At 45.7% G+C, this 144,179-nt stretch overlaps 2 protein-coding genes across 2 annotated transcripts in view; one reads left to right on the top strand and one right to left on the bottom strand.

Annotated features, from left to right (window-relative positions):
- The window catches only part of LOC309568862 (uncharacterized protein C1orf167 homolog), a 66,061-nt gene extending 11,907 nt beyond the window's left edge, over positions 1-54,154 (top strand). The window contains exons 5-14 of the mRNA XM_082274646.1: positions 5,339-5,475; positions 11,753-11,961; positions 14,714-14,858; positions 20,292-20,714; positions 22,179-22,431; positions 25,666-25,774; positions 36,827-37,025; positions 41,240-41,372; positions 43,282-43,392; positions 53,733-54,154. Coding sequence (XP_082130772.1) covers positions 5,339-5,475; positions 11,753-11,961; positions 14,714-14,858; positions 20,292-20,714; positions 22,179-22,431; positions 25,666-25,774; positions 36,827-37,025; positions 41,240-41,372; positions 43,282-43,392; positions 53,733-53,840 — 1,827 coding nt within the window. The 3' untranslated portion in view covers positions 53,841-54,154. The remainder of the gene's footprint in view (positions 1-5,338; positions 5,476-11,752; positions 11,962-14,713; positions 14,859-20,291; positions 20,715-22,178; positions 22,432-25,665; positions 25,775-36,826; positions 37,026-41,239; positions 41,373-43,281; positions 43,393-53,732) is intronic.
- Positions 54,155-79,239: 25,085 nt separating this feature from the next.
- On the bottom strand, positions 79,240-137,481 carry MTHFR (methylenetetrahydrofolate reductase). Its single transcript, XM_082274150.1, has 12 exons — positions 137,396-137,481; positions 102,297-102,534; positions 96,065-96,303; positions 94,697-94,807; positions 94,419-94,612; positions 92,278-92,528; positions 92,031-92,165; positions 91,245-91,425; positions 85,861-86,043; positions 81,152-81,253; positions 80,159-80,278; positions 79,240-79,708 (listed from the first exon to the last, which is right to left on the bottom strand). The coding sequence occupies exons 2-12, from the start codon at positions 102,512-102,514 to the stop codon at positions 79,511-79,513; spliced, it is 1,932 nt and encodes a 643-aa protein (XP_082130276.1). The 5' UTR covers positions 102,515-102,534; positions 137,396-137,481; the 3' UTR covers positions 79,240-79,510.
- Positions 137,482-144,179: the final 6,698 nt, after the last annotated feature.

The raw sequence follows: 144,179 nt of genomic DNA, 5'->3' as shown, positions 1-144,179 counted from the left end.
ATTTTTAGCAATCTGTAATGGGGGAGGGGGGGGGGGTTCTTTCCAATGACTGCAGATTATTCTCCATAGCGACCACGAGTGTAAGGCTCTTTATCCCTTATGACCACTAGTGTAAGGAGCATTCTTCCTATTGACCACCAATGTAAAGGGCATTCTTTCCACTGACCGCTAGCGTAAGAAGAATTTTCCCCACTTACCACCATTGTAAGGAGCATTCTTCCCACTGACCCCCAATGTAAGGGACATTCTCCCCACTGACCACCATTGTAAGACGCATTCTTCTCACTGATCACCAATGTAAGGAGCATTCTTCCCACTGATCACCAATGTAAGAAGCATTTTTCCCACTGACCACCAATGTAAGGAGCATTTTCCCCACTGGTCATCAACGAAAGGGGCATTCTTCCCACTGACCACCAATGTAAGCTGCATTCTTCCCACTGACCACCAATGTAAGCTGCATTCTTCCCACTGACCACCAATGTAAGCAGCATTCTTCCCACTGACCACCAATGTAAGCAGCATTCTTCTCACTGACCACCAATGTAAGCAGCATTCTCCCCAATGACCACCAACGAAAGGTGCTAAAAGCACATGTAGCACCCATATTGTTAGGTTGCTAGGATGTTAGGTAAACTTTTTTCTTTGTTTTTTGGCTCCTCTGTGGTCAGTGGAGCAGTTGTTGATTGCTTTGGGCTGTTCTTGATCTTACAGACTGCAGATTTGATTTCTCTCCCCTGCTTTCTAGAGGCTTCTAGAACATAGGAGGTTGAGCAAGGAAAATGGACAAAATAAATATTTATTTTGCTTCAGCCATTCCCCAGGTAGGTGTGCCCAGTAAGTGGCTGGAGAGGCATGTAAATATTCTGAGCTTTATGTCTTTTTGTCGGAGGGACTACTCCCGTCTGGAAGGGGGTGGCTATTCCATTCCTCCCCCGCAACAGTTCTACTGACTGACGCTGATGTTCATCAAGGTCCCAGCTGTGTCATGGGTTGGGGGGGGCAACTTTACGACTTTTCTGAAGCTAATCAAGGGAACTTTCTCCTAAGGACCTATTCTGGAGAACTCACTGTTGAAGAGTGTCTTGTGTTAATTGTAAAGGGTTTGGCTGTCCTGTGGCATTGTAAGCATTAACCTCTCCTTTACAGATAAGTGTATGGTGGATACTGGAATGAGGCATCCAGTGATTCTGTGACATTGTGGGTATTGACCTGAGCTCAGGACCCCACTGATTGTGTGCTGTTTCCTTTGAGTGATGGATCCAGTGGTAGTTCGAACTGGGATAACTTTTGAAAGGACTCCTTTTTTGCCATCTGTAGTTGCTCCTACATAGAAACTGTTAAGGGAGGCTTAGCACAGTGGAGTGTCCTCCCGCTATTATTTAGTAATTCTGGAGTATCTCATATCACCCTACACCCTCTTGAAGTTCTTGAAAAGTAAAAAAAAAAAGTATCCCCTAGACTGAATATGGACCCGGAGTGAATAAACTGTTGCTGTGTGCAAGGCTGCCTTCGCACTAATCTTGAGAAAGAACCAGTTAATTTACAGAGGCTCCTGCAGCAGTAGCACTACATACACAACATTTTGAAGTATTTTTGAATGACATGGCAAAGTCATTGAATTTAATAATATTTTTTGTACGAATGTTTGTACGAAGAATATTCATTTAAAATCTACTAGGGTATGGCCAGCTTTAGAGTATCAGATAATTTGCAATAAATTCCAGGGAAAACCATGTACACTCACCTTCAGTGCAATTGCGGCCACAATAGAAGCTGAGTGGACACTGTTTTACCTGAAATTTAATGCGATTATGACTGAGATATTCTTAGAGGCGCCGTGTTCCATCTCCTTTTTTTCTCCCAGTTGGCTATAACTCCATGTGCATTAAAATGAATTAGCAGGCTTGGAGAACTACATTTGGAGTGTTTGTTTCGGCACTATTCTGTGCAAAGGTCTATCTGCTGTAACTTCTTTCCTTCAGTGCAGGGGCGTAACTACAGGGGTTGCAATTGCAACTGGGCCCCATGCTCCTGGATAGGAGGAGGGGAGGGGCAGCATGTAGAAAAATCATGGTCCTCCTGTAGCTGCAGGAGGAAAATAGAGGAGATTGGTTCCTCTAGGATCAGTGGGAAGAGCCCCAGGCTTGAAGGGAAGGGCCCCAGCCAGGGGTTCGGGGGACCCTTTATGGTTTCTTGCACTGGGGCCCTGAAGGTTCTAGTTACGTCTCTGCTTCAGTGGTATAATTTCAATGGACTGCAATTAAAACCTGACAGAGGTACCAATCCTTTTTCACTCTACAAAATGTAAAAAAAAAAAAAACTTTGGCTGGAAACTGCTCAACATAGGTTAATCTTTAATGGAAGTCCTATAAATAGTTGAGGATTTTTACAGAACTGAATTAATATTAGATAAGAGTTTTATGATAGGGAGCAGTATTTTCCAATTCATGGTAATGTCCAGCCCAGCTACCCTAAAGGAGACAAAAAAACAGGGCTTGTCCTCTTTTTGGTTTCATTTCACCAGTCGTGGCTGCTTACCTAGAGAGCAACATGACAATCCTGCTTAAAGGAACTTACTCTACATGGCAAAAAGTTTGGCCTATATGAGCTTATTGGACATACTAATAAAACACCATGTCCATTAATATGGAATTGTACAACTTTGTGACAATGTCATCCTCCACTCTTCCAGAAAGGCTTTCACAAGGTTTCAGTGTGTCTGATGGAATTTGTACCCATTTGTGAGGTCCATAACAAACAAAATGGCCCCTGCCCCCACCTATACCTGGCCTTTACAGCAAGTAAATGGAGGGGAAACGCATGCAAGACAAAACCTGAAGAATTCCCAGCTCAACTCACCAACTAGTTTCCTTCCCAACCGAATTAAGCTGTCTAACAGTATGCGTTAAAAACGTGTTTAGTTAGCACACATTTGCAAACTCATGCGTAAGTTGCAGGGCCACTTCATGACACCCTGTATTACCTGCAGTCCTAACTCCTGTAAATCTATGAGTGTCTCCACAGTGGAAGCACATGCATTCTAATATATAGATAGGGGGCAGGTGGGCTTGGAGGTAGCCCGACCCTCCTTAAATGCACAGGGGCTCAATGGACGCCCAGCTCATAGCACAATGACAGAAAAGGCATCCAGTGTGTCCAGAGAGGCAGCAAAGGCATCCAGAGGGGACACACTGGATGCTTTTGCTGCCATTGTGCTACGTGCTGGGCATCCATTGGGCCCCTGTGCAGTTAAGGAGTGTTGGGCTACCTCTAAGCCCACCTGCCCCCTATCTATCCATTAGAATGTATGTGCTTCCACTGTGGAGACTCTCATAGATTTAAAGGAGTTAGGACTGCAGGTAATACAGGGTGCCGTGAAGTGACCCTGCAGCTTATGCATGCGTTTGCAAATGTTTGCTAACTAAACCCCTGTTTTTAACACATACTGTTAGACAGGTTAATTTGGTTGGTGAGTTGAGCTGGGAATTCTTCTGGTTTTGTCTTGCATTTGTGAGGTCAGGTACTGATGCTGGATATGAAGGCCTGGCTCACCATTAGAGTTTCCAATTCATCCCAAAGGTGTTCTGTAGCCTTGAGGTTAGGCCATTCAAGTTCCTCCACACCAAACTGGTCAAACCATGTCTATATGGAGCTGGCTTTGTACACAGGGGCAGAGTCATGCTAGAACAGAAAAATGCCTTCCCCAACTATTAGCACATGGTTGGAAGAGCACAATTGTCCAAATTGTATTTTTATGCTGTAGCATTACCTTTACCCTTCACTGGAAACACCTGTACTCAATCACTGGGAGGGGAAATCCACATATTTTAGGCCAAATGTATGTGTACTAGTCCTTTTTTCTACAGTAAGCTTTCTCAACCTGGGTTCCTTGAGTAATGAGCAACATCTGTCTGTCAGATGAGTAACCACTGCAAAAATATATTTTTTACCTATCTGTAATGGGGGGGGGGGGTATTTTAAATGAATACAGATGTAAGGATCATTCTCCCAGTGTCCACAAATGTAAGACTCTTTATCCCTTATGACCACAAGCCTAAGGAGCATTCTTCCTATTGACCACGAATGTAAGGGGCATTCTCCCCATTGACCATCATTGTAGGGAGCATTCTTCTCACTGACCACCACTGTCAGAAGCAAAGGGCATTTTCCCCACTGACCACCAACGAAAGGGGTATTCTTCACTCTGACCACTAGTGTAAGAAGCATTCTTCCCATTGAACACTAATTTAAAGAGGAGCTCCAGTCTCCTGTGTAAATATTAAAAGGGTAACTGCTGGCTTTTAATAAACACACTTAGCTGTCCCACGATCCAGCGCTGTGCTCAGCCCAGCCGTTTTGACCATGGGTCCTCTGTCCCTGGCATCTTAACTATGGGGACCCGGCTGTGACAGTTCACAGCCGGGTGCCAAGTGCGCATGCACGTGCGGCGCTGCACATTGTAAATGGTCCCACAGTCTTCTGGGACCTGTGACATGTCCAAGAAGACTACGGGTGGAGGGAGTGGGGGGGAGAACTTTAGTTTCTGTTTTACGTAGGCGGTCGGAGCGGAAATGAGAGCAGGTACCTGCTGCCCACAAAAAAGCTCTATTTCACAAACAGGAGTGGAAGGAGGAGGCCTTAAAGCGGAACTTCTCTTTTAGGTGGAGCTCCGCTGGATCATTCTTCTTACTGACCACCAATGTCAAGGAGCAGTTTTCTCACTGACCATTACAATATTACGCTTTGAGCTTTTGTTATAGTAAATATCGGAAAGATGCCCGGAAAGTAATTTTGAGGGTTACTTCATGTTAAAAGGCTGTACTACAGACACAAGAGGACGTTGACTTGATCCAGCTGGCAATAGCCATTTCATGCCATGGCATGGAACCCCCCCCCCCCTCCAAAACAATCTTGTGTACCCTACTTGCTCCTGACCCAAGAACGCCACCATGAGAAACAGACACCCATGGTCAGAAAATATAGATTTCATAGACACCATCTCCGGCTTGGAGGAAAGATCCTGGCAGCTTGTTATTAGGTTACGCTGGACTCGTGTTACCCGTTAAGCTATGGGCAAGAACAATTGCTGAAATCCAAGCTGCAAAATGTTGATGTTAACTTAAACTTTTGACTCGGGCCTGATTCTCGGACAGAGGAGCTGAAATTACCGACGTACAAAAGGCACCAGAAGCACAATAGTGTTTCTCTCCTCCCAAACTGTCAATTAGAATAAGGAATTCTGAGTTGGAGAGTTTATCCCAAGCGTATTTCTGTGCTTGTCGTCAGCATAAAAGCATTGTGTTCACCTAAATACTCACGGTTCATTATTTTACAGGGGTCCGGAGAGGTGGAGGTTTGTCTCCAGATGGAGGTAGAGAAAAATCTGCTGAGAAGATGTTTTGTGAGATGGATGAGACATTCTAGAAACATCCAAAATGCTCAAACGCTGCACCGAATGGCCCTCCAGAGAAGGTATACAGTTTATATATGTCCTCTGGTTTCTGTATGCAGTGGCGGTTCTACATTAAATTGCTCCCCGGGCAAGACTCCCTCCCGGCGCCCCCCCCCCCCCCCAAAAAAAAAATAACATGACAACATAACAATAAATGCAGAGTGCCATGGCATTGTTGCCCCCAATAAATGCAGAGTGCCACGGCATTGTTGCCCCCAATAAATGCAGAGTGCCACGGCATTGCCCCCAATAAATGCAGAGTGCCACAGCAATGCCCCCAATAAATGCAGAGTGCCACAGCATTGTTGCCCCCAATAAATGCAGAGGGCCACAGCATTGTTGCCCCCAATAAATGCAGAGTGCCACAGCATTGTTGCCCCCAATAAATGCAGAGTGCCACAGCATTGTTGCCCCCAATAAATGCAGAGTGCCACAGCATTGTTGCCCCCAATAAATGCAGAGTGCCACAGCATTGTTGCCCCCAATAAATGCAGAGTGCCACAGCATTGTTGCCCCCAATAAATGCAGAGTGCCACAGCATTGCCCCCTTTCAGTGCAGAGTGCCACAGCATTGCCCCCTTTAATGCAGAGCGCCACAGCATTGCCCCCTTTAATGCAGAGCGCCACAACAATGCCCCCTTTAATGCAGAGCGCCACAGCAATGCCCCCTTTAATGCAGAACGCCACAGCATTGCCCCCTTTAATGCAGAACGCCACAGCAATGCCCCCTTTAATGCAGAGCGCCACAGCAATGCCCCCTTTAATGCAGAACGCCACAGCATTGCCCCCTTTAATGCAGAACGCCACAGCATTGCCCCCTTTAATGCAGAACGCCACAGCAATGCCCCCTTTAATGCAGAGCGCCACAGAAATGCCCCCTTTAATGCAGAGCGCCACAGAAATGCCCCCTTTAATGCAGAGCGCCACAGCAATGCCCCCTTTAATGCAGAACGCCACAGCAATGCCCCCTTTAATGCAGAACGCTACAGCAATGCCCCCTTTAATGCAGAACGCCACAGCAATGCCCCCTTTAATGCAGAACGCCACAGCAATGCCCCCTTTCAATGTAGAGATGGCATGCCAGAGTGCCACTTTTCAATGCAGAGCGCCAGCGTTCCCCCCCGACCCGTCCGTGCACTTACCTCATAGTCACTTCTCTTCCCTTCTCTTCAGTCCTCCCGCGGCGCCTCCTCCTCGGCCAATGGCGTGGGGTTTGCCTTTCGGCCAATCAGGAAGCGGGAGGACCCGCTCCCTGATTGGCCAGGAGGAGGATCAGTGTGACAATAGCGAATTTTCATTCGCTATTGTCACACAATGGGCGGGCTCGGGGGGAGCAATGCTCTGCTCCTCGGCTCGGCGGCGGCGATTTTAGGCATGGGCGAACGGGGCTCGGGCGGTCCGGTACCATTTGATCCACGGATCGGTACCGGTCCGCGGCCCGGGCATGCCGCCCCCCACGTGGTATGAAAAAATGCCGCTCCGGGCGGCTGCCCCGTTCGCCCGTGCCTAAAACCGCCACTGTCTGTATGATGGAGTATACATCACCCACCCCCCTCTTGTAGAATATAAAACCTCAAAAACACAACCCATCAACTCAAATTCTTTTTTTTATGTTTTTTTTTATTTTGACATGAGTTTAAAGCGGAACTCCGGCCAAAAATAATACAATAAAAGTGAATAGCCTATCAAAATATAAAATCACGAAACCAACTTTGCTGCAATAGTCACCTTCAATAAAGAGATTCAACCTGCATTATTGTTTTCTGTGGCTAGATCGCTTCAGTTTGATGGTTAGCATTTTTTAACCCACTTCCTCAGAGCCCAGGTCATCCTAGACATGCATCTAGTAAGCCTATGAACTTATTGGCTTCTTGTGCTGCTTTTTCTCCCTACCCTCCTGCCCTGTTGTACAGGGGCTGCAAGAAACTGATACCAGGTCACATTCAGCTGCTTACACTGCTTGCATCGAAATGTAGCACCCTCCTAGGTAGGTGCTAGAAGAGAGTATAGCACATTTTTCTCTGCCTACCAGAGAGCAGGATCCATTGTTAGGGTCTGCTTCTGGTGCAGCTCAGCTTGTCTGTAATGCTTCACACTGGTCAAATAGGGAGGCATATTGGACAGTAGGAGGAAACCTGACAAGTGAGGTCACATGCATTTTTACAGCCCTTGTGATTGGCAGGTACCTCAGGGCTTGCTGGGTGACTGTATAAATGCCAAGGGCACATGTGTTCGGGGTCTTCGGCTGGAGAGCGGTGTCCTGGAGGGAGGGGCGGCTGCCCCTCTTCTGTAGAAGCTGCTCTGCAGCCTCAGGTAGTCAACCTGAGGGCCTGAATGTTAGGAGCTGAAGGTCCTGCAGAGCTAACTGGAAGGGAGACACTGGAAATGATCTGATTCTGCATATAGTGAGTACAGATCTGTGTCATGGGGCCTGTCATGTGATCATGCGAGGGCCATCCCTTCAGTGGAAAAGTCAGTGGATAGGTGTCAGTTAACCGCTTGCCGACTGCTCACAGTATATTTACTGCGGCAGTCGGCCCCTCACAGGCAGAGTGACGTCGCTCGCCTTTGAGGCTCTGGGGAGCGAGCGCGCGCCCCCGCGCGGTCACGGACCCCCCCCCCGCGCGTGTGACCAGCGGACCCGATGTCCGCCGGTCACTCGGCGATCGGCGGGGGAGAGGGTGAATGTCAGGCAGCTTGTGTAAACAAGCCACCTGTCATTCTCCTCGCTGTAAAAACACTGATCACTCGGATCTAGTATGTAGATCCGTTGATCAGTGTCCTTACAGCTCAAGCCACAGCCAATCACAGTAGAAAGCAAGCCCCTAGGGACACACACAGCCCCTCCCTCCCAAATAAAGTTAACCCCTTCACTACCAGTGTATTTTTACAGTAACAGTGCATATATATAGCACTGATTACTGTAGAAATGTCACTGGTAACCCCAAAAGTGTCAAAAATGTCAGTCAAGGTTCCGATCTGTCTGCCCCAATGTCGCAGTACCGCAAAAAAAATCGCAGATCGCCGCCATTACACGTTAAAAAAAAAAACACCAAAAATGACAGAAATCTTTCCCTTTGTTAGTAAACGCGATAACTTTTGCGCAAACCAATCAAAATACGCTTTTTGCGATTTTTTTTTTTACCAAACATAGGTAGCATAAAACAAATTGGCCGAAAATTTTAAAAAATTTTGATTTTTACATTTTTTTGGGGGGAATTTCATATAAAAAAATGTGAAAAATATTGTTATTTTTGCAAAATGTACGCTCTTTTTTTGTTTATAGCGCAAAAAGTAAAGATCGCACGGGTGATCAAATACCACCAAAAGAAAGCTCTGTTTGTGGGAAAAAAAGGACGCCAAATTTGTTTAGATACAGCGTCGCACGACTGCGCAATTGTCTGTTAAAGTCACGCAGTGCCGAATCGCAAAATACCCCCTGGTCGTTTAGCAGGAAAATCCTCCGGGGCTTAAGTGGTTAAGGGGATGTTAGAGAGTGTCCTGAAGATAATGTAACTAAAGTCTGCTGCTAGAGAGAGCAAGAGGACTTAATTCTTCCATACAAGTGGTGGTAGGGTTAAAGCATTGTGTCTGCTTCCACAAATGACCTGGTGAGGCCAAGTGAGAGTTGTCCTTATCTACTGTGAATAGTTCAGTTGGAGTATCCCATGATTCCCTTCTCCCATCTAAGTTACGCAATAAATACAAAAACCAAAACCCCTGGACTGTTTATTGAGTAACGAGCAAACGGGAGTAAGGATGGATGAGTGAAAAATCCCCTAGTGACTGTCTGCAGGTAATCAGAGGGAGGCCCAAGAAGTCATCACACAGCAAGCCCTACGAGGACAGTACTACATAAAATATAGAGTGCATATGGAAAGTATTCAAAGCGCTTAATTTTTTCCACATTTTGTTCTGTTCCAGCCTTATTCCAAAATTGTTTAAATTCATTATTTTCCTAAAAATTCTACAAACAATACCCCATAATGACAACGTGAAAGAAGTTTGTTTGAAATCTTTGCAAATTAATTCAATATTCATCTCGCAGCACGGCAATTGGCGGCATGCTGTGTCCCGGGGACATGGCCCATCCCTGATCTCAGTTTAGAACCAATGATGCGGCTCTTTACCCATGTGATCAGCTGTGTCCAATCCCAGCTGATCACATGTAAACAAGGAGATGCCAGTTACCGGCTTTCCTCTCCTCACAATGATAGAGTGTGAGGAGAGGAGAGGTGATCATCAGCATTTCCTCACAGGGGACACCAGCACTGATCATCAGTGCCCTGATTATCAGGGCAGCCCCAGCAGTGGTGCCCATCAGTGCTTCATATTAGTGCCTCCTTATCAGTGCCCTTCAGTGCCGCTTCATCAGTGCCCATCAGTGCAGCCTCACCAGTGCACATCAGTGAAGAAGAAAAATTACTTATTTACAACAGAAACTAGAAAAACATTTTTAGCAAAAAATGTAAAAACTCAGTGGTAAATAAATACCACTAAAAGAAAGCTCTATCGGTCTCAAAAAAACAATAGCCATTTCATTTGTGTCCAGCGTTGCACGTCTGTGCAATTGCCATTCAAAGTGCAACAGCACTGAAAGCTGAAAATTAGCGTAGCCAGGAAGGTGGTGAAAGTGCCCTGTATTGAAGTGGTTAAAAACGCACCACGGCTGACCTGCAGATATACAAACCAGCTCCATAGTAGAGAAGGCTGCTGGTTCACATGTCATGCAAATTGGATGCAGTTCAAAACCCATTCAATTTGCATACAGTATATGTGAATGGAGCCTTATGGCACTTTTCCACTGCAAGTACCGGCTCAGCTCTACTCGGCCCTGCTTGGCCCGGTTTGCTTTTCCACTGCTGGTACCGCATGGTACGGTGTTGGAACGGTTCGGTACGGTACGGTATGGTTTGCTTTTCCACTAAAGTAGTACTAAAGTTAAGTGGGTGGGATAACAACGGGGTGGGTGGGATTCTCTGACCAATCAGTGGCTAGTAGTGACTGCATGCAAAGGATTGTGGGATATGGTACCGGGTATGGTACCTCTTGGAACCACAATCGAGGTGGTACTGTTTTTGAGAGCCGTACCATTCGGTTCCATGCGGTGGAAAAGCGCCATTAGTGATTGGGTTTAAACCTATTTTAAAACCTTTGATTCAGTATTTCAATTTCCTTTCTTTTGTGTATTAACTTAAATCCCTGTGCTTCTATCTTCAGTGACCTTCACCTCTCTATCAGTCGCCGCTCACACCTTATGACACTCTCATGTGTATGTGTACAGATTAATTTAAAACAGTGTAGCACTACTCCATATAAAAACTAAATGTAAAAATCAAAAAACATAAACATATTTGAATCAACATACAGTATAATTCTGTATATTTCCCTATATTTCTAGTGAATAAATGTTCCACATCAAGCAAAGTATCATTGTGTGTTTCATCCAAGTTTTTCGCTTTCCATGGTGTCTTGTGCTCAAAACCACTTTCTTTAACCACTGCGACTGACACCAGTTGTGCTCTCACCTTCTGTCCATGACCCACTTATTACATTAGGTCATGCATTGCATGTTTTCCCTTCCATTGGGGTACCCAGGTATTCACTCCAGCAAGTATATTTTGCCTTCTCCAATCCTCATAGCCAAGTAGCAAAATCAAGAAAAACTCTACATAGTGCTTTATTATTTTAAAATACTTTATTAAGATCTAATTTCAATTAAAACCACATATTATAGTACACTATCACTCCAGTGCACCCAAGTATCAGAGTATGCATAGTGTAACAGAGCAATGGGACTTCAACATCTGGCATATATATATATACAGTATTCGTGGTTACTTCCTGGTTCATACATACATTATTCGTGGTTACTTCCTGGTTCATACATACAGTATTCGTGGTTACTTCCTGGTTCATACATACATACAGTATTCGTGGTTACTTCCTGGTTCATACATACATACATACATTATTCGTGGTTACTTCCTGGTTCATACATACAGTATTAGTGGTTACTTCCTGGTTCATAATGTGTGAATTAAATCACCCAAAAGCTCTGCCCAATGCATTTCATCACCATTCACATGACCTCCTCAGGAAGATATGAATGGTACCTGAACGTGGACCCTCATGGAAGAATTACCAGTGATTATTTTAATGGAGGCAGATTTAAAAAATGAAAAAAGGACATTACCGTGTTATTGTGTATGTGAGACTTTAGTGATTGAGTTTAGATCCACATCCAAAATTTAATTCTATGTTTTGATTTCCTTTCTTTTGTTTGTGCATTTATAGAATGTTCTCAGCTTGGTTGGGGCACACAAGACAAGTCAAAGAGCGAGCACACTTGGTGAAGAAGCGGGGCCTCCTACAAATCGGCCACTGGGCTTTAGAGCTCTGGAGAAGGCGGCTCTTCCAGAGGAGGGAAGCGGAATTCTGGCACCGGCGGAAGAAGCAAGCACTTCTTCGTGTGATCATGACCGGCTGGCACAGATACTGCCAAAGTAAGTTTTTCTTATATGTGGAAATCTACATTGATGTAGAGTAGAGGGGAGACCGAGCCAACTGCCTGTCTCAGAAGCCTCTGATTGAAACTGACAGTGACTTTTAGGTCGCACACCGGTTCCCAACCATAGCGACCTGCACTTTCCAATTTTTTAAAGATCACAATAAATGTTACAGATATCACTCAATTGGGCTTTTTTTTTTTTTCCAAGGGTCACACCACCCAAAACTGAAAGGTCAGTTTGTCGTGAGATGCTGGAGAATTATGCCATCGTTCACTTTCTTACATTTCTTGGGGTCTGTGCTATCAGTATTGCCACGTCCACTAATCTACCATGGAAGTTACAAGGCATCACACTCTCTTAGCTAGAACGGGGTTGGCTCAGGATTGGGAACACCCCAACATAGGCAGAAACATAGCCCAGAACAATAAAGGGGAAACCCCTCTGCTCTGCCCACCAGACTACCTATAACTAAAACTTATTGAGGTGGAATAAGCCTCTCATAAAACATGCTGATGAGCAACACGCCACAGCTGACAGTGGCTCATAGCAGCCAATCATCTTTCTGCAAGATAAAAATGGCTGCTGGTTGGCTGTTATAGGTGATTTCAACTTGTTTTATTTCCTTAAGCTCTCCACAATGTCCTTTTAGATGTATCAACAAGTGTCTAGCGAAAGGTCTGGCCTTATTGGATAGAAATTGATTGGACAGCTTAGGCAGGTCCCCATAGGACATAGTTTTGGCTGCTGTAAAGTTGATTGTATAAAAATTGTATGGTATAATTTTAATGTGTATAGTGAGGCTTATGTTGGCCATACAAGTTTCAATTTCTTTATCACATCAATGTGCGATTTGATGAAAATGATTGAATCTGCAAATAATTCAATTTAGATACAATTTAGATCGGAGATTAGAGTCGATTGGCCAGGGCAGTAAGTTTTATTGATTGTGTTGCATCGATCATCAGCACTTTTAATAAGTCCGATGATAAGATTACATGGTGACACCAGATATATGATGGATAATTTGTGATTGTGTCTTCGAACTATCGATCGAAATCCACTTCCCCATGTGTGGGTTGCTGACTATAGATCGATTATTCCTATCTGGAGAGATCAATTCAGAAAATAAATCGATCATTTATCGAAGTGTGTATGGCAGCAATTAGTCGGATGTGTGCAGGCATAGATCACCATACGCAGAGAGTTCCCGTATGGAGTATTCTGTCTCTTAGATGGAGATCTGTCGAGTCTTCTATGGATTTTGCTGGGCCTCTGTGTTCTATTATGCTGGTTTTAGCAGGAAAAAAGTCTTTGGCCGTTTTTTTTTTTTTTAATATAAAGCACCTGCTGTATAATCTGGGTGAGGGGGGGGACAAATGAGCTTGGAGATGGCAGATGGCTGGTTTATGGCCGCCATACTGAGATAATGAGGATCATCCTGTTAAGTGACCTCTAAAAAAACTGACTTAACCTCTGACCCCCCTGGAGGTCATCAGTGACTCTGTGTCTTATAATAGATCTTTCCCCAATTCTGGAAAGAGGTATTAGACACCTGGCACCTGTAAGGCTCATAGCAATAGAGAGATTTTCTCTACCCATAGACACACCAGCTGATCCCCTGTCCAGCCCCATGTTTGGGAAATAGTCCTGACTCCTTCAATTTTATCAGTAGTAGGAATGAGCTTTGGGGCGAACCAAGTCAAACCAAATCCAAAGGAAGAAACAATCTCGTGCATTAAACAAAATCATTTCGATGAAATGAACTGTCACTTGCAGGAATAGGTCACTGTCACGAGGCAGCCCCCCGTTGCTAGCAGTGGGGCTTCAGTAGTAAGCCGAGATCTGAGTCCTGGATCCCTGCAATCAGAGTGGCAGCCAACTCATTAGAGCAGTGGTTCTCAACCACCGGGCCGTGGCCCACAGCCTCTCCTGGGCCTCCAGCCAACTGCAGATCCCTTGACCTCCCACAGTGCCTCCCAGGTCTCATAGTGCCCAAAAACCTCTATAGTGGCCCCAGGCCTCCTAAGACATCTAAGCCTTCTATAGTGCCTTCCCCTCTTCTTCCATTGTGGACCACAGTGCCCCCGGGTCATATGAGAGCCCTAAGCCACCACAGTACCCCTCAACGTTCCACAGTGCCCCCCAGCCTCCCTAAGTTCCCCCAGCCTGCTGAAGAGCCTCCAGCTCTCCATAGTGTCCCCAGCCACCAACAGTGTCCCACAGTGCCCCCCCAAACACCCACAGAGCTGCCCTGCTCCCTCCAGAAACCTCACCTTATACAGGGGACACCAAGTCAGCTTCAGAGCCCCCTAACCTCCTCCATTACCGCAAACACCCCCCCCCCCCCCCCGCAGTGACACCCAGCCCCATCCTGAGCCTTCCAGCATTTCAGTGCATGTTTTTCATCCCCATACTTTAAATGTGTGAGTATAAAATTATTTTCAACTGTTGGAACATGGAAGGTTTTATGGAAGAATATACCAGGCCCTGGTCTCAAAGATGTTAAGAACCCCTACACTAAAGGATGGAAGAGAGCAGCAGAGTAAGCAATCTCCACACAACAGAGAAGCCTGTACAACTGTGCAAGACTGAGGGGAAGGTTGGAGTTCCACTTTAACCAGCTAGCCACAAATGGCACTGAATGAATTTCCAGCAGGTTCTCTGCACAAGTCTGACCCTTACAGTAAACCCCAGCCAGAGTAATAATAATTAATATGAGACCATGCTTTGCCCTTCTCGCCATCAGGGAAGAAGCGGCTCTCTGATAAGCTGGTCCTGTGGGAGGCGAGTTGTGCGGAGCGGATGAAGCGAGCGGCAATGAGAAGGTGGAGCGATCAGCTCACCAGAAGATTGACGGCCGAGGACTACTGGCACCGACTAGTCCTGAGCAGGTATGGCTCCTCAATTCTTCTGTCTGCAGGAAATCCTCTTTTCTAAGGTGAGGACTCTGAGACAGCTGGGCCAGAGGACTCGGCATTATGGTAAAATGAAAAAATAGAAAAATTGGCACTGCCATTGAATTCGTTTTTTACCACCATTGTGATGTATGTACAGATAAACCTTACACAAGAGGGGGGACTGTTAGAGCTGAGAAGTTCAGTGGGCAGGTTGAGCTGGGTCGCTGAGTTACTGCTAGGAGTGGGGAGCAAGGTGAGCTGAGCTGCTGAGCCACTGCTGGGAGGAGAAGCAAAGTGAGCTGAGCTGCTAAATCACTGCTCTGGGAGGAAGAGCCAGTTGAGCTGAGCTACTGAGTACCTGCTTGGAGTGGGAGCCATGATCAGCTTCCCCTTAGCTCCCTCTAAATACTTACCTGAGCCTGATTTTGATCCAGCGCTGCTCAATCTCTCTTCACATAACTCCGAGGCAGCAGCGGGAGCCATTGGCTCCTGCTGCTGTCAATCAAATCCTATGAGGAAGAAGTGGAGGGCAGGCCCTGAGCTGCACTTTGTGTCAATAGGTGAACACAATGCAGCTCAGGATCGAGCCTGCACATGTGGCGGCACAAGTGGCTTGCTGTGGGGGGACGCAGAGAGGAGATGCTGAGCGCTGTCGCAAGACCCCAAAAAGGGGGTTCAGGACTGCTCAGCAAAACCATTGCACAGAGCAGGGGAGTATACCATGTTTTTTATGTAACAAAAAAAATGTAACCTTTTAAATACTTTAAAATGTTTTTACTGTAAACCTTGAGGATTAATTGCTCCACAGTGACGGCAGCTACAGAGGTCAGCCAGAGCTTGTTTTAAAGCTCATTTGTTGCTTGTTGTAAAACAAGTTCAAAGCCTGGCCACATTTGTTCAATAAAGCTGAACATCATTTTTGTCTAGGGGAGAGATGAAGGGAGATATACTTACCTGATCTTCTGATCCTCCCCACACAAGACTGGTCCCTGCAGCACCTGATCCCCTGTGGTCTAGCAGTCTTGAGTGGTGGACTGTTGCTGACATCATCAACCTCAGAGCAGACTCCATAGATCTGTTCTGGATGTGAGGACACCGAGAACAGTCCACTGCTGGAATATAGGGGAGTGAGTTTGTCAGGGGAGCGAAGGTTCAGGCGAGTATAGGACTTTCTTCTCTCCCCTAGACAAAATGAGCACTTAATACTTCCAGTGCTGGAAAGTGTCCAGCATCATTTAGCCCTTGTTAAAAACTGTATCTTAAAAAGGTAATGGACTGTCCATCCGGCGATGTCACGCGCCAGAAACGCAAGTGTTGTGTTTTTCTGTTTCAGTGTATTTATTGGTTTTTATGACACAACATAAAAGATCAAAAGTAAGCATATAAATCGCCCACACAGGGGCTAAAGAATGGTCAGGTATTACAAGGAATCCAAAAAGGGATACAAACGGAACACTCGCCCCCCCCCCCCCGGGGGCGCGCAGAGCGGCGATCGGTGATGCGAGGTGTCAGTCTGACTCCCTGCATCTCCGATCTCGGTAAAGAGCCTACTGACGTAGGCTCTTTACCATGTGACCAGCCGTGTCCAATCACGGCTGGTCACATAGTAAACATGAAGAGCCGTTGATCGACTTTCCTTAGTTCGCGCCTGAAAGGCACGAGTAAAGGAGAGCCGATCAGCGACTCCCCTGACAGGTGGGGGGGTCGGCACTGGTAATCAGATCATTGATTACCAGTGCAGACCCTCGGGGGGGGGGGGGGTTGGGGGGTGCCACTAGAACCACCAGGGATGCCCTCCCATGGCCCCAGGGATGCCCACCTATGACCCCAGGGATGCCCACTATGGCCACCAGGGATGGCAATCAGGGCTCAGGGAGCCCCCCATTGCCCTCCCCATCAGTGCTGCCCACCAGTGCCCTCCCTATCAGTGCTGCCCCCCAGTGCCCAACATTGCCATCTATCAGTGTTGCCCACCAGTGCCCATTGTTGCCCACCAGTGCCGCCTATTAGTGCCCATTAGTGCTCATCAGTGCCACCTATCAGTGCTCATCAGTGCCACCTATCAGTGCCCATCAATGCCGCTTATCAGTGCCCAGCAGTGCCGCCTATCAGTGCCCACCAATGCTGCATATCAGTGATACCTATCAGTGCCACCCCATCAGTGCATTTTCATCAGTGCCTGTCAGTGCAGTCTCATCAGTGCAGGAAAAAACAAATTTATTTACAAAATTGTATAACATAAACAAACTTTTTTTTTTTTTTTTTCCAAACTTTTCGGTCTTTTTTTATTTGTTTAGCAAAAATGAAAAAAGCCAGAGGTGATCAAATACCACCAAAAGAAAGCTCTATTTGTGGGGGGAAAATGACATAAATTTGGTGTAGGTACAGTGTTGCATGACCGCGCAATTGTCATTCAAAATGCAACAGCGCTAAAAGGGGAAAATTGGCCTGGGCAGGAAGGGGGTGAAAGTGCCCAGTATTGAAGTGGTTAAAAAGTCCCAGAACCTTTCCAAAAATGCACAGGCTGAAAAATGCATAGATGTGAACGTGTTCCATAGGAAACCATGTTAAATGGACTATAGTGCGCTTCTGCAAGATGCAAAACACACAAAAAAGCGCATAGGTGTGCACGTAGGGTTAAACATGATTGTACATTTTCAGCAATAAACCGATCATCAACTGAATATACGTTTCAACTGACTTTTTTTTTTCCTTTCACCTCACTAAGCCCAAAAGCTAAGCTGGATGGAAATTACCTTTTTAAAAACCCAAATATGAAGCCAATGGAAGCAAATATCTAAATGAATTTCTTGTATTTTATTGTCTTCTGGACGGATTACCTCCAAGCTCTGAAAGTTCTTGTTTGGGAAAATTCTTTTAAATAGCATTAATGTCAAACAATAGTGAAACTGATACAGAGAATAAATAACTATTCATATTTTTCAGTATTTCAGGAAAGTGAGGTCAGCAAAAGAAGAATCAGCTCTCCAGAATTTCCTGTTGTTGAGTATCTATATTTCATAATAAAATGTCTTAAAGCTGAACGCCGGGCACAAAAAATGTCATTTACATATAGTCCTTAAAAGCCAGAAAGGGTATAAATACCTTTTGTGTGCATCAAATGCCGTTGCAAACCCAGAAATTACCTTCTGAAAGTAGCAGTAACAATATCACTGTCCTGTACATAGCCTGTGCAGAGAGCAGAGCAGTGGAAGGAAACCACCAGGCTCCCTCTACTACAAACTGCCTACAGAAATCTGCGAGGTCTCTATAGTTAAAGCCCAGCTTCAGGAATTTGACCAAAATCTATCCATGCAGTGGCTGGAGCCTGGTGGGCACATTAGGTCTAGGGGAAGCTGAAGAGGCTTCATTACTTACTGTACCCCCCTCCAGCAGGCTCCAGTGCTCTCTTGCTCTCCGGGATCATGGCATCACCATCATGCATTAGCCACACCACGTTGGTGGTCAACAGAAAGAGGGCCTCCTAACACTGGTGGTTAGTAGGGATGAACTCCAAGTTCAATCAGGAACCGAACGTCATGTATAGTAGTGGTTTAGTATCTACCACTACTCTACATGACCGCTTCCTTGGTGTTAATGGTTGCTAAAGAAGCAACAGACGCCAGCACCCATCACATGGGGGGGCGGTATGTAGGGGCCACATTTATGTTACAGGGGGCTTCTAGAATCCAATAAGCCCCCCCTTCCGCAGAGCCCCACAGCCATCATGCGAGGGTTGTGGGGAAGTGGCCCTTGTCGTTCTCAACATATGGACAAGGTGCTTATCCAGTGGGGTTCCTCCCAGCAGGGTACTGCCCCTAGTTAAGGGCATGTGCCCTGGTATGACACACACACTGCATGCACGGATAAAGGTCTGGTATGGGTCCTATGCTCTTTCTTTTTCTTTTTTGTGGGGGATTTTCTCATTTAAATTTTTTTTTGTGGGGTCCCCTTTAACATTCCCCTTTAACATCCATACCAGACACTCATCAAAGATAAAAGTCTGATATATATTTTTAGGGGGAACCAAAAAACTGGCTTTGTTTGTGGGGCTTTCCTATTAAAATATATTAAGAGATTAAAATCTATTAAGAAATATTAGGAAAATTGCTGCTCGCCAAACAGAATCTTTCAAAAGATGTTGGTACAAGTTTCTCGGGGGCTCCTCAATGCCTTTTGACAATCACTTACCTATCCGCCTACAAAATGTCCATGTTTTTTTAACATTCATGTCTCATTGACTTCAGTTTCGGTGCCTGAACTTTACTCATATTCTGTGAACCTGCCTGAACCCAGGTGCATTTGGTTCATCCCTAGTGGTCAGTGGAAAGAGTGCCCTGTTACATTAATGTACACCCATACGTTGTGGGGCAGTGAGAAGAATGCTCCTTACAGTGGTGGTCAAAGGGGAAAAATACCCCCTTATATTCATGATGACCAGTGGAAGAATGTCCCTTATATTGATGGTCAATGGTAAGCATACCCCTTATATTGGCGGTCAATGGGAAGAATGCTCCCATTATGTTGGCGGTAAATGGGAAGAATGCTCCCATTATATTGTCATTCAATGGGAAAAATGCTCCCCTAACATTGCTGGTCAGTAGAAAGAATGTCCCTTATATTGGCAGTCAATGGGACGAATGCCCCTTATATTGGCAGTCAATGGGAAGAATGCTTCCCTTACCTTGGCGGTCAGTGGGAAGAATGCCCCTTTATATTGGCAGTCAATGGGTAGAATGCTCCCCTTACATTGGTGGTAGTGGGAAGAATGCCCCTTTATATTGACACTCAATGGGAAGAATGCTCCACTTACATTGATGGTCAGAGGAAAGAATACCCCTTACATGCATGGCCAGTGGGAAGGACACCCCTTATAGTGGCAGTCAATGGGAAGAATTCTTTGCTTACATTGGTGGTCAGTGGGAAGAATACCCCTTATATTGGCAGTCAATTGAAAAAATACTCCCCTTACATTGGTGGTAGTGGAAAGAATGCCCCTTATATTTCCCTTAATGGGAAGAATGCTCCACTTACATTGGTGGTCAGAGGGTAGAATACTCCTTACATTCATGGCCATTGGGAAGGATGCCCCTTATTTTGGCAATGGGCAGAATCCCCCCTTTACAGACAACTGATCATGGGTGTTAGATTTTTTTTTCCTGAGAGGAAATGAGAAAAGAAGTTTCCCAGGTCTCATTCTGCTGGCACTGTTGCGTAAAGTTCCAGAACTATGCGGGCACCATCAGGCCAGAGATTAATCTGCTACTGCTCTTTGCTCAAGGAATCCCTAGCAACCTGTGAAGTATCCCTAGGGGATCCACAGAACTTTGGCTGAGAAATGCTAAAAAAGAATGACTTGATGTATGCTTTTTTTTTTTCTCAAACACAGCAGAAAACCAGTCTTAACTTTCCTGCTTTGCTTTCCAGGTGTTTTCATTTTTGGAGAGAGAAGTCCACAGACTGTGTCCTCAGCGACAAAGTTTATGATTTTCAGATGGCATGGAATAAAACTAAAATAAAAGCAATGTTCGGACAATGGAAGGTCCTCTCCAGTTCCCATCGGCAGTGCAGCGCACTCTTAAAGAGGAGGGAATCCCAAATCTGCGGCAGAGTTATGGGACGATGGAGACAATACACCATGGAAGTGAAGGCTGAGAAGTATCTGAATAGAAGGAGATATCGCTGGGCCCTGACAAGGTGGACTGTGAACTTTCAACTGCACGTGGAGCTGGTGAAATATAGAGAGATTAAAAACCTTCATAAAGTGGGAACCTATTGGCAGATCTGGTTGTTGCAGTTGCAGCTCACAGTGGAATGCAAATTGCATCATCGGCGAGTTCTTAGAAAGAGGTAATGATGTCACATAAGTATTACTAGAAATGTGAAAGATCAGGGGAAAAAAACGCAGCAGCCACCTTGTGACCTTCCTTTGGCTTCTGAAAGGGAGGAGAGAGAGTCCTGTCTTATAGTCACTCTAGTTAGAACTTACTCTGGCCAAGGGACACTCTTCCCTACTCCCATGTGACAGTGCTGGGTGTGTAAGCAGCCAATCGCCAAGCCCCAGTGCTGTCATATGGAAGGAAAGTGGATGAGTCACATGATCACTATACCTGGAAGGACCAGGTATTTCTGTTCACTAGGGATGAGTTAAATTGACTTTACTGGTATTTCAGGAGTTTTTAGGGAGATTACAGCCAAATTTCTCAATTTTGGCTATATACTTGGGAGTCAATGGGGAGAGTAAAATTAAAAGATGCAAAATACATAGGTCAATGGGGAGAGTTAAAGCTGGGGAGAAGTTAAAGGAGAAGGGCAAAATACATTGGAGTCAATATGGAAAGTGAAATTAAAGCATAGCTGCAAAATGTCGTGGAGCCTATTGGGGAGAGTAAAATTATTTAGGAGGTGCACACTACATTGGAGTCTATTGGGAGAGTAAAATTATTTGGGAGGCGCACACTACATATAGCCTATTGGGAGAGTAAAATTATTTGGGAGGTGCACACTACATTGGAGTCTATTGGGAGAGTAAAATTATTTGGGAGGAGCACACTACATTGGAGTCAGCAGGGAGAGTGAAATTATTGGAGTGGGGCAAAATGCACTGAAGTCAATGGAGAGGGTAACACTAAAGGGGAGGGGCAAAATGGATTGTAGTCAATGGCAAGAGTGAAATTAATGGGGAGGGGTAAAATGCTTTGGAGTCTATTGAGGGGGTGAAATGAAAGGGAAGGGACAAAATGCGTTTATATCAACAGGAAGGGTGAATTTAAAGGGGAGGGGCAGAATCCATTGGCGTCAGTGGGAAGTATACAATTAAAGGGGAGGGGAAAAATACATCAGGATTAAAGGGGGGGCAAAATACATTGATGTCAATGGATAAGATGAAATTAAAGGGAAGGGGGAAAATGTATTGCAGAATACTTGTCCTTTAGCTTTTTCCAGGTCCTGCGTCACTCCACTTCCCCCATTAACCAGCTACTGATGATGTCACTCCTATACATGCGCACAAAAGTACAGCATCCCTGACTTGGCACAGATGTTGGCAGTGTACACTGCACTGCATAATCATATGTGCTTAACGTGTACACACAATAGGAAATTACTAGTGGAAGGACTTTTTTTTTAAGGAAAAAAACTACCGTATTCTGTACGCGCTCAGTTTACGTTATTAGGAATTATGTGCTATAAAAGTCCCATCTGTTGGAAAAAGCAGGAAGCAAAATGCATGTATTGTTTAGGTTGTTGGTACTATGATGATTCCAAAATAAGTAATCTGTGTATTTACTAATGTATCTATCTCTTGCTCTGCAGGGCATTTACCACATGGGTCTCCGCCACCCACCTCCATGCTACATGGAGGGAGGCAGCTGCCTGGGTCCAGTCTGTGTGTCGTCACCGACTCCTGCAAACATGCTTTGATCGATGGCGGACAGAACTGTCAATCAGGAGGCAGAAGAGTAAGTGCAAGCTTTCCGCTGTGCCTGCCATGTCACTGCAGTTCTGGAGAGCAGCCACAAGAGGGCACCAAGCGCTTAAACTGCGAACGCAGAATTCTGTAAAACAGGCAAGTAGACCAACAGACATTTTATCCAACGCCACACAAAGTACTGACCCAGGACGAGTAGATTCCACTTGAGTTGAAAGATTAGTTTTGACTGGCTGCTCTTTACGCACATTGTTAATGCTTAAAGTACTGCCTTGTTATTTCCTTGGTTCATATAATGCTGACATACGCTGCCAAGCTTTAAACAGAATGGCTCATATGAGGATCTGAATTTTAAAGTGTATGTAAACCCCAAAAATGGGCTTCTCTAATTTGCCCCTTTTGGTCTGTAAAATATACTATTGAAAGGGTTTTGTTATCTCTGTTCGTTACCACCTGTTGATCCTGCCAGAAATCTTGTGATCTGATAACTCCCCGTGCTCTCTCTCTGTGCCAACTTTTATCATTTACATTGTTCTCAGCCATCTCTAAGGACTGAAGAAGACTAGGAGAGAGGGCCTGGGTTCCCTAATCCTTCTCTTGTTTCTGTTCTGCGAGTGAGTGTTGTCAAAAAGATGTTTGCATCATCACAGGGTGGTACTGTGGATGCATTTTTATTGAAAATTTTTATATTTTTATTGAAAATTTGCAATTTACAAGCCTTAAACAGAAACTGAAAGAGGTAGCTTGTATCTAACCCACTAACAATGTTTTACTGCATTGATATCATGCAATTTCACATTAACATATATGTAAATAGTTAAATATTACCAAATTATTCAGTACCCTGTTTTGAGCACTTTTGACCTATCTATGTATTGTTTTAGCTAATATTTTTCTTTTAACATATGAAATAAAAGTTGTTATATTTTTATTTAACAAATTTGTTCATCTTGGTGCCTATAAAATCTATTGTTTTTGCATTTCACTAAGTCTGAGTGAGTGTTGTCACCCCAGGACAGGAAGTGTAGTTTTGGCAGGATCAGCATGTCAAAATAAAAAAGCCAGAAAAAAGAAAACGAATGCAGTCACTACCTTTAAAGGATGGATAAGGTTCAATATATTACATTTTTTTGGGGGTTTAGATAGTCTTAAGTTATTATAGCTATGCGTATTTAGTTATATTTGCCTTCTTATTACCTTACCTTGAGCCTGACAGTTCAGCCTATCAGGGGTCACCTGAAGTCTGACAGTCATTACACAACCTTACAGTCCTTCTCCCAGCTCCTGGGCGCACATATCACAGCCCTGGAGTTATCAGGATCGTGATAACAGGGCCTATTATCTGACACTGATATGCAATCTCAGCAGATGGGCAGTTGACAGAGCAGCAATTCTCAGATTGTAGGTGATCTCTAACCCCTGACTCTCAAGCTGAAGGCTCTAGCCCAGTAAAGCCAAATTAGGAGAACAAATCTAACACAAGAAATTATAAACACTTTTAATAATATCACAAACGCCCACTTCGCCCAGCATCATCTAATCTCTGGGAGTCATCACAACCTGGGCTCACAGTATTCTTGGAGAGATGAGCACTCACATATCATTACATGAGCACCATGCTGTCCAGGAGTAAGGAATGCCCAGTGCCCAATATCCCCACAGGAAGAGATGAGGAAGAAGCCATGCTGTAAAGCAGGCATCACTAAATGGCGGACCGCGGTCCGGATCCGGACCCAGTTAATGTCTCATCCGGACCCCTGCGGTCCCACCCTTTAGAGTCGTTCTGCCCACAGCCATCACCACTGCCAGTCTCACAGAGCCAGCAGCTGGAGGCAGGACAGCTATAGACAGAGGGCGGGGGCTATCCAAGTTAACAAGCAGGTGATTGGTTGCGAGGATACAGGGAGGTCATTGCACAAACATGCGATTCGGACCTCTGCTGGAAGAATATTTTACTGACTGGACCTTTGTAAATTTTAATTCAATACCCCTGCTGTAAAGGAACTAATCTGAACATTGTGGATTGTCTAGGAGTAAGGACTGCCCAGCATTTCTACAGGAGAGGAAGGATCGATGATGTCCACTGGCCTAAAAACTTCTAGATTGTCCAAGACAGAGTAAGGACTGCTCACCACTCCACAGGAGGAGGAGAGGAAGGATCCAGCATTTCATCAAACTGGACTATAGACTAATGGATTGTCCAAAAGTAAGGACTGCTCACCACTGCCAGAGAAGGGTAAGAGGAAGGATCCAGGATTTCATCAAACTGGACTATAGACTAATGGATTGTCCAAGAGTAAGGACTGCTCACCACTGCCAGAGAAGGGTAAGAGGAAGGATCCAAAAAGTTACTGAACTTTCCTGAAGATTGCTGGATTGTCCAGGAGTGGGGGACTGCTCACCACCTCTATAGGAGGAGAAGGATCCATGATGTCAAATGGCCTAAAGACTTCTGGATTGTACAAGCTTAAGGACTGCTCACCAACTCCACATAAGGAGAAGAGAAGGACCCATACAGTCACTGAAATGTTCTTAAGCCTGCTGGATTGTCCAGGTGTAAGGACTGCCCACCAACTTCACATACTGAGAAAAGGAAGAACCAATGATGTCCTGAAATGGCCTAAAGACTGCTGGGTGGTCCAGGAGTAAATACTACCCACTGCCTCCCCTAGAGGAGATGAAGGACTCATGATTACACTGAACTGGTTTGAAGGCTATTGGATTGTCCAGGAGGAGAGACTGCTCACCACTGCAACAGGAGGAGACTAGGAAGAACCCACAATGTCGCTAAAATGACCAGAAGACTACTAGATTGTCCAGAAGGAAGCACTGCCCACCAACTCCAAAGGGAGAGAAGGGGAAAGACCCATGGTGTCACTGAAATGGACTGAAGATTGTTTAATTTAAGATATGAATCAAGCAATGTTTATAATCTTACATAAGCCACTAAAGTAACCGGTTCCCTTTAAACTATTTAGAACCATTGACATCAGTCCCCATCCCAATGAAGCTTACAGGCTTCAGTTATTCCACGGTCATGACTTCGGTGTCACAACCTACCTGTTACTATTTCTGGTGAGATTCATTTATCTTGGATATGTAGAATGTATTGGGATTCTGCTCTCTGGCACATTTTTGGTCTTTTTACATTTTTGGTCAATGTTTTGTGATTTAAGGTAGTTTCAGCGACAGTAACAAGGTGCCCAGTGCAGCAGCCCAGACCGGCCAATTAAAAGGTTTACGGATCTGCTTCCATCACACTGATTGGATACTGCAGGATTCTTCACATCTCCGCACTACACAATGTATTACTTGCATCTTTCTCTCCTAATATGTTTCACTCGTTACCTGAGATTGTATGGTGTCTCGTAGGCTTGCAATTATTGGACGACAGCAGCCGCGGTCTCCCTGCGTAGACGGTGTCACCATGTGACTGTTGGGACCAGAAAACTGAGGAAGATTTGTCTGTCAATGGCACTAGGTACTGTACTATCAATTAATAATAACATGGTGAATCCGTGGTCTTTGTTATTGGATTATGTCAACTGTCAGAATTAATTTGTACTGTGGAGCTGGAGTTCTGCTTTAGATGCAGGTCCATAACCATGTGTGATGAGGCCCCACAGCAAAACCATTAGGGCCCCCTGTCTCTCTAGTATCTGTAGCAAAGACCATGCCTGTAGTGATGCAGAATACCCATTGCTTTGAAAATTGTATACACTGAGAGCTGTAAAAAATGTGCATAGCCATTCGTCAAGATGAATCTGCTTGTATATTCGTTATGTCCGAATTGGGCAAAAATGAATGTTCTTCAGTCTATTCTTTCATTTAAATAAATGTTGTTTTGTTATGGATAGTAGTAAAATACTGCATTATGGCCACAATATGGAGCTGAGGAGCATAGGAAAAGCATATCTTGGAACTAGAGATCATATGCGTGGGCAGGGGGTGTGCCTGGGCACACCCTAATCTGAGGGTCGGCAACCCATCAATCATGGGCAGGTGATGGGTAGACCATTATACTTCTTTTTGCTGACTCCCGAAACCTGGACAGGAGGGAAAGCATTTACCTCCTGCAGCCAATGAAAGTATGCTTCTCCTCCTCTCCCTTCCGACAGCATTCTGAGACTGGAGGAGGAAAATTCAGTGGATAGTTACCAGTCTATGCCACCCCCGCTGCCTCTACTGTCCCTGTTCCTCTTCTTTTTTTCAATAGCAATCACTCCCCATGTTCATTCATAACTGAATCGTAGTAAACTGTGTTTACTATGCTTCAGTTTGTGAATGAACAGGAAGCCGCTCAGCACAGAGCACTTCCCATTCATTCGCTGTCCAGTGTAACTGAGGCGGAAGAGAAAGGGACTGGGAAATCTCTGTCCCCAGCCCCTTTCTAGACCACATGGGTCTGTTTGGACCCCTGATGTTTCATCAAAGCCTCCCAAAAGGCCTCCTAAAAAATGAAAAAAAAAAAAAGAAATACTAAAATAATTACTGTCACCATCCACTGCCTTACTGACTGACACCATTTACTGCTCTTCTGACATGTCTACTGCCCCACTGACATAGTACAGGTACATTTTAAAATGATTGTTTAAATTTAAGATTTTAATTTTTAAGAGCGTGTTTTTTAGGCTCCTTTCACACTTGTGCGACTTCAAAGTCGCACGATTTTACAGCGATTTTGCCACGACTTTGTTGCCGCGATTTTGATGCGAGTTTGACTGGGCTTTAATTGTCTTTTCCTCAAAACGCATCAAAATCGTGCCAAAGTAGTGCAGGGACTACTTTGAAGTCGGTGCGACTTCAAGTCGCACAGATATGAATGGGAATCATTGGAAATAATGGAGAACGACTTGTCATGCGATTTTGAAGTCCCAAATCGCATTACAAGTAGCACAAGTGTGAAAGGGGCCATATATATATATATATATATATATATATATATATATCACACACACACGCAGTATCTCACAAAAGTGAGTACACCCGCGCATTTGTGTACTGTAAATATTTTATTCTATCTTTTCATGTGACAACTTTGCTACAATGTAAAGTAGTGAGTGTACAGCTTGTATAAATTTGCTATCCCCTCAAAATAACTCAACACACAGCCATTAATGTCTAAACCGCTGGCAACAAAAGTGAGTACACCTCTAAGTGAAAATTTCCAAATTGGGCCCATTTAGCCATTTTCCCTCCCCGGTGTCATGTGACTCGTTAGTGTTACAAAGTCTCAGGTGTGAATGGGAAGCAGGTGTGTTAAATTTGGTGTTATCGCTCTCACTCTCTCATACTGGTCACTGGAAGTTCAACATGGCACCTCATGGCAAAGAACTCTCTGAGGATCTGAAAAAAAGAATTGTTGCTCTACATAAAGATGGCCTAGGCTATAAGAAGATTGCCAAGACCCTGAAACTGAGCTGCAGCACGGTGGCCAAGACCATACAGCGGTTTAACAGGACAGGTTCCACTCAGAACAGGCCTCGCCATGGTCCACCAAAGAAGTTGAGTGCACGTGCTCAGCGTCGTATCCAGAGGTTGTCTTTAAGAAATAGACATATGAGTGCTGCCAGCATTACTGCAGAGGTTGAAGGGGTGGGGGGTCAGCCTGTCAGTGCTCAGACCATACGCCGCACACTGCATCAAATTGGTCTCCATGGCTGTCATCCCAGAAGGAAGCCTCTTCTAAAGATGATGCACAAGAAAGCCTGCAAACAGTTTGCTGAAGACAAGCAGACTAAGGACATGGATTACTGGAACCATGTCCTGTGCTCTGATGAGACCAAGATAAGCTTAGTTGGTTCGGATGGTGTCAAGCGTGTGTGGCGGCAACCAGGTGAGGAGTACAAAGACAAGTGTGTCTTGCCGACAGTCAAGCATGGTGGTGGAAGTGTCATGGTCTGGGGCTGCATGAGTGCTGCCAGCACTGGGGAGCTACAGTTCATTGAGGGAACCATGAATGCCAACATGTACTGTGACATACTGAAGGAGAGCATGATCCCCTCCCTTCAGAGACTGGGCCACAGGGCAGTATTCCAACATAATGACCCCAAACACACCTCCAAGACGACCACTGTCTTGCTAAAGAAGTTGAGGGTAAAGGTGATGGGCTGGCCAAGCATGTCTCCAGACCTAAACCCTATTGAGCATCTGTGGGGCATCCTCAAACGGAGGGTGGAGGAGCGCAAGGTCTCTAACATCCACCAGCTCTGTGATGTCATGGAGGAGTGGAAGAGGACTCCAGTGGCAACCCGTGAAGCTCTGGTGAACTCCATGCCCAAGAGGGTTAAGGCAGTGCTGGAAAATAATGGTGGCCACACAAAATATTGACACTTTGGGCCCAATTTGGACATTTTCACTTAGGGGTGTACTCACTTTTGTTGCCAGCGGTTTAGACATTAATGGCTGTGTGTTGAGGTATTTAGAGGGGACAGCAAATTTACACTGTTATACAAGCTGTACACTCACTACTTTACATTGTAGCAAAGTGTCATTTCTTCAGTGTTGTCACATGAAAAGATATAATAAAATATTTACTTATGTGAGATACTGTATGTCCCATGCTCCCCAGCTCTATCTAGTGGCCATAATGTTGTCTATTACTACTGCCCATACAAAAACAATATTGGTTCAGAAGACAGAATAGCCTATGGAACATTTGTTTTTGCCCAGTTTGCACAGAAAATATACATGCAGAGTCTCTGAAAGCATGGTTATGCCAATTTTTCATAAATCAAAAAATTGTTAATCTAAATGTATTTGCCAAATGCTTTTGCTTCACGCATAAATCACTATGAAGCCAGACAGTGCTGGAACCCCTCTACCTCTAGGCCCCTTAGCAAGTGCATGGTCTGTTATGTCTATAGATGTAAAACACACACAGCAGAGGGCACCATCTAAGTGCAGATTTAAAACTTTTTTTTTGTATGATAAAAAAATAAAGTGGCAACTCACATGTTTGTGAAGGCAAGGCATGTAGAGCATAAGAAATTAGGACATCCAGAGAACCCTGTAGCAGAGGCATCCAGTCCAGAGATTGGGCAGCACTGTCACTGGCCGGGTAGGCATTGGAAGCTCAGAGCCGTTTCCTGGTCAGGAGGAAACTGCAGACGAACCCAATGGATGATGTTCGATGCTGGGGACGTTCTGGGGTGTGGCTATGCATTGCAAGGCATTACTGCCTCTGGCAACACCCATGCAGGGACATACCTACAGGGGTCACAATTGCAACCTGGCCCCATTAAGCAGGGGCCCCATGTGGCCCCCCCCTGTATGCCTGGTTAGGAGGAGCGGTGGGGACAGCTGCATTTAGAGGAGGGCTGGTAAATGTGTCGTTTACCGACCCCTTTCTTTTTTGAATGGAGAAGCAGTGATCCGTACTGATCACTGACTCTGTCCATTCATAATTGAAACATAGTAAACTATGTTTTAGTTTGTGCATGAATGGGAAGCTCTGTGCAGCTAAGACTGTGGAGATGGAGATTGAAGGCTGTGGCCTCAATTTGCTTTCTCTGTCTCAAAGGTGAAACATCAGAGGTCAGTTTAGACCCCTGATATCTCACCAAAGCCCCCAACGCAGCTCCTAAAAAAATACAAAAAAAAATTGTGAAAATTTGCTTTTAAACAAAAATAAAAATTACTGACACCATTAGCGGAGCTACCAGGGTCACAAAGGTCACACTTGCGGCCAGGCCCCAGCGTTCTGTCACTGGGCTCGGAGGGAAAGGCCCCGGCGCCGGGAGTCCCTTCATGGTTTCTTGCATAGGGGCCCTGAAGGTTCCACAGTGCATCCGGAAATTATTCACAACTCTTTACTTTTTCCACATTTGTTTATGTTACAGCCTTTTTCCAAATTACAGCCTCAAGCCTTTGGAGTATGATGCCACAAGCTTGGCACACTTGTTTTTGGGCAGTTTCTCCCATTCTTCTTTGCAGGACCTCTCAAGCTTCATCAGCTTGAATGGGGAGCTTTGATGCACAGCCTTTTTCAGAAATCTCCAGAGATGTTCAATCAGGTTCAAGTCTGGGCTCTGGCTGTCCCACTCAAGGACATTCACAGAGTTGTCGCATAGCCACTCCTTTGTTATCTTGGCTGTGTGCTTAGGGTCCTTGTCCTGTTGGAAGATGAACCTTCATCCCAGTCTGAGGTCCAGAGCGCTCTGGAGTCGGTTTTCTTTAGGGATATCTCTGTACATTGCTGCATTATTCTTTCCCTCAATCCTGACTAGTCTCCCAGTTCCTGCTGCTGAAAAACATCCCCACAGGATGATGCTGCCACCACCCTGCTTCACTGTAGGGATGGTATTGGCCAGGTGATGAGCATTGCCTGGTTTCCTCCAGACATGACACTTGCCATTTAGGCCAAGGAGTTCAATCTTTGTTTCATCAGGTCAGAGAATTTTGTTTCTCATGGTCTGAGAGTCCTTCTCATGCCTTTTGGCAAACTCCAGGTGGGCTATCATGTGCCTTTTACTGAGGAGTTGCTTCAGTCTGGCCACTCTCCATACAGGCCTGATTGGTGGAGTGCTACAGAGATGGCTGTTCTTCTGGAAGGTTCTCCTCTCTCCACAGAGAAATGCTGGAACTCTGTCAGAGTGACCATCGGGTTCTTGGTCACCTCCCTGACTAAGGTCCTTCTTCCCCGATCGCTCAGTTTTGCCGGGCGGCCTGCTCTAGGAAGAGTCCTGGTGGCTCATTTATGGATGATGGAGGTCACTGTGCTCATTAGGACCTTTAATGCTGCAGAATTTTTTCTGTACCATTTCCCAGATCGATACAATCCTGTCTCAGAGGTCTACAGACAACTCCTTGGACTTTATGGCTTGGTTTGTTTTCTGACATGCACTGTTAACTGTGGGACCTTATATAGCCAAGTGTGTGCCTTTCCAAATCATGTTTAATCAACTGAATTTTCCACAGGTGGACTTCAATCAAGTTATAGAAACATCTCAAGGATGATCAGTGGATACAGGATGCACTTGAGCTCAGTTTTTAGTGTCATGCCAAAGGCTGTGAATGCCTATGTACATGTGATATTTTTTTTTCGTTTTTTTATTTTTAATAAATTTACAAAGATTTCAAACAGACTTCTTTCATGTTGTCGTTATGGGGTATATTTTGTAGAATTCTGAGGAAAATAATGAATTTAATCCATTTTGGAATAAGACTGTAAAATTACAAAATGTGGAAAAAGTCTAGCGCTGTGAATATTTTCCGGATGCACTGCAGTTACACCACTGCCCCAGGTATAATTTTTTTTAATCTAAATGTATTTGCCAAATGCTATTTCTCTGTCGCTCATTGACAGACGTAGTCCTCCTTGATTAATATCAACTCGGGTTATACTGCCCTCTACAGGAGTAGGACTAGACAGGAAAGAAAACGTTCTGGCCACACCCTAGGGGCTTTCCCAGAGGGTATATCCTCTCTCTCTCTGCTACAGCAAGTCAGTTTTTTTCTGTCTAGTTAGGAGTAAGGACCTAAGTTCCTTGCTGGGATCTTTTGGTCCTGGCAAGATTTTTTAGAAATACTTTTTTTAGGCAGCTTTTCTTCTCCAGTGTTCCTGTGAGATCTTCAAGCAAGTACGCTGAAACTGGGCGACGGGCTGGATGTTGAGATCCAGTGGTCACCCCAGTTCAGCCTACGAGCGCGTGCAGGTCATAGCTCCGCGCTGGGTCGGCCGCGACATAGTCCCACTGGACGGGGACTGACCCTGCGAGTTAAACGTCTCGCCTGGACGCCAATGACCAGTTGCAAACTGAGTCACGGTGTCCGTATTGGTCGACAGCCCCCCCCACCCCGGTGGAGAGGGGTTCTGTCAGGAGTTGGCGCCCGCCTGGTTCCGGTATGGTAAGTAAGATGTTCCCCCCTCTCCCCCTGTTGGGTTTGTTGGTGAACGCAGGCCCCTCTCTGGGATGGATGGACGTGATCCTAGCAAGTGTCATTGATCCCCCTCTTAAGAGCTTGGTTTGGGAGCTGACTATCTATAGTCACTATATGACACTATAAGGGAGATGACTGAAGTCAGTGGCAGACTGCTAAAAGGCATTACTATTAAGCTATAGAGGTATCTTACCTGACATAATGTGTATACAGGCCGATGCCTATGCCTGGATTACCGCATCCGCAGGTCGCCATCCTTCTATAAAGCCGGTCACCTCCGCAGGCCGCACAGGCCGAGGACTACCTCCCGCAGGCCGCACAGGCCGAGCGCACACTCCCGCAGGCCACACAGGCCGAGTGCACACTCCCGCAGGCCGCACAGGCCGAGCGCACACCTCCCGCAGGCCGCTGCTACCTTACAAGCCGCCGCTATCCTCCACAGGCCGCCGCCATTTTCCCGCAGATCGCACGGGGCCGCCATTTTGGCGTAGCCCCGTGTCTCTAGCATGGGGGCGGCCATGTTTGAGGTGACCAAACACCTCGAGGAGCAATTGGGAGGCGCCGGAAGGCGTGTAAAGGGGCGGAGCCGCCTCCTTTACCTGGGAAAGCAAGCCAAAGACTTCCTGTCTGTAACAGACAGTGCTGGAAGCAGGTTGTATAGAAACTTCTGAGCATCAGGTGGTGAGCCTTGGGGTCTCTCTCTCTCTCTCTGTAGGGGTCCTAAAGCAGGTAACACTGAGGGGCGCTGCTGCGCTGGGGGACTAAAGAAAAAAAAAAAGTTTTATTTTTTGATTGCAATTAATTTTTTCTGGAAAGTGTCTTGTATAATCATGGACCCTGCCACACATGTATCCCCACCTGATCCCCTCGAGGTGGCCGCAGGACCCTCCAGTGCCTCACAGAGTATTGATGCATTATCAGCAGTTTTGGAGTCTTTGGTATCCCGGGTGGAGATGGCCTGTCAGGGACGGGGGTCAAGAAAGCGACCCCCGCCTACCCCTATTTCATCTGATACTTCAGATTCTGAGATGGTCATTCCCTCTGCAGGGGCTGTTGTCTCAGGTAATGTTCCCTCAGATAGTGAGGAGGACGGTTCTACCCCCGCCATAGCACAAGAAGAAGCATTGGTGGACGCACTAGTTGTGTCTGTCCGGGAAACCTTAAGACTTGAGGTTACACCGGCAGAGGTAACCGAGATGGAAATTCCCTTTGGTACTAGTAAGCCTACCAAGACGGCGAAGGTTTTTCCCTTACCCAAATGTTTTGGTAATAAGATTAAAGAGGAATGGGATCATCTGAAACGAATCCTTACTATTTCCAAACGCATTGCTAGACGCTATCCGTTTGAGGAATCCCTCATTAAAAAATGGACGGTACCACCAGTGGTGGATCCACCGATTTCCAGACTAAATAAAGCCACTGTTATCCCGTTGGAGGACGCTCCGTCCTTTAAGGATCCGGTGGATCGAAAAGTGGAAGCGGAATCCGCACTGTTTTTTCCCTGATAGGGTCAACCTTTAGACCAGTGGTTGCCATTGGTTTAGTTTCACAAACATTGACAGAATGGGCAAAATTGTTACGCCATGACTTAAAGGGGAGAAGTATCCCCCAGGCAGCGTCTGATTTGATGGAGCAAATTATACAAGGACTACAGTTCGTCTGTGATGCAGCCCTGGATGCCACTCCCTTGTTAGCGCATGCATCGATGTCAGCAGTAGTCCTCAGACGTGTGCTGTGGTTAAAGTGTTGGTCGGCGGATCAAGGTTCCAAGAAAGCTTTGGCGAATCTCCCTTTTCAGGGGGATCGCCTATTTGGGGCCACCCTAGATGAGATCATAAAGGATGTCACTGGGGGCAAGAGCACTTTTTTGCCGCAGACTGCTAAAGCTAAAGGACCTCGTAACAGGCGAGGACCTTTCTTTTCCGCTCATAAAAGGTTTGTTCGCTCCGCTGGGGCGAGCGTGAAGGGCAAAGCCCCTTCAGGAGGTTTCAAAAGGCGCTGGTCGGGTAAACAAAAGGCCGACTCAGCCAAACCTGAAGATAAGGCTAATACAGCCTGAAGGTGCGCCCCCACCCAGCTCAGGGGTGGGGGGACGTCTTCACCGGTGTTCAGATCCAGGGCTTTCCTGAATCCCGGACTAAAGGGTTCAGGAGATCATACGATCAGGATACAAGATCGAGTGTCGATCACTTCTACCGGTGCGATTCTTCCCTTCCAACATTTATATGCTACAGGGAGCGGTAGTTCCCGTTCCTTGAGCAGAACGTTTTCTTTACCTTTTCCAAAGATCATTCCCAGTTCCCTCCAGGAATCGGATCCGGTTGAGCGAGCGGACCAAGGAGTCTCTGGTCCGGTGACTTCGGTCTCTAATGCTCAGCCAGGAGAAGTCATCACTTCCGATAGGAATCAAATTTCTGATAAATGTGTGGGAACCGAGAGCGATCAGACTTTGATTGCCTGGACCAAGCAGCTCTAGGGCAGCCCGGTTCGGATCCAGTCAGACAATGTCATGGTGAGGACTTAGGTCGATCACCAAGGATTTCACCATCTGTGTCTTCATTAGGGCATCCCGGAGGTGGATCTGTTGGCATATCGGCTCAACAGGAAGGCGCGGAGGTTGGTAACTCGTGCCCGCGAGGGGCAGTATCCGCTATTATATGTCTTCCCCCCCTCTCAAGTTGCTGCTGAGATTTCTCCGCAGGATAGAGGTGGAGGGAACTCCAGTTATCCTGGAAATTCCAGGCTGGCCTCGTCAAGCCGGGTACGCCGACTTGGGCAGGCTAGTCGCGGACGCTCCGTGGAGACTTCCTCTCAGGGAGGATCTGCGGTCTCAAGGACCGATCTTCCATCGTGCTTTACAGTCGCTGGTTTTAACGGCCTGGCCATTGAGACCCAGGTACTGAAGGACAGAGGATTGTCAGCTTCAGTTATTCCTACTCTAATTAAAGCAAGGAAAACGACTTCCAGCAAAGTCTATTATCGCACATGGAAGACTTATAGTGCGTGGTGTGAATCTTTGGGATTTCCCCCACGTACCTATTTGGTGACCCGAATTTTGGCTTTTCTGCAAAAGGGGGTTGAGCAGAAACTATCCTTGAGCACCATCAAGGGTCAGGTTTCAGCGTTAGCAATCTTCTTTCAGAAGCCGCTGGCTACTCATTCCTTGGTGCGGAATTTCATCCAGGGGGTGCGGCACTTGGCTCTGCCATTGCGCGCGCCCTTACCGCCCTGGGATCTTAATTTGGTTTTGTCGGTTCTGCAGAAACCTCCCTTTGAAAATATCAGGGAGATTCCCTTGCTTACATTATCCCAGAAGGTGGCCTTCTTGGTGGCTATCACTTCTGCACGCAGGGTGTCAGAACTGGCTGCATTATCATGCCATTCCCCATATCTAGTGGTTCATAGGGATAAGGTAGTTCTTCATCCGAAGCCATCCTTTCTTCCTAAGGTGGTTTCAGATTTTCATCTGAATGAAGATATTGTGCTACCTTCCTTGTGTCCTAAGCCCAATCATCCTCGGGAATGTGCGTTGCATTCCTTGGATGTAGTTCGGGCAATCAGGGTATACCTGAAGACTACGGAATCGTTCCGTAAAACTGATTCACTTTTTGTGATCATGGATGGCCCCAGAAAGGGGTTGCCTGCATCTGCCGCGACTATCTCCAAATGGATTAGACAGACGGTGGTACAGGCTTATTCTATTAAGGGTCGGAATCCTCCGTTCCCTGTTAAGGCGCACTCCACTCGAGCGCTCAGTACTTCCTGGGCCTACCGCCATCAGGCGTCAGTGGTCCAGGTTTGCAAGGCGGCTACCTGGTCGTCGGTTCATACCTTTTACAAAATTTTATAAAGTTGATGTGATGGCATTGTCAGATGCCTCTTTTGGCCACAAGGTTTTGCAGGCCGCAATTTGAGGAGACCGGTGGTCTACCTCGAGGGTTTTTTTTTTTTTTCCATTGGAATTTCAGTTGAGTCTCATCTTTGGATTTGATGAGCCTTTAAGACTTCTAGTTGGCACCGGTTGGGCCTTCTAGATTGGATTTTGATTTTTATCCCACCCCTCATTTGTGGCACTGCTTTGGGATGTCCCGAGTTGATATTAATCAAGGAGGACTACGTCTGTCAATGAGCGACAGAGAAAAATGGATTTTTGTAAGATCTTACCGTAAAATCCTTTTCTCTTAAGCTCATTGACAGACGTAGTACCCGCCCCTCTGTTTTTGAGTAGGGTTGGGTTAAATTCTCTAAACACTGCTTTGTGACATAACTGACTTGCTGTAGCAGAGAGAGAGAGGATATACCCTCTGGGACTGCCCCTAAGGTGTGGCCAGAATGTTTCTTTCCTGTCTAGTCCTACTCCTGTAGAGGGCAGTATAACCCGAGTTGATATTAATCAAGGAGGACTAAGTCTGTCAATGAGCTTAAGAGAAAAGGATTTTACGGTAAGATCTTACAAAAATCCATTTTTCTTCATGCATACATCACTATGTAGCCAGACAACGCTGGAACCCCTCTACCTCCGGGCTCCTTGGGAGTTGCGATAGTTCACCTTCCAAACCATGAGAATGGGAACCTGTACTATTTGAAAGGATATTATCTGCTGCTTGATATGTTTCCTCTCTTCACTAATCCTGTTCTGTGTTGTATCCAGATGGGAGTCAGGCCAGAGTTACAGTCCGTGCGTTCGAGGATCAGGATTACGAGGGGCTGACACAGAGCTCATTCAGTCGCTGGTTACTGCTGTACAGGAGCCGTAGATGTGGTGAAGGTGCCGAGGGGTTAGATCCGCCAGAAGATGACAAAGGACCCCTAAACAACAATCCAATGCCATCAGATCAGGAAAATGCATGGTAGAAGTACCCAATCATGAAACACACCTAGATTACATGTCTTTATCTCATACAGTTCAGTAAGGCTGGATTCACATCTGAACGTCAGCGTATTGAGGCGATTCCAAAGCTTTATAATTGCACATGTTTGAAGCGATTTTCATGTGTTTTGCAAGTATATGAGGCCCAAAATGAGCTCCTGTATATTTTCGAGCAATGGACATCTAGCGGCAGGTGACTGAGTGATCAGGTGTGCACAGGGCTTTTTTTTCTCCGAGCATAGGTGCAGGAACTCCCCCTTTCTAAATTTCCCCTTTTCTCCACCCCTACCCACCTCTGAGCACCATTTCCTGGTTCTATTCCCTACCCACCTCCCAGTTCTGTTCTTTTAGACAATACAGAACCAAGTATCATTTTGTGGTGCTAATTTGTATGGAATTTGGTAATACCAAGAAAAGCAATAAAATGGATCCCCTGCAGCCAGTAACGATAGAGCCCTCGCCAGCGACAATAGATCCCCTTAACAGCAATGGACCATCTGCCTCAACATCCCCCCCGCAACAATAGACTCCCGACAGCAACAACAGATCCAGGGCCATCTTACCGAATGGGCATTCTGGGCAGGTGCCTCGGGGCCCCACCTGCCCAGCGACCCAGCCCCAGCCAAGCATTAATCCCAATTCCCGTGTGCATCCCGCCACCGAACTTAGCAGGTGGCAAGTGCCTGTCGCCCCTGCGCTGCTGTAAGGCCACTTGGGCCATGGACGGGGAGCCCAAAACTGCAGGAATGCCTGTCTGCCTCCACAGGAACAGGCACACACAGGACAGTCGAGTCTGACTCCCATCCGTTTGTGTGTTTACCAGACCCAATGGCCTAACTTGGAAGCTGTCATTAGCCTGGCACTACTGTACCAATAAATATCGCCTTATCGATAATTTGCATTTTTATTCTCGTTGGTGGTTATGTAGTCGGGGCCCCAGTGCACTGCATTGCCCGCGGCCCTATAATGCACTTAAGATGGTACTGAACAGATCTCCTCACAGCCAGCTTCAATAGACTCTCTGGCAGCCAGCAACAATAAACCCCTACCTCAACAGTAGATATGTCCCAGCAACAACTGACCCCCCAGCAATATCAGACCCACCCCCAGCAACAATAGACCCCCCTGCAAAAATAGATCCCCTCCAGCTAGAATAAATCCCCCAGCAGTGAGCATCAATAGACCCTGCAGCACCCCTTACCGTTACAGTCAGTGCTGGAGGTTCCGGTACTGCGTTCCCCCGTATCCTCACTGAAAAAAACCCTAGGTATGCACAAGCGCTAATTAAACAATGCTTCAAACAAAAAAAAGTGTGAATGGGGTCTAACCCATATCATTCACGCACACTTGCCACAGATCCTCTTGCAGTTTTCTTCGATGCAGACGGGGCTTTAATAGTTATTTTTTATGCCTTGCGTTATTTCCCTGCACTTTCTGGCACCCAGGGAGCTGCATGTGCTGCATACAGCCTGTCATACAAGTGATTGGCAATATGCGGCCACACTCTTGTAAGCGCCATTGTTTCTTCGCATATTTTACTAGCACAGAAAGTCAGTTGGATGTGAATGCGTGGGCAAATAAAAAGAAGTACCTGCATTTATAAGAGTACGGCTAAATGCAGCCTTTGACTTGTATAGTAGACTGTACACAGCACGTGCCGCTCCCTGGCTGTGGGAAAGGGCAGGGAAATGACACTAAGCATATAAAATTACCATTAAAGCCCATTCATGAACCCTAAGGGTCTATTCACAGCAGGTGTAGTGGGACTGCATTGGGTGGCTATTTTCACCGCAAGACGACAGAAAATGCCTTGTCCCCTTTGTGCCTGGTTCACACCACCCACTGTGTTATTCTTTTAAAATATTTAAGATAAATTGCTTGAATGGGCTGCCCAATGCCTTAAAAATGTACCAAAGTAGCTCCTGCACCTTTTTTTGGAAATGACTTTGGCTTGTTTTTAAATAATGCATTTTTGGTGTGTTTTGGAAGAATTAAGAATGAATTGCACCCAGGTGTGCATTCCAACTTGTTTTTGGGGCATTTCAGAAATGTGTGCAGAAACACGTTTCCGCTATGCTCAGGAGCGAACAGAGCCTAAATAGTGCACAAGCAGCGAAATGGAACGGAAGTTTTTTGGCATCTTGCTATTTCTCAATTTCACACTGTAACAACTTTTTCTAATTTAAGAGGAATTTCACTGTCTCCCCCCCCCCCCCCCCCCAATCTTGTTTTTTTTTTTCTCCTTTAAGGCTGCATTCACATGTCAGCGTAGAGATCGCGGGCAGAATCACCGCGATTCTGCCCGCGATCCGGAAATCATTGCAAATCGCGGGATGCCTGTGCGTTGCCCATGATTTGCAATAGCACCCCAAACGCTGTGCGATGTTGCCGCGATTTGCGCCTGCCGAATCGCGGTAACATCGCGCAAAAAAAATAGCGGGACGCATGACGCCCAAAAAGGGTACAAGAGCTTCTTTGGGGCGTTATGCGTCCCGCTATTTTTTTGCGCGATGTTACCGCGATTCGGCAGGCGCAAATCGCGGCAACATCGCACAGCGTTTGGAGTGCTATTGCAAATCACGGGCAACGCAAAGGCGTCCCGCGATTTGCAATGATTTCCGGATCGCGGGCAGAATCGCGGTGATTCTGCCCGCGATCGCTACGCTGACATGTGAATGCAGCCTTACCTGTACTATTGGGATTTTTTTCAGAACACATCCGGCTAGCAAATCTGGCATTGTCCAGCTGCGTTCCCCTGGTCAGGTGACATAGTCCAGGTCCTGCACCGCCATCTTGGTCATCCTGACTGATGGGAGCTGGCTGCCTCTTCTGGGTTCAGGTAGCCAGTCCCCAATGGCCTGCGCTGGGCTCATTCTGCATCCCCCCCTGTGCCCCTTGTCCTGGAGCCTCCTGGGAAATGTGACGTGGTATCCCAAGAGGCTGCAAGACCCAAGTTTGATGAGTCTTTTCACTTAGTCAAGAATGGCGGCAGAGGGTGGGGTGGAATTTTTTATAAGAAAGGGAAAACGAATGCAAATTAAATTCAGATTGCAGAGATCGGAGGGTTTAGAAGGGAACAAATTATTTTGGGAGTGATGGTCTGCTTTTAATACAAGGAAGAGGAAATTGTCATCCTTACATTTATTTAATGTAGAACGATTGGCCAAACTGTTTTTTTTTTTTTTTTTCATTTTTGGATATTGTAAGGGAGGGTTAAAACCCCTGTAAGGTTTATTTTTGCCCTCTTTGTCCTAATAAGGAGATTTCCTTTCACTTCCTGTCCCATAGCTAAAACAGGAAGTGAGAGGAAAGCCTTGCAATTTAAGGGAATCCCCCCAGGCCACCAGAACCAGTGTCCCCATTGGAAGATTTCCCCTCTATTACTTTTCTGGGGACAACCCGATTGGGGATTTTCTTTTACTTTCAATGATAATGGTAAACAGGACAAATAGAGTGTGAGAATCTCCCTAACGGGGGCACAGACAGCAATAGATCCTGACAGGGGGGTCTAATCCCTCTGCACTCTATCCAAAACTTAAAAAAAAGTTTAGCCTTTAGTTACTGTATACTTTATGGCAAGTTGTCTGTATAGCCATGTAACACATTAGCCTGGGTTCACACTAGGGCCGCTTCAAAGTCGTCGGACTATGAAGCCGCCCTGTGCAGTGGGACTTCAGCAGGGCTTGCATATGACTTCTCTAATAGAAGTCAATGCAAGTCTCACCAAAGTAGTGCAGGAACCTTTTTCTAAGTCAGAGCGACTTGAGTCGCTCTGAATAGAACGGTTCCATTGCACTGAATGGAGCGCGACTTGTCAGGCGGCTAAGTCACCTGACAAGTTGCCCCAGTGTGAACCCAGGCTTAATCCTTAAAAAAACTGAACAAAGTAGCATATTGGAAAATCAAAACCTAAAATGTATACATTCATAATCCAGTGATCGGCAGAGGCCCCCTGCCACCCTGGAATATAATTGGGGGGTCAATGCATAAACCGATAGCGGGGCACAGAACAGTTGGACCCCTCTGCTTTAGTTACTGCTACACTTCCTTCATGAGATGCAAGCTTTCAACATTTTCCTTACAGAGCAGATATTTCAACAGCCTACATGGTAATACAGGAGGAGGGCCAGCCTCATAGCTGTTTCCTGTTCTGATTTGGGATTAAACTCTGAATTTGGAATGATTTCATTGCAGGGAGCTGGAGGACAACGCTCATCATTTGGAGTTGTTGCAGCATTTTCAATGCCGAGCTGAAAGGATTTGTCTCGTTGGGGCATGGACACACTGGAAGGGGTTACATGAAACCGTATCCGTGATACAGGAACTGGTAAATATTTATCCACACAACATACACTGTAATGACGCGCTAAGACCGCATTCACACGAAGCGGCACGACTTCGGGGGTTGACTTCACAAGTCGCGTGCACCGCGACTTCGGCGCGACTTGCACGGACTTCATATAATGAATGTCTATGCAAGTCGCTCCGAGGTCGCCCCGAAGTAGTACAGGACCCTTTTTCTAAGTCGACTTGTGTCGCTCCTATTAGAACGGGTCCTGTAGCACTGCATGGACCGTGACGGACCGCGACTTGTCAGGCTGACAAGTTGCCTGACAAGTCGCGGTAGTGTGAATGGAGACTAATAGTGCTCAGTATGATAAATAGTGTCAAAACCTCTTTATTCGAAAATATACAAATAGTTGGTGCTAATTATACATGATTGCATCTGTAACTCTAAACAGGTAACCTTTACAATTTACCATACTGTAAAAAGTACCGTAGTTTGTCGCCATTCCACAACTGTGCGCAATTTTAAAGCATAACATGTTGGGTATCAATTTACTCAGCATAACATCATCTTTCACATTATACAAAACAATTGGGCTAACTTTGCTGTTTTTTTTTTTTTTTAATTAATGAAAATGTATTTTTTCCAAAAATAATTGCATTTGAAAAACCGCTGCGTAAATACCGAGGGACATAAAATATTGCAATGATCACCATTTTATTCTCTAGGGTCTCTGCTAAAAATATATATATAATGTTTAGGGGTTCTAAGTAAATTTCTAGCAAAAAATACTGATTTTATCTTGTAAGCAACAAATGTCAGGCTTAGGCATGAAGGGGTTAAACAAAGTGGTAGGCCGCAATTATTATTATTATTTCAGGTACTTATATAGCGCTGTCAATTTACGCAGCGCTTTACATATACATTACACATTCATATCAGTCCCTGCCCTCGAGGAGCTTACAATCTAAGGTAAATGAAATCAGAGGTGCAAATCGCACTGATCTACAGCTTTGAATTCGCGCTGAAGTAGCGCAATTTCAAAGCCACACCGATGTGAACCAGGGCTTAGAGTGGTTTTTTTTTTCTGAATTTTGCACTTGATAAACAGCTGCCCTAATATCATGTGAGAAAAAAAATATGGGGAAACCATCTGGCAGTGAAAGGGTTAAAATTTCATGCATTTATTTGTTTAGAAATGTCCTATAATTGCAAATAATTGCATGTTTGTCACTGCCTATGTAAGTGAGGCCTAATGGTGGCCACACACACTTTGATTTGTTTTTTATCTGATAGATGTGCTATTCGATCAAAAAGATTCAATCTTCAAACAATTAAATAGCCATAATTTCCCTTCCGATCAATTTAGTCTCAGTCTCAATTGGATGCAATCAAACTAAGTCAGTCGGTCAAAGTGGAATATTATCGATCGTTTTGCATTAATCAGCAGCACTGAGATACGTTTGTTCTTGAACACAATCAGATTTCGATTGATCAGGTTATGAGATGACATTGTGGACAGAGATAAAATCGATAAATTCGGATTGTAAATTACAATTCCATTTTAACTATTGATCAAAGTCCACTTTCCCGTGTGTCGCGTATTAATCAAATGGGTTGTCCGCTAAAGATCGATTATTCATAATGGGAGAGATCCATCGGAAAATAAATCGATCTTTTATGGAAGCGTGTATGATCACCATAAGAGAATTTGGAGCACCAAGATTATGGCATCAATAACAGATGTTTCTTTACCTGATCAGACATTCTTAGTAGAGGGAAACCTGTTTGCGGAAGGTGGATTTGCAGATCCTTGCAGTGTACAGTGTATGCAGTACTCAGCTTCCAATACAGCCATGGCATACAACGCTTTATTGTCAAAAGTATTGGGACACCTGCCTTTACACGAACATGTAATATAGTGTATAAAATAATCTTTTTATTGTAGAATCAGAGGCGCTTGATGGAGGGAAGCTGGAAGATCTGGCGGAAGAGAAGGCTGCAGATTGCTACAGCAATACAGTTCTTGGATTGGGAGAAAAGGTGGCTTTGTCTCAAGGTAAAGAAAACCCTTGTCAGACATTTGGTTACACAAAGGGGTCTATTTATATGAGGAAAAAAAATGGACAAATGTCACAAGCATTTTTCAGTTTGTAAAATATTAGGTTCAGCTTTGGAACCTGTATTTAGTGTGTAGCCAAGGCCATCTTTAACACATGGCAAAAGGGGCAGCTGCCCTGGGCCCTGTCGTTGTGGGGCCAAAGCAGCTGCCCTTTGAGCCCCGGCCTGCCTGCAGTTTTTCTGGAGTAGCGGGTGCAGCCAATCCCCCGCCCTCCCAGCTCTCACAAGCAGCCACACTATGACAGTGTAGATGCACAGATGTAGGCTGCATGTGATAGAGCCTGCTCGTTCCACTTCACCCTTTGTCAGAAGCTGCAGGACCGAAATGGCTGTGACAGGGAGTGAAGCAGAGCAGCGCTCTATGTTCCTCCCACCCCCACCTGTCAGACTTGTGTAGCACAGAGCCGAGTAAAGTGTTGTGGCTGTGTGTTACAGGTCTGCTAGGCTGAGACTGAACTGTGCTGTGAATCGGGTGAGAAAGAACTGTGGAGGGGGGTGGAGAATGTGTTAAAAGGGGTGAGAGGTGTGTAGAGAGTGGGCACGTTGTGTAAGCTGCTTTCCATCCACAGCTTGGGATGTAAGCTGCTAGAGAGGTGAGCTGTGGATTGGGGGGGGGTGGATTTTTGGTTACAGAGGTGAGCTGTTGATTGGAGTTGTTGATGTGGGGGGGGGGGGGTTACAGAGGTAAGTTGTGGTTAGAGGGGGGGTACAGAGTTGAGTTGTGGATGGAGATGGGTACAGAGGTGAGAATGTACCCCCCCTCCTCAGAGGTAAGGTGTGAATGGAGAGGATACAGAAGTGAGCTGTGGATAGGGGGAGGGGGTACAGAGGTGAGCTGTAGAGGGGGAGGGGGTTACAGAGGTGAGCTGTAGAGGGGGAGGGGGTTACAGAGGTGAGCTGTAAATGGAGAGGATACAGAGGTGAGCTGTGGATAGGGGGAGGGGGTACAGAGGTGAGCTGTGGAGGGGGAGGGGGTTACAGAGGTGAGCTGTGGATGTTGTGAGTTGATGGTGCTGTAAATTTCACCAACCAGTCAGTGAGCCGTAGTGATGTGCTATAACCTCTAGCAACCAATAAGTGGTAATGATGCACAGTAACCTCTAGCAGCCAATCAGTGAGGGGTAATAATGTCCAGTTACCTTTAGCAACCAACCAGTGAGCGGTAATGATGTGTAGTAACCTTTTTCAACCAGTCAGTGAGCTGTAAGGATGTGCAGTAACCTCTAGCAACCAGCCAGTGAGCGGTAATGATGTGCAGTAACCTCTAGCAACCAACCAGTGAGCGGTAATGATGTGCAGTGACCTCTAGCAATCAATCAGTGAGGCTGGACCAGTTCTTTGTTTACATTATTAATGTTTTTGAGATTATTATTATTATACAGGATTTATTTAGTGCCAAAAGCTTGTGCAGCACTTTACAACATGAGAGCAGAGAGTACAGTTACAATACAATTTAATACATAAGTCTATGTGTGTGTTTGTTTTTTTGGGATGTTGGGGAGGGGAGCAGATTTGCATGGGAAGAGCCCAAGAAAATGTTTTCCTAGGGTCCAATCCATATTAAAGAGGGCCCTGCGTGTAGCATGTTCCATTACCTGCAGCGCTCACCCCCTGATCTGCAACCTTCCCACGACAGCAGGCTGGGGGGGGGGGGGGGCACCCGTCTTACTTTTCAAAATTGGTGCGGCTCCACCTGCACAGCCACGTTATTCATTCACAGGAATCTGTGAATGAGGAAACTCAAGTCCATTCTGCCACGACGACAGACTAGTTTTCAGTGGACTGTGAGGTAATTCATTGACACTTCCTGCAGCTCTGAAACAGACAGTCTGTACGGAAGTATGAGCTTATAGCTGTAGGAAGAGTTTGCACGAGTCTGACATTTCATCCGTGATCTTCGAATCATGGGTGGAATGCTCTGCAGATTCCTGTGAAAAAAATTATAAATACACTTTTTTTTCCTGCAAAAATGTGCATTTATTTTTTTTTTTTCCCCACAAAGGTCAACTTACCCTTTAAGGATGGGTCAATGCTTGTTATTTTTGTCCTACAATTTTTTTATAAATAGACCCCTTAGAGTTGTGTCACATGAATAATTCTGTAACCGTTACAAAACAGCATATTTGTTGCTGGGAGAATAACAAATTTCTGTCAGTGAAAATGTATGTTAGAGTTAATTCTAAGTGATGTATAACTTTGTTGCTGACCGATTTAATTCATTTAGAGCTCTAGAATATAACCAACCTCAGTAGCTCCGCATGTTACCCAAGGCAGGTACAGGTAACCATTGGGCACCGGTGATTTGTAGATGCCTAGATAAGCCCTATACAAAAGGAATGTGTTTGGGGCACTGGATCTCTAATAGAGTTAAGGACTCTGATGGGCTGTCTCATCTGGTGAAAGGGTTTCTTTCAGGCAGCTCTCCAAAGAGCAGGGGCCTAAACCAGCTATAGATGGCTCAAATCTTGGCAGGGACTGGGTGAAATTCAATCCATGTTTGGGCAGGCTGATTGTACCAAAGTCGATCCATCAATGTTCCAAAAATCCAACCAGCATGTTGGATTTCTAGCGTGCGATTATTGTCAGTGGCTCTATCCTCTAGAAATAATCACGGTGTTCTCCCGGCAAGGACGGCTCCCCGTGCCCCCCCAACTGGGAGAAAACAATAGCTTCATGGAGGGGATTTCCCCATCAACAGCGTTGATGGGAGAATTAAGCTATATTCTTGGTTGCAGGAAAGAAAACAGAAAATTTCTATCAAATACTTTCCGTAATTTTCCTTTCCTGATGGACTCCATGGCAGCATACGTATGGGTTTAGCCCCACCTCCTCTCCTACCCTATTGGACCCCACTCCTATACATTTCGCTCAGTGCTAGGGGCCGCGTTCCATGACTAGCCTACTCCAGTAGATGGGAGGGAACTCCTGCTGCCGTGGAGTCCATCAGGAAAGGAAAAATACGGTAAGTATTTGTTAGTAATTTTCCTGACAGACTCCATGGCAGCATACATGTGGGAAATAACTAGCCATACACACCCAGGTGGGCAACTGCTGGACAAAAGAAAAGTTTAATTTGCACTGTCAGCAGACAGTATTCGCAAACCATAGTAAACAGAGGATAAAGAGGCCCGGTCAACACAGTAAAGGGTCATAAAAGTGTTAATTTAAGACCACAAGGCCACTCTGCATATCACTTCAGGGGCGACGTGCCGAGAGGCCACTCACAATGTAGAAACTCCTCTGGTTCAATGAGCAGTCACTGCCTCTGGGGGCGCCAAGCCCTTAGCTTTATAGGCCCACTGAATGTACTTAATCCAAGCTGCGATGGATCTGGAGGAGGCACACAAACCCTTGTTCTTTCCATGGAAGAGAATGAACAGATGGTCGTGTAATGATATCCCGTACTGGACACAAAAAAAGCTGTAGCAAGCAGCCATGTTCTTTAGTCATTGTAGGTCAGCCATGACAGTCTTGCAGAACAGTTATACACGCAGCGATGATATCCCCCTCCTCCCCTCCTTCAATTCATAGAGTTGCATAGGTTTTACACTTCAAATGAGCCGTTATCTCAACTTCGAGACATCAAAACCAGCACCTAGGCCTGTGCAGAGCTGTAAACCTGGTAGGAGTCCTGGCAGGATGTTTGTATTTTCCGTCCAGGGCTATTGTAAAACTTTGCTTAAATCCATTAAGAGTAACCAGAACTAATGGGAATCGTAAAAGGCAATCGTAGAGCCCTGCCCAATTCAAAACCTAACAAATACTCACATGATTCATAAACTCAGACAGGAACATGACCCATTAATAAGTATATATTTGGATGAGAAATGTTATACTGAACGAATTAAGGTCATACATAACCACATTAGCACATATAGAAGGGAAGATAGCTGTCAGATATTCCCTGGGTGACAAGTTTATCTGAGATATTCTGTATTTGGTGTCCGTGGATGCAAGATTCAATGCTGGGCCATGATCTATCAGTTTCAGGAATGTAACCAGTACATATTGAAAGATATGAATAGTGGTATAAAACGGTCTATAGAGGAGGGACCTGATATTGTCATAAACTCAGGACAGCCCATGGCCACTCTGTTTTATTGGTCAGGGGCATCTGTCAACACCCCTTTGATCCCAGCAATAGATGGGCGCCAGATCAAGCCCGCCACACCTTCAACCTCTTCTCTTTGGAAAGAGATCACAGGAAACACGGGAACGTTGGTAACAGCTGAAGATCAAACAGCACTTCAGCCAAGAACTGGCTTTCTTATAAAGGCCCATGTGAGGTGGTGGCGGAGATGCTGGGTCCTTGAGCCCTTCTCCTGCCCTGACAGATGCTGGGTCCTAGAGTCCTCCTGCTATTGGTGACCTGACAGTGCCCACTAAACCCCCCACCCACCCGCCAACGGGCAGCCAATGCATGCCCAATTCCATCTTTCTCAGATATCTGGCATGGAATTCCCGAATGAGTCTAGGGGCATGGATGTGGATCTTTGGTTCCCAGGAGCTTTCTTCGGGTGGATACCCCTTCAATTTGATCAGATATTGGATTTGCCTGCCTTGCTTCCTGTAATCCAATACTGACTCCACCTTGTATTCTGTTTCTTCTCCAAAAGTTACTGGTGGCGGAGGTGGTTCCACTCTTCCTGGGAATGGATCTGGAATGACCGATTTAAGGAGAGAGGCGTAAAAAACTGGAGGAGTCCTATAAGAATCAGGCAGGTATAATTCAAACACCACTGGGTTTACCTCATGTTTGACTGGAAGTGGCCTGATGTACCTTGGCCCCAGCTTCTTTGATGGGCATGGCAGTTTCAGATTGCCTGTTGACAGCCATACCTCATCCCTGACTTTAAGGGAGGGATCCCCCCTCATTTTTTGTCAAAAATCTTTTTGTGGTCAGTTTAAGCCCTCTGTATGCATTTTTGGAGGGTTCAGTAGTTTTGCTGTATAAAAGCAAGTCCGTTCTGAACAGTAGATACTGCTGATTTGGATATAGTTTTGGGCAAGGCAAGAGGGTGGAATCCATAGTTGGCCCAGAACAGAGGTTTTTGGCTGAGTGTAGCTAATTGTTATAGGCAAACCCTGCCAGTGGGAGTAGCGAGGCCCTGTCGTCCTGTGAAAAGGCTGAGAGACAGCGCAGGTACTGCTCCAAGGTTTGATTAGTTCGCTCTGTTTGTCCAAAGCTCTGAGGATGGAAGGCCGATGAGAGGCAAAGTTCTATTTTCAGGGCCTTACAGAGATTGTAAATTGTACCTCCCCATCTAAAAACAATGCTACTTGGTAAGCTGTGGAGTCTCACAATTTCCTTGATGAACGTGTGGGTGGTCTCAGTTGCTAAAGGTGTGCCTACCAAGGGTAGGAAATGGGCCATCTTCGACAGGCGGTCCACCATCACCAGGATGGTGGTAAAAGCCTCTGAGGGCAGAAGCTTCACAATAAAATCAATGCTGATCATTTCCCATGGACGGTTAGGAATAGGTAAGGGTCTCAACAGTCCCCACGGCTTTTTTCTTGTCTCCCTTGCTACGTAGGCACACTGAGCAGGATCTGACACAGGCTTTACAGTCCCGACTAAGATTGGGCCATCAGAAAGGACTGTTGGATGAACTTGCTTATTTTACAAGCTCCAAAGTGGCTGGCTAACTGGTGGTCATGGTACGTCTTGAAGACCTGAAGCCTTGCCTCCTGAGGTATGAAGACCTTATACTAATGCCAGAGTAATCTGTCTTGTTTCCTTAACGAGGCCTGTTCAGATTCGGGACATGAAGCAGAGGCTTGTTCAATGACCGATTTCAAGCTGGGTTGAATCAATACAAAAGTTCTGGGCTGAAGGAATGGTGCTCCGGGAAGCAGGTTCTGTATATTCAGGGAACATCCAGGACAAGGGGTCCACCTTCCCATTCTTGGATCCTGGTCTATATGTTAAATGTAAGTTGAATCTTGAGAAGAATAATGCCCATCTAGCCTGTCGGGGTCTTAGACGTTTGGTGGACCTCAGATATTCCAAGTTTTTGTGGTCAGTAAAGATCATGATTGGGTGATTGGCGCCCTCCAATAGATACCACCACTCTTCGAAGGCCACGTCATATTTTCATTCAGCCTAGTTTAATTTCTTAGAGCAGAAGGCTACTGGGTGCAGTAGAGCTTTTGGGCCCAGATGCTGAGAGAGCACAGCACCTGTTGCCACTTCAGAAGCGTCTACTTCAAGAACGATAGGGAGTGCTGGGTACGGGTGTTGCAACACTGGAGCAGAGGTAAACAAGGGTTTGAGTTGTTCAAAGGCTACTTGGGCTTCCTAAATCCAGAGTAAATGAGTATGGAGACCTGTAAGTTGAGTAATTGGGGCAATGATAGTTGAGAAACCTTTCATAAATCTCTGGTAGAAGTTGGCAAAGCCTACGAATCTTTGGACTCTTTCTGTCTGAAGGTGCTGGCCAGTCTAGAATTGCTGAGACCTTCTGGAGACCCATGGAAATCCCTTCAGCAGAGATTATGAGCCCCAAAAATTGAATGGATTGTTTCTCAAAATCGCACTTCTCTGCTTTGGCGTACAAACCGTGCCTTCGGAGGGTATTTAATATTCTTTACGTGGAATTGGTGGAGTTCAAGAGAGGCAGAGAAGATCAGGATATCATCCAGGTAGACGATCAGGAATGAGTTAAGGTTCATATCATTGACTAGGTTTTGAAATGTTGCGGGGGCATTGCATAGCCCAAAGGGCATCACAAGATATTCAAAGTGGCCAAAGCATGTTCTGAAGGCCATTTTCTATTCGTCCCCCTCTCTAATGTGGACCAGATTATATGGCCCCTTCAAGTCCAGTTTCGTAAATACCCAGGCCGCTTAGGACCTCTGGAACAACTCCAGAATGAGGGTACCAATTCTTGATGGGGATTTTGTTGAGCTCCCAGTAGTCGATGCATAGCCTGAGGGGGTGGTCTCTTTTTTCAACAAAGAAGTCGCCTGCTTTGGCAGGTGAGGAAGAGGGATGAATTAAACCTTTGACTAGGTTCTCATTGTTGTGCTGTCTAAGGGCCTCCAATTCCACCTCGGACAAAGGAAAGATTCGCCCAAAGGGAATTTCTGCTCCAAGGAGTAGCTCAATAGGACAGTCCTAGGACCAGTAGTATCGGCTTTCCTTTTGTCAAAGAAGTCAATGTAGTCGTGGTAGACAGAAGGGACTACTTGACTGGTGTCTGTTGCTGGTTGTATGGTCAGGCAAGTATGGAAGTTGGTTTTTTATAGGAATGCCACAATGCTAGTGGCAGTAGTTGGATGAGAAGTTGACCTCACCTCTGGACCAGTCCACTGATGGGTTGTGGGCTTGTAGCCATGGTATTCCAAAAATAGCTGGGAAAATGGAAGATCTGATCACATCAAAACTGAGAAGTTCCTGGTGCCTTGTGTCTGTGGTTGTGAGAATAGGGACTGTTTCTTGGGTAATAGGTCCTGAACTGGGTGGTGGAGTCAGAGGAATATGCAGGTCTTTAGCCAGGTTGATGTCCAGGAAGCAGCTGCAAGCTCCAGAGTCAATAATTGCCCACAGTTTGACCTCCCTTCTAGCCACCTGCAGAGAGATGGGGAGAATATGAGCAGATACAATCCCGGATAGCTGAAGATAGGAAGGGTACAAGTACCTGGACTTACTTGGCTGAACCAGACAGTTGCGTAGGAAGTGGCCTGATGCTCCACAGTAAATACAGAGATTGTTCTGTCACCTGCGTTCTTTTTCTTCTGGGGTTAAATCGGGTCATAGTAGACCAATCTGCATCATTTCCATATTGGAGGTATTCGGAGGAGTAGCGGCAGGAACTGTTGGAGCCGGGACCTTGGGGAGTACCTAGGTTGGCCAGCTGGGTGGAAGCATGGCTAAGAGCCTCTAGCATGGCGGGAGCTTCACACCTGGCCAGATCATCCTTGATGGTTTCAGATAGGCCTAAACTGAATTAATACTTCAAAGCTGCATCATTCCATCCCGTATTAGCTGCCCATCTACCGAACGCCCAGATGTAATCCTCTACTAGTCATCTTCCCTGCACCAGAGAGTGAAGAGCAGACTCTGCGGTGGCAGTTTTCTGCGGGTCATCATACAAAGTAGCCATGGCTTCAAAACAAACATGGTAACTGAGTTTAACAGCTCATCCTTTTGTTCTAGGAGGTTATGGGCCCAGGATTGCGGTTCATCTGACCGGAGGGAGATGATAAACCCTGTTCGGATAGTCTATATAGCAAAGGGTCTGGGTTGTAGGGCAAAACAAAGTTCGCAGGCATTCCTGAAAGCCCTGAACCTCCGCCGGTCACCTGAAAAGTGCTCAGGAATGGGAACTCTGGGCTCTGGAGGAGGCAGTACTACAGCGTGGAGCGTCGGCATCTGTGCTGGAGGACGCTGGTGTAGAGGTGGGGCTTGTGGCTAGGTTAGATTTGGTGGAAGTCCTAGAAGCTGTGAAGGCATGGAAACGTTCCCGAAAGCTGGAAATAACCCTCCTTCAGATTCTTGACTGCCTGCGTCAGTGCTGCCGTCTGATGACAAAGGGTTTCCAGTGCAGAAGCACCTCTCTCAGCCTCAGACATCCTGGCTGTTTGATTGGTCAGCAAGGAGTTCTTTCTCTACACTCTGCCCCACTCGGCTGTAATTATCTTGCCAAGCTCACCCAAGAACGGAAAAATCGAGCGTTCTTTTTTAAGATGTTTGAAATATTTCCTCTGCTTCGAGGGAGATTCCACTGGCTTAACCAGCGCAAAACCAAAGCCCTTCCCTGGGTAATCTGTCTCTGCCTCACTGTCTGAGGTCTCGACTGAAGAGTGTCTCAGTTTGAAGGACCCGGCCTCGGTAAACTCGTCCCTCAAGGAGGGACACACCACACTGACCAAAGGGTTAAGGGTATGGCCGGAATCCAAACCCTTCAGGGATTCTTGGACCACTTGCCTTACCAGGGATTCCACTTGCTGGTCTTCACCTTCTCTTTCTCTCACGGCCGGGATATAACAAGGCTCACAAAGTGATTTGCCTTCTGGAACCAGGGATCCACATCCCCAGCAAGTTTTCCTCATAAAACAGCTGGAGTGGCAGTGAGGGCGGTGCCCGGATGCAGATTCGGAATCTCCTCTGTGACGCCTAGATCTGGATGGCGACCTATGACGTCTAGAAGAGTGACAGTGTTGTGACCTAGGAAGGTCTTTATCTTCGCATGCTGTGTGATGCTGATCAGACCTAGAAGGGCTGAGAAGGAATAAAGACCCAATCAAAAGAAAAACCCCAAAACAGACAGGGGTTAACAAAACCAGTCCTAGCTGCTGTGTAAGGGTTGGCCACAGGGGGGCAGTGCCACATCCATAATGACAAGGCTCAGACCTGGAACTGTAAACAGCCAAAGAAAACCTTAGAAGAGAGAGGGAGAGACTGCAGTACAAGGCAGCTAGAAGGAACACTCACAGCTGTTTAAATTTTCCACTTCCGATGACGTCACAGCGCGTCTGGGCTGGGATCATTACCGCCCCTGCACATGCACGACCGCCACCGTCTTGCCAGGACCGCGCATGTAAGGACCAAGCCTCGTTTTCGCCCGCAACTGTGCAAACAGGCGCGGAATCGCAAAGCGGCGGCCTGGAATGCAGATGCGTTCCAGCCGCCATGGCTGAGGAAACTAACAGGGAAGGGAAAAAGACAAACATACACATAAACTGGTGCCAACAGAAATATATGTTACCGCACACCCAGATTGGAACCAGAAGGCTGCTGCTGTGCGCATAACTAGAGCCTCCCGCTAATAGCTGGGACATTTGGCCAACCTGCCGCTAACCCTAGCAATGGTCAGAATTTACAGCTCTTCATGACACCACATCCATTGCCTGTGTCCACCCTGCTAATAGCTGGGGATTGCTGGACTCCTGAGTAGACACTGTGTCTAGATCCATGACATCGCATGCACGCCGGCAGGCCTGGGTCGCAGATATCTTCATATAAGGTAAGACTCCAAAATACTTGTAGGAGGAGGAGAAAAAAAAGGAATGCGGCCCCTAGCTCTGAGCAAAATTTATGGGAGTGGGGTCCTATAGGGTAGGAGAGGAGGCAGGGCTAAACCCATACCTATGCTGCCATGGAGTCAGTCAGGAAAACCATATTATATATGGCCTGCCTAGTTTATCTCTAATTTTGAGAAGGAAAACACCCAAATCTGTATTTTTTTTTTTTTTTTATTGCTCTTTGCAGCATCTTTCTAAACCGACTCATATACTTCATTTTAAGTGTGATTAAAAGTTTTATTTTGACCTCAGGCCTTTACAAGATGGCGGCAGCGCCTGGTGACCAGACGAGGACTGGGAAGAATAACTGGGATACCAGTGAGGATAGAAGTTGAAGATTTCCCGGTTGCGGAGCAGTGATTGGATGCAGTGGGAGCTCATTCAGCACCGCTCCAGTCACACTTCTTGGACCTAACATACTACAGAGAGGCCTCACTGCACAGCCAGCCAGAGAGGATGCTTACCAGGAAAGAACAAAGCCTGGGACAGGTAGTAGTGCCAGGATGTCCATCACCTGGAAAAGAACTAAAAGTCTCAGCCTGTACTGTATGGTGGTTTGTAGTATCCTAACCCCAGGAGAGGTGTGCTACATGTACATGTCTGTTCAGTCCCTGCAATGAAAACGGGTCCTGAAGATTGTTAAAGCTGACCCCCAGGTAAACACTTGGAATACATACCTGCAAAAGGATTGGTATTTCTTTCCCCCCAGTCCTGAAACGTACACAACCAGCTCTGTGACCTGACTTTTCTCTGCTGCAGTTAGATCAACAAAGCCCGGTCATCTCCCTGCCCACATCATGTGATTGGACAGTGAACAAGCAGCAACAAACATAGAAGGTTATCTCTATGCTCTCTCTCTCTTTTCGTCATCATATGTGCCTACAGCTAACCTAATAGGTCCTACATGCTGTGCCTCCCTCTCCCAGTGTGGGTGCTGCTGTACAGGGGGGGGGGGGGGGGGTTACAGGAGATTGAAAGTAAAATCAGGTATTTATACTAATTGCATACAATAATATTTTAAATAAATACATTGTTTTCTTTATTCATTGATGTTATTTATTTATCCGCTTGTGGCTCTGTTTTAAAAGGAAAACAGCCAACCTAACATAATATGTCTAGTCCCCCACTCTACTATGTGCTAACTCCTATAAAATGTGTAAAAAATGATGTGGCTTGCTGCCGTACCCCACTTATAATGTAAATAAGGAAGATAGGTGAAGTGCTAGCCCTCTAAAATACTGATGGGTGTTTGGGAATTATAAATGCAAAGAACTACTCCTATTATTTAATATATAGCATGAACAAAGTGAACATATACAACAGTGGTGGGAACCCCCAAACAAAAAGTAAAAAACAGCATGAAAAAAATAGACGTGCAACAGTGGTGGGAACCCTCTACACGCAATACTGCATGATATACTCAAACATGATACAAACTACTATAGTGGTAATATAAATACTCTGTGACAAGTCAAAAATAGAAGAAAATAAGTAATGGTGACACCTCCTGATAATGAAACTGGGTGTGTAAAGTACTCTTGTATTACATTTAAACAATAAAGGTGAACAATGTCCTATTCAGTGAACACTCAATCTTAGACAAACACCTAGAATCCCTCCACCAGCCAATATATGCGCTTACCTCCCATTCACACCAAGCCTTCCCCTTAGGGGTATTTATCCAGTGGAACGCAGCTTTGAGGGATCTCCACTTTCCTCCTGTCCTAGGGAGACTTCCTTCTAATGGTGCAGGAAGAAGAGTTAAAAAAAAAAAAAAAACATACTTCTGAACTGCATAAAATCAATGTTTCATTTAAAAACAATCAAATAGTACTCACATTTAATCATGCACTTACTCCAGTGCACTTGGGTGGAATACTTGACACTCTAGGAGCCTCTTAAAAGTCATCTAGATATCTGCAGCCGCTTGGCTCAGGGAGATCAGGGTTTACCTCCTGCTTTGGCGTGATGACGTCACAAAACTCCACTCGCGATGCGTTTTGTCACATGACTTCCTCAAGGAGTGAAGTATGTCACGACGCCAAAGCAAAAAGTAAACCCTAAACTCCCTAAACCAAGTCGCTGCGATTATCTAGATGACTTTGGAGGGGGCTGTGCACCGTAGAATGTCAAGTGTCCCACCCAAGTGCACTATTAAATGTGAATGCTGATTAATTGTTTTTAAATAAAACATTGACTTTAATGCAGTTCAGAAGTGTGTTGGCTTTTTTAACTCTTTGAGCATTGCCTGTACGAGGACTCCTGCACAATCAGAAGCAAGTCTCCCTAGAACAGGAGGAAAGTTGGGATCTCTCATAAGCTGCCTGCCACTGGATAAATACCCCTAAGGGGAAGACTTGTTTAGGTCTCAATGTGAGGTAAGGGCATATATTGATAGAGGGACAATAGGTGTTTGTCTAAAGCCCCGTACACACGATCAGATTATCAAAAGATCTGTCGTCCGTTTTTTGTGGCATGCTAGTCTGATGTGGAAAGTGAAGAGGTTATTTTCATACGAATTTTCCCGTACGACATAATTCTACTTCAGAAGTGATGTCATGTGTTGGATTGTTTTGTATGTGTTCTTTCGTCTCTAAACATGCCTAGTCTTGCTCTTAAGATTTTTTTCCGTTGAAATCTGTACTAATGAGACGAAAATCGGACGTTGTTTTGACGGACGACAAAAATTATATAGCCTGCACATCAGGATTTTGTCAGCCGAAAAGTCTGAGTCGGCTGTCGAAAGCACCATACTAACAATCTGAAAATCGGCAGATCGGTCGTCGGACGAAATTTCCCTTCAGATTTTCTTATCGTGTGTACGGGGCTTAAGAATCAGTATCCACAGGAGAGTGTCCACTGAATAGGACATTGTTCGAATGCAATACAAGAGTACTTTACACACCCAGTTTTATTACCAAGTGGTGTCACCATCAATTATTTTCTTCTATTTTTTACTTAATTGTCAGTTGTGAGTGTTTGTTACCACTATCGGTAAGTGTATCATGTAGTATCGAGTGTTGGGGTTCCCACCACTGCTCCACATCTATTTTTTTTTTCATGCTGTTTGTTAACATTTTGTTTAGCCCCCCCCCTGTTGAATATGTTCACTTTGTACATACTATATATTAAATAGGAGTAGTTCTTTGCATTTATAACTCCTAACCGCACATCAGTATTTGTGAGGGCTGGTGCGTCACCTATCTTCATTATTTACAGTCATTCTAACATACAGAACCATAAATCCCAGGTCTGTCACCTAAGACAAGAAATTCAGCTCACAGCAGAGCCCTGCCTGTCCAGCAGGAGAAGAGGGTGTGAGCTCTCACCAGGGCCATGGAGAGCAGCAGACACTTAGCAGGGCAGAAAACCCTCTTCCTGCCACAAAAAAAGGTAACAAAGCTTTGTCTGGATGGGATCCTGCCTATGCTGGTTACATGACCAAAAGGACAGGTATTGGGTCTTTGAGGAGGTTCAGGGTTTACATGGACCTATGCTGTTTTTTTTTGTGTGGAAACTATCCAGAGTGTCGGTCCTTCTACTGGTACTGTTTTCAATTTACCCATCCATCATTACGCGAACATCGCAATACAAGTCTGATGGGACCTTTCGTGTGAAAGGGGCCTATCAGGTCCACCTGTCATTGTTTCAGGTGGACCTGATTGGATGGTCCATGTATCCCTATGGACAGCCAGGGGTAAATGGACTTGTGTCCATTTAAACCTGCCTACCTCTGGGTCTGATTCCGTTCCTTAAAAAAAAAAAAAAAAAACAGAAGGGAATCTGTCATCTTCTTTTTAGGCTGAGCCAACGGCCGTCAGGTTTAAACAAGTCTGTTTACTCCCGGCCATCCATAGAGCAGAGCGCGCTCTGTCCGTGTTCGCTCTGCAGAAACTGAGCAGACATAGATGTCATCCACCTGCTTTGAATTGTTCAGGTTTGTAACTCATTTTATATTTAAATCTTTATAGGTTCTCTATTTTACTTAAAGCTGAACTCAAGTCTTCTGTTTAGACTTGCGTTTTTCTACAGGCTCCAATTCTGTACTGAAATTGCTTCTCACTGCACCCTGTAAGCATTTCACAATTTGTTGAGGTCAAATAGGGGCCGCCTCATGTCCTGGATAAGGAACATCCAGCATCCGATTTCCTTGCCAGAATCACTTTCTGTGCCTTGTCCCACATTCTCAAACTCAGATCGATTTGGTTATCCCTTCAATGCTGGACCTCCCTTGCAAGGTGATCCAACCCAGATTGGCTTACTACAACCTTTAGGGAGGAACCAAAAGTCTTGCAGCTCAAAGAGTAGATCTCATTCTGGCTCGGGCAGAACTTCATGTTCCAGCCCTGACCGCCATACACATGCCAGGTGGACTTCCTCAGTTATCGGCATCTGGAGAATATCTTCACCAAAAGGTGTTTTAAGATCCCTGTTGCTGATAGGCAAAATATGGACCCTCCTGCCTTCCAGGTTCAACAACAAGCAGAACAGGCTTGGCTCCAGCTCTGGGGATCATGTAGATGCTGTAGTGACTCAATGCTATCAATTCAACTTTATCTACACTTTTCCTCTGTAGGAACTCAACCTGGTTCTTCAAAGATAACCAATCAGGAATATTCCTCTATCTGTCCTTACTCAAGAGGTTGCCATTCTTGTCGCCATCATTTCTGCAATGCAAGTTTCTGAGTTAGCAGCCTTAACCTGTAAAGAACCATTTCCTGTGGTACACAAGAACTAGGTTGTGTTAAGGCCCAGGGCCTCATTTCTTCCCTTCACCTTAACCAGGATTTTGTTCTACCTTCTCTCTGTCCTGCTCCTAAGCATCCTAATGAGATTTCCCACCATTGCCTGGATGTGGTACATAAACACTGTTGGAGTTTATCTCCCTGCTACAGCTCCCTTTCGACAGTCCAACTCTCCAGTTGTTTTCTGAAGGACCCTCTAGGAAACGGCCAGCTTCTCTAGGGGCTGTGCACCCCTAGTGTCAAATGTTTCACCCAAGTGCACTGGAGTAAGTGCATGATTAAATGCGAGTACTGTTTGATTGTTTTTTAAATGAAACAAGCATGCTGCTCATCCTTCAGGTTTATGTCCTCAAGGGCAAGGTTCCTCCTCCTCCGCACCAGATCAGTTAGTTCTTCTTGGGCTATTCTGCATCAGACATCTGTGGCTTCTATTTTCAAGGCTGCCACCTTATGCTCTTTCTATACTTTCATTCTGATAATGGGAGAAGGGGGGGGGGGGGTAAACAATGGGGGGGGAAAGGAAAGAAGGGAGGGAGGGGGGGGGGGGAAGGAAAGGAACAGGGGAGGAAAATGGGAAAACATCAAGGGTAGGTGGGACTTTATATGAGACTCCTGCCTAGAGTCTCCATCCCTGTGTATACATGAATATATAGAGCACATAGTGCTCAAAAATATTTTGGGACTTTGTATGAGATATGGCCAATGGGCACATGATGTTGTTATATGATGTTCAATATACCTAGGCTGGTAAGCACAAAAAAAGGTATAGAATCAATTAACATCGTGTGTTTTAATATTGTATAAATGGCAGTTGACAATGTTATAGATACAATACAATGGAGGTAAAAAGGGTTTGCATATAGAATTGATACAAAGTTGTAACACAAATAATTGAACATAGAAGAAAATATTACAGAACATTCGAGTATATCTGGTAATGCTTGTAGATAAATTGTTTGCCTCTTAAGCTCGACGCGTTTCGTGAAATATTATTCACTTCTTCAGGAGCAGGCATGGTCATAGCATCTAAAAAATATATATACAAATGTAGTATGATATCAAAAATAAAAGAATGTTTTATGTTGTTAGCGTAAGGAAAAAGAACTTACACTTATGATATCGAATGTCAGTCAGGTAATGGGATCGCCCGGAATTGAGTCCCAAATGGGAACTGAGAGAGCAGTCTCCACAAACACAGTCAAAGCACAAGATCCATAGTGTGGTGAAGAAATTGGGAAGAGGTATTGAAGGGCTCGATTTAGAATTGTCATGACACTGTACGAAAAATATATATGCATATATGTATAAATCAAGCCATTGATCCACATATAAGGTTAGTAAGTATGAATTAGTAAAGGAAAAAGGGAGCCCAAACCATATGAAGAAAGTGAAACCAGTGATGGTACCAGAAAATGAGGTGAAAGTGTATAGCTAGGAAATAGCCATAACCAATGGAAAAACATGCATAAAAAGTGTTAAAAAGTACCCATGGAAGACACCCCTAGAACACCAAAGAAAATCTTCAGAAAGTGAAAAATAAATAGGGTGAAGTAACTGACACCAGTGGTAGAAAACAAATCCCACAAGTTAAAAAACTGAATTGTGAAAGTAACAGTGATAGAATAAAATATAGGAGCAGGTGAATAAAGTAAGTGAAAGCACCTACGCTGAGACTGGGCGGGAGACGGCCCTCAGCGTCACAAAGCTGTTCAGCATAGAGGGAGTCCATCAGGCAAACTATTGTTGCCCGAAGCGGTCTCCCTCAAATGAACGCTGGTGGAGTCACGTGCGGGGACGCCAACAGCGTGTGACGTCAACCCCGCACGGATGGATGTGACGCCGATGCGTCGCGGCCGCGACCGAAGGTCCCGCCCCCACCTCGGCACACAGCCAGAGGGGAGAGAGAGAAGAACGGACGCGGGCGGGGCGCATCGCAGTTCCCATCTGTAGACCACACGGGAGACACACACCTCCCTGTGGCATGAGTGGAAAGATGGAATGATCGGAAACAGTATGGAATAACATGCACAATACATATACAAAACCCAGAGCATTAATATATCCTGTAAATTGTGGTACCAATATACATAATAACATGTTGGGTAACAATGATGAAACCATTGGTGACACATCTCCATCCCTAGATCAATCTAATAATGGGAGAAAGGGGGGGGGGTAAACAATGGGGGGGGGAAAGGAAAGAAGGGAGGGAGGGGGGGGGAGGAAAGGAACAGGGGAGGAAAATGGGAAAACATCAAGGGTAGGTGGGACTTTATATGAGACTCCTGCCTAGAGTCTCCATCCCTGTGTATACATGAATATATAGAGCACATAGTGCTCAAAAATATTTTGGGACTTTGTATGAGATATGGCCAATGGGCACATGATGTTGTTATATGATGTTCAATATACCTAGGCTGGTAAGCACAAAAAAAGGTATAGAATCAATTAACATCGTGTGTTTTAATATTGTATAAATGGCAGTTGACAATGTTATAGATACAATACAATGGAGGTAAAAAGGGTTTGCATATAGAATTGATACAAAGTTGTAACACAAATAATTGAACATAGAAGAAAATATTACAGAACATTCGAGTATATCTGGTAATGCTTGTAGATAAATTGTTTGCCTCTTAAGCTCGACGCGTTTCGTGAAATATTATTCACTTCTTCAGGAGCAGGCATGGTCATAGCATCTAAAAAATATATATACAAATGTAGTATGATATCAAAAATAAAAGAATGTTTTATGTTGTTAGCGTAAGGAAAAAGAACTTACACTTATGATATCGAATGTCAGTCAGGTAATGGGATCGCCCGGAATTGAGTCCCAAATGGGAACTGAGAGAGCAGTCTCCACAAACACAGTCAAAGCACAAGATCCATAGTGTGGTGAAGAAATTGGGAAGAGGTATTGAAGGGCTCGATTTAGAATTGTCATGACACTGTACGAAAAATATATATGCATATATGTATAAATCAAGCCATTGATCCACATATAAGGTTAGTAAGTATGAATTAGTAAAGGAAAAAGGGAGCCCAAACCATATGAAGAAAGTGAAACCAGTGATGGCACCAGAAAATGAGGTGAAAGTGTATAGCTAGGAAATAGCCATAACCAATGGAAAAACATGCATAAAAAGTGTTAAAAAGTACCCATGGAAGACACCCCTAGAACACCAAAGAAAATCTTCAGAAAGTGAAAAATAAATAGGGTGAAGTAACTGACACCAGTGGTAGAAAACAAATCCCACAAGTTAAAAAACTGAATTGTGAAAGTAACAGTGATAGAAGAAAATATAGGAGCAGGTGAATAAAGTAAGTGAAAGCACCTACGCTGAGACTGGGCGGGAGACGGCCCTCAGCGTCACAAAGCTGTTCAGCATAGAGGGAGTCCATCAGGCAAACTATTGTTGCCCGAAGCGGTCTCCCTCAAATGAACGCTGGTGGAGTCACGTGCGGGGACGCCAACAGCGTGTGACGTCAACCCCGCACGGATGGATGTGACGCCGATGCGTCGCGGCCGCGACCGAAGGTCCCGCCCCCACCTCGGCACACAGCCAGAGGGGAGAGAGAGAAGAACGGACGCGGGCGGGGCGCATCGCAGTTCCCATCTGTAGACCACACGGGAGACACACACCTCCCTGTGGCATGAGTGGAAAGATGGAATGATCGGAAACAGTATGGAATAACATGCACAATACATATACAAAACCCAGAGCATTAATATATCCTGTAAATTGTGGTACCAATATACATAATAACATGTTGGGTAACAATGATGAAACCATTGGTGACACATCTCCATCCCTAGATCAATCTAATAATGGGAGAAAGGGGGGGGGGTAAACAATGGGGGGGGAAAGGAAAGAAGGGAGGGAGGGGGGGGGGGAAGGAAAGGAACAGGGGAGGAAAATGGGAAAACATCAAGGGTAGGTGGGACTTTATATGAGACTCCTGCCTAGAGTCTCCATCCCTGTGTATACATGAATATATAGAGCACATAGTGCTCAAAAATATTTTGGGACTTTGTATGAGATATGGCCAATGGGCACATGATGTTGTTATATGATGTTCAATATACCTAGGCTGGTAAGAACAAAAAAAGGTATAGAATCAATTAACATCGTGTGTTTTAATATTGTATAAATGGCAGTTGACAATGTTATAGATACAATACAATGGAGGTAAAAAGGGTTTGCATATAGAATTGATACAAAGTTGTAACACAAATAATTGAACATAGAAGAAAATATTACAGAACATTCGAGTATATCTGGTAATGCTTGTAGATAAATTGTTTGCCTCTTAAGCTCGACGCGTTTCGTGAAATATTATTCACTTCTTCAGGAGCAGGCATGGTCATAGCATCTAAAAAATATATATACAAATGTAGTATGATATCAAAAATAAAAGAATGTTTTATGTTGTTAGCGTAAGGAAAAAGAACTTACACTTATGATATCGAATGTCAGTCAGGTAATGGGATCGCCCGGAATTGAGTCCCAAATGGGAACTGAGAGAGCAGTCTCCACAAACACAGTCAAAGCACAAGATCCATAGTGTGGTGAAGAAATTGGGAAGAGGTATTGAAGGGCTCGATTTAGAATTGTCATGACACTGTACGAAAAATATATATGCATATATGTATAAATCAAGCCATTGATCCACATATAAGGTTAGTAAGTATGAATTAGTAAAGGAAAAAGGGAGCCCAAACCATATGAAGAAAGTGAAACCAGTGATGGTACCAGAAAATGAGGTGAAAGTGTATAGCTAGGAAATAGCCATAACCAATGGAAAAACATGCATAAAAAGTGTTAAAAAGTACCCATGGAAGACACCCCTAGAACACCAAAGAAAATCTTCAGAAAGTGAAAAATAAATAGGGTGAAGTAACTGACACCAGTGGTAGAAAACAAATCCCACAAGTTAAAAAACTGAATTGTGAAAGTAACAGTGATAGAAGAAAATATAGGAGCAGGTGAATAAAGTAAGTGAAAGCACCTACGCTGAGACTGGGCGGGAGACGGCCCTCAGCGTCACAAAGCTGTTCAGCATAGAGGGAGTCCATCAGGCAAACTATTGTTGCCCGAAGCGGTCTCCCTCAAATGAACGCTGGTGGAGTCACGTGCGGGGACGCCAACAGCGTGTGACGTCAACCCCGCACGGATGGATGTGACGCCGATGCGTCGCGGCCGCGACCGAAGGTCCCGCCCCCACCTCGGCACACAGCCAGAGGGGAGAGAGAGAAGAACGGACGCGGGCGGGGCGCATCGCAGTTCCCATCTGTAGACCACACGGGAGACACACACCTCCCTGTGGCATGAGTGGAAAGATGGAATGATCGGAAACAGTATGGAATAACATGCACAATACATATACAAAACCCAGAGCATTAATATATCCTGTAAATTGTGGTACCAATATACATAATAACATGTTGGGTAACAATGATGAAACCATTGGTGACACATCTCCATCCCTAGATCAATCTAATAATGGGAGAAAGGGGGGGGGGGGTAAACAATGGGGGGGGAAAGGAAAGAAGGGAGGGAGGGGGGGGGGAAGGAAAGGAACAGGGGAGGAAAATGGGAAAACATCAAGGGTAGGTGGGACTTTATATGAGACTCCTGCCTAGAGTCTCCATCCCTGTGTATACATGAATATATAGAGCACATAGTGCTCAAAAATATTTTGGGACTTTGTATGAGATATGGCCAATGGGCACATGATGTTGTTATATGATGTTCAATATACCTAGGCTGGTAAGCACAAAAAAAGGTATAGAATCAATTAACATCGTGTGTTTTAATATTGTATAAACGGCAGTTGACAATGTTATAGATACAATACAATGGAGGTAAAAAGGGTTTGCATATAGAATTGATACAAAGTTGTAACACAAATAATTGAACATAGAAGAAAATATTACAGAACATTCGAGTATATCTGGTAATGCTTGTAGATAAATTGTTTGCCTCTTAAGCTCGACGCGTTTCGTGAAATATTATTCACTTCTTCAGGAGCAGGCATGGTCATAGCATCTAAAAAATATATATACAAATGTAGTATGATATCAAAAATAAAAGAATGTTTTATGTTGTTAGCGTAAGGAAAAAGAACTTACACTTATGATATCGAATGTCAGTCAGGTAATGGGATCGCCCGGAATTGAGTCCCAAATGGGAACTGAGAGAGCAGTCTCCACAAACACAGTCAAAGCACAAGATCCATAGTGTGGTGAAGAAATTGGGAAGAGGTATTGAAGGGCTCGATTTAGAATTGTCATGACACTGTACGAAAAATATATATGCATATATGTATAAATCAAGCCATTGATCCACATATAAGGTTAGTAAGTATGAATTAGTAAAGGAAAAAGGGAGCCCAAACCATATGAAGAAAGTGAAACCAGTGATGGTACCAGAAAATGAGGTGAAAGTGTATAGCTAGGAAATAGCCATAACCAATGGAAAAACATGCATAAAAAGTGTTAAAAAGTACCCATGGAAGACACCCCTAGAACACCAAAGAAAATCTTCAGAAAGTGAAAAATAAATAGGGTGAAGTAACTGACACCAGTGGTAGAAAACAAATCCCACAAGTTAAAAAACTGAATTGTGAAAGTAACAGTGATAGAAGAAAATATAGGAGCAGGTGAATAAAGTAAGTGAAAGCACCTACGCTGAGACTGGGCGGGAGACGGCCCTCAGCGTCACAAAGCTGTTCAGCATAGAGGGAGTCCATCAGGCAAACTATTGTTGCCCGAAGCGGTCTCCCTCAAATGAACGCTGGTGGAGTCACGTGCGGGGACGCCAACAGCGTGTGACGTCAACCCCGCACGGATGGATGTGACGCCGATGCGCCGCGACCGAAGGTCCCGCCCCCACCTCGGCACACAGCCAGAGGGGAGAGAGAGAAGAACGGACGCGGGCGGGGCGCATCGCAGTTCCCATCTGTAGACCACACGGGAGACACACACCTCCCTGTGGCATGAGTGGAAAGATGGAATGATCGGAAACAGTATGGAATAACATGCACAATACATATACAAAACCCAGAGCATTAATATATCCTGTAAATTGTGGTACCAATATACATAATAACATGTTGGGTAACAATGATGAAACCATTGGTGACACATCTCCATCCCTAGATCAATCTAATAATGGGAGAAAGGGGGGGGGGGGGTAAACAATGGGGGGGGAAAGGAAAGAAGGGAGGGAGGGGGGGGGGAAGGAAAGGAACAGGGGAGGAAAATGGGAAAACATCAAGGGTAGGTGGGACTTTATATGAGACTCCTGCCTAGAGTCTCCATCCCTGTGTATACATGAATATATAGAGCACATAGTGCTCAAAAATATTTTGGGACTTTGTATGAGATATGGCCAATGGGCACATGATGTTGTTATATGATGTTCAATATACCTAGGCTGGTAAGCACAAAAAAAGGTATAGAATCAATTAACATCGTGTGTTTTAATATTGTATAAATGGCAGTTGACAATGTTATAGATACAATACAATGGAGGTAAAAAGGGTTTGCATATAGAATTGATACAAAGTTGTAACACAAATAATTGAACATAGAAGAAAATATTACAGAACATTCGAGTATATCTGGTAATGCTTGTAGATAAATTGTTTGCCTCTTAAGCTCGACGCGTTTCGTGAAATATTATTCACTTCTTCAGGAGCAGGCATGGTCATAGCATCTAAAAAATATATATACAAATGTAGTATGATATCAAAAATAAAAGAATGTTTTATGTTGTTAGCGTAAGGAAAAAGAACTTACACTTATGATATCGAATGTCAGTCAGGTAATGGGATCGCCCGGAATTGAGTCCCAAATGGGAACTGAGAGAGCAGTCTCCACAAACACAGTCAAAGCACAAGATCCATAGTGTGGTGAAGAAATTGGGAAGAGGTATTGAAGGGCTCGATTTAGAATTGTCATGACACTGTACGAAAAATATATATGCATATATGTATAAATCAAGCCATTGATCCACATATAAGGTTAGTAAGTATGAATTAGTAAAGGAAAAAGGGAGCCCAAACCATATGAAGAAAGTGAAACCAGTGATGGTACCAGAAAATGAGGTGAAAGTGTATAGCTAGGAAATAGCCATAACCAATGGAAAAACATGCATAAAAAGTGTTAAAAAGTACCCATGGAAGACACCCCTAGAACACCAAAGAAAATCTTCAGAAAGTGAAAAATAAATAGGGTGAAGTAACTGACACCAGTGGTAGAAAACAAATCCCACAAGTTAAAAAACTGAATTGTGAAAGTAACAGTGATAGAAGAAAATATAGGAGCAGGTGAATAAAGTAAGTGAAAGCACCTACGCTGAGACTGGGCGGGAGACGGCCCTCAGCGTCACAAAGCTGTTCAGCATAGAGGGAGTCCATCAGGCAAACTATTGTTGCCCGAAGCGGTCTCCCTCAAATGAAACTATCCAGAGTGTCGGTCCTTCTACTGGTACTGTTTTCAATTTACCCATCCATCATTACGCGAACATTGCAATACAAGTCTGATGGGACCTTTCGTGTGAAAGGGGCCTATCAGGTCCACCTGTCATTGTTTCAGGTGGACCTGATTGGATGGTCCATGTATCCCTATGGACAGCCAGGGGTAAATGGACTTGTGTCCATTTAAACCTGCCTACCTCTGGGTCTGATTCCGTTCCTTAAAAAAAAAAAAAAAAAACAGAAGGGAATCTGTCATCTTCTTTTTAGGCTGATCCAACGGCCGTCAGGTTTAAACAAGTCTGTTTACTCCCGGCCATCCATAGAGCAGAGCGCGCTCTGTCCGTGTTCGCTCTGCAGAAACTGAGCAGACATAGATGTCATCCACCTGCTTTGAATTGTTCAGGTTTGTAACTCATTTTATATTTAAATCTTTATAGGTTCTCTATTTTACTTAAAGCTGAACTCAAGTCTTCTGTTTAGACTTGCGTTTTTCTACAGGCTCCAATTCTGTACTGAAATTGCTTCTCACTGCACCCTGTAAGCATTTCACAATTTGTTGAGGTCAAATAGGGGCCGCCTCATGTCCTGGATAAGGAACATCCAGCATCCGATTTCCTTGCCAGAATCACTTTCTGTGCCTTGTCCCACATTCTCAAACTCAGATCGATTTGGTTATCCCTTCAATGCTGGACCTCCCTTGCAAGGTGATCCAACCCAGATTGGCTTACTACAACCTTTAGGGAGGAACCAAAAGTCTTGCAGCTCAAAGAGTAGATCTCATTCTGGCTCGGGCAGAACTTCATGTTCCAGCCCTGACCGCCATACACATGCCAGGTGGACTTCCTCAGTTATCGGCATCTGGAGAATATCTTCACCAAAAGGTGTTTTAAGATCCCTGTTGCTGATAGGCAAAATATGGACCCTCCTGCCTTCCAGGTTCAACAACAAGCAGAACAGGCTTGGCTCCAGCTCTGGGGATCATGTAGATGCTGTAGTGACTCAATGCTATCAATTCAACTTTATCTACACTTTTCCTCTGTAGGAACTCAACCTGGTTCTTCAAAGATAACCAATCAGGAATATTCCTCTATCTGTCCTTACTCAAGAGGTTGCCATTCTTGTCGCCATCATTTCTGCAATGCAAGTTTCTGAGTTAGCAGCCTTAACCTGTAAAGAACCATTTCCTGTGGTACACAAGAACTAGGTTGTGTTAAGGCCCAGGGCCTCATTTCTTCCCTTCACCTTAACCAGGATTTTGTTCTACCTTCTCTCTGTCCTGCTCCTAAGCATCCTAATGAGATTTCCCACCATTGCCTGGATGTGGTACATAAACACTGTTGGAGTTTATCTCCCTGCTACAGCTCCCTTTCGACAGTCCAACTCTCCAGTTGTTTTCTGAAGGACCCTCTAGGAAACGGCCTGCTTCTCTAGGGGCTGTGCACCCCTAGTGTCAAATGTTTCACCCAAGTGCACTGGAGTAAGTGCATGATTAAATGCGAGTACTGTTTGATTGTTTTTTAAATGAAACAAGCATGCTGCTCATCCTTCAGGTTTATGTCCTCAAGGGCAAGGTTCCTCCTCCTCCGCACCAGATCAGTTAGTTCTTCTTGGGCTATTCTGCATCAGACATCTGTGGCTTCTATTTTCAAGGCTGCCACCTTATGCTCTTTCTATACTTTCATTCTGCTAGGTGTACACTCATCTGATGTTGGTTTCCATCGCAGGCAGCTCTAAGAAACTGTGGTTGCTGTGGGCCTGTAGGACTGCTTTTGGACATCCCTATGTACCTGTATAATTATCATGCAATGACCATATTAAAAAAAAAAAAACACAGCTCCTGATTCTTCTTAACCAGTGGGTTATTCTGCCCCCTTCAGGAGTAGGACACTAGGCAGGGAAAAAAAACTTGACTACGCCTATGGGGCAGTCCCAGGGGGTATACTCCCACTTCCTGTTATAGGTACTCCATTTTGTTACAAGCAGTGTCAGAAGAAAAAAAAACACAAATCCACAGAGGGGCGGGTGCTGTGCCCATCAATGAACATCAGAGAAATGGATTTCACGTTAAGTCAGAAATCCTATTTTTCTCTTTTGTTCATTGATGGACATAGCTCCTAATCCTTCTTAACCATAGGGATGTCCCAAAGCAGTGTTACACATGAGGGGTGGGAAACAGCAGAAAACAAAAATGTACAAGGCTAACCATAGCCAACCAGGTAACATGGAGTTCAACCATAAACAATTGGAGCTCACCTGAAAAAAACAAATACACCCTCAAAGTGGACCAGGTTCTCTAAACAGCAGCTAGCAAAAACCTTGCGGCCAAAAGAAACATCCGCAGATGGCAACACAACCACTTTACAAAAAACTTTGTAAAAACGTGCACTGACGACCAGATTGCCGCCTTTCAAACCTGCGTCACTGAAGCTTGATGACGGAAAGCCCAGAAGGCACTAAGTGCGCCCTAGTTGAGTGCACTTAAACCGGGAAAGGAGGAACCTGACCCCAGATGCAATAGGCCTGAACCACCATCTGATAATGGCCGCAGAAGAAGCGGACAACCCTTTGTGAGGTCCGTCCGTGAGCACAAATAGAGAGTCTGACTTCCTAAAAGACTCCGTAGCTGCCAGGTACACACCCAAGACATGCAAGGCAATTTCCTTCAGATGTTTAGGCCTGGGACACAGGGAAGGCAAAGCAATGTCTTCATTCAAATGACAGTCAGAGACCACCTTGGGAAGGAATGACAGACAGAGGCAAAGCACCACCTTATCCTTGTGAATCACCAGAAGGTGAACAACCAGATAACGTCATAATTTCTGAAACCCTGCATGCAGAGGTGATAGCCACCAAGAAGGTAACCTTCTGGGGCAGCGTAAGCAGGGAAACCTCCCAAATATTTTCAAAGAGAGGCTTCAGTAGAGCTGAAAGCAACACATTAAGATTCCAGAGCGGCCACAGAGCCCACACTGAAGGAACCAAATGTTGGACACCCTGAAGAAAATGTACGCACCAGGGAGTGTGTGGCCAAAGGTCAGTGGAAAAAGACTGACAAAACCCAATACCTGGCCCCTGATGGTACGCAAGGCCAATTTCTGTTCAACCCCCCCCCATTGAAGAAAGGTTAAGATTCGATCCACCGAGATGGAGCAAGGATGAACCCCAAGAGACTCACACCACACAATGTACGTCTTGCACGTACGATGGTAGATCTTCCTAGAGGCAGATTTCCTAGCTTTTAACAGCGTAGGAATCACTGATTCAAACAAACCCCCATCCTTCGGCACCTGTCGTTCAACAGCCAAGCCGTCAAAGATAGCGACTGTAAAGCAGGATGGATGATTGGTCCTTGGGACAGCAGATCTTCCCAGAGAGTAAGTCCCCAAGGAGCATCAGCGACCAGCCGGTACCAGATCGGCATACCAAGACCGGCGAGGCCTGTCTGGAGCCACTAGAATGACCGGAACCCCTTCTGTCTGAATCCTGCACAGGAGTCTTGGCAGAAGTTTGAGAGGGCTGGAACGAATCAGTCAGCCCATCTTAGAATGTCGGCCACTTATCGTGCCGCCAGGGCACTTCTTGTGCCCCCTTGGTGATGGACATAGACCATGGCATTGTCCGAAATAATTCATACCGAACACCCCTGAAGACGATTGCGCAATGAGCCAGACAAAGTATAATCACTTGGAGGTCCAGTACACTAATCAGCAGTCTGGGCTCTGCCAGAGTCCAGACCCCCCCTGAACATGTCTGTGCTGAGGACGCCTCCCCATCCGGACAAGCTGGCGTCTGTGGAGACAACCGTTCAGTACAGGGGGAGAAGGATTTTCCCTGTGGACGTGCCAGAGAGCGAAGCCATCTCTAGAGACTGTGGATCTTTGATCCATTTCACCAGAAGCTCTTTAGCAGAGATCTTGTGTGGAACTGTGCAAACAGACCGCCTGGAGGGTGGACACTATTAGGCCCAGCACGTGCATGCAAGCCTGGAGGGATGACAGTCTGTTGAACAGAAGCTGAATTACCTCCTGCAATGTCTGGAGTTTTTCCTGAGGAAGAAACACTCTGGCTGAGGCAGTCAGACACAGTCCACTTTTTGTGGACAGAACCAAAGCATACTCCTGAATGTTCAGGATCCAACCGAACTCCCTCAGAGTTCGCAGAGCAATTTCCAGTGGTCCATCAGAGCAGTCAGAGACTCGGCTCGCAGAAGAGGCTCATCCTGGTACCCCATTACCGTGATCCCCCACTGACTCAAACAATGCCAGCACCGGGGCCTACACCAAAAGGTCAGCGCCACAGACTGATAAAGCTCCATGTCAAAACAGAGGAAGCGCTGGTGACCAGCACATATTAGAATGTGCAGGAAGGTGTCCTTGATGTTGATAGAAGCGAAAATAAATCCCCCTGATGTAGGGACGCCACTGCCATGTGAATGAACTTCTGTACTCGCCCAAAGCAGCTTAGGGCCTTGAGGTCCAGAATAGGACGTACCTTGCCTTCCTTCCTGGGGACTGTAAAGAGGTTGGAGTAAAAAAATAAAATAAATAAAAATCTTGAAAATGTTCAGAAATTGGAACAATCACTCCTTGAAGTAACTAGTCTTGCACTGCCCCAAAGAGACCCATTAAGAAATCTAGAGACAAGTGCAGGTTGGAAGGGGGAAAAAAAAAAAAAAAAACTTTCCAGAGGACAAGACTGAACTCCATTTCGTAGCCTGACCGGATAACTTTGTAGACCCACTTGTCCTGTACCAGGGAGGTCTATGGATCTTAAAACCGGCCAAGACGACCCCCCCCCCACCCTAGATACGCGTGAGGGCGTGGTTTCATGCAGAGGCAGGTCTGGAAAAATCCGCTCGTGGCTTTCCAGACCAGGTTCTCTTGGAACCTCCGGTGGAGGCCCTGACTTTTGATCCCTTGTCTTAAGATCCTGAGAGATGAAGAGACTGCTTAGGAGCTGAGGAGAATGGCCCACATCTACGACGGGGCTCCTTGCCCATGGTAGCCTGCGGGAGCCGAGTACCCCCCCCCCCCGCGAGACCCTTAACGATGTCATCCAAGGAAGCTCCAAACAGGCGATCCCCCTACAAGAGCGAGATCAGATAAGCCCTTCATAGAAGTCGCCCACAGACCAGCATTTCAGCCAGACAATACGCCGAAGGACCACTGCTGATATAGACAGCCTAGAAATCAAAGGAGCCGCATCCAAAGAGGCATCACAGACAAACTGTAGCCCCTGAACCAAGCGGTCTGCCCGCTCCGCAAAGACAGGGGGAAGTTATTCTCCCTTCAGGTCTTGGCGTAAAAGCTTAGCCCACTCAGTCAGAGTTTGTGTCACCAGGGCAATAGTAATTACCAGCCTAATTGCCGAACCAGCCACCACACATAGGGCGGGCCAGAGCATCCCCCTCTTATTAGTTGGACCTGTAAAGGTCGGGGACTCCTCAACCGGGATGGAGGTAACTCAATTTGACCTGGAAACCGGCTAGTCCACTACAGGTGGGACCGTCCCCCTTTTACGCAGTAAATCCTTATAAGGATACCGCAAGCAAACGCCTAGCAACCACTGTGTTTTGGACAACCCCACTGTTTTGTGACAATGTTGTCAAGACAAGCCAAAAGATGAACGCTCTTGGAGCTTTGGAGGGCCTGTGGGTGGCAAAAGGGACCAGTGCTTCCGACGCGGCGTCAGCCACAATCTCCATTTTAAAAGTTTCATGCACTGACACAATCATCTGCACTATCTAAGCACTCAGGTGCGTGGACGAAGACCCAGTAGGGTCGCTATATACTGAGCTCACCACAAAAATAACAATCCGGGGAGCCTGCTGACTGCGAACCCGCAAAGGGGATGCTGGACAAGGGTCCACAAAGGGGCCACCTGGCTTTGACCCTTGCACGACCAGTTTTGGCACCAAACTTGCAGTGTTTAGTGTGGGGACGATTTTCTCCCCCTCCCTATGGGATAGACACCTATGGTATGGGTAAGGTAATTGTATTTTAATAATCTATGTGTGTTTGATTTTAACTAGGGATATAGACCGATATGGTTTTTACCGGGCCGATACCGATATTTTGGTCACAATGTATTGGCCGATATTTTGTACATTTCAAGTTTTGAAAAATAAAAGAATTTTTGACACAAATCTGGTACTGAACATGTTAATTTTTGTTTAATGCTTAATAGCTGGCACCCTGTGGTGGGTGGGTTGCTGGCTGGCACCCTGTCGGTGGGTGGGTGGCAGGCACCCTGTCTGTGGGTGGGTGGCTGGCAGGCACCCTGTCTGTGGGTTAGCAGCTGGCTGGCACCCTGTCTGTGGGTGGGTGGCTGGCAGGCACCCTGTCTGTGGGTGGGTGGCTGGCTGGCACCCTGTCTGTGGGTGGGTGTATGGCTGTGAGTCTCGACTCCAGATGAGGCTGTCCAAGGCGAGGGAGGCGGCCTAAGAAGGTAGAATGATGTCACAAAAATATCGGCCAGTTCTGGGGCTGATACCAATATATATATCGGGGAAAGTGCATATCGGCACAGATAAATCGGTCTATCCCTAATTTTAACATTGTTATGAATTTTTGTATATATTGTAAAGTCTGGTATACTTTATAATAAGGAAAATGTTTGTAATTATTTTTTTCTGTGCCTTTTAAAGTCCATTCTGTTTTAGTTATTTTTCCATCCCAGGGAGAGGCCCAGGTTCACCCCAAAACCCTCCAGGGGTAGTGGGGCGGGACAGCGACTTACCACACCAGGAACAAGGTAGGCACCACTCTGGACAGGACACTGAATATGGGTGCTGTCGGCCAGGAGGAAATGCTGCGACTCAGGCTAAAGCCAGTTCGTAAGCGTACTCGTGAGACATTTAACTTGCAGGCCAGCCCCTGTCCAGTGGGGCTGTGTCGTAGCCAACCTAGTGCAGAGTTGTGCTGGACTGGGGGAACCTGCAGGATCTATTTTATCCTGTTTGTCGCCCAGTCCTGCACTTGACTGTAGTTCTCACAGGAACAAAATAATAAAAAGAGGGAAAAAAAATTCCATTTACAATGAAAAAATTGCCAGGATACAAAATAATACAAATATTTAGGGGCGAGACGCCATCCCTATCAGTTTAACTGTTTCTCTTATAACCATACCTGTGATATCTTGTTATTAACCACACTTTTTTTTTATGACCTGTTGTACTTATTTTTGATGTTTGTATTTGATATATGTTCCCTCTTTGCTAAAACACAATAAAACTTGTCAAAAGAAAAAATTGCTAGGTCCTTATTCCTGACTAGGCAGAAAAAAAAGTACCTATAGCAGGAAGTGGGAGTATACCTCCTGGAACTGCCCCATAAGGGTAGTCAAGTTTTTTTTTTCCTGCCTAGTGTCCTACTTCTGAAGGGGGCGGCTTAACCCAATGGTTAAGAAGAATCAGGAGCTGTGTCCGTCAATGAACGAAAGAAAATTCTTTTTTTTTTCCAAATTTGCAGCTTTGATAAATATTATCTGGTAATCTTGAGATGACAGTCTCTTTTAAAGGCATTTATGTTGTAGGGTGAATGCTGTCTCTTGATTGTGCTCTACTCTCACCTCCACCTGGTGGAGACTACAAGCATGGAGTCCCAACAAATGAAATAAAAGAAAAAAACCAAACATGGAAATGGTTTATAATACACAATGCTTTAGCAAATGTATCCTATAGTAATTGGATTTTCCACAAAAACTCAAATTACAAATGAAGTAATAGAAACAAAAAATGAGCACACAATCAAATCTCACAAAAGATGTATTTTTTTCCCACTGTAAATCATTTTACACATCTTAAAAAATATACAGTATTTCAATAGACATATTCCCTTCAGAAAAATCAGCTTATAAAATGTAAAGATCATACAGTTTAACAGTGTAAGGTCTTGTGCAGATGGGAGATGTTAAATGTTTTGCATGTGAACACAGAGCTACTAAAAACTATGCAAACACAGCAAAAAGCCACAGTCAGCGTGCTTTGCCAGCAAAACAAATCCATCACCAGGACCTGCAGCTTACAGAGAAACGTAAATCTGGTCAAACACAACCTCAGATCTGCCATCTACACTGCACCATAGGAGCAAGTGGGACTCTGCTGGCCTGTGTTTGATGTGCGCTTCAGCACAGGAAAATACCCTCCTACACCAGCCTTAAAGTTTAGCTAAAATAAAAAATCAGTACAAGAGATGTAACTTACAGCTAGTATGATGTGAATCATATCATATCGCTATGAATGGAGGGGGCAGAGCTAGAAATCAATACCATGTCCCCCCATTCAGGGATCTTGTGCCATTTATAGAAGCTGTAGTACAGCTTCTATGAATGGTAGATCTGGCAGGAAAAAGGTGGGCATAGTTGCGTTCCTGCCAGTCCCTTAGTTGTATCAACCCCCGTCACACTGGAAAATTACACGGGAAGGGTGTATTGCAAGGCAGAGGAAGATTCAGCACAAGGGACACAGCCTACTAATTGTAAGTTATGCTGATTTTTTTTGTTTTTGAATTTAGCTAAACATAGGTTTTAAGATCGGCCTGTGTAAAGGACGATCTGGTTTTTCTCCAAACAAACTAAAAGCAGCTATGAGGAGCACAGGGCTATGTAGTAACATCACTGAATAACACTCCCAGTTCATATAAAAGGAGCGCTTCCTGATTGCCCCTCTGGCACGGCCCATTATAAAGTTGTGTTATTTAAGATCTTTACACTATTTTTTATTTTATACATTTCGAAGTATAGTTAGTAAGGTGGACAAATCCAGAGTTCAGTTCAGAATACAGTCAGCTCAATGTGGGAGTTAAAAACAGGGTGCCCTTCCCGTAGGTTTTTTTCTTAAAATCCAACAAGAGATATTGCGGGTGTAAACGCACAAAGCCAGACTTTGGCACAATCAGTGTCAGACCTTATCCTACTCCTTAAAACAGGTTAAGTCATAAAGATGAAGTACTGGAGGAAGGTGGGGAGATTCATTCATAGACACACACACACACACACACACACACACACACACACACGACTAAGCCCTTATTGGGGAGAAACATGTTGAAGGAGTATGAGAGTCTGGCACTGAACAATGCACCAGTCGAGGTTTGCACTTCCTGCAATGAAACCTGCTGGATTTTAAGAGAAAAAAAAAAAATATAGTGGAAGAGCAGCCTATTTGCATCTGCATGCATGAAGGATCATATCCCAGTATGTGTGCAACTGTAGTCAGTGAATAATCTGTAGAACCAACGAGTTTGATTTACTAAAACTGGAGAGTGCAAAATTTGGTGCAGCTGTGCATGGCAGCCAATCATCTTCAAACTTCAGCTTGTTCAATTAAGCTTTGATAAATCTGTCTGTAGATGTAACAAAAATGTAAGAGTAGGATTGTTTTTCCAATACGTGGAAGGTGATGTGGTCTGTAGAAGTAATGTAACTGTAGATATAGTTTGTGTGTTATTAGAGATACAATATTCCCTTAATCACTAGTAGACATATGTTCACCAATTAGCATTTAAAAAGGACAAAACAAGCTTCTAGGCTAGAGCTGACACCTAGATGCCAATAAATTATCCCATCGCAGTACACCCAGATTTCTCACCTTCCTGAGCCTCAAAGAAGCTCCTAGTCATTTTGGCTACAAGAATCATCAGGGGGGCAGTGAGAAGCCCCAAAATGTCTGACCGCTTTAATTTTATATCAACAGATCTCAGGAATATATTTTATCATAAAAACTAAAATATTAGTTGCAGAGAGATGAAAGTGCCTTTTGATCCTACACAGGTCAGCCTACATCTACATATAAATCTGTAGCGTATGTAGAATCCTGGAGAAACACCACTATATGGCGCCTGATTGGGGCAGCCAGGCACGCTGGGTGTCAGAAAACCTATCCTTGACCGAGCCATCGAAACCAGTCAGGGCCCATTGGATCCTGGTCACCTCAGAACACAAACCGTCCTGTGGCCTGGGACTGGAACGCCCGCAGAGTCAATAGCCCAAGGTCTAAAATCCAGTCCACATCCATAGTCCAATATATTGAGGAGCATGGGATTAGGATGAGGCAATTCCTATGAACCCAGTCCCTCTGACTGGAGAATTACAGACGTTTTTAACATGCTTCTGTCAAAGAATATACTTTGGTAAAGTTTATTTCTGTTTTTATCCCTTTTTTATTTTCCTAGCGAATAGCCAATGGTGTAAGTCTTTATTGTAATTCTTGTTTCTTTGTATATATTTTATGCACTGCCCATTTACAGGATATTAAATTAATAAGTGACTTCTGAGTACTAAGGTAGAACTCATATCCCTGGAGAAATTGTTGGATTGTAGTGTCTATGTGTTCGGTTTGAAATCATTGCCAATCTGTATGCAATTGCACTGTTTTGGCAGACTGTAAACAAGCCAGACAGATCAGTGTGTGGTTGCCTAGCACGGACCAGTCTGCAGCCAAGCTGTTGGGTGGTGTGGCAAGATACAGTTTGTTGTGTGTGGACATTGGGAATAACACCAGGGTCCTAGCTCATAAGTTAGCTGGAGGAATCCTAGACGTGTGTACGAATTGCTAGACAGCTCCCCAACCCTTAGAGTGCACCATACTGTATGCAAGATTCCATGTGCCAGGATGTGGTTAGCCAGCTAGATTAGAGTGGAGTCTCCCTCTAATGGTAGCCAGAAGTAGAGCAGGCTGTGAAAGTGTATTGTAGCCACTCTTTACATCCTTAGAATAAAGGCCCGTACACACGTACCGAATGTCGGCCGAACGATCGGCCGTCTTTTGTCCGGTGCTGTCCGGTCGGCTGAAAAGTGCTAAAGACTGCACGCGAATTTTGTCGGCCAACAACAGCCGACTGCAGAAGTGATGTCATGTGATGGTTAACTTTCCGTGTGTTTTTTCTTCTCTGAGCATGCTCAGTCTTGCTCATCTGCTGTTTGTCAGCCGAATTCTGTACTGACTGGCGAACAATCGGCCGTTCTGGTGTTGGCCAACAGAAATTTTATAGCCTGCACACCAGATTCTGTTTGGCCAAAAAGTCGCAGTCGGTTGTCGGAAGCATCATACTAACAAGCCGACAATCGGTCGGTGGCTGAATATTTACGGCCGACAATCGCTACGTGTGTACGGGGCTTAGGGCTCTCATTCCCCTCTACCCAAATCATGGTTCACACCCTGGTTAGCTAGTCAACGCAGGCGTGCATTCCATGACAATATGCACAGCCGCACCAGATTTTACACTCTCCAGTTTTAGTAAATCAACCCCAATATCTTTATGTATGCCAGTCTGGGTTGTCAGACACACCTTTGTGCCAGTAATGACAAGAAGTAAAACAGTTCAAGACAACAAACTAGCAGCTGTAATATTTTTTTGGCTATAAAACAGGAGCTGGTTAAGCACTAGTAGTAGTCTATTTCTTGAAACAGAGTTGAACAAGTTAACTTGTTCACAGTCTAATATATTTATAAAAACAGATCAGAAAATGGTTCTGAAATATATACTTGTAGTGTATTGTGAGAAGATAGTTAATGTAGTCCATAGAGCAGTTTCTTTATGTAGAAATGTGTTAAATATTGCACTGTATTTGTATTAGAGTTGGTTTCCTAAAACCAGAAAGGCATCCTATTTAAAAAAAAAAAAAAAAACACACACACAACACTGGCTGTATGAAAACAGCAAGGAGGGAAAAAATGAACTGTTTGAAACTTGGAACAAAATATATATGGCCAAAAGTATGTGGACACCCTTCCAAGTGATTGAGTTCAGATGTTTCAAGGGAAGGGGTATGAATAATTCTACATCATACAAAGATATTGTGTAACAGTTTAGGGAAGACCCTTTGCTGTTGCAGTATGACTTGTGCCCGTGTACAAATCCAGCCCCATATAGACATGGATTGACCAGTTTGGTGTGGAGGAACTCTAATGACCTTCACAGAACCCTGACCTCAACACTACTGAACACAGTGGGGATCATTTAGAACACTGATTCCAAGCCAGGTCTTCTCATTCAAACTGACCACACAAATCCCACAGACACACTCCAAGATCCTGTGGGAAGCCTTCCCAGAAGAGTGGTGGCTGTTATCACCACATAATGCCCGTGGTTTTAAAATCAGATGTCCAACAAGCTAATATAGGTGCGAGGGTCAAGTATCCATAAACCTTTGGCCACATATCTGGCTCTTTCAAGCAGTCCTCTTTACATTCACCTTTGTAATAAAAAGGTTTAAGAAATCACCTTCTGGACTGTGGTTTAACTTTGACATTTCATTGAAGTCAACCTTTAGTATTATTTTCTTCCAAGGTGCAGGATTTAGTTATATTGCACATTGCATGGGAGGCTTTGTATCTATTGTTGGGCTTCTAGAGCATGGACCACACAACAGCAATAACAAAGGCTCCAAAAAAAAAATAAGAGCCATCTCAAAGTTTACTTTACAAGAATCAGTAATTTGGCTCTTGGATGGGAAGTCTTGTCCAATCCATCTTGTTCACACAAAAAAAAAAAAAAAAAAACGCACAGTAAAAGCTGGGAAAGAGGTTTGTTGGAGGAGTAGTCAACCAATAACATGATTTGTTGCTCAGTTCCTATGATTCAGGTGTGGGTACATGGTGCATTGCATATGGGGCTTTGTATCCTAAGACCAGGTGGAATCCTGTTGGACGGACCATATCATAAAATCACAGGGTAGTTACTTAAAGTAACCAGACCTTTTTCTTAGATAGGTGAGGAACAGGGCTGGGCATCCCTACCAATAGCAGGGGCCTGCTCCATGTACCACGAGGTAGTAGTGGCAGCTACATGATTCTCAGCATCATTGTTCTGTTGGGTGGTCATGTTCTTGAAATGTGTCCTCTATCACTTGCCACAGGCAGTTCTCCAAGGGAAAGTCATTGTCCACCAGGTTAACCAGGAAGTAGTTATCATGAATGTACTGGATAATCATTCGAGATGGTGATTCCTCCTCATAGAGCTTTGCCCATTGCTCGATCCACAAGGCAAAGGCTTCATCCTGTGCAAGAAAGGTTTCATCAGATACTTGAGCTAAATTAGGATTTAAGCTCTATTTTATATACTATAAAAAAAGGTAGCCAGGCTACATATACAGTCATAAATATGGGAGGCATTTTTACTGATTTGAGCTGCTAAATACTGAAGCAAAGCTTAATATACCTTATGAAAGCAGCACATTGGAGAGTCTGACTACAGCTCTTGTTCTTATACTCACACATAATACAATGATCCAGCTCTCCAACATAACATCCCCCCCCCCCCCCCCCAAATATAATTCCAATGAATGTCACTGCTCAAGGAGCACTATTGATTAAAGCAGTTTTAATGCTGCATTCTCAACTCAACTTTCCCTTTAAGTTTGTTTAGGGCAGATTCTGAAGTATTTTATTCCCAACAGCAAAACAGGCTCATTAATTCTCATACAAAGGAGGACTTTAGTTGTAGGTACCTTCCAGTACATGAAGCTGTCTGGGTCCACCACCGTAGGCTGGATAATTTCACGGCCAGGAAAGATGCCCCATGTCACAGCATTTGGTTGGAGGTCGGGGGCATTGGTGATGTTTTTACCCTGCAGGGGAGAAAAGTTCATACAATTTCATAAACTTATTTAACCACTTGTCCAGCCACCGCAGATATACAGTGGCAGATTCCCACGAGACTCCGTACCTGTACAGCGGTCTGCGGGAGCAATCCTGGAGGGGGGTGCCCATTCGCCATCGGGGAAAGCTGATCCACGGGGCAGGCAGCCACAATTGCCGCCGGTCACCCGAGATTGCTCCCCATGGAGAGAGAACGGCGGTCTGCTGTAAACCCAGCAGGATGTTGTTCTCTCAGCAATCAACACAGGTCTCTGTGTTGATCCCCCCTACTGTTAGAAAACATCCACTAGGCTCACGTTTAACCTTTTGATCGCCCCTGGGTTAACCCCTTCCCTGCCAGTGTCATTAGTACAGTAACAGTGCATACTTTTAGCACCGATTACTGTAGTAATGTCACTGGACACCCTCAAAAGTGTCAAAAATGTCAGTTAGGGGTCCGATCTGTTCCGCTGCAATGTCACAGTCCCACTAAAAATCACTGATCGCCGCCTTTACTCCTAAAAAAAAAATTTAATAAAAAAAGACAAATCTTTCCCCTAGTTTGTAGACGCAGTAACTTCTGCGCAAACCAAAATACGCTTATTGGTATTTTTTTTAACATTCTTTTTTTTGTTAATAGCGCGCAAAAAAAAAAAAAAAAAAATCAAAAATCGCACGGGTGATCAGATACCACCAAAAGAAACCTCTATTTGTGGGGGAAAAAAGACATCAATTTTATTTGGGTAATCCAGAGGTGGTTAATAAGTAAATGAAGATATTCAGAGCAGTTGATTTTACCACATGCAACTCAGCATGGAGGAGAGTCATGTTGTAATATAGATGACAAAAGGCTATATACATACATGTACATTGACAATATGGTAGTTGACACGAGGTTCATATCTCTTCAGGACTTTGGTCAGAGCGGTCACCATCTCGCTGGACGTAAAGAACTCCAGGTAGGCCTGTATACACAGAGGGCATTTAGTACCTCACATGATATTACTCTTGTACAGAATTGAAACCAACTCATCACTTTACAATATAAAAAAGGGAGACAGTACAGTTACAAATCAAGACATGAAAGCAAGGAGGACCCCGTTTGTGAAAGCCTAAAATCTTAAAAGAGAAGGGCAAGTGCTACAAAGAAAAAAAAAAATGGGATTTTTGACTTACCGTAAAACCCATTTCTCTGATGTTCTCTGATTGACACAGCTGCTGTTCTTCTTAACCACTGGCTTATACTGCCCCCTACAGGAGGCGGACACTAGGCAGAGAAAGAGTCTGGCTACGCCTATGGGCAGTCCCAGGGGGTATACTCCCTTTCTCTGGTATAAGGACCTATACCTAGACACTGATTGTAACCCAACTCAGTGTCAGAAGAATTACAACTCCATAGAGGGGTGGGTGCTGTGTCCCTCAATGAACATCAGAGAAATGGATTTTACAGTAAGTCAAAAATCCCATTTTCTCTTTTGTTCATTGACTGACACAGCTCTTGATATTCTTAACCATTAAGACGCCCCAAAGCAGTGTTAAATATAAGGGGTGGGAACAGCGACAAAGAAATTCCCAAGGCTAACTATAGCCAACCAGGTAAACAGGAGCTCAATCAAAACTGCAGTCAAAAGGAAGCATCCGCAGATGCCAACACATCCACTTTATAGAACTTTGTGAAAGTGTTCACCGACGACCAGGTGGCCGCCTGCATCACTGACTCCTGGACAGGAGGCACTGGGCGCCCGAGTAGAGTGCACCTTAACAGGGTAGGGACGAACCTGACCCTTCATGGAATAGGCTTGAATCACCGTCTGTCTGCTCCATCTGGAAATGGTCGCAGGGAAAGCGGACAACCCTTTCCAAGGCACATCCGTAAGCACAAATAGGGAGTCTGATTTCCTAAAAGATTCCGTAGCTTCCTGGTACACCCTAATTGCCCGGACCACATCCAAAGCATGCAAAGCAATTTCCTTCGGATGTTTTGGCTTGGGACACAGGGAAAGCAACACAATGTCTTCCTTCCAAAGGTGGTCTCTGATTTGAATCTCTTCATTTGAATGGACGGACAGGGACGAAGAATGCCACCAATTCCGACACCCTACGCGCAGAGGTGATAGCCACCAAGGCCACCTTCTGGGACAGCGTAAGCAGGGGAACCTCTCGAAGATTCTCAAAAGGAGGCTTCGGAAGGACAGAGAGCACCGAATTGAGGTCCCAAGGCGGCAACGGAGACCGCACTGGAGGAGCCGAGTGCCTAACTCCCTTAAGAAAGGTACACACCAGGGAGTGTGTGGCCAAAACCTGTTGAAAGAAGACCACTAAGACCAACACCTGACCCTTGATAGTACTCAAAGAAAGTTTCTGCTCAACCCCCCGTTAAAAAGGAAGGTCAAGATCCGAGCCACCAATGAAAAGCAAGGATGAACCCCAAGAGACTCCACGCAATGTACGATTTCCACATACAATGGTAGATCTTCCTAGAAGTAGATTTCCTAGCTTTTAACAGTGTTGGAATCATTGACTCCTCACTGACAAACCTCAGGCCAGGCACAGTCTGATCGATTGGAGTACCAAGACATTGATTGGTAGTCTGGACTCCTTCCAGTGTCCAAAGCCCCTGAGCAGAATTTTTGCCAAGGACGCCTCCCCAGCCAACAGGCTGGCATCCGTGGTGACCACTGTCCAATACAAGGGGAGGAAGGATTTTCCCAGCCGAAGTGCTGGAGAACAAAGCCACCATATCAGGGACTCTTGTTCCCGACTCACCTGGATCTGATTGTCCAAAGACTGCAAAGTCTTGTCCCATTTGCCCAGAATTTCCCTGCAGGGACCTCCTATTGAACTGTGCAAACGGAACCGCCCCGAAGGTAGACACCACCGGGCCCAGTACCTGCATGCAAGTCCGGAGGGAGGACCATCTGCTTGACAGCAGGAGACTAATTGCAGCCTGAAATTTCTGGAGTTTGTCCAGAAGGAGCACTATGGCTAAGGCCAAGTCCAAAGTCAGACCCAGATAGTCCAGCTTTGTGTACGGAACCAGAACAGACTTCTGGAAATTTAGAATCCAGCCAAACTCCCTTAGAGTTCATATGGCGATTTACAGGTGAGACTCCACTCGCAGAAGGCAGTCGTCCAAGTAGCCCAGTACTGCGTCCCCCCGTTGGTGTAACAATGCCAGCACTGGGGCTAACACTTTTGCAAACACCCCAGAAGCAGAGGCGAGACCAAAGGGGACCGTCACAAACTGATATTGCTCCTCTCCCACGGCAAAGCGGAGGAAGCGCTGGTGACCTTCACATATTGGAATGCGAAGGTAAGTATCCTTGGTGTCGACAGAGGCAAGAAAATCTCCCTGATGCAGGGGTCCCACCACTGTGCAAATGAACTCCATTATGAAATTCTTCACCCGCACAAAGCAGGTCAGCGCCTTAAGGTCCAGAATTGGATGCATCTTGCCTTCCTTCCTGGGGACTGTAAACAGGTTGGAGTAAAAACCCTGAAAACGATCCAAAGTTGGAATCGGGACACTCACCCTTGATGTAACAGGTCTTGTACCGCCCCAAACAGACCCTGTAAGCGGTTCGGGGACAGGCGCAAGTTGGAAGGACAGAACCTTGCCGGGGGACAAGAGCGAAACTCGATACAGGTGAGGGCGCACCTTCATACTGAAGGAGCTTTGTCTCCGTGGGATTGGAACAAAAGGCTCTTGCAGTGTGAATTACATCGGATTTACCAACTGGGTTCCACGGCCCCCCAGGCATGAATGAGGCTAAAAACTTCAAACCTTTCTTGGAGGGTTTATTTCAGGGGTTGGGAAAATTATAAATAAAATAATCAGCTGGATGTAACCACATAATGCCAACACCATGATTAGTTACCCTATGGTGACCTTCTTCTCTATCAGTCTCCCCCCCCCCCCCTTTTTTTTTTTTGAACGACTGTAAACACCTATTGTTGGCAAATTATTCTGTATTTATTCTTTATTTGAATTATTCTGTTCTTTGTACACCCTGTGGTGATGTCCTGTGTTTGCTTGGCCTCTGTATCATTACACATATATAGATTTCTAGCATATTTGGATCTGTTTTTATGATGCTCCACTGAACTCCACACGGCGCACCCAAGCCGCCTTGGATCTGCATCCTTGGGTTGGCCATTTGTCATCTGGGGCATGGCGGATTCTCAGTTCGTAGTATTCCTCCGCTGTTTTTAGGCAGCTGGGGAGTGGCTTTTTGAGTCGCTTGCCTCTTCTTGTGCCAGTGGATGTGTGACGCCGCACTTCCGGGGACCATGTTGGAATGCACGCCGGCAGAAGTGCAGTAACCACGCGTGATCACAGGGACATACGCCAGCTTTCTGACGCTGTCCTCCGATCGTTGTTGCCACAACTTTGGACACTGTGTCAGAGGCAGTAGGTAAACACATAGCTATTTTGGTTTGTCTATTTGACATTGTGTCACAAGTGTCAGGTAAATACATTCTCATTTTGGCTGGCTCCCTTTGGTTGCATAGTAGCGGCCGATAAGCCTTGGAGGTGTTTTGTGCCCTTGACCTGGTATATATATATATATATATATATATATATATATTTTTATATTATTCTCTAGAATTATTTAGAATGTCACCTATACTTTGGTGAACCTACTGGTCTCCTTTGCCTAGGAGTATATTTTATATATTTGCCTTAGAGTTTGAGGTTTCTATTTAACTATTTCACTATTATTAAAATCTCAGCAGCAATAGGATTGATTTATATCAATACAGGCACTACTTTGGCCACATTTTCTTTCCATAGTGATTATTAGGAATGGGTCTGCTCTTTTCCTTTTGTAGATTGAATGCTTAATCATTTTATGCCACTGCCTTGCACCTCTGCCCTTGATCTTGCTGGAATTCAGTGGTTTGGCCGGCTGGCCTTCTTTTGTCATTATCTTATTTTTCAAGAACTTTAATATTACCGTCTTTATTGGCCAAGCAAACGGATGGACATCATTACTCGGTTTTTAACTGATCCGGCTGATGTATTCTGGGTTTGCATTTACTGGAATGTAAGTGTCTCTTCAGGATTTAAACAATTTTCTAAAGACATGCCTCTGTAAACATTACTGTATGGATATATATAAAACTGTTTGTTTCAGCCAATCATACGTGTGATAGATTGCTATGAGCAGGCAGGTAAGGTAGGTGCATATTATTGCAGAAGAGACATGCCTCTACTGCAATAATAGCCTGCCTGCTTGCAGTCTGTCGTAAAGACAACTTCAGTTCCACTTTAAAATGACTACATAGCCAATCTCCCAATGCAGCAGAGGCAATCCCTCCTCCATCTTGTAGTCCTGCTGCACTTCCTCCAGCCCCATGGCAGTAGGTATGTACCTCCGTATAGACCAGAGGCTGAGTAAATACATTGAAGGAGCCTGTGCACTGCACCCACAACGCACTGATCAATCAAAAAAAAAAAAAATAGTAAATACACACCGTTCAAAAGATCAATGTTGTTGCATTTACCATTTTTTTTTTTTTTTTAAAGTGGATTAAACCTTTAATTCTTCTCATTGTATTAACAAGATACCTTCTGGAACACATAGCCCTTGCTGGGGCCCCAGCCAACAATTGGATCTGTAGAGGGCTTCCCATTCACATTAGGCTGCGAATTAATGGTCAGGATTCCTCGTTTGTTGACCTTCTCAAGCTGTTCCTTCAGCAAATTCGTTTCTGGGGCAAGCGGATCATCGTTCCAAGGCAAACAATTCACCTGGGGAAAAGGAGGGGAAAGTATGGTTAGATAACTTCTGAAGTCTAACAAAAGGCTGGGTGATGGAGGGAGCAGAGTTTGGGGAAAAATGCCAACCAGGCCACTCCGATTTATCAAGAGACAGTGGGACACAACATCTACATCATTACTAGAGCAATATGGATCATACCACAGAGCACCTATTTCAGCGGTGGTCAATTAACTAAATACAGAAGGCCTCATGTGCCGCACCCATGTCAGGAAGGTCGAAAAATAACTTTTTTTTTTCCCCTGTCATCAGTTTGGCAATAATAAGAGAATTAGTTATTTTTATTTTTTCAGTATATATATTATATATATATATATATATATATATATATATATATATATATATATATATATATATATATATATATATATATATATATATATATATATATATATATATATAGCTTTTATAAAAGGTATTTAATGAATCAGGAAAAATGGATCAAAGCAAGCTCTTTAACTTTAAAAACTGGGTGCATACTTGGGTTTTTGTAAATTTTTTTTTACTTTTTGTGTAAAATACAATACATAGTAAGATAGTAAAAAAAAGAGAAAAAAAAAAAAGGTTTGTGTGTACAAATCCATTCATAGTTCTAAAGGTGTTAAGGGGAGTACAGAGGTGAATCACTGTTCTTCTTTCATCTGCTGACTTTAATTCGTAGAAATGGCTTGGTTTACCTTCAAATCTATTTGTACCTTCAGACCCATTCATAAAGTAAACAGAGCCATTTCTACTAAGGACCGTAGGTTAAGCAAAGCCTACAAAGTCCTGATCTGTGGAATAATGACTTCGCTAGCAGCATTGTTTACACAAATAAAAGAACACTCAGATTGGCTCCTGCATAAAACAAATAAAGCAGCATGCTCTTTATACAGGAGTACAAACAATGCTCCTAAAACAATTGAGGCCTCAGCAGTCATTTTCATAGGAAATTTCAGATGGCAATTGGAACTGTTCTGAGTGGATCACACAAATGATCAGGAGGCAGAGTACATCAGACAACATGTTGCACACCGGTAGGATGTATGTAGCCCCCGGGCCACAAGTTGGGCACCAGAGAACAATATGGCTGGTGATATCATAGCAACAGTCTGCAATAATAAACCATTAGGGGAAGAGTTCACAGTTTGCAGAAAAGAAAACAGTCCCATCCTCAGATATCTTGTAGAAGGGAAAAGCTGATAAATCATCATAGGTCCTGCCTTTGCATTATTTCCTGCTACTGCGAGACACAACCATCCCCTCCCCTGGTCCCGTACTGTTCACTGACCAGCCAAGGAGTACTAGTTTATAATGAAATGACCAGCTCTATGGACTTTGAAACGTGAAAAGATGTGAAGTGGAAAAAATAGGTGTAAGCTGCCACCAATCAACCCTCAGGGTGCAAGGGTGAATGTGAGAAAATTGATGATTGGTATTGGCGCTACCTTATATGTGGTTAAACATTAGAAAAAAATGTGAGTGATATAAATTTATATACCAATGTAACCCGAGTACATGTGAATGTGAACTCAGTGAGAAAATAATAAATGGTTAAATAAGATAAAATTATTTATTAAAACAATACAGGTTAAACCAAACTCAAAGCCACAGAAATGTGATGGTGAGTAAAAAACAACAAAGTCAATCTTTAAACAATTAATTAAGAGATGGCACCTGTTCCCACTAAAGGGGAATATTAGATGATAACAGCCAGTGCTTAAATTCCTGGATGTGTGTGCCTAAAAGTGTGTGGTTATCCAATGATAGTGAGCATCATAAAGTGAAAGTGAAAAAAAGAATGTGCTTATCCAAAGACGCCACTAGATGGCGTATTGATAATACGACCTGTGAGTTGTCCACACTAGCTGTGTGGGTAGGGGGATCTTACTCCGTTTCCCGGGGAGCAGTGAGCCGATGTTCTTGCTCTAAACGCTCCAACAGAGAGAAAGCCCCATAGTGAATGAAAAGTGAATGCAGTAGGTAGAAATCCGATGTGCACTCACTCGTTATGTTGATCAGGATCAGATCGCGCCGGGATGCTTCCGCGTTCCACGGCCCTTGGCTCCTTAACCGGAAGTGACGTACAGACTACTCCCTACGCGTTTCGTCAGAGGGACGTCAACTTGGCGTACTCCCGGTCAATTTGTAGCCGCCCGTATCCAAGCAACAGAGGGACAGTTTTACACCGCCATCTTTGTACTCCCTCATCAGAAGCCATATTGCTCCTCCAACAGCTTCAGCTCGGCTATGTAAGGGAACGGCCACCATCATCATATCCGATCAATTTATATGGGCGAGTGTTGCGTGATCCTTTCTTTTTAAGGTTAAAAAACAAGACCGTATCTTTATTAATGGGTATTTTGAAACTTATAAAATGACAAAAAAATACATTAAAGAGGTTGTAAACCCGTTTAAAATTTTTTTTTTTTTTTTACATCCTGCAAGAGAAACACATAATGAGCTAGTATGCATCGCATACTAGCTCATTATGAAATACTTACCTTAGAACGAGCCCCCGCCGTGCCGCTCACTCACCTGTATGACGAGCGACATGTTCAGTCGCCCGTCTTCCGGGATCGCGGCATCCGGCCATCTGATTGTCCGGAGCCGCGGTGACGTCACTCCCGCGCACGCGGGAGCCGACGGTCACGGCACGGGGCTCTGAAGGAACGGCACGATCAGCCGTTCCTTCAGAGCGCATGCGCCAGTGACGTCACTGGCTGCATTAAAGGTAAATATCTCCTAAACGATGCATGTTTAGGAGATATTTACAGTACCTATAGGTAAGCCTTATCATAGACTTGCCTATAGGTACAACTTCCCGAGGAGGGTTTACTTCCTCTTTAATTTAAAGAATCTGGTGAACAATGGTAAAAAATTCCCAGATCTTTGACCATTAAAAAACGTTGTTATAAACATTAATAGAAAACAATAAAAAATATTAAAAGATAGGAACAATATTGAAAAATTAAAAAAAAGGTGGAAAAATTTAAAAGTGTTTTTATATATGAAGAAAAGGAAAAAACGGGGGGGGGGAGCCCCCTTTATTCTTATTGAAGAGAGGAGATATAATGGTTTGTTGCATTTCAGGTATTATTAACGTTTTGCAGAAATTCAAGAGGGGGGATGTTGGAAGAGAAGGTCCAATATTTCTTTAGGTTCTAAGTGGTAAATATGCATCGTTGTGTTACTAGTGTCTTAATAAAAAATGTGGTGAAGCATAATGAGCAAGGGGATTTATATTGAAAAACTGGAAAAACCAAATAAATGTGATGAGTAAAAATAGGAATAAAATAAGAACTTGTATCACAAACATGTTTGTATTATTAAAGAGGGAGTCTAAGAAAGGGACTCACATATGTTACAATAAATATTGCCAATTTGTCCAAAAATTTTTTTTTTATAATGATGTTGGATGAGAAGGCTTGACAAAAATCTTAGTGGAAAAAAAACAGATAATGTTACCCTTAGATTCTATTATTGGAGGAGGTTAAATTCACAAAGTATCGTGGTCTGGAGGTTAACAGGGATCTATTTTATATATATATATATATATATATATATATATATATATATATATATATATATATATATATATATGTGTTTTTTCATCCATCAGGGACATCCACCCCCCCCCCCCCCCGTTTTTTCCTTTTGCCTTTTTTTCCCCTATCTTCATATATAAAAACACTTTTTAAAATTTTTCCACCTTTTTAAATTTTTCAATATTGTTCCTATCTTTTAATATTTTTTATTGTTTTCTATTAATGTTTATAACAACGTTTTTTAATGGTCAAAGATCCGGGAATTGTTTTACCATGGTTCACCAGATTCTTTAAATTAATTTATTTTTTTGTCATTTTATAAGTTTCAAAATACCCATTAATAAAGATACGGTCTTGTTTTTTAACCTTAAGGCTACATTCACACCTGAGCGTAGCGTTTTTCGCGCGGTTTTTACCGCGATTTTACCGCGATTTTTACCGCGATTTTTGTGCAGGCGTTTTTAGATTCAATAGAGATCAATGGAAAACGCCTGTAATCTGCCCAAAAAGAAGCTCGTGTACTTTTTTGAGCGTTGGGCGTTTTGTATACAGCTTCAAAACGCTCAGATGTGAACAGGGGCCATTGAAATGAATAGGATTTGTCTTGTTGGGCGTTTTGAGAGCTGATCCTAGAGCAGAAAAACGCCACAAAAACGCCCCAAAACGCCTACATGTGAACGGAGCCTAAAAAGAAAGGATCACGCAACACTCGTCCATATAAATTGATCGGATATGATGATGGTGGCCGTTCCCTTACATATCCGAGCTGAAGCTGTTGGAGGAGCAATATGGCTTCCGATGAGAGAGTACAAAGATGGTGGTGTAAAACTGTCCCTCTGTTGCTTGGATACGGGCGGCTACAAATTGACCGGGAGTACGCCAAGTTGACGCCGCTCCAGTAGACGTCCCTCTGACGAAACGCGTAGGGCGGAGTCTGTACGTCACTTCCGGTTAAGGAGCCAAGGGCCGTGGAACGCGGAAGCATCCCGGCGCGATCTGATCCTGATCAACATAACGAGTGAGTGCACATCGGATTTCTACCTACTGCATTCACTTTTCATTCACTATGGGGCTTTCTCTCTGTTGGAGCATTTGGAGCAAGAACATCGGCTCACTGCTCCCCGGGAAACGGAGTAAGATCCCCCTACCCACGCAGCTAGTGTGGACAACTCACAGGTCGTATTATCAACACGCCATCTAGTGGCGTCTTTGGATAAGCACATTCTTTTTTTCACTTTCACTTTATGATGCTCACTATCATTGGATAACCACACACTTTTAGGCACACACATCCAGGAATTTAAGCACTGGCTGTTATCATCTAATATTCCCCTTTAGTGGGAACAGGTACCATCTCTTAATTAATTGTTTAAAGATTGACTTTGTTGTTTTTTACTCACCATCACATTTCTGTGGTTTAACCTGTATTGTTTTAATAAATAATTTTATCTTATTTAACCATTTATTATTTTCTCACTGAGTTCACATTCACATGTACTCGGGTTACATTGGTATATAAATTTATATCACTCACATTTTTTCTAATGTTTAACCACATATAAGGTAGCGCCAATACCAATCATCACTTATCAATTTTCTCTCAAGGAGTACTTGTGACTTGTTACTCCACCTCATCCTGAACTTACTTTGTGTCCGTTCTTGTTGGGGTTTCCGGCTATGTAGCTGGTGAAGACCTCAAAGACGCTCTCCTCACTGCTTAGCTCCTCCCCCCACATTTTCAGCAACTGATCTCGTGGCGACTTGCTCTTCAGGTAGAAAAGGTAGTAATCCTTCAATTCTCCAAAGGCTGGAGATGACGAGTTGCCCCTTTATAATCAAAGAAAACATTGCAATGGAAATTATATAGGCATTTTAAACATCTTCAAGGTATGTTGCAAAGTAAAAATAAATTAAAATTATTTACAGAAACTTTAACTTCCAACCATAAATTTATGAGTCATGTTAAAACAGAACATCAGACACAAAACTAAACAAAAAAAAAAAAAAAAACAATCAAAAGTTTTTTTTTTAATTTGATGCAATATTCCAGTTTAGAGCTTTTCCCCCAAGTACTAATTTTCTGTTATTCCATGTTTCCTTAGTCTTCCAAGTTAAATGATAGCTAGGATTATTCAACCTACTTTCTCTAAGCCCAGGCTGTCATGGATCTGCCCCCAGCCTTTGACAGGACAGTGAAGGAGAAGCATCATCTCTCTCTCACTGTTCTCTCTACCCATAAGCATGCTTCTTTTAAAAAGTGGTGTGTAATAAGTTACCACTATATAAATACTGGAAATAAACCGTACACCATTGATATACAGGATTTTAAAGGATCCTCATCCCCCTACCCTTTTAAATGGTCTCATTGCCTGTCCCAGAAGTCTACACAAAGTCATATCCCACCAATCCAATCTTTACCCCCGTACACGTACCAGCGCCCGTTCGGGAAGTCATCCCACTCCTGTGTCCTATGAATGTAGCTTTTCGGTCTGGAAGCCCAGAAAATAGGGCGAACATCTTCCACCCTCCTCTTTGGATGTGCGCTGACCGCCCACGGGAGAGGCCGTCTGATGTAGTATTGGGAAGAAATGTTCAACATCAAGAAACATACATTAACCCAGAAGAGGACATTAAAACAGACAAACTCATGACATATACAACAATGGGAGCATCACCCACCTTGGGTCCTCCTGCCACAACCCCAGGCGCCTCAGCACACCAATGGTAGCCACCTCCCGGTTCAGAGTGTAGAAGTGCAGCCCATGCACCACTCCGCTGTCCAGCAGCTCCCTGCACATAGACACCGCCAGGTCAATACCGTAATTCCTGATGGCAGCATCATTGTCCTTAATGGGTTCAATCACATCTGTGATTTCTTTGGGTACCTCGAGCTTGGAGAGTTTTACCAGCTGCCGCAATGAACAATAACCCTACAGGAAGGGCAGAGGAAATCTTATTGACTGTTAAAGACTATGTAAACTCTTACAGTGATCTTATGCTATTTTCTGCCTTTTGGTCTGGTAAAGCTGAACTCCAGCCTTCCATTCAGTCTTGCACAGTTATACAGGGTCCTCTCCTGTACTTAAATTGTTTACCCCGATTTCATTGCACACTGACACACATTGATGAAATCTCCCTCATTTCCTGGATGGAAAATGTCCAGCATCATCTAGCCTTTTTCTCACTGTCCCTGGCCCGCCTCTTTCATTCACTGAACATCAGTTCTTTCAATAGTGGAAGCTCAGCATCACATGTGGATGTTACCTAAGCGGATCTACATGCAAATACAGGCCGTTGAGGAATGCCCACGCTTCCAGACCGGTATACAAACATCAAGGTATTTTAATAATTATACATCTCCTCCCAAGAGCCAGCCCACCGCTTACATCAGGGTCCAGGGCTCTGAGAGAAAAGGTCCAGAGAAGTACTAAGTCAGAGTTCTGTGCTATTTTCAGGAAGCTACACACTGCAACCTGCCAGCCCCTCCCACAATCTATGATCTGCATGCATTGTATATATTAGCACAAAGACCCAATAATATCACTGGGTCAAAAAAATTAAGAAAAAACATTATATAGATTTGATATGTAATGAAAATGGGAACATATTTAAAATGTCATTAGAATGATGAGAAGGAGAACAGGAAAAAACAGGTGAAGGCAAAACATAAGCAGATGATTCTTCAGCTTTAAAACGTTGTTCCGGCCTCGGGGGGTCAAATTTAGATAAAAATACCCTCGGTACAGTCAGGGCTAGTACATTCCACAATGGATAGCCTCTGAACTGTCCCGGGTCGCACTTACCCTTTAGAAGAAATACTTACCTTGAAAATTTCTTCTCCAGAGCTGCCAGCACGTCCTCTTCTCCCAGAATGCACCTGCACCGGGGCGCGTCATCCCTGCACAGCTTCTGGGCATGCCCAGAAGCTGTTTAGCAGAGAATGCCGTGCTTGTACCGGAAGTGACGAGCGGGGCCGGTGCAGGCGCATTGAGTTCTGGGAGAGATGACGTTCAGCTCCCAGGAGTCATCGCAAGCCGGAAGTGACGGCGCGGGCCATGGCCGCCGAGGGAGGAAGTGGAAGGAAGGTGAGTATATTTTCTTCAATATCAAGGTAAGTGACCAAAAAAAAAAAAAAAAAAATGGAAGCATCCATTTCTTTTTCAGGTGGCCCTTAGCAAGCGGATGGCCCAAAATGGATTTTGAGGCCGAAACTCCGCTTTAAAGAGAGGTTCCACCCATAAGTGAAAGCTCTGCTTATCTGCTTCCTCCCACCTCTAGTTTCCCATTTAGCATCTTTCGGGGTGGGGGGGGGGGGCAGTTACCTGTTTTTGACAGGTACACGTTCCTTCTTGTGGGAGACCTTGCTGCAGCGAGGTTCCCTGCAAGTTCGGCCCTCCTTCTCCCTGCCGCTGGGTCATCACACAGTAGAGAACCGGCTGCTTCACTGCCAGTCTCCCTCCCATACAGGTAATGGCGGTGGCAGCAACCGAGAGCTGATGGAAGCATCAGGTGGGGTGCAGCCATCGCTGGATTCCAGGACAGATAAGTGTCCTAATATCAAACGTTAGCAGTTACAGTCTTTGTAGCTGCTGACTTAATTTTTTCATGGGGAGGGGGGGAACTGGACCTACTCTTTAAAATTTCCTGTATGGAAGAACCAATGAGTACACAGACAAGTCAGTCATAAGATCAGAAAAACAGCCACACAGGTGGAATATTCAGAGAAGGTCACACATAGCATTCTCAACACAGTTTCCCTTTAAAAGTGATGCAGTGCAAAAAGGCAAAGACATTCTGAGGATTTCCCATTATAGACAAACCTGGATAGGGAAAATTCCTGGCAGGATGGGGCAGGTGATCCCTATGTCTCTGCAATCCTTCAGGAACTTTAGGAAGGTCTCTGCACGGAAGAAAAGCTGCGTGATGATAAAGCCGGCTCCTGCATCCACCTTCTCTTTTAGGTGCTTCAGATCTTGCTCATAGCTTTTTGCCTCAGGGTGGCCCTTGGGGTAACCTAAACAAAAACAAAAAAAAAAATTGCTGTCTTTACCATTAACACAGAATCTCGATCTTAAACCAAAGGGAGTGCTAAACTTACCAGCAACGCAGATGTCAAAATAATCGTCAAACTCCTGTCGGATGTGTTTCACCAGGTCAACAGCATAATTAAATCCTCCTGCCTCATCTTCCCATTCTTCTCCAACAGGATCTATAAAGGAAAGGCAAAAAAAAAAATGAAAGAACAATAAAGCTATATTCAATGAATTTGTTTGGGTACTAGTTTACGATCGGCTCCCCAGAAACTAGAAGACTGAGCATGCCAAATACCCATAAAAAAATAAAAACAGATTAGCTAAAGTCTTCAAAATGCAAAAGTTTTTTTTACCTTACCTTAATATGCATTCTCTGCATTAGTGGGGGACATGGCTTGCCAGTGCTGTTTGAGTCTATGGACTACCCCAGGCACAGGTGCCCCAACAGCATTTATCTTGCTAGGGAGGCACTCAGGGAAAGGAGGAGTGGACAGTGTCAGAAGATAAGGGACCACACTTCGCAATATTGTTGCACAGAGAAGTGAAGTATACCCTTTTTATTTTAACAAAAAAAGTTAACCTTTATTATCACTTTAAAAACACGACTCTAGCATAACCTCTGTCAGGTTTTTTCCCCCTTTGTGTATCAAATAGAGTTTTTTTTTTTTTAACCCTGCTTTTAGCTTATTTGACATATGGCAGACAGAACAGGAAGTAATACAATATCTCCCCAATTCCTCTTTTTTTTATGGCAGTTTACACACACTGCTCCCTTATCCAGCAGGTCTTCTCTTTAGCACATGGCCACCTGTGCTTCTGGGTTTTACCCGGAGTGCTGGCAACATGTCCCAACAGGAAAGGAGATACCTCTCCTGATTGGCACAGCCTAACATTTCAAAGCAGAGCATGGCTCAGCATTTAAACATGTTGCTGCCCTTAAGCCAAGTTCCCATCGTTGATTACCCGACTCCTCATGCCTTGTGTTTTTTGTGTTAGCTGTCAGTCTGCCTCAGCCTGTGTCAACCACTGACACCAGGGCTTCCTGTTTAATCCACTGACCTCACAGCATTCTGTGTCGCTCAAATGACTCCAATAGCAACAAGGTTCACACAGCATCTTGCGACTCCAATGAGCCCTAAGCATTTCTATGACATTATCTCCTGGACTGGTTTAGGACCTCTTTCCGTGACAAGTGTTAGGAGAGGAAATGAAGGCAATTCTCCCTCAGTGGTGACACAGACAGCAACTATGATCATGTTCTAGTAGCGGGAGGAAGGTATAGAACCAATGTCAGAACTCTATAGCTGCTTGTGTCTCTTTTTGAGAAATTCCTCAAATCCAGCCCAGGTTTTTTACTAAATCAAGAACTACAACTATTATCATGTGTGAAGTTACTAAAATCATGTTCATTACTGCCAGTCACATGACCTCACCCCCTCGGAGAGCCATAATATTCTTCAATCCTTGATGCTTGGCCTTCTGTAGGTGCCTTGTGATCTCCTCCTTGGTATGTTGACAACATGTCATGTGCAGAACGGTCTCAAGGCCACAAAATTTGACAGCCGTGCTTGCAATGATCATGGAAGAGGTGTCTTTATCGGAGCCGGGGTCTCCTGCAGGGTGCCAGGTCACATCAATAAAGAGGGGCCCCCCAGAGCCCATTCGATCAAACCTGCAAAACAGGAGAAAATAGCTGAATAAACTACCAAGTTTTAGATTTGTTTTACCATTCTCCTACAACTACTTCTTCTGGAGGCTAGAAGAACACACAATCACACCAGAGGTAGGAATACATCGCTAGAAAATGAAGAGGTCTACCTATCTAAGGGTTTAGGGCTCATCAACACCATCTGCATTGAGTTGCTCTGATCCACACAGAGCAACACAGGCTCAACATTAGGACACAAAGTAAAAAAAAAAAAAAAAAAAAAAAAAAAAAAACCACACAAAACCACACAGGATTTTTGGCTTATTGTAAAATCCATATCTCTGATGTTCATTGACTGACTCAGCTCCTGATCTTCATAACTATTGGGTTATACTGCCCCCTACAGGAGTAGGACACTAGGCAGAAAAAGGATGGGAAGTCCCAGGGGGAATACCTCTCTCTGCTAAAGGGTACTCAGTTTAAGCAGTGTCAGGATTACAACTCCATAGAGGGGTAGGTGCTGTGTCCGTCAATGAACATCAGAGAAATGGATTTAACGGTAAGTCAAAAATCCCATTTTCTCTTTCGTTCATTGACTGACACAGCTCCTGATCTTCAGAACCATTGGGACATCCCAAAGCAGTGTTAAACATAAGGGGTGGGAACAGTGTAAAAGAAATTCCCATGGCTAAACAGTAGCCAACCAGGCAACAGGAGCTCAACCAAAACAACTGGAGACCACCTGGAAAAAGCAATACACCCTTAAAGAGGATCACGTCTTCTAAACAGCGGCCGGAAAAACCTTGCGACCAAAAGAAGCATCCGCAGATGCCAACACATCCACTTTATAGAACTTTGTGAAAGTGTGCACCGACCACCAGGTGGCAGACTTGCACACCTGCGTCACTGATACCTAATAACGGAAGACCCAGGAGGCACTAAGTGCCCGAGTAGAATGTGCCTTGACAGGGAAAGGAGGAACCTGACCCCTGATGGAATAGGCCTGAATAACTGTGTGATTCATTGGGAAAGGATTGCAGAGGAAGCGGACAACCCTTTCCAAGGCCCATCCATGAGCACAAATAGGGACTAGGACTTCATAAAAGACTCCGTAACTGCCAGGTATACCCTAATTGCCCAGACCACATCCAAGGCATTTCCATTGGATCTTTTGGTCTAGGACACAGGGAAGGCAACACAACCCAACCTTTGGGAGGAACGACGGACAGGGGAAAAAAACCACCTTAGCTCTGTGAATTACCAAGCAAGGTGATTGACAGGATAACGCCGCCATTTCCGACACCCTGCATGCAGAGGTGATCGCCACCAAAAAAGCCACCTTCTGAGACAGGAGTAAGCAAGGGAATCTCCCAAAGATTCTCAAAGGGAGGTTTCTGGAGGACCAAAAGCACCAAATTATGGTCCCAAGGCTGCAACTAATACCGCACTGGAGGAACCAAATGTCGGACACCCTGAAGAAAGGTACACACCAGGGAGTGTGTGGCCAAGGGTTGTTAGAAGACGACTGCCAAAGCAAACACCTGGCCCTTAATGGTACTCAAGGCCAATTTCTGTTCAACCCCCCAGTTGAAGGAAAATCAAGATCCACTGAGAAGGAGCGGGGATAAACCTCAAGTGACTCATACCATGCAATGTACATCTTCCACGTACGATGGTAGATCTTCCTAGAAGTAGATTTCCTAGCTTTTAACAGCGTTGGAATAACAGAATCAAACCTCTCTCCATCAGCACCTGGCGTTCAACAGCCAAGCCGCCAAAGCCAGCAACTGTAAAGCAGGATGGAAGATTGGTCCTAGGGACAGCAGATCCATCCTGAGAGGAAGCTTCCAAGAAACTTTGTCAACCAGCTGCACCAGATTGGCGTACCAAGCCCAGCGAGGCCAGTCCAGAGCCACAAACATGACCGGAATCCCTTCTGCCTCGATCCTGCATAGAAGTCTTGGCAGAAGCTTGAGCTTGTAATTCAGACGATACTGACCCCACAGGGCCACCAGCACGTCTGTGGCATCCGCCAGAGGATCCTGTGACCGAGCCACAAACCTCTGCACCTTTCTGTTGAGCCGAGACGCCAACAGATCCACTCGGGTATGCCCCACCAGAGACACGTATATTAAAAAAGAATAGCGCGCAAATGCAAAAGAAATAACTACCAAATCTGAAGACAATCCATAAATAAAAATGGGGGTTTGGTCCCACCATATGGCCATATCGTGCTCAAGCCCACTACTGCGTCAAAGTAACCCATTATCAGTGGGTCCTACACTATCCATGAAAAAGAGATGAATCCAGCCTAACCCTTGGAGATAATACTCCTTGCTGGGAAGGATGTGCAAATGCACTACAGGGGACTCCTCCTATATCCACTTGATGGTGGACACTGATTGAGTACAGGTGTGTGTACCTCTGGATGAAGGGACCACTCCCCTTGGTCCAAAGCCTGCCAACTGAGGTAATCCGCAGGCCAGTATTTCACCCCGGGAACGTGCCATTTGGCCAGAATCTCCCTGCAGGGACCTTGTATGGAGCTGAGCAAACGGAACCACCACTAATGTAGACCCCATCAGGCCCAGCACCCGCATGCAAGTCTGGAGGGATAAGCATCTGCTTGACAGCAGGAGACAAATTGCAGCCTGAAATTACTGGAGTTCGTCCAGAGGAAGGAACACTCTGGCTAAGGCTGAGTCCAGAGTCAGACCCAGATCGTCCAGCTTCGTGGACGGGAACCAGAGCAGACTTCTGAAGATTCAGAACCCAGCCGAACTCCCTTAGAGTTCGTATGGTGATTTCCAGGTTTTCCACCAGAGCAGTAAGAGACTCCGCTCGCAAAAGTAGGTCGTCCAAGTAGCCCAGGACTGCGATCCCCCGATGGCCTAGCAATGCCAGCACGGAGCCTAACACTTTTGTGAAGACCTGAGGAGCAGAGGCGAGACCAGAGGGTAACGCCACAAACTGATAATGCTCCTCTCCCACGGCAAAGCGGAGGAAGCACTGGTGACCGACACATGTTGGAAAGTGAAGGTAAACATCCTTTATGTCAATAGAGGCAAGAAAATCTCCCTGATGCAGGGATGCCACCATCGTGCAAATGGACTCCATCCTGAACTTCTGCACCCACACAAAGCAGTTCAGCGCCTTAAGGTCCAGGATTGGACGCACCTTGCCTTTCTTCATGGGAACTGTAAGCAGGTTTGAGTAAAAACTCTGAAAACGTTCTGAAGTCGGAACCGGGACAATCACCCCTTGAAGCAACAGGTTTTGTAACTGCCCCAAACAGACCCTGAAAACGGTTCGGGACAGGCGCAAGTCAGAAGGAAAGAACCTTGCCGGGGACAAGAGTGAAACTCAATCTTGTAGCCGGATCAAATGACTTTGTGGACCCACTTGTCTTGTACCAGGGAAGAACACAAGTCCGGAAACCAACGAAGACGTCCCCCCACCCCCGATACGGGTGAGAGTGCACCTTCATGCTCAAGGAGCCTTGTCTATGGGTCTGGAGAAGCCTGCTCTCGGCTCGCCAGACCAGGTTAATTTGGATCCTCCAGAGGAGACCCTGGAACGAAAAAAAAAAACGTATGAGCCGAGAAGGAGGGCCCACGTCTACGACGAGGTTCCTTGCCCTTAATAGGCTGGGGAAGAAAAGGTACTCTTTCCCCCTGTGAGAACTTTAATGATGTTACCCAGGGTAGCCCCAAACAGGCCAACCCCAGCCAATGAGGAGGGGCAGCCGAGTCTCTCGTGCAACATCACTGGATCTAGATTGGGCTCGGATAAGTATTAGGGGGGCTGCTCCACACAGGCTTTTTATCTTAATGCATAGTATGCATTAAGATATAAAAACCTTCTGCTTTTACAACCACTTTAACAAGCATATAAACCCAAAATGGAAACATTTATTGTAGCTTACCAGTCCTCGGTATTGTTGGCAGAATTGGTTTTCTTTTTTCAATATTCATTTATTTTATTTTCTCCAGGCAATCCTGCAAATACCACACTTCCTGTCCGTGCGTGTATGGAGGTAGCCAAGGTTGTTACACTAGGCTGTTCTCCTGATATGGAACTACAGAATGTCCACAGTTCATCATCTCCATCACATGTGGGGGCAGGACAATTGGTATATTACATAGCTAGAACGGAAGATGTTCTTCAGTGCAACACCCACATCTAAGAGACTGTAAACTACAAAAATGTTATTTTTTGGTCTTGGGTTTCATTAACCTTTAAATAAAAACTCTAAGTTCACTGATAAATTGTATAATTTCAGAATGTGGCAGTTGGTTGTGTATATCCACACAGCCTAGTTTATGCATTTATTAGGTGCAGTTCAATAGTACTTGTGATCAGGAATTGTTATATTAAAAGACGATGCACTTCAACAAGCATTCCCTTTAAAAGGTTAGATGGCATAGCTTTGCAACCCATTCCTTATAGCCATAGAAGTGTGTGTGTCACAGTCAGAAGAAAATAATTTACTGCATATACTGTTGCAGCATCTTCACATAATATTAAAGCGGAGTTCCGGCCACAAAAATCGACATAATCGATTTAGGGCCATCCACTTGCTCTTGGTCACCTGAAAAACAAATGGATAGTTACGATTTTTTTTTGTTTGTTTACTTACCTTGTTATTGAAGAAAATATACTCACCTTTCTTCCACTTCCTCCCTCTGCGGCCAGCCGCGCCGTCACTTCCTCCTTGCATTGATTCCTGGGAGCTGAACGTCATCGCTCCCAGGAATCAATGCGCCTGCACCGGCCCCGCTCGTCACTTCCGGTGCGGGAGCCTCATTCCCTGCTAAACAGCTTCTGGGTATGCCCAGAAGCTGTGGAGGGATGACGCGCCTGCACCGGAAGTGACGAGCCGGGCCGGTGCAGGCGCATTCTGGGAGAAGAGGACACGGAAGAGGACGCAGAAGAGGACAAGCTGGCTTCAGCTGCCCACATCCGAGATGGCAGTGCTGGAGAAGAAATTTTCAAGGTATTTCTTCTAAAAGGTAAGTGCGACCCAGGACAGTACAGAGGCTATCCATTATGGAATGTACTAGCCCTGACTGTCTTGGGGGTATTTTTAGCTAAATTTCACCCCCGTGGCCGGAACTCTGCTGTAAGGCTTCTTTCACAGGCGTACCTAAGCAAACACCCGTCCAAGGGTCACATTTTTCAGCATGGGATGCACAGACACAGTCACTACACCCAATTTGAAATCTGTGCGGGTGTGAGTGCGTGGGGGTATGTGTCCCGGAACTCACAATGGTTGCGTTTGGGTAGATGCACCAAATTTGGAGCAGCGGCTGCGCATGAAAGGGACTGCCTGCACACGGAAAACGGAGTGCAAATACAGCCCTTCCCACAGGTGTACGCCCAAGTACACTTGTGTGAAGAAGGCTTAAAACGTATAGTTAATCTGTTTTACACTGGAATAGCCCAAAGCAAATGGAAAAAAAAAGATCTAAGATTATATACTCTCTCAATACTCAGTGTGGCTCACATAAATCAATATAATTGCTGTCTGTGTCCGAACTGCAGAAACTCAAGAGCTTTATATACCCTGGTAACCACTGTTCCAAGAACAAAAAGTGATGGGAATAAAAACTGTTACAGTTGTCAACAGAAGAGAAAAAGGGGGGAGGGGTCTTCCAATAGGGACAATTGTTCTAAATTTCCCTTTGTGTTATGTTTTGGGACAGTAGGTGAAGGGAAATCTCCCCAAGGGGACAGACCGCATAAAACCAAAACCTACCAAAGTTTTACCCCTTCCTAACTCTACTTTGAAAACTACAGAAGGAAAAAAATAAAAAGTAAAAAAACTACAAAAAATTAAGACTTCTAAAAAGATTTGTGAGCAGATAACCTCATTCTCTCTGAAGCTCCCTAGCTTCTCTAGCCGTCCTAATGAACAATTTCAGCAACCTACAGTAAAAGGAGACCCTTTAATATAGCCAGACCAGAAGCATATCTGTAAAAAAAGCTTTACGAGAGCACTTCATCCATGTATGTACCTGGACAGGAGGTTGACAGCACCGCTGGCTGTGCGTGGAGGGAAAAACTCCAACGAGAACCATTTGTCACCGGAGTCGATGCGCCTGCGCATTTTATCCCGGAGACGCTCATGCCGTTCAAGGTCGAGGACGGGGGTTGAACATCGCGAGCTTTCCTTGGAATCTGTGCTGCTGCTACAGCTGGCGCTGCTGCTGTCGATGAGGCTGGAGTTCACCATGGTGAGATCTACAGATCAGTCTGAAGAGGGAAGAAACAATGGGAGAAAGAATTAGAGTCATGGTGTTCTAGAGGCACATCCTAAAAAGGGACACTACAGAGAGAGAGTGAAATCTTAATTTTTGGCAGCTGCTGAAACATTAAACTCCAACTGCAGCCAAAACTTACTTTGTTTTGGGCAAAACAGGAAAGAGTTCCAAACTCTGTTAGCTATGAAAACCTATCTGAGCCCCCATAGGGGAGATCTGATTTCCTTTCAGGACAGGAAGAGATGGGAAAACTCAAATGCAGCGACACAAGCAAATATACTTTTTTGTGGAGAAGGATCAGAACTGTAGAAAATTGTCATTGTTCTCCATGCCTTCATGTCCCAACCACCACCAGACCCTCTGTTTTTGCAAGGCCCTCAGACTAGCCAGAAGCAATCGACTGCCCACCAACTTTTTTTTTAAAGGTTTTTTATTAAACAAACAAAACACAGTACACCAAAAGAAAAATGGCAGTGCAACATAAAAGAGAGGATACAGAACATACAAAGCATCCTCTCCAATCATCTAACAAAATAAAACCACAGTACAGAGAATACCCAGTAATCGTGGTAAAAGGGGGGGTAACACATTATTATAAGCAATATATAACGACACATGCGGAGCAAAAGAAGGCACTGTAGACATCGCCTAGGAGGCGTCAGACACCGAGGAGGCAGTAAGATCAGAGTCTACCCAGAAGGACCAGATTTTATTGAATTTCTTCGGACATCCTCTGGCCTCATACGTCAGTTTATACAGAGGCAGAGCCTGATTAACAATAGAGATCCAAAATGGAACGTCAGGGGGTGTGGAAGATTTCCAACGGAGAGCAATAGCTTTCCTAGCATAGAAAAAGAGCAAACGCAGCAATAGTTTCGTGCGAGCCGGAGCATCCTCATCATCCACATATCCTAGGAGACAACGAAGGGGGCTACAGACATTGGACAATTGAGAGATATCAGTTATAAAGGCCGTCACCCCTGACCAAAAGGCACGGACAGGGGGACATTCCCAAAACATGTGAAAGAAGGATCCCACACCATCAGAGCACTTAGAGCAGAGAGGGGAGGATAATGTACCAATTTTATGAAGGAACAGGGGAGTGTAGTAAGCCCTATACAGGAATTTTAATTGTATGACTCTATCCCTGGAGGAAATTACAACCGGGATTTGTTCAGGAAGGACGTCATGCCAAACCTCCTCCGTCAAGTCCGGGACGTTTTCACGCCACTGGGACTCAACCACCGCCAAGCGCTTAGACTTAGAATGCAAAAGCCTACGATAATATGTGGAGACCAGTTTCTCATGTGAAGAGTCAGAGAGGAGATATTCCAAGGGGGATGGCTCCAGCGAGACATCCCGGAGGCCGAACTGCGCAGCCGCCGCATGTCTCAGCTGGAGGTAGCGAAAATGAGCCGTAGATGGTACAGCAAAAGTGGACTGCATGTCCGCAAAGGACCGGAAGGTTCCCCGGACATACAGGTGATCAACAGACTTCACCCCAAGACGGGCCCAAAAAATACCGTCGTCCCGACCGAAAAACTCCCGAAACCGAGGATTGTGCCAAAGGGGGGCATTAGGGGAGTACGACCCCGGAGGGTCGGCCTCACCCAATGCGGTAGCCGCAAAAACCCGTAGAGTGACCGAGATAAGTGCAGTGTTCGGCCTGCCCATAGTAGATCTACGGTGCAGCAAATTTTGCAGAGATTCATAGGACGTGAAAATAGCCGCCTCCAAGGCCGCCGCAGCATGATTGTCCTCGGGATGGAACCACCAATGTGCGTGTGCCAACTGGGAGGCAAAATAATAAAGGCGTAGGTTGGGCGCCGCCAGTCCCCCCGCTAATACAGGTAACTGTAACGCATCTCTGGCCACACGTGCCGGCCGACCCCCCCAGATAAATGAAGTGAAGAGCGAATCGATGACCTGGAAACGACGTTTGGTAACATATATCGGGGAGTGACTCAACACATACAGAAATCGGGGAAGGAACATCATTTTAAAAATATTGATCCTACCCAAAACCGTGAGAGGAAGCTGGGACCAGAGCTGCAAAGAAGATTTAAGTCGGGCAACCAAGGGATCTAAATTATTGGGGAGGAAACGAGACAAGGTAAGTTGAATGTCAACCCCCAAGTATCGAAACCGATCTACCACCTGGAGGGGGCATAATGCGAGAGAAGGGGGCAGAACCTGGGGATCCAGGGGGAACAGAGTAGATTTACTCCAGTTCACCCGGAAACCCGAGAAGTGACCGAAGCGATCAATAATGGACAATAGAGTGGGGAGGGATTGATGTGGATCCGCTAGATATATCAACATATCATCCGCATACAAGGAAACCTTTTCCTCCAAGCCATTGATCACAAAGCCCGCAACAGCCGCACACTGGCGGATCTGCGCAGCCAAAGGCTCAATGGCCAGGGCGAAAAGTAACGGGGACAACGGGCACCCCTGCCTAGTACCCCGAAAAATGGGAAAGGAGTCAGACACGGAATTATTGACCCTGATACGGGCATGAGGGAGATAATATAGAAGTTGTACCCATTTTATGAACCCCGGTCCGAATCCAAATTTCGCCAATACCTCCAAGAGATAAGGCCACTCCACTGAATCAAAAGCCTTGTGAGTGTCCAGGGCCACCACAACCCTGGCCCCCACAGAATCATGAGTCGTCTGAAGGTTGGTAAAAAGTCTACGCAAGTTGATCGAGGTAGACCGGCCAGGAATAAACCCCGACTGGTCCGCCCCGACCAAGTCCGTGACAACCGTATTCAGCCTCCTCGCGAGGACCTTGGCCAAAATCTTCACATCTGTATTAATAAGTGAGATCGGACGGTACGATTCACAGAGAAGAGGGTCCTTGCGCGGCTTCGGGATGAGTACTATAAGGGCTTCCGTCATGGAGGGTGGCAGACGTCCTTCCTTCAGAGCACAAGTAAACACTTTCAACAAATGGGGGACCAGCAATTCCCTATAATGAAGATACCATTCAATGGGGAAACCATCCAAGCCAGGTGTCTTATTATGTGCAAACGTAGCTATGGCCTTGTCAATCTCCTCTGTGGTCAAAGGGGAGTCTAAGAAGCGAGATTGGTCGACCGACAATGCGGGCAATTCAATATCATATAAAAAATCATCAAGTTCGATAATAGTGTAATGGGCCTGGGTGCGGTATAAAGAGGAATAAAATTCAACAAAACTATGAAGAATAGCAGGAGTTTGTTCTACAATGACACCGGCCTGGTTGGTGACCCGGGGAATGATACAAGGTTGAAAATCCGGCCTAGCCAAGTAGGCCAACAAGCGACTGTTTTTGTCCCCCAGTTCAAAAATTCTTTGATTCTGATATAACAGTTTTTTCTGGGTGCGCTCAATAAGGACGAGATCCAAATCACGGGCTCTGGCCCGCCAAGCGGCGTGATTCTGAGGGGAGGGGTCGTCAGAGTATTGCCGTTCAGCCGTATGCAATGCCCGTTCGGCGTCAACCAACTTGGTCTGACGCGCCTTCCGAGCATGGCCTATGGCAGACGAGAAGGTGCCCCGCATAGTGGCCTTGAAGGCGTCCCAGGTCAGCAGTGCCGACCCCTCCCGTCCATTGAACGCCCAGAAAGAATTCAATTCCGTGAGCCCCTGATCAGTCACCGCAGGGTCCGCCAGCCACAGAGGGCTTAGTCGCCACAATTTATAATTAGGTGGGGACCCCAAAGCAAGGTCCACCAGCAAAGGGGAGTGATCAGATACCGCCCGAGGGAGGTACCTGATCCCCGAGAGCGGACCCAGCAGTTCCCGAGAGAGCAAACAGAGGTCAATCCTAGATAGAGTGTGGTGTGAGCTCGAATAACAAGAAAACTCAGTAATCCCCCCATGTTTCCACCTCCAGGCGTCCGTGAGGTCCAATTTGTCTAAGTAGGAGCGCAGGGGGGTATGTTGGGAAGAAGCAGCCCCAGAGCGGTCCAAAGCATTGTCGAGGACCGTGTTAAAGTCACCCGCCATAATAAGAGGGCCCTCCGCCATTTCCAAAACCAAACCCAAAACACGGTCAAAGAATGACTTAGTAAACGGCGGGGGGACATAAACATTCACCAGGGTATAAGGTTTACCTAAATATTCAATAACAAAGATAACAAAGCACCCCGAGGGGTCCGTCTTTAAATGTTTAATAGTGACTGGAGCGGATTTGGCAATCAAAATGGACGTGCCTCGGGCATAGGAAGAGTAGGTAGAGTGTAGCGCATACGCCACGTGTGCCCGCTTAAGGGCCATAACCCTGGACCCCTGGAGGTGTGTCTCCTGTAACAAAACAACGTGAGGACTATGGCGTTTTAAATAGTCAAACATCAGAGACCGTTTCACTTTAGAATTTAGCCCCCTGACGTTCCATGAGATTATACGTAGAGTAGACATAGGAATATACCAACAATCAGCGTTAGCGCCCCGTAGGTCAGCCCAAAAACAGGCAAACCCCGAAGGGCCAAGGCACAACCAGCATCTGAGAGGAGCCCAGAAAAAGGAGTACACATAAGACATAAAAAAAGTGACCACAGTAACATAGTAAACAAAATCAACTGCATCGCATAAGGAGAGAGCATGACCCCAGAAACAAAAAAAGGAAAAACTGTACCGACCCTGTGGACGGCCAACCCCCCCAGATAAATGAAGTGAAGAGCGAATCGATGACCTGGAAACGACGTTTGGTAACATATATCGGGGAGTGACTCAACACATACAGAAATCGGGGAAGGAACATCATTTTAAAAATATTGATCCTACCCAAAACCGTGAGAGGAAGCTGGGACCAGAGCTGCAAAGAAGATTTAAGTCGGGCAACCAAGGGATCTAAATTATTGGGGAGGAAACGAGACAAGGTAAGTTGAATGTCAACCCCCAAGTATCGAAACCGATCTACCACCTGGAGGGGGCATAATGCGAGAGAAGGGGGCAGAACCTGGGGATCCAGGGGGAACAGAGTAGATTTACTCCAGTTCACCCGGAAACCCGAGAAGTGACCGAAGCGATCAATAATGGACAATAGAGTGGGGAGGGATTGATGTGGATCCGCTAGATATATCAACATATCATCCGCATACAAGGAAACCTTTTCCTCCAAGCCATTGATCACAAAGCCCGCAACAGCCGCACACTGGCGGATCTGCGCAGCCAAAGGCTCAATGGCCAGGGCGAAAAGTAACGGGGACAACGGGCACCCCTGCCTAGTACCCCGAAAAATGGGAAAGGAGTCAGACACGGAATTATTGACCCTGATACGGGCATGAGGGAGATAATATAGAAGTTGTACCCATTTTATGAACCCCGGTCCGAATCCAAATTTCGCCAATACCTCCAAGAGATAAGGCCACTCCACTGAATCAAAAGCCTTGTGAGTGTCCAGGGCCACCACAACCCTGGCCCCCACAGAATCATGAGTCGTCTGAAGGTTGGTAAAAAGTCTACGCAAGTTGATCGAGGTAGACCGGCCAGGAATAAACCCCGACTGGTCCGCCCCGACCAAGTCCGTGACAACCGTATTCAGCCTCCTCGCGAGGACCTTGGCCAAAATCTTCACATCTGTATTAATAAGCGAGATCGGACGGTACGATTCACAGAGAAGAGGGTCCTTGCGCGGCTTCGGGATGAGTACTATAAGGGCTTCCGTCATGGAGGGTGGCAGACGTCCTTCCTTCAGAGCACAAGTAAACACTTTCAGCAAATGGGGGACCAGCAATTCCCTATAATGAAGATACCATTCAATGGGGAAACCATCCAAGCCAGGTGTCTTATTATGTGCAAACGTAGCTATGGCCTTGTCAATCTCCTCTGTGGTCAAAGGGGAGTCTAAGAAGCGAGATTGGTCGACCGACAATGCGGGCAATTCAATATCATATAAAAAATCATCAAGTTCGATAATAGTGTAATGGGCCTGGGTGCGGTATAAAGAGGAATAAAATTCAACAAAACTATGAAGAATAGCAGGAGTTTGTTCTACAATGACACCGGCCTGGTTGGTGACCCGGGGAATGATACAAGGTTGAAAATCCGGCCTAGCCAAGTAGGCCAACAAGCGACTGTTTTTGTCCCCCAGTTCAAAAATTCTTTGATTCTGATATAACAGTTTTTTCTGGGTGCGCTCAATAAGGACGAGATCCAAATCACGGGCTCTGGCCCGCCAAGCGGCGTGATTCTGAGGGGAGGGGTCGTCAGAGTATTGCCGTTCAGCCGTATGCAATGCCCGTTCGGCGTCAACCAACTTGGTCTGACGCGCCTTCCGAGCATGGCCTATGGCAGACGAGAAGGTGCCCCGCATAGTGGCCTTGAAGGCGTCCCAGGTCAGCAGTGCCGACCCCTCCCGTCCATTGAGCGCCCAGAAAGAATTCAATTCCGTGAGCCCCTGATCAGTCACCGCAGGGTCCGCCAGCCACAGAGGGCTTAGTCGCCACAATTTATAATTAGGTGGGGACCCCAAAGCAAGGTCCACCAGCAAAGGGGAGTGATCAGATACCGCCCGAGGGAGGTACCTGATCCCCGAGAGCGGACCCAGCAGTTCCCGAGAGAGCAAACAGAGGTCAATCCTAGATAGAGTGTGGTGTGAGCTCGAATAACAAGAAAACTCAGTAATCCCCCCATGTTTCCACCTCCAGGCGTCCGTGAGGTCCAATTTGTCTAAGTAGGAGCGCAGGGGGGTATGTTGGGAAGAAGCAGCCCCAGAGCGGTCCAAAGCATTGTCGAGGACCGTGTTAAAGTCACCCGCCATAATAAGAGGGCCCTCCGCCATTTCCAAAACCAAACCCAAAACACGGTCAAAGAATGACTTAGTAAACGGCGGGGGGACATAAACATTCACCAGGGTATAAGGTTTACCTAAATATTCAATAACAAAGATAACAAAGCACCCCGAGGGGTCCGTCTTTAAATGTTTAATAGTGACTGGAGCGGATTTGGCAATCAAAATGGACGTGCCTCGGGCATAGGAAGAGTAGGTAGAGTGTAGCGCATACGCCACGTGTGCCCGCTTAAGGGCCATAACCCTGGACCCCTGGAGGTGTGTCTCCTGTAACAAAACAACGTGAGGACTATGGCGTTTTAAATAGTCAAACATCAGAGACCGTTTCACTTTAGAATTTAGCCCCCTGACGTTCCATGAGATTATACGTAGAGTAGACATAGGAATATACCAACAATCAGCGTTAGCGCCCCGTAGGTCAGCCCAAAAACAGGCAAACCCCGAAGGGCCAAGGCACAACCAGCATCTGAGAGGAGCCCAGAAAAAGGAGTACACATAAGACATAAAAAAAGTGACCACAGTAACATAGTAAACAAAATCAACTGCATCGCATAAGGAGAGAGCATGACCCCAGAAACAAAAAAAGGAAAAACTGTACCGACCCTGTGGATCAAAATGGTGCAAACAAACAAACCAAAAAGAAAAAACCCGCCTAGACCCGCAGGTTGCGGATGGCAATAGTAACAAACACCCCCTCCCCCCACCCTAGCCCACCCGGCCCTCAAACCCCAACAATTGAGAGCTTTGTAGCCCATAACAACAAAAGGAAGTCAAATGCAGGGAAACGTGGATCTGCTCGTCCTGTAGTAGACAAACGAGAAAAAACAATAAAAAGGAAAAGAGATGAGGGGGGAGCCCCCCCACCCCAAAAATGCCCATCAGAAAAAACAGAAAAATAGGAACCCCGACCCCCAGAAAAAGGGAATAGCCATCTGTCCCAAAAAATCAATCAGGCGAGAGAGGGTCCATGAGGAGCACCAGGACGAGCCCAGAGCCCAACCATACTATCAGCAGACAAACAGTCTTTCATCTAGGAGGAGACCGCCGGTCCTGGCGGCCAGGAGAGCCACGGCCCAAGGAGTCCACCCAGTGCGCAGCCTCCCGAGGATCCTGGAAAAAATGAGCCTTGCCTTGAGAGATGATCCGGAGACGGGCAGGATAAAGCATACTATATGGTAACTAGAGATCACGCAGCCGCCTCTTAACTGCCATAAAGGAGGCCCGCTGCTTTTGGGTGGCTGCAGAGAAGTCAGGAAAGATGGAGATAGCATTATTATTGTAGGAGACACGGCCCTTCTCCCTGGAGGCCCGTAGCACAGCCTCCCTGTCCCGGAAATGCAGAAGTTTAATGAGAAGAGGACGAGGTGGCGCCCCTGGTGGCAGGGGGCGCAGCGGCACCCTGTGCGCCCGTTCAATGGCGAATAATGGTGAAAAAACATTCTTCCCAAAGGTGTCAAGGAGCCACTTTTCCATAAATGATTCGGGTGTCTTTCCCTCCGCCCCCTCAGGGAATCCCAGAAAGCGGAGGTTATTACGTCGGAGGCGATCCTCCATGTCAGTGATCTTATCAATGGTGGCCGTGTGACCCCTCTGTAAATCAGACACAGAGGCCTGCAAGGGGCGGTGGGCATCCTCCAGGTCGCCAATACGTTGCTCCGCGTTGCCCACCCTATGGCGGAGATTATGGACATCCTGCTTCAGGAATGACATCTCCATCCTCACAGACTCAATTTGAGTAGTGAGAGAGGCCTGACAATGGCGGATGGCATCCATGATGGCAGCAAGGGATGGCTCAGGCCTATCTACCCCCACCCCTGCCGCAGCAGCGGGGTCTAGGGGGGAGGAAAGAAGAAGGTCACTCACAGTCTCATGCCGGTGCAGGGAGGAAGAGTCGTCAGGCTCCGAACCACCTCCGTGGGAGAGAGAGGCGGATGGCTGCGAGGATCGTGCAGCAGCAGCTGGCTGGCTCGAGCTCCGTGGCGGGCCGGCGCCATCTTGGGACCGCTCGAGGAGGGAGGCCGACGGCCGGGATCCAGGCGCCTCCGGACCAGGGGGACCGATCTTCACCATCTCCGCTGATGCACCGAGGGATCAGGAGTACACGGGCGTCGGAATCAGGTGAGTAGCGGCTCGGGGTTCCACAGGATCACTGAAGGATCAGGGCAAGCAGGAGAGAGCTCCGGGACCGCGCTGCTCTCACATCAGTAGCCGGCCACGCCCGCCCACCAACTTTACTCCACCTCTATGATATGCTGAACTTGTAGTTTTCAATACCCACGTTGTGTCACCCTCTAAGAGGGAGGCAGCCAAGGGGACAAGACGCAAGCATCACACAGAAGCATTGTGAAAAGCCCACTGAATGTATCTGTAGTTTCATAAACATATTTAAAATACTGTATATCTGCAGCCATTTTTTTGTTTTTTATGTTCTGGATGATGCGGTGAGGGATTAGAACCAGTCAGGTTTGTATAGCTGTGTCGACGCTGGGGAGATTTACTTTGTGTCCTGGCATTCACTGTCACTGGGACTGAAAGGGAAGCAAAATGATTGTCACCTGAAAAGTTTCGCAGTTGGAAACATCCTACTTCTATTCCTTGTTTGCATTACAACAGTTAAAAATTTCCATTACTTTTCGAGATATTTCCCACTTCCTGTTGTAGCTCCAATAGAGGAAGTTAAGAAAAATCTCTTCAATAGGAAACAAAAACTCCACAACATGGCCTTGGTAAGCACACAATGTCTTTTTATAGCGGCACCCAGAAGCGCTACTGCAAAAGGCTGCAACTGACAACTCACTAGGCTGTAAAAGCCTGGCCTGACCTTCTGCTCGTGGCCCACCCATCTCCCTCAGGTCACTGACATTCAGGTGCCTGCCCTTCTCTCGGGACCAGCCTAGGCCCGCCGGCGGCTTCCAACATCGGTGTGCCTATCCTCTTATTCATGCCAGCTGCAGCAGGTTTGCATGTAAAACCCCTGCATTTCTGACGGTGCTGGATTTTAGGCTAATCAAGATGTGAGAGTGCAGGAACTGGATCTAATCTAAAGGTGTTAAGTAGTTGTGAACCTTAGACAGGTTTTCCTGACACCAAGAGAAAAAAGGTGACAGGGGAGGGGCCTCCAGCTAATTGACAGCCTCAGCTCTGTTTCTGTGTGCTGTGTGAAAGGGGGGGTCTGTAACGTTAAAAAACCATACCCCGTGAAGAAACCATACCCTCGTCACTTCCCGTGAGAAACAGCTGAGCAGCGAAGGAGTGCGCATGCTCAGAGAGCCGGAAACATCATGGAAGAGCAGAGAAGATGACAAGTGCGCATGCTCAGAAGGTATGAAATAATTACGGTAGTGAAAGTAATGTTAAACTTGCGGCGGTTACATAAAATAGCGCGGCTGCACTATGAGGCATCTCCGCTCCTATCCTTGTAACTTTCCTGATGTGGGCTAATAAATATGAAAGCGGCGGCGGGTGTATGAGATGTAAATGTCGGCTCCGTGATCCGCTTTTATATTTATTACCCCAGATCAGGGAAGTGACAGGGAGAGGAGCGGAGATCACTCATAGTGCAGAGGAGCTGTTTTAATGTAATGGCGGCAAGTATAACGTTAAACACACTGCCGTGAGAAATCCATACCCTGCGGAAGTGACGAGGGTATGGTTTTCTCACGGGTATGGTTTTTTCACGGAACAGGGTCCCTTCCCTCCAGTCAGCTCTCCTCACTGAGCTTTGTAGAGTGCAATTTCAGTTTACCGACCCCCTTTTTTTTTTGGGACAGCTCAGACAAGCTAAATAAATCCTGCAAAAGGAGAGAAGATAAACAGGTACAGCCAATATGGGAGGATTTGTTTATTCTTTGTATCACCTGAGGCCAGTCACTTCACATACGGCACATACACTGGGTGTATGTAAGGGTTTACAACCACTTTTTAGGTACAGGATTTAGGTCTGATCTGAAGGTGCATGGATTTGGCCTGAGCGGAGGTCTAAGGCCCCTTTCACACAGTGGAGTCCGTCGGCAGACTCCGTTTTTCTCAGTGGGGGAATTGATCCAGCGGTCCCCCGCTGAGCAGGTGGATGGCAGCTGTGTCTCTGCGCTGTGTGCAGAGACAGCTGTCAGGTCCCCATTCTTTTCTATGGGGGAATCTGATGAGAACGGACCGTCTGTCCTTTCTCATCCGATCCGCCAGACGAATGGAAAATAGGGTTTCCATCCATCCGGATTTGACAGATCGGATGTTAGTGGACATGTCTCCGCTGACATCCGATGCCCCATAGAGATGCATGGGGCATCCGTTCAGATCTGCCTGAAAAACGGACAGGCGGATCTGAACAGTCCGCTTGTGTGAAAGGGGCCTAAATGTGCAGGAACTGGGGCTGGTACTGAGGTCTGAAAGTGCAAGAATTAGGACAGTTTAACTTGCCATTAGCAGTAAAACAGGAGTCCAAAAAATGAAAAACAAGCCATACAAATACAATGCGCTATACTTCACTGGCTGTCTAAAGCGTGCAAAGGAAAACTTAAAGTGGAAAAGGTTGCTAACCCCTGCCATACTCTATCCAAAAACTACAGATAGCTTACTTTGAGCCGATTGGATGGACGATCTGATGTTACACGACTGCAAGGTTTCCAGCCCAGCCCCAGCAGTGTACTGACTGATTTTACTGGTCGCTCTTTAAATCACGCCAGACCGCTGTACCGCAATAAAACCATGAGTGTTCAAAAGGCACATTACAGCAATCAGCATACTACATGTTCCTGATGCCGGATGGGAGCCCCTAATCACAGCTTTATCTCTGACAGACAACACAGCAAGTGATTCTGGGATAACAAACCAAATCTAGCCTGATAGAAAGCTGCTCACATTAGACTTTAGCCGCTGACTTGTCATTTTTCTGAGGTCCTTCAGTTCACATATATATCTATATAGGGTATTGGAGGGAAAAGAAAAAACTTTCACTAGGGCCCAGTATAGTATCATCCTTCCTGCCCGGAAACCATGTGATAGCTAAGGATGTCATTGATGATATGAACTAAGCCAAAGTATCCAGTGACGTGGAAAAAGACTACATCCTAACACGAATCATGATAGATCACGAGCAATGTATTTTTGCCAAATAAAGAAAAAAGACGTGCAAATATTTAAAGTGTTCCTAGCATTGGATATTTTTAATGCTAAATCCTAAATTCACCCTTGCAGTGGGCCCCCCCTGTACTGCAAGGGTTAAATGCTCATGAGGTCAAGGGGAAGCTGAAAATATTGCTGTACCTACCTTACACCGGCTCCAGCACTGTCCTCATCTCCCTGGACTGTGAGCGGTTCCTACGGGTCATCACGTACAATGCAGAGCTACTACCCCTGCACTGTATGTAGATGCGGAGCTACTACCCCTGCACTGTATGTAGATGCAGAGCTACTACCCCTGCACTGTATGTAGATGCAGGGCTACTACCCCTGCACTGTATGTAGATGCAGGGCTACTACCCCTGCACAGTATGTAGATGCAGGGCTACTACCCCTGCACTGCATGTAGATGCAGAGCTACTACCCCTGCATTGTATGCAGAGCTACTACCCCTGCATTGTATGCAGAGCTACTACCCCTGCATTGTATGCAGAGCTACTACCCCTGCATTGTATGCAGAGCTACTACCCCTGCATTGTATGCAGAGCTACTACCCCTGCATTGTATGCAGAGCTACTACCCCTGCATTGTATGCAGAGCTACTACCCCTGCATTGTATGTAGAGGAGGCAGTAGTGTTTGGGTGCACCTTATAGGGGTGGCTTTATGTAACCAGTCACACCGCTAGAGGTACTCCGCTGATGCAAAGAGTGAGTGTATATTAAACCTTATTCCAAAACTCCTACACTGAACAAGCAGCTAATCCCAAGGATAGATTCTGTCTAATTACCGGAGATAAGTCCATACATGCCAAGCAATGCGTCAGTAGAACATTCCCAGGTATTGATTACCTATCACAGATCACAGTGCTCTCCCTGACAATGCCTTTGTATGCTTTTGGCCCCTTTCACACATGCGGACCGTTCAGATCCGCCTGTCCGTTTTTCAGGCGGATCTGAACGGATGCCCCCGACGGAATGGAGCCATGTGAAAAAGTGCCTCTCTCTCTAGACAGTACAGCACCATCTTTGTTTACCACTTGCCTACTGGGCACTTATACCCACCTTCCTGACCAAACCAATTTTCAGCATTCAGTGCTCTCACAATTTGAATGACAATTACTCAGTCATGCAACAGTGTCCATACATAAATTTTTTGTCTTTTTTTCACACAAATAAGAGCTTTCTTTTGGTGGTATTTAATAATCACTGGGTTTATTTTTTGCACTATAATTAACAAAAAAAAAGCCTGAAAATTGTGAAAAAAAAATAAAAATGCATTTTTTTTTGTTTGTTATAAAATTTAGCAAATTAGTCATTTTTCTTCATAAATTTTGACCAAAGGTTATACTGCTACAAATCTTTGGTAAAAAATAACCCAAATCAGTGTATTTGTGAAGGTTATAGATCAGTGGTTATTAACCTTGTTGGAGGTACTGAAACCCACCAGTTTCATATGCGCATTCACCGAACCCTTCTTAATTTGAAAAATAAAATATGATTTTTTCAAATTCAAAACATAGGTATACTGTATATTATTTTAGGTAGATATTTTTACATAGGTGCACAAAATGAACAAAACCATTAAGAACAAAGAACAAAACCATTAAAACATGATTTTCACACAAAAACAAAAACATAATAATGAATATTTACTGCAAATTAGTGTGACTTCTGCTGTTGTCTTTCGGAGACCAGTTCAGAAATGCGCGGCTTTATCTTGGCAAGTGCCACTCTTATGTCGTTTTCGCAACAAAGTCTGTTCCTTTTCTTTGTTTTTATGTCCAGCATCCCCCCTTACAGCAGGCCAGGGTGAGGTGAGGTCCCGTCCCCTATATAAATCACCCCCTTTACAGTAGGCCAGGGTGAGGGGGATCTATAAGGGGGACCTCGGACCTCACCTCACCCTGGTCTGCTGTAAGGGGGGAGATCTATATGGGGGACAGGACCTCACCTCACCTGGTCCCCCATATAGATCCCCCCTTACAGCAGGCCAGGGTGAGATCCCCTATATAGATGCCAGGTCCCCCATATAGATCCCCCCTTACAGCAGGCCAGGGTGAGGTGAGGTCCCGCCCCCCATATAGATCTCCCCCCTTACAGCAGGACAGGGTGAGGTGAGGTCCGGACCCTGGCCTGCTGTAGGGGAGGATCTATATAAGGGACCCCAGAGTGACCTAACCTCGCCCTGGCCTGCTGTAAGGGGGGATCTATATGGGGGACCCCAGAGTGACCTAACCTCACCCTGGCCTTCTGTAGGGGGGGGGGGGATCTAAATGGGGGACCTCACCCTGGCCTACTGTAAGGAGGGATCTACACTATATGGGGGATCATGTCCCCCATATAGATCCCCCCTTACAGCAGGCCAGGGTGAGGTGAGGTCCCGTCCCCCATTTAGATCTCCCCCTTACAGCAGGCCAGGTTCCCCATAAAATAGATCCCCTTTACATAGTCTTCTCAGTGTTCTCACACAGTCAGTCAGACAGTCACTAGACTAGTACAGCCAGTACTACTCCAGTCCTACCTTTTTTTCACCTGTGTCCCGACTCCCGATCACAGGCTAGGTTTTCCTCCTGCAGGCTGCAGCACCACTGTCACCACTGGCTCTCTGGCCTCTCACCTGCCGGCTTCTTCTGCTGCTGCGGCTACCTGGCCTGGTGGTTCTCTCCCGCGCTGCGCTGGGCGGCCGCTGCACGGGTTAGTCCCTCCCCCAGACAGTCCCTCTCCGCACTGCACACCTGGCCTATCTCCACCCCCCCCACCACCACTACGCAGTGGGCGACGCCGGCTCTGGCTGGATCAGATTCGGCCGGGAGCTGAGCTGCACAGCCAGCGGTGAGAGTGAGCCAGGGGCAGAGAGAGCTGCAAGTGCGAGCAGACTCAGCGGGCGGCGGCGACCAGCCTATCATGACAGAGTGAGTGACATGACACTGCGAGGCGAATGCGCCCCCACAGATGTTGCGCCCAGTGCGGCCGGCCCCCCCTGCACCCCCCACGCTATGCCACTGGATGTTATGTATTTCCATGATGACGGCGCGGAGCGGGAGCGGAAGGACATGCCCGAAACTGGAGAAATAGTCCCTGACAGCGAAGTGGTACTAGCGGAGGGTGTGCCGAACCCTTGAGATTGACCCACCGAACCCCTGGGGTTCGATCGAACCCAGGTTAAGAACCACTGTTATAGAGTCTACAAGCTATGGTGCCAATCATTGGAAATTGATCAAATCTGATGTACTGACGGCCAATCTCATTTCCAGAGACACTAACAAGCCAGGACAGTACAAATACCCCCCAAAATGACCCCTTTTTGGAAAGTAGGCAGTCCAAGGTATTTAGTAAGAGGCATGGTGAGTTTTTTTAAATGTTTTTTTCCTTACAATTCTTTACAACATGAAGATTTTTTTTTTATTATTTTTTTTTTTTACAAAATTGTCATATTAAACAGGTTATTTCTCTGACATGGCATATGCATACTTGCAATTACACACCATTATACATTCTGCTACAACTCCCGAGTATGGTGATACCACGTGTGAGACTTTTACACAGCCTGGCCACATAGAGAGGTCCAACATGCAGGGAGCACCGTCAGGGACATAAATTACACATCTGATTTCTTGACAATTACACTTTTGAAGGCCCTGAAGCACCAGGACAATGGAAACGCCAAAAAAAAAAAAAAAAAAAAAAAAAAAAAAACTACCCCATTTAAGAAAGCAAACACCCCAATGTATATTCAATGAGGTTTTTGAACATGTCATTTTTTTCCACAAGTTTTTGGAAAGAAAAAAAAAAACGGAATTTTTGTAAAATCTTACCTGTAAAATTCCTTTCTCTGAGTCCTCCGACAGTCGCCGCCTCTTCATATTCGTCACATATGGGGGTATTAGACTTTGCTCCGAAGGAGTAGCTAGGCAACAGAATATGTTAATAAAGCTTTTAACATATCCAACATATCCCACCCTCAAGGGGTGGTCCCCTCAGTCAATACCCTCCTACTTCCTGCAACCATATCTCAGTTTTAGTGGAATAGCAGTAGAGTATACAACCAAACCCCAAAAGAGGGGCGGGGGCGGCGACTGTCGGAGGACTCAGAGAAAGGAATTTTACAGGTAAGATTTTACAAAAATTCCGTTTTCTCTTACGTCCTCCGACAGTCGCCGCCTCTTCATATTCGTCACATATGGGGACGTCCCAAAGCAGTGCAAACATGAGGGGTGGGAAACACATCCGCGCCAAGAGGCAACGCAGTTTCCACATCAAGAAAGGAACCTTACCAAAGGAAGGAAACCAGCTGGGCAACAGCAAAAAACAAGTGCTCAACAGGAGCAACAACCCAGGAAAAGGCAAAAACCAGGGGATACAAAACTTATCCCAACAGCCAGGAGTCCCCAACAAGGGACCCTAGGGAACAGCCGCACTAAGAACCTTGCGGCCAAAGGAAGCATCCGCCGATGCCCGAACATCTACTTTGTAGAATTTTGTGAAAGTGTGCACGGTCGACCAAGTCGCCGCCTTACACACCTGGGCTACAGAAGCCCCATGACGACAGGCCCAAGACGTACTCAGAGATCTAGTAGAGTGCGCCTTCACAGGCACAGGGGGAACCTTCCCCTGCAAGGCATAGGCCTGTTCAATGGTCTGTCTGATCCATTTAGCGATGGTAGAGGCCGAAGCCGCCATGCCCTTCCGAGGACCCTCTGGAAGAACAAACAAGGAGTCCGTTTTACGAAAAGACTCAGTCGATCGAAGGTAAACCCTGATCGCCCGAACAACATCCAAAGAGTGCAATCTCACCTCCTGTGGATGTTTAGGCTTCGTGCACAACGAAGGCAAGACAATGTCCTCATTAAGATGGAATTCCGAAACACGTTTCGGAAGAAAAGAAGGATTAGGTCGCAAGACCACCTTATCCAAATGAATAACCAAGTACGGAGACTTGCAGGACAAAGCCGCCAGTTCCGACACTCTGCGAGCCGAAGTGATCGCCACCAAAAAGGCGACCTTTTTGGATAACATAGACAACGAGATCTCCCTGATCTGTTCAAAAGGAGCACGTTGTAACACAGATAGCACGAGATTCAAGTCCCAAGGGGGCAGAGGATCCCTCCTAGGAGGAACCAGATGCCGCACACCCTGAATAAAGGTGCCAACCAAAAGGTTGGATGCCACGGGACGTTGAAACAGAACGGCCAGAGCAGACACCTGACCCTTTATCGTAGCCAGCGCCAAGCGCTGATCAACACCCGCTTGAAGGAAAGACAGCACACGGGACACCGAGTACGTGCGGGGTGAAAACCCCCTGGACTCACACCAGGCAAAATAGGCCTTCCAAGTACGGTAGTAAACCTTCCCAGAGGAAGACTTCCTCGCGTTGATTAAAGTATGAACGACCTCCGGAGAGAGACCCCTCTCCTTCAGGACCTCGGTTTCAACAGCCAGGCCGTCAAAGCCAGCGACTGTAAAGCAGGATGGTATATCGGTCCTTGAGACAGTAGATCGTCTCGAAGAGGCAGACGCCACGGGGCGTCGACCGCCAGATTCACGAGGTCTGCGTACCAGGACCGGCGAGGCCAGTCCGGTGCCACAAGAATCACCGTGTTGCGTTCCGATTGAAACCTGCGAAGGAACCTGGACAGCAACTGGATCGGTGGAAACGCATACATCAGTCTGTACTGATGCCACGGGGCCACTAACGCGTCCGACGCGTCTGCCCGAGGGTCGCGCGTCCGTGCCACGAACCTCCGCACCTTGTTGTTGAGACGTGACGCGAACAGGTCCACATCTGGAAGACCCCACTTCGCGCACAACATCTGGAAGACAGCCGGGTGGAGAGACCATTCCCCCTGATCCAGGGTCTGGCGACTCAGATAGTCCGCCTGCCAGTTCTCCACTCCCGGAATGTGAACCGCCGTTATCGCCGGGACATGAGTCTCGGCCCAAGACAGAATGTCGGCCACTTCCCGAACCGCTCGGGCACTCCTGGTGCCCCCTTGGTGGTTGATGTAGGCCACCGCCGTGGCATTGTCCGTCTGCACCCGAACCGGGCAGCCCTGCAGCCGGTCCGACCAGCGACGAAGACAGAGACTTATCGCACGCAATTCCAGAATGTTGATCGGAAGGGAGGACTCCCCCTCCGACCAAGTTCCCTGGGCGGACAGAACGCCCAGAACACCACCCCAGCCCGACAGGCTGGCATCCGTGGTGATTACCGTCCACGAGATAGGACGAAACGACTTGCCCCCGGACACCATCGGGGACTGGAGCCACCACAGAAGGTCTTTTCTGGTGCGATGACTCAACGAGATCTGAAGATCCAGAGATTGAGGTCGCCCGTCCCACTTGGACAGGATCTCCGCTTGAAGACCCCGCGTGTGAAACTGGGCGAAGGGAATCGCCTCGAAGGCCGAGACCATCAATCCCAGACATCTCATGCACGTCCGTAGAGACGATTGCGGAACATCCCGGAGGGACCTGACTTCCTCCTGAAGAGTTCTGAGTTTGTCGTCCGGCAGGAAGACCTTCGCCTGCACCGAGTCCAAAATCATTCCCAGGTAGGGAAGACGAACAGACGGACTCAGTGCCGACTTTGGAAAATTTATCGTCCAACCAAACTCCTGCAGAGTTTGCATCGTGACAGACAGGTCCTGCTCCAGACCCTGGCTGGTCGCAGACCGAACCAGAATGTCGTCCAGATACCCCAGGACAGAAATGCCCTGGGCCCTCAATAATGCCAGAACCGGTGCAAGCACCTTGGTGAAGACCCGCGGAGCCGAGGCGAGGCCAAAAGGCAACGCCACAAACTGGTAGTGATCCTCCGCAATGGCAAATCGAAGATACCTCTGGTGACCCTCGAAGATGGGGATGTGAAGATACGCATCCTTCAAATCGATGGAGGCCATGAATTCCCCCGGAACCAGGGCAGCCACCACCGACCGCAGGGATTCCATGCGGAACTTGCGAACCCGCACAGAGCAGTTCAGAGCCTTCAAGTCCAGAATCGGACGAACCTTGCCCTCCTTCCTGGGCACGGTGAACAGGTTTGAATAAAACCCCCGAAATCTGTCCCGATGAGGCACCGGAACCACCACTCCCTTAACGCCCTCAGGTCCTGCACCGCCAGGTGTAGGTCCCGCAGGCGCTCCGGAGACAGTTGAAGATTTGAAGGAAAAAATCTGCTCTCCGGCCGAGAGAGAAACTCGATCTTGTAACCAGACCGAACGATTTCCTGAACCCATCTGTCCCGCACACGGGCCAACCAGGGCTGAAGAAAACCGAGCAAGCGTCCCCCCACCCCAAAACTGGGTGAGGGCGCCCCTTCAGGCCGAACTGTTATGGGCTGCAGGTCCGGATTGGCCGGACTTCTGCTTACCAGACCAGGGCTTCTTCTGAGAGCCTTGACCTTTGAACGGCTTGCCCTTGTAGTGCGGCCGAAAGGCACGAAAGGACCCCTGAGGGGGCCGAAAATTAGCATGCTTCTTCCCAGAAGCCCCCTTAGCCTTGGGGAAATGGGGCAAGAGAGTGCTCTTACCCCCGGTGATTCCCTTAATCAACACATCCAGGGACTCCCCAAAAAGGCGAGACCCATCATAAGGCAGATTGGCTAAGGTCTTACGCGAAGATTGGTCCACCGACCAACATTTTAACCAAACCAGGCGGCGAGACAACACCGCCACACTGTGCACCCGTGCAGCCAACGGAATCAGGTCCAGGTCCGCATCACACAGATACATGACACCCTGGTGGATCTGATCCACCATATCTAGGGTCGCCGGCGAGGCCGAGTCGGCCACCAAGACGCGCCTAAGCATCTGCGTCCAACTTGCGATCGCCTGGGCCGCCATGAGAGAAGCAAACAGAGCTTTAAGCATAGAACCCGTAACAGAATACGTATGACGGGCCAGAGACTCCAGTCTCCTATCTGTGGCATCACGGAAAATGGGTGAACCCTCTGCAGGAATCGCAGTGGCCTTGTTCAAAACCGCAATCGCATGATCCACTGGTGGAGGCACGCACCACCTTTCATCAGTGGCAGGTGAAAAAGGATAACGCAGCTTGAATCTACTTGATACCGCAAAAGGTTTGCGCAGATCGCGCCATTGATCCTTAACAGCGCGCTGAAAATCAGCATTGCAGGGGAAAACATGTGGCGTCCTGCGTTTCCTCTGCGTCCCATAAGCCGCCAAGGCAGCGGGGGGACACACTTCGTCCTGCAAACGTAGCGTTTGCTTAATAGAAGCAATCAACTCATCCATGATTGCAAGCTCTTCAGGCGAGCCAGGGGGAGAATTATCAACCCCCTCAACTTCAGCCTCCACCTCAGACCCCACTAGATCAAGAGAGGAGCGGGACCCCGATAGGGAAGCCCCAGCTAGAACAGCCCCATCACCTTCACCCTCAGAATCAGAGGAGAGCACAACTCTGGGCCTTTTGGTAGATTGAGCAGCCACCAGCATTTGCACCTGAGCAGCAAGGCCAGCCACAATAGTGGCTAAATCCCCCCCTGGGGGGGAAGCAGCGGTCCCCTGGCTTTCCACCAATACTGTAGGAAATTTGCCCTCCTGAGAATCCATTGCCCCTGTAATGCCAGACAACCAAGGGTTAACTGCCCCTTTCAGCAAGCGCGGCAAGCGCAGCCCACCGCGTCACACTAAGCACAATGAGACCCCCACAGGGATATGTAAACTGAACACAGGCAATGGATAGCAAGAAACAGAAGGATAAAACCTGAGGAGACCCTCGCCGCTGCTGCTGCCTCGATCGGTGTTCCTGGGAAGAGGAAGTGATGCTGCTAGGGCGCTCTATGTAAACCTATGGAGGCTACAAGAAAATGGCCGCCATGCATGTAAAACATGCGGCCGGAGCGAGGGCAGGCAAAATGGCGTCTTTTGGCGCCGAAACCGTCGCTCCACAGTGTAGTAATGCACACATGTCTGTATGTAAAAAAACAGAACCGATCGCCGCAGCGATCGCTGTAAGTGCCCAAACATGCCATAAAACATGCCCCACAGCACACCGCTTTCCACACTGATCATGCTGACACTCATAGTGCCACACAACTCCCCCCCCCCCCCTTGCAGCCCACAGCATGCAGCCGAGAGATAGGGAGACAAACAGTGTGCATAGAGACAGGTTACACAGTCCCAGACTGACACCCCTCCAGACAGACAGGTCCCCACATAAAAATACACTTACCTCACCACGGTGTGGGGGACCCGCACAGGCGAACAAGCCGCTACACATGAGGCAGGGAGAGTCGCATACAAGACGCTCCGAACGTGGGTTAAGAAACCGCACAGCGTCCAGTGAGGTAGCCACCTCACCAAGCATCCCTGCACCGAACAGGGATGGGTCATTCACTATGCCAGGAGCGTTACCTGGCTGAACGCTCGATGGCAGACTGGGAAGCCACTGACCCACGACCTGCGACCAGGGGGATCAGCCCGAGACCCAGTCCGCATGATCCTCTTCGTCCGAAGAACTAACTAACGCTGATAAAACAACAGCTAAGTAAAGGTAGAGAGAAAAACTCAAAACAAAATATTAAAAAGAAGAAAGAGACTGGGACATAAAGTCCCAGCACAGAGAGAGCCAGCCACTCCTGACAAGCTAGACATTAAAACTGAGATATGGTTGCAGGAAGTAGGAGGGTATTGACTGAGGGGACCACCCCTTGAGGGTGGGATATGTTGGATATGTTAAAAGCTTTATTAACATATTCTGTTGCCTAGCTACTCCTTCGGAGCAAAGTCTAATACCCCCATATGTGACGAATATGAAGAGGCGGCGACTGTCGGAGGACGTAAGAGAAATATGTGTTTTCATTTTCTTTTGTACACATTTTTAAGCTGATGAGAATCCATTGATAAGCACTCACTGATGGGCACTGATAAGCATTGTAGTGGCACAGATGGCACACCAAATCAAGCCCACTCACGTTGCTATTAAGCATCTCCCTTCTCTTCCCACGCGCTGTATCAGTGCGAGGAGAGAGCTGAACCGGGCATAACGCTGGTTTGTTGACAAAGGGATCACTCCCATCATTGGACGGAGCAATCACGTGGTAAAGGGTCACTGATTGGCCCTTTACCCCAATCTGTAATGCAGACACTTCTAGATGCACACCGCAGGGGCGCAGGAGACGCCCTCCCAGAAATAGCCGGACGCGCTGTAGCTATAATTTAGCTATAGAGCGGTCAGCAAGTGGCTAAAGTGGTACTAAAAGGCAGAAGGTTTTTTTTTTTTTTTAATCTTAATGCATTGATAAAAAAAAAAAAAAAAAACTGTGCAACAGCCCCCCAATACTTACCTGACCCCCATCTAAATTCAGCAATGTTGCACCAGACTCAGCTGTCCAAGATTCTCCCACGTGATTGGCGCCATTGGCTCCCACATGATTGGCTCAATTGTCAGTGAGCCAATGAGGAGAGGGGGCGGGGCCAAGCCGTGGCTCTGTGTCTTATTGGAAACACATAGCAGTGGCTCGGGGGCCCCCATAGCAAAAAGGAGAGAGGGGCCAGGAGAGCCAGTGGTGGACCTGAGGAGGTCTGGGCTGCTCTGTGCAAAACCAGTTGCACAAGTATAACATGTTTGGTATTTAAAAAAAGTTTTTAGTATTACTTTAAGCAGCATCCAGATCCCCCACCATCAACTTGGACTGCAATGCCAGCTCAGTGATGACAATCGTGTAAATCTTGGTGCCTGTGCAGCACCTGGCTGTGTCTACAAACGTTTGTAACAAGTCACAAGATTAAAAGCCTGCAACAGGGCTGATCCGTGTCAGGAGTTACAGGTTGAATTGCATGTACATTGCAGTGCATGTGGTTATGCACATACAGTATCTCACAAGAGTACACCCCTCACTTTTTTGTAAATATTTTAATATCTTTTCATGTGACAACACTGAAGAAATGACACTTTGCTACAATGTATAGTAGTGAGTGTACAGCTTGTATAACAGTGTAAATTTGCTGTCCCCTCAAAATAACTCAACACACAGCCATTAATGTCTAAACCGCTGGCAACAAAAGTGAGTACTGGCTGTGTGTTGAGTTATTTTGAGGGGACAGCACATTTACACAGTTATACAAGCTGTACACTCACTACTTTACATTGTAGCAAAGTGTCATTTCTTCAGTGTTGTCACATGAAAAGATATAATAAAATATTTACAAAAAAGTGAGGAGTGTACTGACTTTTGTGAGATACTGTATGTAGGTGTGAAATAGGCTCATACAGTTTCCATTCCCTTACACACTAAATTGCAGTGCGTAGTTATTTTCCTCCCGAATGGGGATTTCTACTGAACTGGACTTTCATGCCGCAAAAAAGTAGAGTGTGAATCGGTCATATTAATACACAAGAATGGTGGGTCCCCCCATACCTCTATTATGTATGTACATTGTAGTTTCCCAGAAACACCATCCAAAAGGACATAAACCAAGCACAAAAAAAGAATAGGACTTTACATGTGCTCCCATGCAATTATGACACCACTCATGCATGCAAATTCAAAAACATATTAAAGTGGAAATTCAGTAAAAAGCTAACCAAGGCTAAGAGCCGGTTCACATTAGCGCGACTTGTCAGGCGACTTGTCAGCCTGACAAGTCGCGTTTCCTTGCGGTCCATTGACCGCTACAGGACCCGTTCTAATAGCAGCGACACAAGTTGCTCCGACTTAGAAAAAGGGTCCTGTACTACTTCTGGGCGACCTCGGAGCGACTTGCATAGACTTCCATTATGTTAAGTCCCTGCAAGTCGCTCCGAAGTCATGGTGCACGGGACTGACAAGTCGCCTCCCAAAGTAGTAAGGAGTCGTGTCGCCCCAGTGTGAACCGACTCTAAACCTCCTCCCACCCCCTTCTAAGTCTATTCTATCTATCCTGTAAAGAAAAGATCTGTATACTTACCTATTCTGAGGCTGCTCCGCTCGCTCATATGTGTCCTCTATGGACAGAACACTCTCACTGCACTTAGTGGTCTCCCTCCTGCCTAAATAACGAAAGATAAATGTTCAGCACCATGGAATCTCCGTAATGTATAGCTGACTATACACTACGAGAAAGTCATCCAGCTCCTGGTAAACCAGACAAAATGTGACAGGTGACACAAGTTAAAAAAATATATATATATATATATATATATATATATATATATCCTTTAGTTCTACTTTAGGATACACACCTGAAGAGTCCATGTGGCCCAGATGACTACGGAACGAAAAGGGGATTCAACCAAGAGCTGACTAAGGGCCCATTCACCATTCAGCTGTGTATAAATGTGCATTATGTTCAGGCAGCCACCGGTATATATGTATTGTGGTGCTCTGTGGTGTGTTGTTCTTCTGTACAGTACAATGTGTCGGGGGGTCCATTTACAATGGATAGTACTGCAATCGTGTTTTGGCAGCATGTGAATGGGCAAAAGATCCAGAATGAAAACAATTAAATGCACACATGATAAAACACCAGTAATGAGAAATAAAAAATTAAACAAAAGAATAAAGTGTTTAGCCTACTACAGAGGTCTACTGAGCTCCCAACATGGAGAGGAGATTGGGTTGCTATTTTCGGTCAGGCGATATTTGATCTCGGTGAAGTCCCAGCTTAGCTCTGTTTGAACTTCTTATCAGAATGAATTCTCTCAGTGTTTCTAGTTCTTTCCTCAGGTATGCAGGATTAACCCTTCACCCCCCACTTTATCCCTTCAACTCACAGCCTGCACAGATCCACGCATTAACCCGCACAGATCTTGGGGCTCGTTCACATATCTGAGCTGATCAAAGCAGCGCTGCACTGATGTGTGCTTTGGGAAAAGCTTAGACCTGCTGCATTTTTTATTTTAATTTGCAGTGCACTAAAATGCATGACATTGAGCATCAATTTGTTGCAACTCTAATAACGTAGAGGTTTTAGGCCCTGTTCACAACGGAGTGTTTTTCAGCTCGTAAAACGTTCATCTTTGAAGTCTCAAAACGACAACAATCAAAATCCCATTCATTTCAATGGCCCCTGTTCACATATGAGCCCTTTGTCACCTGAAGCAAAATGCCTGAAGCTCAAAAAAGTACATGAGCTTCTTTTTTGGCAAATTACAGGCGTTTTTGTTAGAGGTCAATGCCTGCCTCCAAACTGCAAAAAACAACTGAAAATCATACGCTCAGGTGTGAATGGAGCCTCAAAAAAAGTGGAAAAAGTAGCACTGTACCACAATGCAGTCTGTGCTCAGGCTGAAATGCAGGTGAATTGGGGTGCCATTAAGGCCCCATGCACACAGGGCATCAGGAAAAAAGAGCTGCAAAGCTATTTCTGACGCCGGGAAAAAAAAAAAAAAAAAAAAAAAAAAAAAAAAAAAAAAATCGGCGTCAAAAAATGCGCCTTTAGCAGCATTTCTCATTGGCGTCAATGCGCATTCAGGCGCGTCATGGCTTAGCAGCGTTTGTAAATAAACACAACCCTCTTCAATTTGTGACTAATCACATTTTTCACATTTTAAAAAATGCCTGATGCTGCTAAAAGCCGATATACAGCGTTAAGCCGCGTTTAGCACCGTCGGGCGTTTTTACAGCTTAAAAGCGCAGTTCCGGGCACAAAAATCGACTTTTTGTGCCCATTCGCTTGGTCTCCTTCACCTGAAAAGGAATTGGATAGTTAGGTATATATTTGTTTTTTTACTCACCTTGTAATTGTAGATAGAAAATACTCACCTATTCTTCACTTCCTCCCTCAGTGCCGCGGCTCCGCCGTCACTTCCTGGCTTGCAATGATTCCTGGGAGCTGAACGTCATCGCTCCCAGGAATCAATGCGCCTGCACCGGCCCCGCTCGTCACTGCACCAGAAGTGACGAGAGGGGGCCGGTGCAGGCGCATTCTGGGAGAAGAAGACACGGAAGAAGACGCAGAAGAGGATTGCGCTGGCTTCAGCTGCCCACAAGAGAGATGGCAACGCTGGAGAAGAAATTTTATAAGTGAGTATTTATTCTTGCAGGTAAGTGCGAACCGGGACAGATCAGAGGCTATCCATTGTGGAATGTACTAGCCCTGACTGTCCCGGGGTATGTTTATTGAAAAAAAGTTTTCGTGCCCGGAACTCCGCTTTAACGCTGCTGCTCCTGAACGCACTGGCCCAGGGTTTTTTTTGCAGCTTAAAAACGCCTTTGCTACTTGGAGCTCCTAAATGCCTGTGTGTGCATGAGGCCACAGAATACCTTGGAGGGGCGTTTTTAAGCTGCATAAAAAAAGTCTGATGCTCCTAACAGCAGCTACAAAAACGCCCTGTGCGCATGGGGCCTAGAAATTACCCCAACACGTGCCCATTACTAAAATGCAAAAGTGTGAACCGAAGTCTATCAATCTCCTCAGAATGAAGCCAGGCTCTCTGTGGCCAATTGATTTTATCTCAGCAGGTACCGTGACCAACCCTGTAACCTTGGGGGCTTATTCCCATCATACTTTTTTTTTTACTTGGCCCAAGCCCATCTGAGCAGACTTAAGACCTCTGAGATCATCTACTGTGACCCAAATACTGCCCAACTGTTTTCCATATTGGGCCCTTTCACATAGGCAGGAAGGGGGTGGTAAAAACAGGTGACTGAGCTGCAGTTTTAAGGTCTACCATAAACCTGGAGGGGCTGTTCACACGCTTTGACCGTGAAGTTTTGCGCTGCAACAAACATATTGTGGAATGTCAAGCTGACAGGCGGCACTGCCTGTCAACCTAACAAATTGAAGTCAATGAGACTGCACTGCAACTGTGAGGCCCACGCTTGTGGCCCATTACTCCCATTGAAAATTGCCATGTGTCCATGCAGCCAGGGATGGACACCTCAATGCACTGTTTGGGGACCAATGTACAACAGTCAAAATAAAAAAAGACAAAAAAAAAAAAAATGTCCCGGTATTCACAGTAAAAATTTTGGATGAATTTATTCTGTATGTGCAGAGATGCAGTACTTGTGTATGAACAGCGCACACACCCTACTCTCTTTCCTCAGCTGTACGGCAACCGTTGTATCAGAGAGATGTGAATGGAGCCAAGTTACACTGTACTCTGAACCAAGGGGACCAAGAAAGTCCCTTTACTTACTTGTACCTGATGCCAACTGCAGCAACAAACCCACATGAGAGGCGCGGTGCAGCTAGAAGTCGTTGCGAGGCACGGTGCAGCTCTAGTCGCGGCGAGGCACGGTGCTGCTCTGCTTTGGTTGTCCTCCCTCTGAGACACGAATGTTTCCAGCAGACTGCAGACACGGAACTAGGGCAAAAGTCAGCATGCTGTGCCAAGTAATGTGCTACAGCACTGGAGCATTCAAAGCAGCCAAATCCAACTATTTCAAGCATGTGTGAGCAACCTGCTTAAGGTGTGGGTTTAGTAACCGGTGTTAAGCCTGATCACAGTGAATAAGTGTGGTAATTCCCTAAGACGTGTTTAGCAAACCGTTTTAACTAAGGTAGGAACTAGTGCTGCAACGATGCGTCGACGTAATCAATTACGACGACTACAGAAATACGTCGGCGTGCGTGAAAGGTGTTGACGCGTCACGAGTGATGTCACACGCCCCCTGCTCGCATTGCCGGCCAGGCAGCTGCATTGATTGAGGCCGCTGCAGGCTGCACTGCTGCGCTCCAGTCCAGAGTGTCCGTCTCTTCTACGTCAGCCGCTGTGAGCAGCATGACATCCCGGGGCGGCTGCGCCTGCGCGGCGGTGCATCAACTGAGCTGACTCTCTGTGGCTGCAGACTGCTGCCAACGCCGATGATCCCTCCCACTGTCCCACGCAGATGAGACGTCACGCGCCACTCCAGCAGCAGCATGTGATCGCAGGTGAGCCTGAGGGGTCTGCACTGGGAGGGAGGGGGCTTACTGAGTGGTCTGTACTAGGTGGGAGGGCTTACTGAGTGGTCTGTACTAGATGGGAGGGCTTACTGAGGGGTCTGTACTAGATGGGAGGGATTACTGAGTGGTCTGTACTAGGTGGGAGGGCTTACTGAGGGGTCTGTACTAGATGGGAGGGCTTACTGAGGGGTCTGTACTAGATGGGAGGGATTACTGAGGGGTCTGTACTGGGAGGGAGGGCTTACTGAGGGGTCTGTACTGGGTGGGAGGGCTTACTGAGGGGTCTGTACTGGGAGGGGGGCTTACTGAGGGGTCTGTACTGGGAGGGAGGGCTTACTGAGGGGTCTGTACTGGGAGGGAGGGCTTACTAAGGGGTCTGTACTGGGAGGGAGGGCTTACTAAGGGGTCTGTACTGGGTGGGAGGGCTTACTGAGGGGTCTGTACTTGGAGGGGGCCTACTAAGGGGTCTGTACTGGGAGGGAGGGCTTACTGAGGGGTCTGTACTGGGAGGGAGGGCTTACTGAGGGGTCTGTACTGGGAGGGAGGGCTTACTGAGGGGTCTGTACTGGGAGGGAGGGCTTACTGAGGGGTCTGTACTGGGAGGGAGGGCTTACTGCGGGGTCTGTACTGGGAGGGAGGGCTTACTGCGGGGTCTGTACTGGGAGGGAGGGCTTACTGCGGGGTCTGTACTGGGAGGGAGGGCTTACTGAGGGGTCTGTACTGGGAGGGAGGGCTTACTAAGGGGTCTGTACTGGGTGGGAGGGCTTACTGAGGGGTCTGTACTTGGAGGGGGCTTACTGAGGGGTCTGTACTGGGAGGGAGGGCTTACTGAGGGGTCTGTACTGGGAGGGAGGGCTTACTGAGGGGTCTGTACTGGGAGGGAGGGCTTACTGAGGGGTCTGTACTGGGAGGGAGGGCTTACTGAGGGGTCTGTACTGGGATGGAGGGCTTACTGAGGGGTCTGTACTGGGAGGGAGGGCTTACTGAGGGGTCTGTACTGCGAGGGAGGGCTTACTGAGGGGTCTGTACTTGGAGGGGGCTTACTGAGGGGTCTGTACTGGGAGGGGGGCTTACTGAGGGGTCTGTACTGGGAGGGGGGCTACTGAAGGGTCTGTACTGGGAGGGGGGGGCTTACTGAGGGGTCTGTACTGGGAGGGGGGCTTACTGAGGGGTCTGTACTGGGAGGGGGCCTTACTGAGGGGTCTGTACTGGGAGGGGGCCTTACTGAGGGGTCTGTACTGGGAGGGGGCCTTACTGAGGGGTCTGTACTGGGAGGGGGCCTACTGAGGGGTCTGTACTGGGAGGGGGCCTACTGAGGGGTCTGTACTTTTTGTTATTCAAAGGATTAATTAGCTAATCAAAAAAAGAACACTCAATTAAGCAAAAAAAAATAAAATAAAAATAATCGTTAGATTAGTCGACAGACAAAATAATCGTTAGTTGCAGCCCTAGTAGGAACCAAATATCACATCCCTTCACCTCACGGGTGTTGTCTCTGTGATAAGTTCAGTGTTAGTATAGGAATATACCTGTTTAGTAACCCGCGCTAGCTCAGAAGAGTCCTAAAACCAGTGTAAACTTGAGGGTAAATCCCCTGGATTTAACACCAAGTCAGAGCAGGTGTTAAATCCTTTTTTTCAGTGTAGAAGAGGAATTTCACTGCTCATTGTGGTCAGTAAGTTCTTCAGGAGAACACTATTGTAGTGTGCAGGGTATGTGTTCATCTACAACCCGGTGTCTGCAGCTCTCACATTTCATCATATATAATGGCAGAGCAGAGGGGACATCTATGCTGAGAAAATAGAGCAGATCTCAATGACAGAGGTGCTTATTTCCTACTGCATGAGACCAATATCTTATGCCAGTTATACATGGAGGGAAATTTGGCTGGTTCTGCAGGGACCGACTGAAGTTCCATCAATGTATGGGCAGGCTGGTTGTACAGAAGTTGAATGGTAGATGGACTTCTGTACAACCAGCCTGTCGGGTTTTTCCCCGATCAATTAGAGCTGCCAGGTATAGCCTGCAGTACTGATCAGTATTCTGATGGAGGGGGGAAGTATCCCTGCCGTCAGAACACAATAGTTCAGTGGAAATGATTCCCCCATCCACATAAATAGAGTGTGTGAATGGGTGAATCATTTTCTCGTTTAACTCGTGGTTGAACTAAAAAACGCAAAAAAAAAAAAAAAGAAAAAAAAAAAAAAAAGGAAGGAATAAATGTATGCCTCAGCTTGCCTGATTCTTGGGAGCGGACACGTAGGATTGATCTGTACTTTTTCTAAGGGCCGGTTCCCGCCATGTCAGCACGTGAATCACACAGAAATTCACTGCAAGTTCCTGTGCAATCAGAACGGATGCAAAATGCACTCCATTTGCGGTCTGCAGTGGGTGTCAATGGAGGAGGTATACGCCACCTCAAATGCAGGTTGAAAATGCAGTGCGTTTGCTCGCACCAGATTGCATTGTACTTTTGTTCCATGCGATCTGATTACAGTGCAGTTTAAAACGTAGCGCATGCACTACTTTTGGTGCAGCATAGTGCGGTTTTAGCCCAGGGTGTGTATGTGCTTTTACATGTGTTTATTTTGTATTCAACACCTCTGAGAAATAATCAGTGATCCTTTACGGTGGATCATAGGTTATCCCCACACAGGATGGCTGCTGTGCAGCTGGTTAAACCTTCCCCACATTCCTTTCACTAATACGGTGCTAGATAACACCGCTTATCACCGGACTGGAGTCAATACAACAAGATTTACTAAACAGCCCCGAGCAGTGGCGGTGTTGGAGATTGTAAAGAGAACGGCGATAATCACGGAAGTTTTGTAAAATTCCTTTCTCTGAGTCCTCCGACAGTCGCCGCCCATTCACACAGTCTTCACTTATGGGGTATTGCTTCCTCTCCGCAGGAGTTTCTAGGCATAAGAGTTGTAAAAGAACAATTAATCTACATAATCACACCCGTGGGGGCTGTCCTAGTCCAATAGCCCCCTGCAATAGTCATCCAAACTCAGTTTGGTCGCAAGCAGTATAGTGTATAAGAACCCCAATAGAAGGGCGGGGGCGGCGACTGTCGGAGGACTCAGAGAAAGGAATTTTACGGTAAGATTTTACAAAAATTCAGTTTTCTCTTACGTCCTCCGACAGTCGCCGCCCATTCACACAGTCTTCACCAATGGGGATGTCCCAAAGCAGTGTAGACATGAGGGGTGGGCAACGCAACGCAGAACCCACATCAGAAAAAGGAACCTTACATGACAGAAAGGCAACCTTCTGGGTAGCAAAAAAGGGCTTAACAAGAGCAACAACCCAGGAAAACAAATAACCAAGGGGAAAACAACCCCAACAGCCAGGGACCCACACAAACCAGAGTTCCCTATGGCACCGCCGCACAGAGAACTTTGCGGCCAAAGGAGGCATCAGCTGACGCCAGAACATCAATTTTTAGAAAATAAATCATAAGAGAAAAGGAGGAAGGCTGAGACTGTAGCCTCAGCACAGGGAAGCCTATCCACTCCTAAGCTGGGCAGAAGACAAACTGAGTTGGGATGGCTATTGCAGGGGGGTATTGGACTAGAAGGACAGCCCCCATGGGTGTGACTATGTAGATGAATTGTTCTTTTACAAGTCTTATGCCTAGAAACTCCTACGGAGAGGAAGCAATACCCCATAAGTGAAGAATGTGTGAATGGGTGGCGACTGTCGGAGGACGTAAGAGAAACAAGAATTAACACCGGTTACTAAACATACACCTAAATCTGTAGCTGAAGGGGTCATCCTGCAGGCCAAAATGACAATCACTCGGGCGAAAATCACACATAAGAAGCTCTAGTATCACAAATATAGCCAATAGGAATAATTCTCTGCTGACCATCCTGGTCCTACCATAGAGGGTAGCGGAGATGTTCAGGTCCTGCTATGTAGACGTTCACATCTCTCACCTAAGCTGGAGAAACCTCTTTATGGTGTACCTCCTCCTTCCCCCCCTCCTAGTCTTCCCAATCCCATCATGGCATCTGTAGCACCCAGACCACTTACCCTGCGGGCCGCACTTCATCCCCATCCATTGGGATACACAATGGCCGAGGTACATCCTTTACCCATTACACAGCTGGGTTTAAAGGTGAACCACGCCCACAATGCGAAGGTGAACCACTTGTTTAGTCTTAGGAATGACAAGAGTATTTGCTTTCCTGATCCGCCATTTCCCCAGCAGATGGTGCCCCTCTACAATCTGGCAGTGGACTATCCTGCATCTTCATGTCCAATGCAGTGCTATGGTCCCAACATCAGTCTCGATGATGTCAGAGGACCTTAGACTGGCAGAGTTTAGGGGAGAAAAGGCTGCAGGGACTGGTCCAGCAATGTGGAGGTGTCTCCAGAAATGGAGGATTTTAAAACGTCTTTTCATGGTCTCCTTAGACCAGGGGTGTCCAAACTACGGCCCTCCAGCTGTTCAGGAACTACAATTCCCATGAGGCATTGTAAATCTCTGACATAACTAGGCATGATGGGAATTGTAGTTCCTGAACAGCTGGAGGGCCAAAGTTTGGACATAGCTGCCTTAGACAGAAGCAAGTAGCCAACCCCTGCAGTGTTGTTGCAGTCCCACTACAAGGGAGGACTTTTTGGTTGTCCAGGTAACTCTAGCAGACGGCATTATTGTGTACCTTGGGTGCCCCAGGGTCCTATAGCAGCCACTCACATGACCAAATGCCTATGAAATTGTTCATGTGACTTTATAAAAGGGCCACAATACAGAAGATGGAGAAATGGGACTCATTTATGTCAAGAAATTCAGCTGCACTTTGCAGAATTCATGAACGGGTCATATCAGTCAGGGGTTGTCCTCAGGGGCGCGCAATCTCATACCATCCCCCCCGCACTGCTGGTCGGAACAGAGACAAACTTCCTGGGTAAAATGTGATAGATTACTGTGCAGGAAGAGTGAGATTTGTCTGCACCGTATCCACTGAGCTGCGCTCATCTACACAGAATTCACGCACACATAGCAGACCATTGTCCTCTATGGGCTCTGTTCACACCAGACGGGGCACTGCTCACAAATGCAGCCTATCATTTTATGCAACCCAGAAAAATATATGTCAAAGCAGAAAACCTATAAAATATTACTGTATTATTACAAGATTTAGGATTTTGACCCCTGATGTGGCCTGTACAGAAAACTTCACGTGTAAAAACGCAGGTAAGTGTGCAGGAAAACATGGAGAAATATGTATCGTCTATCCGGATCAATGTTCTTGTGTTCCCCCCAGGGTCACTGTGTTCCCCCCTTATGTGTCCCCCCCGGTGTCACTGTGTTCCCCCTTTATGTGTCCCCCCCAGTGTCACTGTGTTCCCCCCTAATGTGTCCCCTCCCATGTCACTGTGTTCCCCCCTAATGTGTCCCCTCCAGTGTCACTGTGTTCCCCCCTAATGTGTCCCCTCCATTGTCAATGTGTTCCCCCCTAATGTGTCCCCTCCCGTGTCACTGTGTTCCCCCCTAAAGTGTCCCCTCCAGTGTCACTGTGTTCCCCCCTAAAGTGTCCCCTCCAGTGTCACTGTATTCCCCCCTAATGTGTCCCCTCCCATGTCACTGTGTTCCCCCCTAAAGTGTCACTGTGTTCCCCCCTAATGTGTCCCCTCCAGTGTCACTGTGTTCCCCCCTGTGTCCCCTCCAGTGTCACTGTGTTCCCCCCTAATGTGTCCCCTCAAGTGTCACTGTGTTCCCCCCTAATGTGTCCCCTCCCATGTCACTGTGTTCCCCCCAGTGTCACTATATTCCCCCCCCCTGTGTCCCCTCCAGTGTCACTGTGTCCCCCCCTAACGTGTCCCCTCCAGTGTCACTGTGTCCCCCCTAACGTGTCCCCTCCAGTGTCACTGTGTACCCCCTAACATGTTCCCTGCAGTGTCACTGTGTACCCCCTAACATGTTCCCTGCAGTGTCACTGTGTCCCCCCTAATGTGTCCCCTCCAGTGTCACTGTGTCCCCTCCAGTGTCACCTCTAACGTGTCCCCTCCAGTGTCACTGTGTCTCCCTCCAGTGTCACCCCTAACGTGTCCCCTCCAGTGTCACTGTGTCCCCCCTAATGTGTTCCTTCCAGTGTCACTGTGTACCCCCTAACGTGTCTCCTCCAGTGTCACTATGTCCCCCCCTTAATGTGTCATCTCCAGTGTCACTGTGTCCCCCCCCCTAATGTGTTCCCTCCAGTGTCACTGTGTCCCCCCTAATGTGTCCCCTCCAGTGTCACTTTGTACCCCCTAATGTGTCCCCTCCAGTGTCACTGTGTCCCCTCCAGTGTCATCCCTAACGTGTCCCCTCCAGTGTCACTGTGTCCCCCCCTAATGTGTTTCCTCCAGTGTCACTGTGTCCCCCCTAACGTGTCCCCTCCAGTGTCACCCCTAACGTGTCCCCTCCAGTGTCACTGTGTCCCCCCTAATGTGTCCCCTCCAGTGTCACTGTGTCCCCCCTAACGTGTCCCCTCCAGTGTCACTGTGTCCCCCCTAACATGTCCCCTCCAGTGTCACCCCTAACGTGTCCCCTCCAGTGTCACTGTGTCCCCCCCTAATGTGTTCCCCCTAATGTGTCCCCTCCAGTGTCACTGTGTCCCCCCTGTGTCCCCTCCAGTGTCACCCCTAACGTGTCCCCTCCAGTGTCACTGTGTCCCCCCTAATGTGTCCCCTCCAGTGTCACCCCTAACGTGTTCCCTCCAGTGTCACTGTGTCCCCCCGTTCACATATTGCAGATGGAGTCCTTCTAGAGGACAGATCCCCTCCCCCTATGTGCTCCTGTTATGTAACCCCACACATACCTTCATTCATTCATTCATTCATTCTTTCCCTCGCACAGGAGGGAGTCCCAGGGAGGACTACAACTCCCAGCATTACACCCCCCCCCCCCCCAGACATGAACAGCCGCTATGCTGGGACTTGTGGTTCTATGCTATTTGCTCCCCCATCATCACACAGTCCATTCAAAACACAGAGGAGCCGGGACCGGACACGGATAGGGACCCCCCTGTACTCCGCGCCCCTTCCAAGGCCCCCCAAGATCCGCTATGCCCCCCGCTCAGAGCATTGCCCCTCATTAACCCATCCAATACAGAGCCCACCTTACCTCCTCCAATCTCCTCACACCACTGCCAGCCCAGGCTCGCTCCCGCAGCCACCACATGCGCGCACTAGCCCCGGACCGCCCAGCAAACACACGTGACCATTCCAGGTCCTTACAGTCCGCCTCCTATCCGTACAAAGGGGGAGTCCTGTGACGCGCGGTGGGCGTGGATTAGCGGATAGTGCGCAGGGATTGGGGTGCTAGCGGGGTAGAAGGCTGCGGCAGTCACGTGACGCGGTGACAGGCGGCTGGGGGGGGGGGGTGGAGCATGGTGGTCTGCAGTTGAGCGGGGGGTCACCCAGCCCCCATCATATCCTGTATCAGAGATGAACCACTTCTCCAGTGTTTGAGCCCATAGTATGCAGATTTTAGCTGAACCCCCCCAAAGATTACTACTAATCTTACCTACTTCAAAGTAGTCCCTGCACTACTTTGGCACGATTTTGATGCGTTTTGAGGCCCAAATACATTCAAGCCCAGTCAAACTCGCTTTAAAATCGCAGCAACAAAGTCACGGTACAATCGTGCAACTTTAAAGTCACACAAGTGTGAAAGAGGCCTTAGAATGATTCTTTTTCGGACTAAGGTATAAAAGTGAAATAAGATGATCATTTTTACTTAGGCTGCCTAACTGAATAGAAAATAAAGGAAAAAAAAATAGAATAAAACAGAAGAGAATAAAAAAAATAAAAGAATAGAATAAAACAATAGAAAATAAAAGAATGGAATAGAACATAAAGGAAAATAAACAATAGACTAGCACATAAAGGAATATAATATAATAAAACATAATACAATCAAATAGAATAGAAAATAAAGGAGTAGAAAAGAATAGAATAAAACAGAAAAAATATAATGAAATGAAATAGAATAGAAAATAAAGCAATAGAATGTAAAATAACAGAATAGAACATAAAGGAACAGAAAAAAAGAATAGAATAAAACACAATAATGCAATATAATATAAAATAAAGGAGTGGGAAAAAAAATAAATAGGTTAGAAAATAAAAGAATAAAACAGAATAGAAAATAAAAGAATAGAACAGAACAGAAAGGAATAGGAAAGAATATAATACAATAAAACAGAAAACAATAGAATAGAAGATAAAAGAGAAATAAAAAATTGAACAGAATAGAATGTAATAGAACATAAAGGAATAGAAAGGAGTAGAATAAAACAGAATACAATTGAATAGAAAATAAATGAATAGAATAAAACAGAATAGAATAAAAAATAAAATAATAGAATAAAACAATAGAAAATAAAAGAATGGAATAGAGCATAAAGGAAAATAAACAATAGAATAGAGCATAAAGGAATAGAATAAAACGTAATACAATCAAACAGAATACAACATAATACAATATAATAGAAAATAAAGTAGAGTAGAGTAGAAAAGAATGTAATAAAACAGAAAAAAAAATAAAAGAATGAATTAAATAGAATAGAAAATAAAAAAATAGAACATAAAGAAACAGAAAAGAATAGAATACAACACAACAATGCAGTATAATAGAAAATAAAGGAGTGGAAAACAAATTAAATAAGTTAGAAAATAAAAGAATAAAACAGAATAGAAAATAAAATAATAGAATAGAACAGAAATGAATAGGAAAGAATAGAATATAATAAAACAGACAACAATAGAATAGAAGATAAAGGAGAAGAAAAAAATAGAACAGAATAGAATATAAAAGAATGGAATATAACATAAAGGAATAGAAAAGAGTAGAATAAAACAGAATAGAAATGAATAGAAAATAAATGAATAAAATAAAACAGAATAGAATAAAAAATAAAATAATAGAATAAAACAATAGAAAATAAAATAATGGAATAGAGCATAAAGGAAAATAAACAATAGAATAGAGCATAAAGGAATAGAATAGAATAAAACGTAATACAATCAAACAGAATACAACATAATACAATATAATAGAAAGTAAAGTAGAGTAGAAAAGAATGTAATAAAACAGAAAAAAAAATAAAAGAATGAATTAAATAGAATAGAAAATAAAGCAATAGAATATAAAATAAAAAAATAGAACATAAAGAAACAGAAAAGAATAGAATGCAACACAACAATGCAGTATAATAGAAAATAAAGGAGTGGAAAACAAATTAAATAAGTTAGAAAATAAAAGAATAAAACAGAATAGAAAATAGAAGCATAGAACAGAAAGAAATAGGAAAGAATAGAATATAATAAAACAGACAACAATAGAATAGAAGATAAAGGAGAAGAAAAAAATAGAACAGAATAGAATATAAAAGAATGGAATATAACATAAAGGAATAGAAAAGAGTAGAATAAAACAGAATACAAATGAATAGAAAATAAATGAATAAAATAAAACAGAATACAATAGAATAGAAAATAAATTAATAGAATATAACAAAACAGAATACAATAGAATCTAAAATAAAGGCGTAGAAAAGAATAGATTAAAACAGAATAGCAAATAAAAGAATAGAATAGAAAATAAAGGAATAGAATAAAGCAGAATACAATAGAATACAAATAAAAGAATAGAATACAATAGAAAAGAACATAAAGGAATAAAAGAAACACTAGAATAGAATAAAACAGAAAACAATAGAATAGAAAATAAAGGAGAAGAAAATAATAGTAAAAAAACTGAATAGAAAATGAAAAAATAGAATAAAACAGAAAAGAATAAAAAATATTATTTTTCTATGCTTTTATTTTCTATTCCAGTCTGTTTTAGTGTCCATTCACACTAGTCACGCACTGTCGCGGTCCATTGACTGGTACAGGAGCCGTTCTAATAGGAGCGACACAAGTCGCTCCAACTTAGAAGAAGGGTCCTGTACTACTTCGGGGCGACCTCGGAGCGACTTGCATAGACATTCATTTTATGAAGTCCGTGCAAGTCGTGCCGAAGTCGCAGTGCACGCGACTTCACAGGTCGCCCCCTAAGTCGGAGCGCCGTAGTGTGAACCGAGCCTTATTCTATTATTTTCTACTCTACTTATTGCAATATTTTTATATTTTAAATTCAAATTCATATCATTTGTTTTCTTAAAATGTATTTTGAATCCATTGAAATTTGTTACTATTGTGATTTGGAAATTCTGACACATCTGAATCTCCGAATAACGAACATTTCACCTGAATTTTGATTCGTAACAAAACAAATTGTACGTCTATTGCACACAAATACAATATAATAATTACCAGATTTTGTTTGGTGAAATATAAAAGATGAGGTTGTGCCGAGCAAATGAATACCAAACACATGAAGACTTAAAACTGTGAACAGCCCAAAGTCAGCTCAGCCCTTTAGCAGGAAATTCTAGAGCACTTCATGCTTCCCTCTGCTGACCAGCTTTATGGAGATGCTGATTTAATTTTCCAGCAGGACTTGGCACCGCCCACATTGCCAAAACCACCAATACCTGGTTTAATGATCATGGGATCACTGTGCTTGATTGGCCAGAAAACTCGTCTGACCTAAACCCCATAGAGAATATGTGGGGTATTATCAAGAGAAAGATAAGAGACACCAAAGCCAACAAAGCTAACGAGCTGAAGGCCACTATGAAAGCAACCTGGGCTGCCATAACACCTCAGCAGTGCCACAGGCTGATCACCTCCATGCCACGCCACATTGATGCAGCAATTCATGCAAAAGGAGCCCCGACCAAGTATTGAGTGCATACTATACTGTACATGGACATACTTTTCACTAAGCCAACATTTCTGTATTAAAAATCCTTTTTTTTATTGGTCTTATGTAATATTCTATTTTTCTGAGATACTGAATTTTGGGTTTTCACTAGCTGTAAGCCATAATCATCAAAATGAAAAGAAAGAAATGCTTAAAATATATCACACTGTGTGTAACGCATCTATAGAAAATATAAGAGTTTCACTTATTGAATTGAATTACTGAAATAAAATAACTTTTTGATGATCGAATTTTATGAGATGCACCTGTAAGTGTCCGACTAAATCCCATCTTCCACCAACAGTGTTCAGTGATAGTTCCTTCTTCTTGTGTTGCATGTGCTCCCAACACCAAGTGAAAAACCTGCCCAGGCCCGTCATCAAATATCACTCTGCTCCTGGGGGGAACTGCTTTCTTTCCTCTTGAGTCTCGGTTATCTCTCATCCTTCTGTTCACATTAACATCTGGACCATAGGAAACAGGGGCAGATACATAGTGCTTTCCCATTTAACTATTTATTAAAACCCCCAATGAAATAGACTTACAGGATAAAACAGTAAAAAGCTCTTCCATCAGCTGGCTCGCCACTCTCCTCGTACACAGCATTGGCAGTGTGAAGTCACAGGTTCGGCTCCTCTCTCCTAGACGCGTAGCGCCCTCTACAAGGCTTCCTCGGCAGGTACTTATCTGAGATGTATAGTTTTTTAGGTTCACATTTTTCTAGGTTCACATATGTTGAGATATTTTTGATTTCGCTGATTGTCACTGTAACGGAACTTCAACCCACACTGTACTTGTGGTCTTCCGTCAGTATACGGCTTCCTTGCAGTCATGAACATAGATATCAAATCCTAGCCAAATCCAAATCCCCATATAAAGCAAGCCAACAACTTTGCTTGTACTGGAATCTCTCTTTATTGAACAGTCACACCGAATTTATATATAGCATGGACCCCCTCCTGGTCAGATTACCACACACAGGTCAGGGGTTGCCTGATTACATTATCATATGCAGATGAAATTGTATACAGAAATATAATTAACATATCTAAAGAACAACCAACACAAACAGTATATTTCCACTCAGCAACTAACAGAGGACAATGATTCAATCAACCTCAGCCAATTAACTAGCAGACTTTCCGTCCTCGAGCTCCTGAAATACAATACAAATTATCTCAATACACAAACAATAGGGAAAGCCTGTCTCTGACATTGAAGGACATGGAACAGAAGCCAATCAGAAACCAATCAGCTCTTTCAATAAACATGTTCAGAATCAAACAGAAATAGTCCTCACATATTTCTCGAGATACATAGCTGACAAATATTACTGTCCCACTTGAAGCAATCCAAACCATTAAGTATCTGTCTTTCACTCCCAGTGACGGCGAGTACCGCCACAGTCACTATATACTTGATATCCAAAAAAAATGGAAAATATATATATATTATATAATAAAAAAAACCCAGCGGTGATCAAATACCACCAAAAGAAAGCTCTATTTGTTAAAAAAAAATGATAGAAATTTAATTTGTGTAGTGTTGCAAGTGGTTAAGAGGTAAAAGAAAAATAAAAAAAACAACAAACATGTTATACTTACTTGCTCTGTGCAATGGTTTTGCACAGAGCATCCCTGATCTCCGCTTGCTGATCTCCGCTTGCTATGGGGCACTCAAACAGGGTCTCTCCCGAGTTTCACTCTATGTCCATTGACACACAGAGTGGGGCTCGACATAGCTACGCTCCCCATTTATTAGCTGTGATTGACAGAAACAGGAGCCAATGGTGAGAGAGAGAGAGCGCAGCTATGCAGTTCTTGTACACAGTGCTGGATTGACATCCATCTCAGGTAAGTATAAGGGGGGCTGCGGGGGGGGGGGGGGGAAGCTGCCCACAGAAGATTTTTGACCTAATGCAGACAATGCCTTTACAACCACTTTAAGGACCTTGTAATCTATTTTTCAGGAAATAGTTTCTTACTATGTTTTTCTGCCTCCTCAAGAAAGTCGCCTGTGAGCTGCTAAACCTCTTTTTTTCCCCCCCTCACTACGTTCCTACATACACTGTGACCACCGAGAAAAAATGTAGTCACCCTTTAATAGGAAGTCAGATCAGAGGGTGCCTACATTCCTACATACAGTGGGACCATGGAGAATGAATGTAGTCACCCCTCTAACAGGAAGTCAGGTAACAGCAGGAAAAAAAAAAGTAACTTAAAGACGTGGATGAGGCTTTGAGCAATTGAAGGTCCTTTTTTGAGCTAAGAATACACACTTAAATATAACTTAGATCCGAGTTTAGTCTTACTTTAAAGTCACATCAGTCATGAGAGCTGACTTCTGATTGGCCGGATCTCTGATCAGAACTATCTCCTGAATGGTCACGGCGCAGACACTCCGGGTGAAGCCTGGATGTATCAGTGGCTGGAGAAAGGACCTGGTGCTGGATCCTGGAGGTGGTAAGTGTGACACAGGTGTTCTGAAAAAGTCTGATCTTGACGTTGGATTCCCGACTCTACCCATCAGGGTCTCCCCTCTGATCACTCACCCCCTGAATGTTTAGAAAGAAATTGTTCAAGCCCCACTTCCATTTCAGACTACAGAAAACATTACAGTCAGTTAGATGTGAATCTGAGCGAGATTCCTCCACGTGTTTAGCAGATCTTCTTTTATATTTCATTCCCACATATTTAAAAAGACCTTGCCATTTTGCCATGAATGGGCAGAGTCTCTTGTTACTCTACCCCCTAAACCACTGCTGCATTCCCTTGCCCCATTCTATGGCAAGCTAGGAATCAAAGCTAACAAAGGGCTGATGGTGTCACCCCCTCACTGCATCATGGGAGGGAGTCACTTGCTCCCCATACTTAAAAAAGTACTGGGTATTTTTCAAGACCACTGACGGAGGAAGGAGGTCAGGAAAGCATGGTGAGTGTAAGTGGGTTGAGGGCTGCACTCCCTATTCAGTGATACAGATTTGTATCCTTTCCCTGTGTGTGGCCAATATCTGCTTTGTTCACACATTCCCCACGCGGCTTACAGTCTTCCCGCTCCCTACTGTATAAACATAGCCTGCTCTTTATACTGTTTG

This window comes from Pelophylax lessonae (genome assembly GCF_965119305.1).
Source record: "Pelophylax lessonae genome assembly, chromosome: 12".
Taxonomy (NCBI): Eukaryota; Metazoa; Chordata; class Amphibia; order Anura; family Ranidae; genus Pelophylax; species Pelophylax lessonae.
This window is presented reverse-complemented; position numbering and strand designations above follow the sequence as displayed.

What these genes read in the sequence shown, in the direction of transcription:
- MTHFR (XM_082274150.1), bottom strand. Translation starts at nt 102,514, where the DNA reads ATGGTGAACTCCAGCCTCATCGACAGCAGCAGCGCCAGCTGTAGCAGC. An exon ending in GACTTCCCGAACGGGCGCTG is followed by an intron (nt 91,426 to 92,030) that starts GTACGTGTACGG and finishes TTGATTATAAAG; the next exon opens with GGGCAACTCGTCATCTCCAG. An exon ending in ACCATATTGTCAATGTACAT is followed by an intron (nt 80,279 to 81,151) that starts GTATGTATATAG and finishes TCTCCCCTGCAG; the next exon opens with GGTAAAAACATCACCAATGC.